We start from the raw sequence: 117,674 nt of genomic DNA on the forward strand, positions 1-117,674 counted from the left end.
ATCTTAGAAGCTGTTCACATGGGCTTAGAGGAGCTGAATTCCAATCTTGTTGAGGCAGCATGAGGAAAGGATAGTGTGCATAACATGTGGAATGTTGACACATTCACTTGTCATTGGAAACTCATACATTTGGAAGAAGATGCAAGTGACTGCAGACAGATACCCCAAACCCTGACAGAAGGAAATGGAAACAATTTCTAGCAAGTTCCAGGAATTAGTTCATTGGTCTAACACGAAGTACTCAGTCCAATCTCTACAAGATCCATTCATCTAACCCTCATTAGAGAATTACTCTAAGCTAATTAAACAGTCTAAGTCATCACCTTTACAATTACACAATTTATTTACTACACTTGTCAGACCTGGGCTTATGTGAAATTGAAGGGCAGTCTCCAAAAACTCCATATGCGCCTTCAGTATTATTAACTGTCTTCCTGCTAGGTGAGCATAACTCCAGTTGTTCTCTTTCTCTAGAGAAGTCCAGACAAGAGGAAAGTTCATTGTCTCCCTGACAATTTGCAAGAATATGTGAATTAAAAATGGAAGTTTTGTCATTTGCATGGCAAAGAGAGCAGGGAAAGAGAGGAAGTATTGTTAGGTATTGGTAATGTAAAAACATAAGTATGCTGTTATTTATGTAATTAGTTATTGCTTTCATTATGGGTGCAGTCTTAATGGTTATAGTATTTATGTATAATTACCTTAATATTCACTGAAATTTCCAAGTAGCTCCCTAATTAACTGTCTCAAATATATAATTACATTGCATCTTTACGCAAGACTTGCCTAATTAATGTAGTTACACCACTTCTTTGTGAATGTGCATTATTAAATGCTCTTCGCATCATTCTTCTGACTTCTTGTAATTCACGCTTTACAAAAATTAAGACCTTGAATTAGAAACCTTCATGAGCAACCAGCTCCAAAAGCAAGGGCCAGATGATCTTTTCTTCACAAAAAAGAAATCTTACTAAGCCTCATTACCACCCCCTTTAACAAAAGCTTTCCATCTGGATCTCAAAGAAGTCTCAGGTATCATTGTTTTTTAAAGAGGGCATAGAAAACATGTTATAGATGTAAGGAGAAGACTATTATGCTGCCATCAAGGGTAAAAACTCCAGACTTCCTAACTCATCTACCAACAAGCACATCTGGCAAAGGAACCAGGTAACTGTATGAGAGCACCCCAGTCACTCAGCAGCATCAGGAGGCATTTTCAAAATGCAGGAAATAAGAGGTTTAAGCCAACAGCCCTCCAAAATTGCATGCGCTATAGTTTTAAATCAGGAGCTTTGATACACTTTTTGCCAATACCCTCACCAGCTTCCACACTTGACACACTACCTACTGCTCTGAAGTTCCTTCCATGCCACTACTTGCCAGTGTCACAGCTTGGAGATCTTCCCTTAGTCCTATGAGATTGGTTATACACTCACCTCATAGGAAGAGGACTGCATCCCACCACTGGTCAGCAAAGTGTTGCTGTTAGAGAATTTAACTGCACTTATAGGCCAAATTCTTCTGATCCCCAGCATCCTGGACTGCTCAGTTAAGGACTTGAGGAGAGAAGAAAAGTTTTGAAGTACTGATGAGTGGCAAAAGTTTTCTGAGGAGTTCATCACACCCATCTTAACTTGCCAGTGAGGACATTACAAAGGTAATAAAGGCACAGAAAGACCAGAGGCAGATCTTTAAAGAGAAGGGGGTGCACTGAGAAGTGAAAAAGAAAGAAACCTTTTCAGAGCTCTTATAAAATAGAAACCTGAAATCACCAAAATGCAAGGACTGTATTTGTCACACTGCAAGCTCACAGATACCAACAAGGAATTTGACTGTGGCAATGTCATAGTACAGTATAGGCTACATCTGTCCTAAGCAGATGTTGCAGGCCACATAGACACAACCAGCCTAATAGTGTACACCAGCAGCACAGAACTCCCTGCTCACATCTGGTCAGTACGTGTTTCAAAGAAATCTGGGTGTGAAAAAGTCATGCATATTCCACAGACATTTTACAAGGATTAAGCTACTGACTAAATAGTTACCCTAATAATAAGGATTTTGACACATGTCAAGGACTTCTACTGGGCACACATTCACTTGGAGAACCAAGGTAAAGATTCCTGACAGAACTGTAATGAAGACAGCCACTGTCTGCTCCAAACAGCCTGCTTCTTACGTTAATCTGCCATTTCCAGTGTAGAATTTTGCCTGACATTTTTTGCATGGCAACCAGATCTCAGAGGTAAAAGGACAAAGCCTCTGGGTCAAGTTTATTTGTATTTACCATTGCACATTTTCAGCAACCAGCTAGGTAGGCAATGCAGGTATATAGAACTAAGTAGATCATCCCATTTCAGCTCCCAAAGTAATCACTAAATACTAGTACATGGGTGTATATTGCATATAAACCACACTGTACAAGAAAAGAACTTACCCTTGATAAATCTGTGTGGATACAGACAGAATTACTTTGGTAGGGAAAGAGTCAGCCCTGCTAGGCTGCATTGTAAAGCTCAAAATGTACACTTAAGCACAGAAATAAGCAGCTTGTCCTTCATAAGTGCCAAGTATCAGGAAGCCAGAGTAAGAGCTACTGCATGCATATTCAGATATCCTGCCCTACATCCATATGCTCTGGCCATTTCATAAGTGCATCATGTTATTTTCATAGAAGTCCATAGTTCAAGCACTGAAAAAAAACCTCAAACTCCTTGTTGCTAGTAAATCACTACTACTTTAAAAGAGCCTCTTGCTTTTTGAGGTAACAGATACCAACTTGTATTCTGAATGGATACACTAATTAAGCACTATGTACTACAGTATTCGATAGATGTTCAACCTGTCAGCTGAACACATTTCAGTCGACATATGACATGCACGTGGAAAACAGAGCATCATTCCACTGTGGGTTTTTTCCATCTCTTTTTCCCAAGTTTGTAGTACACAAAGCGTTACTGAAATAACCAGTCATACAACATCTGGGAGACAAGAAATACACACAGGAAAACACAGCAGAAGGGGGAGATTCATGAAAACAGGAAACATTAAGAGGAGAGTGAAAATATGTCAAAACAAAGAAGGTAATAGACCATCAGGACAAATGAGTTCACCGATCAGCAGAAGTTCCTCAAGAGCCTTTGGAGACCAGCAAGGTAACACGTGCCCCTCCTGACACAAGAGGCCAGCAACCTTTTTAACCTCTGCTTTGCACACACACGAAGTCTGGAGGTCTGCTCATAGACATGCTCACTGCACACTGAGCAAATAGTTCCATTTTCAAAGCCTGTGCTTTATTCTAATGGGAAACATTAGCATTTAAAGAACACTGCTAACAACAAACACAGATGTTTATGGCCACAGGTGCCCAGGGTAGGTGCTTGGGCCTAGTTAAAACATCACTCACAAACATGCGCGTTGCAGAGGACTTTTTCCTCCAACTACAACCAGAGCCTTTTCCACCAATGCTTGCACATTGTGAACAGCTTTCTACTTGTTCAAAGCTTTGCCAGCACTCCTGTATTTCCAGGCATAACACAAAATCCATTTGCATCACTTGCCCTCCCTCACATTTCCACTCAACAGTTTAGTCACCCAGTCAGATGCTATCAATACTATTCTGAGCACTGGGATAGCTGGTTTCACAGAAGAATAAAAAGTTGTAAGTACCTGAAGTGAGCAACTCTCAGACCAAACACTGCTCAGGCAATGTTTCAGTGACAAATATGAGTGTAGAAACCAGGACATAGTGCAACATGAGGAGCTGTGAAAGCAAAAGCCATTCTGCAAGAGATTACACAGGCTTTAAAGCCAACCTGTCAAAGAAGCCTTCCCCCCACCTTTCTGAGGGAAGACTGAAATAGAGAGAGCCTTTGTAAGGCATCATCAGCTCTTGAATCACTATAACTTTAGACAGAAAAGCAGCCAAGTATCATCTACACAAAGAGAAGTTCCTTGTGTATGCTTTCTCAGTCTTCTTATCACAAAAGAATCTAGGAGGGTTTTGACCAAGGAGATGAGGTATCACAATTCTTTGCAACAGACCAAACAGTCTGCAAGAAATAAGAGATCTGAGGACAATTGAAAACAACACAAAAACAAGAACAGACTTCAGTGTATGAGGTAAAGCCTCAACCATTGGCTTTTAGCACTTGCACCAGATATGCGGTCTCTTCCCATTTCACAGCAAATATTTTCCTCAGACAGAAGCCATTTAGACACACAACTCCCATTGACTTTCAGAGGAAAGGTAAGCACTTAAATGCACTTGTGCCTTCACAAATCTCCCCCTAGTGACACAGCAGTAAAATTAATTCTCCAACAGTTGCAATAAAATGCATTCACCAATGCCCTACAAAACATACCAAATAAAAAAATCAGGCTTAAAAATGCACAGGGTGAAGGCACAACACTCCTCTTCCTCCCACCTGGAGAGAGGAGTAGAGAAACCTTTGGAACCAAGGTCAAAGGGGGCTGTGAATGCCACACAGGGGCTGAGGGGGGACAAGAACTGGAGGCTGTGCATTGGGTTCATAGCCAAGAACTGCCATCAGCTTCAATTCCAAAAGTAAAGACGACAACAGAAGGACACACCTTCTTCATGAATCTATACCAACACACATCCTCTAAAAAAGCCTCTAATGGAGGCATCTCAAGCTCTCTGGAATAGCTACTACCCTAGAGATGAGGACAAAAATAGTTGTTAGATGTTAGCCTTGGCGAGAGGTGGATTGCAGCATTTCTTCTCCTCCCCATTTCACCAGCCTCTGAGAGAGGGGGTGTAGCGATATAACAGCAAAAGGACCACAACAATGAGATCTTACAAAGAAAGAAGAAAATGGAAGGCTCACCTGTCTCCAAGGATTGAGGCGCACGGAGAAAAACTCCACAAAAGAGAAACTTCCAACAAGAGATGCTTCTTTAGTGGCAGTCAGCCCTTAAATGGGGGTCTAAGAGGGGTTGAGCCTGCCTCCACCCCTTCCAGTCAGGTGAATTGCCTTCACCTGTGCTCCCAAGGCTGACCAGGTCTTTTCTCCAGGTGCTCAATCAGAGGTTCAGGCTGTGACTCAGCAGTTGCCATACACAGGGTGTTCAGGGATTTGCAGCTATGATGCTGGAAATCATGAGCTTGAGCTCTCTGTTTGGGGTTCTGACTGAGCTGCCATACCCACAGGTGCTTCGTTTCACTTTGAAAACATAATAAAGCCTTTTACACAGCCCAGTTCAGGCCTGAAACATACCAAAAAGTCCACACTGTTAAGACATAACCACCATTACAGAGTAAAGCAGCATTTTGGGTATCCATCAGACTGCAGATGTTGGGCCAAATCAGAAACTAATACAGACCCTAGAAGTTCATTGCAACCCTGTACCATATTAAATCGTATGCCAACCTGCCCATTGCCAAACACAGACCCCCACAGTTCCCAGGCACACAAGCAACACCCCATCTCCCCCACCTGTACATACACACACAGCAACACGTGCTTCAGACCCAGCAATCAGAAGTGCATGTGCCCGCTCCAGTCCCAGAGACTGCACAGAGCTGTGCTCAGCAGGGCTCCTACAAAGTGAATCCCTAACCACACATCTCCGCTTTTAAAAGTTAATTTTAACCATTACCTGAAAGGCAGCTCATCCACAAAGTGTTGATCATTCACTACAACAACAAAATCAGAGAAGATAAAGGAGTTTGGAAGGGGGGGGGGGAGGCCTCTTAATTACATACAGTGCTGCATGACTTCACAGAGCAAAGCTTTTCTTTAAGATCTTAAGACCACCCACAAGCATAACACATGGCCTGGAACCTGAAGAGAATATCTGAACAGGGGTCTCAGCATAAGGATTTGAGGCAGACAGTTTTTTCCTGGGCGTATGCAAATGCTTGTTTCGATGGGATCAAATAAAAATTAACTATTTGTTGTGTCTGGTTATCATTTGTCCGAGCTGGGGGCTGCTTGGTAAAACAGGGAGAAATAAACCCCTAAAACCTGTGACACGGGAGGATTATTTGTCTATGCAAGGCTTTAGTCACGGTTTTTGGTGTTTTATGTATGGATGTTGTGCAGGAACAGGACAACAAGGGCTTTGTTCAACTTGATCAGCTCATCAAACAAGGCTAAAAGAATAAAAGTTGGGATGCAAGACTAAATGGATATGATCTGAATGCATATTTGTGTTACATCTAATACAACCAGCATCATAGATGAACAAGATCAAATAAATGGTAAAACCTGACAAAGAGAAGAATAGATGGTGTGTGGAGCCATCTGTTTTGGAGGACACCCAAATCTGTCTGAATCAGGAAGGCCAAACTACCAGCTATTCTAAGATCCTCCATTCCAAGAGTGGCCTAATACGCAACTACACAATCAGCTTCTCTCACCATCACTTTGGCTGCAACTTTTTTGTGCAATTAAGTAATTTATTCCTTTCTTCATCCTCCTGATTCTAATGAATCCAAGCCACAAACAAGCCCCAGTTGCTCCTATTCAAGGAGTCTGATTGCATCTGGCAGTAATTGCTGAAAATCCTGAAGAGGAAACAGGGAAGGAAAGCATATTGTTTGTGGGGGTAATAGGTGAAGACCTGCCTCTCTTGACCTATAATACATTAGTGTCAGTGAACATTTGGCAGCCTTCAGATGATTAGCAATGAAGATGAATCAAGCAAAAAAAGAGGTAGAAATCTGCCTCATCTGAATCGCCAGAACTGCATAAATTTGCATGTTGATTAGCTGTTCTTTTGTCTGTGTTCCTAATTATTATGACACATTATGTCTTCATCATGCAAGATTCTGATCTGTCTTGTTCAAAATGCATGTAGAAAAAAGTGCTGTTTATTGATTCAACATGTAACTTTAATTTTTATGTTTGCTTTAATTAAATACATATTTGATTGCTTTTGACTGGTGTCTCAGATTTTTTTAACTCTTATTTACTTCATCCTGTTGACAAACAAACAGGTAACCTTTCTTTATTCTCAGATCACTTGCTGATTAAAATCCTCCCTACCCCCATCCTCTTCTTCATGCACAACAACCTTTGCTTCCATGTTACTGCAAAGATTATTAAAAAAAAAACAAGTTCTTACAAAAAAATGACTGGTATCTACAGTTCTGAGTAGGACTGCAAGGCTTTCAACAATATTAACAGTAGTAAAGACGTGCATGTACAACACAGTCAAAGTAATTTTCTTACACCACAAACTCATCAGCAGTAAGACCAATAAAGCGTCTGGAAATGCAGACCTTCTGATCCACAGAATTAGTTACAGCAGGATAGATCCTACCCATGATCTTCCATTGACTTTTACAGAAGTAAGATTAAACTATAAAGTTTGTGACTCTACCAGAAGTGAAATCCCACTGTCCCACTGACTCTTGTACATGATTCTAACAATCACAACACTCTACCTGCTTCAGGTAACTGGGAAACTCTACATTGTGTTTCTTCTTACAAGACTTTCTTGGCTAAGCAGCCAAAGAATCAAAGCCAAATAATAAAAATAAGTAAATAAACACCCATTGACATAACACATGTTTCCAGAAGGTTTTCTTAGTGTAAAAAAAAAAAAAAAAACCCACAAAAAAAAAAACTTAAGATTAAATTTCAGTGAAAGATTTCCTAATACACTTTAATTTACATTTTATCTCTTTTGTGGTTCTTCTGGGGGGATAAAATGGAAATCATTTTGAAAATTAAACAGTATATTAAAATAGAATTATATTTCATTGTAGAGCGCATTGGAAAGGGTAGAAATGTTGAAGTGAAACAGGAGTGCTTTTTGGCTTTTTTTTCCTAAACTTTTTCCCCAAATTGAAACAATTCACTGAAAGTGGCACTAATTCATAGTTCATTTTGTTTGACAGAAATCTGCATGTTTTAACAGCCAGGATCTCAGTTTCAGATTAAACACTTGACTCTCTTCTTTGCCTACTAATATTAGTTTACCTTCACAACATGTGCATTCATTATGACAGCATACTTCCCTGTAGTGAGGTAAGAAATATTTTTCTGGATTTTTTTTGTTCCTGACAGAAAAAATAAAGATAATCACTGCTGTGTAATTTGGAAAACTAAGCAGCCCACTGAACCTCTCAACAAGTTTGGGGTCAAATATGAGTACCAAAACTTTGGTTAACTTCCTTTAAGCATAAAAATTTTCTTCCATTATTATTTTTATTTTCTAAAATGCACTCTTTCAAGGAAAGCAGCACACAGTCTATTAAATTTTCTCTGGTGGCAATGGGAATATGCTAGTGTGCGTATAGATATTAATCAAAATGCTACCAATAAAGATGCCTGTGGGTGATAAAAGCTGTATATACAAGCGGTGGATTTAGCTGTTGTTTTTTTGTTTGTTTGTTTGTTTGTTTCCCACTGTTGTACCCCTGCCAAACCAAACGAGATTTAAAACAACCTTTACCGTTTTTCACTGTTAATGCGCATGATTGGCTGCAAGTGTAATCAGTTGCTTGGTACCCAATAATGATCATGAAACACAGGTAAATATAAATCCATATTTGCGAGAATATAAACACATAATTAACATATTGTTACGGAATAATGACTTAAAGGCTTTGACATCGACCCATAAGGCAAAGAGGAAAAAGTTGTTGCATTTTCAGCCTACTCACGTTAATTTTCCTTAAGTGCCAAGCGTGTCTGATCCCAGTTTAGAGGCAAAAATTAATTACCACCCTGGACCTCCATTACAGTATCCAGAAGTAACGAAGGAACCAAAAGAAATCTCACACATGGACAGAAAATAATAACAGAGATTAACTGAGTCAGCTAATACACTCTCCTGAACTTCCATTCCCAAAGGGCTTCAGCACACACTGGCCCACACAGAGGCACAACAGCTCTGGGCTCACACAGCCTCCATAGCACCCAAGCACAGTCAGAGACAGACAAGCGTGCTGCAAACTGGGGCAAAGCACAGCACAGAAGTGAGTCCCACTGGTATGACTGACATAGGACAAGTCAGAACAGGTAGCACTGGCCTGAAGACAAGGTAGCCATGTGGTTATCAGCACTACCCTACATCCAAGACCACCATGCACTACTGGCACAATCATCAGGAGATCAAGGCATTGTAGGTACCAGAAGACACCTGATTTTCATTCACCACACAAGAGATCAAGTTGATGAATGGACTCAATGTCCTCTCTGTGCTTTACAGTACCTTGGGAAACACCAGATGACTTCCAGCTCTTCCTAGCAGCACCTTCAGCAGAGGAAGAAGGCAGTCTGCAAGAAGCTTGGCAAGCAAGAGCAGACTGTTCATGTAGTACAGTTCCATTTCTTCCAGCAAAGCTGCTTACACTATCCACCAACTGCCATCCCCTCCCATAGTCCTTTCCTACAACTTACTTAATCAACAGGAAGGACCCAGCTCTTCCTCACACCTGGAAATCTACCCAGCTGCATTTCCGGACCCAAAGACCAAATACATCTTTTGTAAAAGTTTCCCATTCCCAGCTCCTCAGCCCATGAAAAAACAAGAGCCTTATTTTACATCTGGACAAATTTATTTTGATTTTAAAATCCCAGAAAATGCTCCAAGGAGCTCCCTCCATTTCAGTACCTGCATGTCCTGGATTTCACTTCATGATATTGCCATCTGTTCAATATTGCTGCAGAGCCCAAACCAGAAGTCTAAAGTCTTGAAAGAGGGGAGCTGGTGACACCAACCAAGAATTACCAACACAGTGGAAATCAACTGTCACCCAGCCTTGAGGAAATCCACTCTACAGACATGAGTTCCTCCTAACTAACATCTAACAGGCTTCCCGGTTCCCAAGAAAGCTCCTACAACTACTAGCCAAAGAGTAGCTGGCAATAAATGTGCTAAAACTAAATCTTCTAGATCTGACATGGTTTGGATTCAAGCTACGGTGTGGAAATGAAACAACCTGAGTTACAGTGATGGATGAGGGTCTCCTGTCAGTGGGGAGAGAGCATATATCCATCCTCATCCTCCTTGACTTCAGTATTAACCATGAGATATTGCTGTCTCACCTGACAGGTGGCAGAAGTCCAGGGTAAGGTGCTAAAATTATTTTCAGTCCTTTCAGACACATTCCATGACTCGTGAAAAAAAAAACATTATGTTCAGCACTAAACTGCTTTCTCCTGTGAACTTCTGATCTGTATTCTTTGCAGCACTTCCCCATGTCTACACAGAGTCACTATGTGACATGACATGGATTGAATTGTCAGAAGTAGACAGATGAAATACGGCTATATCTACATCTTGGTGAATATAAACACTCTGCTACCTCCAACATGACAGTGGAAGAAAAGCAGCTGGTTACATTCAAGCAAGACAGAGGTAAGACAGATGGGAGACAGGAAAGCATCTTTAAGAGCTTGTCACTTATGTGTAGTATGCCTTGCATGAGGTTACATTTCCACAATAGGGGTGTTTGTTTCATAATTTAGGAGCGTTCTTGGATTTGCTACTGATGCTAAGATTTTCCACAGCAACCTCCGCAAGTAACACTTCTGTTCTCTTCCATCGGCTAGCAGGCTCTCTCCCATCCTGGCAGGTGATGACCTTGTCTCAGTTATTCATGGCTGTGTCACTTCTCAGCTGGACTATAGTCATTTGAAATATGCAAGCACGCAGCATTCACGCTTAGAAAACTTCATTTACTGCTGCAATGCATCTCTTCAGTGACAATGGCATATCAAACCTGGCATTGGTCCTGGCACCAGCTTCCCATGGAATTCCTAATTGAGTTCATGGTCTTCATTCTTATCATCCTCATCACATCTAACAAGCTGTACAAAGCTGCAGTGAAGGGGCCCTTTGACAGATTTGCTCCGCTAGATCTATGAGCTTGCTGCAGAAAGAATCAAACACACTGTCCAGAGCCTTCAGCCTGTGGATCAAACATCTTCACCTCTATCATAAGGCATATTTCTCTGACTTGCATAAATAATAACAGCAGAAACACAACAATAAGGTGCTCCATTACATCTACTTCTCCCTTGGCAGGAAGGTGGGAGAGTCAATCCCATCCGAAAGCCCTGATAAATTGTGTACAGTCCTTTCCTGTACAACCTTTCTCACAATGCTTGTTCTCCATGATAGATTCTCACTCCACAAGCAGCACCAGTGTCACCAGCAAAGCACAGCATAGTTGGGTTAGCATGGCCCTGGCACTTGTTTCACTCTGCTTGGGTGGGAAGGGGCTGCCTGCAGGGAGCTGACATGCTGGGCACACATTAAGGGCAGAGGCCCACATTGGACCCACCATGCCTGGGAGTCAACTTGGAACCAACTGCAAAGAAATCAAATATGTTGCGCCCAGGTACTAAGGTGCATTAATTGTATCTATTTTTATTACATATGTTGTTCCTGAACAGATAATTTGCAGGAATTCTGTACCATGCCAGCAATTCAGCATGAATATTATTTCAATTGTTTAAACTGTGAGTTTATACATTTTTCTCAGCTTAGTAAACACAGTTTTACAGGTTGATGACAGGTCACTTGGCCTTTAAAATCACACGTTCTCCACTAGAATTTGAATCTTAATCCAAATAAGACTTCTTTTAATTGATTTTTCAAGTGCTGCAGTATTTTTAAAGAAGCATTGTTGTAAATCTCATCTTCCAAGTCTTGCAATCTCAAAAGATCACAGCTGATTATGGTAAGAGGGTAGGTCACATTACCAGCAAGCACATGCAAATTATTTACCATATAAAGGCTATAAAATATAATGAAGATCTGCATAAAGGATGAAAACACTTTGCCTAACAGCAGTGTTTGCTGAAATTCACACTGATTAAACTACTGTGGCAAGAGACGCTTTCTAGAGGCTTTCTTTCCCATAGCTAACTTACAGGTCATTGATAGCTGAGCTATTACTAGATATGTTTGTATCTATGAAATTTAATGCTGTATTGCACTTTTTGGGGGGTGGGGGAAGGATGTAATTACTGTTTATTCTCAGGAAAGAGCGAAGCTTGTATAAACCAAGATTTCTAATGTATTCAGATGAATACAATTCCTCAGTGTACATCAAAATACAAGTATTTACATTACAATACAATTGTTTACACTGTACAGCTCTACTTGCCTTGACTCTATACTTGCAATAAGAAATTACTAACATACAGCAAATTTCTATCAGCAGAATTACATCCAAGCAATGCAGGTTTTGTTAATTTAACCAAGCCTGCATGGTCCAAGCCAGCTTAGATAAAGCCTGCTTAAACTGACATCAGTTACCTGCTTGTGACCTTCCCAGTGGAGAGGGATTGCCAAAGCCACCAGTGTCACAAGTCTCTACTGTAAAAACTCAAGCAGCAGCAGATACACTTTGAGCAGACCCAGCACAAGGAGCTGGTGGAGAAGCTAACAGGCTCTACAGGTTTGATTCTACCACATATATTTTCCAACCCTAAAAAGCTTTCTATTATTTTGGTGTGTCTTTGAGGGGAGGGTTTTTATTTTTTATATTTTTTTATTTCAGGTTAGTTAGAGCATTTTCAACTATTCTGTCAATGTGACCTGCTGAAATTTTAAAATCATGTGAGGGTACAAAAGCTTTCCTCACTACAGTGGCAAGACTGAGGCTAGAACATAAAGGCAGCAGCTGTCCATACAATGTGCCAGGCATGACCCACCCACTCAACAGAAAAACCCGCTGGATGAGGGAGATGGCATTTCCCAACCTTACCACATTCCCGCAGAAAGACCTTCTCTTTATCTTCCACCCACCTGCAGAGCTTGGGAGAGGATCTGTGGCTGCTCCATTCTTGCTATCATCAGTATTACTTTGGCCCTGAGGCATGGAGATCCCTCCAAAAATGCCTTGAGCGGCACACTCCTTGCAGCCCCCAGCCCTCAGGTAGCACAGCACGGCATGGCCATGTCCCCCAGGTGGTGAGGACAAGCAGACATGTTCGCCTGCAGCTTTAACCAAGGTCTGTGGCAGGATTGGTTAAAACACTCTGAGGGATATTAGGGACAGTAGCATATAGCAATAAGTGTTGTCCAATTCCTTCAAAGTGGAGGATCTGTGGGTGCTTCAGCTTCCCTCCTGCAGTGGGCCATGTCTCCAGCAGGAGGGTTACCTGAGGCCCGCACAGGCGGGAGAGGCAGAGCCGGCCCTGCCGCTGCCATCGCCATTGCGCTGCCACTGAGGGAACGGTGCTTTTCGGCACAGATTATTGTTCCTCATATTCCTTTGTTTGCCATTGTAATCTCCGTAGTCATTCTCGTTGATAAACAAACAAGTGAAAAGATGCAATGAGGTGTAAGAATAGATTTGCACAGGGCAGACAACTGAACATTTAATTTATTTACCTCTCCTAACAGATACCTGGGGTGACATTTATTAATAAACGGCATTATCGGGTGTCTGATATGTAGCTCACAGAAATTAATTACCCAGCCCATGGTAAAACCATAACAAGCCTGCAGTGCTGTAACATTTGTGCTAATTGAAAATGAGATAAGTGCTGTGGGTGCAATTTGCATTCAATGCAGTGTATTAATTATCTTCAGTTCTCTTCATGATAAATATACCTGACTGAACCGCTCTGCTAATTTACTGGGTAATAGAGTCATAAGTGGATTCCCTTAGGTGACCAACTACCGGCACCAGGCTCTCCACAACATCAAGGCCTTCATCTCTTCCAAGTGCTGACGCTGGTTAGCAGGCATTATATGATTTTCTTGCAGACTGAGTTGAAAGTACACAGCAGCAAACTCCTTTTGTGACCTCTCCGCTGCTCCATATGAAATTAGAAAACACATCTCCACACTCCAGACTTTGTACTTCATCATAAAGCAAAACAGGACATATTTCATTTCCATTAATGACACATCGTGAAGTTTGATGGCAGCTCCGTGAGGAAAGGCCTTTCCCTCCAAGCTCCCCATCCCTCCCCAAGCATTTCACATTCATGTTGTTGTGGGATTTAATTAGATTTCTGTATGAAATATAAATGAATTAACTCTTGTAATACCTGTAATGATCAGGACAATTCAGATTTAAAGGTACTGTGCAGTTCCAGCAGATTATGGCACTAATTGTTCCACTCTCACAGACTACGATTTATATGGGGACCAAGTTACAAAACCAATATGTGCTCAAGTTAAAGATCTGTGGCACTGCACTATTAGGACTAAAGGTTTTTGTAAATGTGCCCAATAACGCAAAAAAGCTCTTTGCTAATCCCAGCCTTTATAATTCAGAGGTCATACATTGTCTGTGCAACCGCTTGTACTGTACGCAGCCACCGTCCTTTATTCACCCTCCTCTGTGACTTGGGCATCTGAATTTGCCACTAACCTTGGACGCACTGTTACTAATTTCAGGGTAGGTGATGGCAATGCAAGGAGATCAGGGCCAGCGCCTCGCTGCGCTGCCCCTGGAGCAGCCTGGGCACGCTGTGACTGAGTGGTGATATCTGCCTCCCCCAGCTCCTCGTAGGTTTGCAGGCTGCGAATGGGGTCAGCTTTTGGGCTCAGCTGTCAAATAAGCAGACATGTGGGGCAGCAGACGGATGGAGGTGACAGTCACACTCCCAGCTGAAGGTGGCAGAGGTGGTGAGCACAAATCTCAGCCCCAGGAACACTCAACTGAGGCCTGACTGCCTATAGGCAGCCATGCAGACAGGGAGGCAGCGGCAGAGAAAGGACAGGTTCTGATCCCCTTCATCCCAATACACCACTGCCTCCACAACAACTGAAGGACGAGAAATATCAGTTCAACACCAGAAGGATCGGTTGGCTTTCTCAGAAGAGCATCCTACTGCAAAAGAGGTGGAGAGGCAATACAGTTCCATCTGAGAGATGTTCACGTTCCCTTTTTAAACAGAGGAGGCTCTCCAAACTCTTACTTATCCGTTTCTAAACCCATTAACTGCAAATACAAGTTTGTTTCTCAGAATCTTTTGTGTAGTTGCCCAAATACTCTTTGCTTCTTGAGTTTGTGTGGCCCATTAAAAAGGTCAATTTAATACAAAAGTATAACTGTTACATTTTAGAGCTATTTTCAACATGATATGATCTACACAGAACTTAGCAGTGACAGCCACACAGGCATCAGTTATATTTCCCCACCACTGCTATTTTTCTCTGGTAAGAAATTATTTGGAAAGATAAAATTGAAGAAATTCTTCTACTTAGAAAGCTATAAGGGAGAGGAGGTCAATTTGTAGTATCTTTTGGTTCAGATGATAGCCAAAATCAGAATTCTTATTTTTCCATTCTGTGAGCAGAGAAAACCTCAGCTGTGCAGAGGTATACTAGTTCTCCTAACCCAAACCTCTACTGAAAAATGTTTATGTCCCTACACAGATAGAGGGAATTACCTCATGGAAAGGGAGCTGGAGATGTATGGGGGTGGCTCCTCAACATAAGGGCAGTCATCCCATCTTCAGCCATTTTCATCTGAAAACACTCAGGCATGGGCCTTAATGCGTTGACTCCACCTTTATGTTACTACCCTCCCCATACGCTCCCAGACTGGTCTCCTCTCAGCTGCAATCTCCCATATGGGCTATAAATCCTTCTTCTAAAAGGGGAAAAAGCCCAGTGTGGCTGAGGAGTCCTGGCATATTCATAGTGCTCAAGGGTTCCAACTGCAGACAACTGAATTGCTTCACCACAGAAAGGTGCTTTCACCCCTTGCCTCTTGCCACCGCACAGCCCACCAACAGCTTCAGCCATGCTGCAGCCCACCCTGGTTCAAGCATACAACTGCCACAGGGTGCTTCAAGCACGTCGATATCCCCCTTCTGTGGGCAAGCACAACAAATCGTGGTATTGTAGAATTATAAAATGGATGAAGTTGGAAAGGACCTTGAAGACCATCGAGCTCCAACCCCCAGCCATGGGCAGGGCTGCCCCCTCAGCTCAGGCTGCCCAGAGCCCCATCCAACCTGGCCTAAAGTGCCTCCAGGGATGGGGCACTCACAGCTTCTCTGGGCAGCTGTGCCACTGCCTCACCAACTTGCAAGTAAATAATTTTTTCAGAGTATCAGTCAAACGCGGACATGCAGCTTGTCTGGGATGCTGCAGCGGGACTCAAATGAAGCCCAGGTCTCCTGCATCCTAGTTGTCACACCAGTGTGCCAGGCCTCACTGCCTTTACGTGCACACAGCAGCCAAAGCTCTTTCCTACTCTAGCGGGAGAGCTGAAGCTGCATAGAAAAGTACGTGAGGTGCAACAGAAAGAGGTGGGGGGAAAAACATGAACAAAAAGTCTTAACTTTTCACATGAAGCACACATTTGCTAAATAGAATCCTAATGGCATTATTGTAGCTAAAAACAGAGACTTGAAAATGCTGTATACATTATTATGCTCATTATCTACCAACCGCAAGAATGCTGTGCTAAAACTAACTCAAAACACCTCAGGTAAGGTAATTGCTACTAATGGATTTGAAGTGTGTAAAATTGAGCGTTATTACACAGACATCACATTCTCGACTTGGTGAAGCTGTTGGATATTGTAGTTACCAGCTCACTCGTCCCTCAATCAGGGAGGGATTTGAGGAAAAGGGCAAGCTCTCTTTCAGTCAGTGCTGGAAGAAAAATTCAACAACACTGTATTAAGGGCAGCCTGTATGCACTTCTGCAGCTCAGATGGGTCAGTGCTTGTTTTATAAACCACTGCCTCGGAAAAACATCTACAAAGTTAGCTCCAGAAGTATATCTCTCAGGGGAGATCTGAGAGTAAACTTTGCCTTTTGTTTATATTTGCAGGCCTAGAGGAAAGAATGGGAGAGCAGTCTGCAAAATTAGATCTGAATAAGGAACCACGAGTCCGCATGATGTATTCTGATGCAAATTAAGGACTGGCTCCTCAAGATATCCAAAGCTACTATAAAGCCCTGCTGTCTAAAGACATAAAACTGTCCTAGTAGACCCCCTCCTATTTCAAGAGATGTCCGCAGGCCAAGGATTGTGAACCTGAACCTTGTCCCCAGGTGTGTTTGAAACATTTGACTCACCTGTTTGAAAAAACCTATATAACAAAATGTGTTCAATACATTTAGTTAAGTATCTCTGCACTGAGGGAGGGAATGATTTGTATTCTGAAATGAATGGTTCTGGATGAATACATGAAATTCCAAACACCAATTTAGCTCTTTCCAGCCACATCACTAGCCTGCAAATTAACCTCAAAACAGATTTTCCTCTCTTTCATAAACATGAAAAATAAACTTTAGAAGAACAAATGCTCTTTTAACCTTTGAGAAGTTAGATTAAGTCCATTTCTTATTTTTGTTACCGCACCAAAGCTGCAAATTGGTGTGTTTGGATAAAATGACGTAGAGTGTTGCCATCTCAGTCAATATGTAGAAGGAGTGGGTGGCTGGTACTAATAAGTTTCAGTTCTTTCTGATTGTTGTGGAGAAAAGAAATTAAAAAGACCATGTACGAATGGGATTAAAGCAGTCTCTATCCAAGTAAAGAAAGCACAAAGAAATCTGAACTCACAGCTGCAAAATGACAGCAATGGGAGCTGTGCTTTGAACAGATAACAAGCTGAAGTCCTCTGAAAAATCAGAGCGTGCATCTCAGATTGGGAACTTCTTAAAATTAGTGAATACTTTCCTACTTAATCTCTTTCTGCCTGAGTTCTTCATCATGAAATGGGGATAATACCACCACCCAATGCCTCACTGCAGTGCAGTGAAAATAAGTTCATTAATGTTTATGAAACATTCAGTTACCATAGTGATGAGTTCTATAGAAAAGCCCATGTGGAAATTAATATTTCTGTCTTCAGAGCAGGGTTTGAATAGAACACATTTAATAAGGCCCAGGGCCACACAATGAGGAGAAAAGAAAACAGTAAATAACTTGCCATTGAAAAATAAAAACAATAATCAAATCAAAATAGCTTGTTTAACCAATTTTTATAGGAATTTTTCATTTTGGTAAAAGTTGTTTGATGAAAAGCCCAAGGCTTTTTCTTGTTGGCTTTCTCTCCTCTAGTTTTTCCCTTTGCACAGTACGAGGTTGAGGATTTCTTAAGAAGAGCTTGTGATGGCAAAAATTTGAAAAACTGGTGACATTTTTAGCTATTTGCTAAGAGTTTTGATTTGATAATACATTTTCTGCCAAGAAAGGTATGACATCAGCCTTGCCGAACCCCAGAACATCAAGACTAGCAGTACCTCTGGAAGAGGCACCAGGTGTACATAGCTCCATTCATCTGTCATCAGCAATCACTAAAACCAAATACAGGTATCTTAGGGGAATTAATAAGAGGAAATTACTGAGGGAGTCTAAATTCTTTAAGACATAGATAATGAAAAATCCTTTGCTCTGTGCTCTCCGGAAGCAAGAAATAACAGAAAGTGAACCTACGCCACATGTATTTATTGAAATTTGCACTTTGTAAAGTGATGTGTTGCAAACAGAAATTGCATAACCTAAGTAAGGCTATATATGTATGCTGTAAGCTGAAATTTTCACACTGAAAATATGCATTGCATAGCAAAAGAATGTAATGCATCTAAAAAATTACTGAAACGACAATATTTGATTTGGGTCTATAACTACAGAGAAAACACTTAACAAATGAAAGCACTTTACTTATTAAGCAGCAAAATAAAAAAATGCAATGGAGAAATTTACCAGAGAAATAAGATACTAACAAAAATCTTCAAGGTGTTTCTATACGACATCACAAACTGCATCTTCAAATTCCAAAACTTGAATTCCCATTTCAGAAACTAAAGAAACCTTCTGAAGCTCTGAAAGATTTAAGGTTCTTGAACAGTTTTGAACCGTTCCATCCAGCAATTCTTCTCACCATACGCTCACAAGTCAGTGTGCAGATGGGATGATATGGGTTTCAAATTTCGAACTGCAATGCCTGCCGCTTGGTTTGAGTTGGCTGCTCGCATATCAGCTAGAGCTGGAGCTGTGATACCACCATGGCAGTCAGCACAACTAATCTATGAAGTTGAGTCATTAACATCTTGGTAATGAATAAATCACAGGCAAAACCAAATGAGTTGTTTTTAAGTTAAAAAAAAATGCAGTCTTTCCTTTACAAGAGAACTTTTGCCAAAAAGCAAGCGATGAAAAACAAAATCTACATTCTGCATCAGAATTCACTTACCTTTTGTTGAAAGTGATTATTCAGGTCTTTCTCTTTCTCTGCTTGAGCTCTCCTATGCATTTCTGCCACTGTATCTAATAGAAAACAGTGGTAGAGTCTTTTGAATAACCTTTGTTGAATAACCTTTTTTTTTCCTTTCATTTGTCAGCCACACTGCTGTCTGAAAAATTAAGTTTTGAAATGCTACAGGACAACAGGATTCAGGTGGTGGAGAAAAAACTGCTGCCTTACATGCTGGTAGTAATTGTGTTCATTTACTGGACCCAGTCCCAAGCAGGGTGTCTGGTGGCACTGTTGTCCTGTTACTGTAGCAGCTATTTATGTAGAATATATATCTCTGTATATATTTACAGAATGTACATCTACTGTCCTTACAATAGGTAGCAGATGAGCCTGTTCATTCATGCTGAACTGGCGTGGAATGCCAAAGCATGCAGCTACAGGTGCTGTTAACCTCTAGAGATGCGTACCCATTGTCAGTATGGGCTGCATCTCCTAATGCACAAGGCCACAGCAGGCATGGACCTATTATGGAGCTTCGGGCAGGAGCAAACACTCTCAGCAAAAGATAATACTTCTAGTTAAGCATGGCGTTAAATGGGCTTGTGCAATCCACAGCCAAAAATTCTGTTGAAACTAAGACACTAACAGGATTTTCAAAACAATAATTCAAGTAGATGGGCTGAATGCAGTTAAACTAAACAAAGATAAAACAGGCATAATCTTTACATTTCAAAACAAAATCTGAAGCTAATTGAATTTTGCAGGAAACTCCTACAAGAAAACCATTTCATAGTTATTTACTATACAGATATGATTCTCAGACGAGCCTGACAGTGAAAAACAGTGAATGACAGATACTCAGTTCATAGAATCATAGGATCATTATGGTTGGAAAGAGCACTAAGATCATCTAGTCCAACCCCCAACCCACCCCCACCATGGCCACCAACCACGTCCCTCAGTGCCACGTCTACGCATTTCTCAAACACCTCCAGGAATGGTGACTCCACCACCTCCCCGGGCAGCCTGTGCCACTGCCTCACCGTTCTTCCTGAAAAGAAATGTTTCCTAGTACCCAACCTGAACCCCCTCTGGTGCAACTTGAGGCCATTCCCTCCTGTCCTACATTCAGTGAATATTGGTTTTATTTCAGAACTCCTATATTTCCATGTGGTACCAGACTACAAAATGGTAGTGCTGCAAGCATTGTGTTCTTGCTGAGATGTGCTAAGAGAAAAGAGCATCTGTGCCTTGAGCCTTTAGTTTGTAGGGACCCACTGCACAGACCCAGCCAGCCCACAGCTATAATTTGCTCTTTTGCAACAGAAAATCATGCTGGCCTTTTTCACTAACTTTCAGGAAACTTCTTCATCAGGACTTCAGAAGCTTTTATGTTTTCATTTAAGAAAAGCTCTTCTAAGCTAGGGAAGCCTAATTATGAGAGCTGCAGTCTGCTACACAGCACTCTTGTACCCAGAAATGATGTGAGGGCCAATTGCCAGGACTAAACATTTAACGCATCAACAGGTGTTACATGTTATGCATCAATGAGGTGTACATCACTGAAACATAAAGACCCAGCAAGGCGGCAGCACAACTATCAACCAGAACAACACAGCCATAAAATCCTAATTAGCCTCATACACTTGTTACGGACATTTTTATTTATTGACACGGTCAAATTAACAGGCAGCAGCATTCTATTTTAATGATAGCCTAAAAATCAGCCCAGGAAGAAAGTTAGCATTAATGTTCAGATACTGCCTGCCATCCACACGTGAACATATTTTTTAAAATACATAAATACTGTCACTCTGACGGAGTTAACTTTGAGCAAGTAAATCCAAGCTTTAAATCAATGTATCTTGTATATTCTCCTCCCAAGCTGTGCAGAAGAAGTGCTCAGCAGCAGACGGGCCATGAGCTTCGCAGCTCGCTGTGCACGTGGCCACAGGCCTGATCCCTGACTGCTGGATGGAGCAAATTCAGGCAAGATGGAGTGAAGGCACAAGGAATGCACAGTCTTTATCTGAACACAGCCAGCCAGGGAGCTATGTAAAAAGCACCTACAGGTTGCTGCAGAAGCACTGCTCTGATTCACACACTTCCAAAATCAGGTGCTTCACTGGGTGCTACACTACAGCTATGAGGATTTACATCCATCAACAGAGTGGCAGATTCCCATAAAGCAGACAAGATGGAGCAGACACTAAGTACTGGGGTTAACTGTCAGCAACAGCTTACAAAGCAGGTGAGAATACCTCAGCTGATGGTTACTGCAGTGGAGAGTTTAGGTGGCCAGCTTGACTACTTCTCAAGACACATAAAGGGAAAAGAACTGAACAGCATTACAGTTATCAACTGACTTAGAGAAGACACACAGCATAAAGGAGAATTATTTACAAGTCTCACTATTTTCAAGCTTTTTATGTACCCACGTCATCTATGATTATACGAGAAATTGCAAAGGTATACTGGGAAATTACACACTATGCCATGCTATGCTTGTTTGTAAATCCTGTTGTTATACAAAGGATCAGTGCTTCAAAAAGTACCCCTGTCAAAAGTGATCAGAGTGTCTAATTTCACAGTCCAAAGTGCTGATGTCCTTTAAAAGCACAGCCTGCATTCCTAACACTTCAGCAAACGACAGGCTTTTATGCTGAATCCTGTCCTGTGGCTGAAATGTGGGAAGAAAACTGGAGAAGGAGAAAAGCACTCTTAGAAATTTCTTGGTTCATGTGACTTGGTGCTTATGCACATGTATGAGGACAAACCCACCCACATCTATTTTGTTAAAAAAGAACCCGAAAATCCATTTTCACTTCAATTTTCACAGACAGATTACACTGCTTCAGGAAAGCAGGACTGCAAGCTTAGCTGAGTAAAAGTTTCATGCTCCATTTTTAGTAAAGGTGGTCATGACATGCAGAGGAAGTGCAGAACAAACCCTGTTTGCTTGGCTGCAAGCTCAGGCTCCAGCTGCTGCTATGGGACAAGATCTCCCAGAGGGGTTGCACTATCATCCCCACACCTCCCAAGCCCAGCAAAATTGGGGTACATTTTATGGCTTTTCTTCAAGTGATGGCAATATCAGGGGGATGGCCAAAAATGAAGGAAGAAAAAAAAAAGTGGGAAAAAAAGCAATTTCCAGTATTTGTCATTATTATAGGTTATATATACAGAAAGAAAGTTAATTAAGCTTTAAAAAATCCATCACACATCAATGGCTGCATTTTAATGAGTACAAAAAGTTGAGGTGTTTACTGCCAATTAAAGTGGTTTTTAAATAAGCATTAATTAACACAGAAATTCAGAAGAAAGTTATACCTTGTCAAAGAAAGGCCAGTGCAGGCTATGCTCACTTCTGCTCCCATTCATACTCAGATAGTAATTACCACCAACCCTATATTTTCCATAATAATGAGGAGAGGCTGTCATGGCTGTCAAACAAAAACAAAACAAAACAAAAAGTAGTGTACAAAAATATCCTTAAATTGAAGTAAACTTTTTTTTTAAGACCCAAAACTGAAGAAGACCACAATCTGGACCAGGGCAGCAAGTGGGGTCACTGGACCACTGCCTCAGGAGAAACTCATAATATATCCCAAGGTGGAAGTGACACAAAAGGATCATCAAGACGAACTCTGGCTCCACACAGCCACCACAACATTCAAACACAATGTCAGAGCTGTCTGGCAGCTCAGGGCCATGCTCACTGCCCTGGGCAGCCCATTCCATGCCCACCACCCTCCAGTGCAGACCCTGACCCTAACTGCCAGCTGCCCATCCCCTGACACAGCTCCATGCCATTCTCTCGGGCACTGTCACTGACACAGAGGGCAGAGCTCAGTGCTGACCCTCTCTCCCTGTAAGGAGCTGCAGATGCCCCGACAAGGCTCTGCCCTGGGCCAAAGAAGACCAGGAACCTCATCCACTCCTCGTACGCTTTGCCCTCTTAAAATCTTTCCCATCTTTGCTACCCTTCTTTGGACTCTAATAGATTAATGCTATTATAGAATCACCAGAGATGCTCAAGGCAGGGCCATCATCTTAGGCACCAATGCCAAGTAAGTCTTTTAAGCTGCTTTACTGAAAATGGCATATCTTCTGAGCTGTGGTCATACAAGAACCTCATTGCTACTCCAGCTGACAGGAAGGACAAGTCCAATAACCAGCACTGTAACCAATTTTGGACTTCAGTGTAGTAGTTTTAAAGATAATTTAAAAATAGAGTGGATATAGATACACACAACTCCTGTTCCCTCTATCCCTTTCCTTTGACACATCACTTGTACGAGTTATGTCGTTTAGACAATGCACAGCCTTGCTATAAAGTTCATTGCTTGCTTCTATCAGGCAGTATCCGGGTGCCTTTTTCCTATACCATGTCCTCAGGCAGTATCTGCAGTAAAATAAAAGCAGTACATTAAAGCCTGTGGAAGTTTTGTTTAACTCAGCTGAATTGGGCTTTCAGATCTTTCACTAATCTTTCTAATGTATCTGGTGGGGCTAGAGAGGAATATTTTATTGCTAGGAATAGTTGGGCGATTACTTCAGAGAAAGGACGGACGTAACACAAAAGAGTTTCCAAGTACCGACAGGAAAGAGTGTTGCTCATTCTAAATTCCACATTAGGCACTACAATAATAATAAAAAAAACCCACCGGCCCTTGTGATGTCTGAACTCCCCGACACTGATGTATGGAGAGGGGAACTGGGAGGAAAAAGACAGAGCAAAGCAAATACGCGGGGATGCTTACGAGCAGAATACAGAAGCCAAGTGCCACGAGTTGACCCTTCGTGTTTGCATTGAAATTTGACCACTCCAGGCAAAAGTCCTCTGGCATTTTTATACCTGTTTTGATTTTTGTTGATAAGGGGTATTTCACATAGCATTATGGTATTTAACGTTCATTAATCAAGATTTCAGAGAAGGAGCTATTTTTAATTAGTAAAAAAATCCATTGTTCACATTTATGTTTTCTTTAGATGTATTTGCCCCAGCTCTGATTAAAGGCTGTAACAAATAAGCACTGTGCATACAGGCACGTAATCAGAATACATCTTGCTTCATAAAAAAAAGGCCATACACACCCAAGGAAAATGCTCACTCCCTGATGACTGCAGCAAACCTGTCCTCTGCTAGAAAACCTCACAGACCTCCAGACAGCCTAGCAGCAAGTAGCAGCAATCTCAGTGGAGGCTTCTGGGTGCCCTTGGCATACAACTGAATGGGGATTAGTGGCAGCTGCTGTCACCCATATGCGAGGCTCCCACCAGAGAGACACCTGAACACCAGCACTTTGGGGTCTTTTATCCACAGTTCTTCTTTGCTGAGGAACAATTGTGCTGGATATAAATTATGTACACCTTACATATCACAGTGAGCATGGTGTTAGGCTTGGAAGTAGACACCAAGAGCCTAAAAAAGGGACTGAAGCACCCAATCCCAGCATGAACAGCACATAAGAGGCATACATAGTGACGGAGGATGAGGCCATTCATTTTGAAATAACAAGGAAACTGTCCACTTTCCAAAAGTTGGTGGCCTGGACAGAGCTGGCCCATGCTCATAAGAATGCACATTTGCTCTGACACCGATGGAGCCTGAGTTCATATGCATTCTGACAAAAACACGCTAGAGGAGACAGAATTTTTCACAAGTGTGCACCACGCACATGCAAATCCTCATAGCAACCAGCCTCATGCATCGATGTCAGTGTTTAAAGATGGCAGATAGAGTCATAGAATCACAGAATATCCTGAGTTGGAAGAGGCTTTGAAAGATCATTGAGTCCAATTCCACACAGATAAATAGCACTGGCTTTCATAGGAAACCAATAAAAATTCAAACAGGAGGAGCACCACGAGGCTCAGCTCCATCAGAAGGTACAGCCTTAGGTCAGACAGCTTGTCACTTACCAACATCTTCAAGCATCTCGGTGCTGACATTCTCTCCTGAAGGAAACGTGTCTCTCACATGCTGACACACAAGCATGCAGTGACCATCTCTCTAAATCCTGAAGTGGCATTTTTGCTTTAAGTCTTTTTCTGACTAAAAATCAAGCTTACATTTCAATGAAGTTTGAGGCTCTTTTGATCAGCCCTCAAAAATAAACCTTTTGATTAAAAAATTATCCACACACCAGAAGCACTTTGAAAGGGCCATTGAGATACTACAGCATGCAGAGGGTCTGCAGGAAGTCTCAGAAGGCATCTCCAGTTTGTTTCGTATTGACAGTGTGCAAGGAGCCCTGACTTGCACCATTTTTCTCTATTTGAGTGACAAAGGTCGCTTCAAAATTTCCAAAACGGAAGCAAATCTTTAATTTTAGATACTATATTTCCAAAGATGAGGCCAACAATGTGACAAGATAGTACGCTGGTGTGAAGGCGGATATTGTGAAAAGGGAGGGAGGTCAAAAAGCCACCCCAAGTTATGGACAGGAGGCAACCATTAGCACGAGTTCCACACCTCAGTGCCAGCAAAGCCAGCCCAAAACACATACATATCCTCACGTGCCTCTGTGCACGTGCTGTGTGCGGACTGAGGTGGGACCACGTATGGGGCCGTGCACGTTGCAAGCAGGATCTCAGCTCTGCTAGGAGACCTGACAGCTACATCGTAAAGCCAGGCTGCCTGGGTTTTGTTGCGCAGACAACAGATAATACTTTTTCTAGGAAAAAATAAAATAGTAATTAAAAAAAGTTAACTGTAGTAGTACATCTCAACAAGACTTTGAATGAAAAGGCATCCTGAAAGTCTCACATTTGCATCTTTCATACGCCTCATAATGTGAAGCAGCGGCGTACTCGATTCAAAGCCCTGGATGAAACAGCACCAATGATTAAACGAGCGGGTTTACCTATCTCACACTGACGAGACATTTGTCAACACGGTCTCGGCATTTGCGCGCGCCGGTGGCACGTACTGTGCGGCTGCAGAGCTGAGCAGCTGCCTGTCAGCACAGCGGTTCCCTGCGAGGACATCGCAGCGCAGGCTCCACGCGACCCTGGGAGGCTCTTTCAGCTGCCTCCTCCTTTCCCATCCCTCCGGAGTCCTTCACCGGCATGCTCTGAATTGAAAGGGGGAAAAAATATTCATATCGGAATATTTCTATGCGTCTTCATGTTAAAAGAGACTTAACCTTAGGCAAGTCTGCCTACACGTGCGAGCCCGAGCTAAAACAAAGTTGGGGAAAGGCAGCTTTGATTCATGGCTCGCGAACAGCTCCTGACAATCCCTTTAATAGAGCTCACCGCATTAATGCAGCCCGAGAAGCTTGTGACACCCATTAGGGCTACGGAGAGCTCCCACACATGTATTTCAAGTAAGCGGTGCATTCCCCGGTCCCAGAAGCTGTCTTCATTACAAAAGTCTAATGTATCAGAAGACAGAGGAAAGCTCAGCTTTTAGAATGCATTTTTTATTATTCAGCCTTCAGTGGAAATGTCACCTTTCTAAAGCAAGCTGTTATCATGCGTTTCCCATGCCAAACACATGGCCTCCAAGGAGAGGGTTTTATCTCTACATTTCTAGTGATTTGTATTTCTCTTTCAAAGAGCTCCATGCCTTAAGGCACCCGAAACGCTCTCAGCACAAGGAGGTAAGGTTACACGAGACGCCACCGAGCAGGACAAAAAGCGGGGCCGGGAGTCCGACGGCGGCCGGATGATCCCGGTCCCTTTGGAAGTGTCGCTGCCACCCAAACCCCCGGCTGGGGCCCGCATGCCCACAGCAGCCATGGCAGCAGGGCCAGGCCAGGCAGCTGCCCTGTGCCTGCCAAGCAGCCAGATGCTGCCACGCACTGGCATCTGGGGCCTGGAAAAGCGGCCACCGCCTCCATTTGGCGGCGAATCCCGACCCCGCGACTGGAGACAAAAGGAGGAGAGCAGGAGGGGGAGAAGGGGGCCTCTCCTGACAGTCTCGCTGGTGACGATTTAGACAAAAACCTATTGTTTAGGGGCTAGCCAAATGAATAACTTCTGGAAGGGGGGAAAAGACAAAAAAAAAACCCGCCAACCCTGTGCGTTCTCAGTGCTGTCAGAGACCAGGGTGCAAGTACAAGGGATTATTTATGAAAAGAAATAACAAGGAAACCAGACGCTGGCCTTTCTCTGCCCCAGTCTCTTTGGTCCCCTGAAGGGAAAGGAGCAGTACTGTTATGGCAGCCTCCTGTCCTCCCAGCTCAGGCCAAACACCGGCACCTGGCCTCTTACAGGGCCCATGGCCGGACCCAGCTCCTGCCGCCCCCGTGGGCTGTGGGAGAAGAGCTCCAGAGCTCAGCCCAACCTGGCAGCAGCCAGGTGCCACACTAACTGCACCCTCCACATCTTCAGATAGCACTTCAGCTTACTTCTCTAGGCTGAAACTACACGTGTATCCCTAATGCTGGAAAGCAAATATAATCTCTATACCTCTTTTCAAGAACTTGGCTTCTATCTCAAGGGCAAACCCCTGACGCAGCAATGTGAGGAGGGCTGGGGTTTCACACTGTGCACTGCTTTACCCTGTGGGAGAGTAACAAAGATAATGAAGGGCCTGGAGAGCGAGGAGTGTGAGGAGCACTGCATTGCCTGGCTTTGCTCAGCCCAGAGCAGAGGAGCTGAGGGGAGGCCTGCTGGCGGCTGCAGCTCTCACAGGGAGCGGAGGGCAGCGCTGAGCTCTGCTCTGTGTGACAGCGACAGTGCCCGAGGGAACGGCATGGAGCTGCATTAGGAGAGGGGCAGCTGGGTTTAGGGACAGGGCTGTCAGAGTTCAAGGAGCATTTGGACACCGCTCTCAGACACAAGAGTTTGGAGGTTGAGCAGTGCTTTGTGAAGCCCAGAACTGTATTTGATGATCCTTGTGAGTCCCTTCCAACCCGAGATATTCTATGATTCTATGCAGGGCTGATCTGTTCAGGATTGACGAGCTCACCAACACAGAGCTTGCAGGGCACTCTGAGGGACCACAATGTGGGCTCAGATGACTTCTGTTGAGATCAAACCAGGGCTGGGGCTGGAAATGAAGGAGGCAGAGCAGTAGGGAAGAAGGTTAAAAAAAAAGCCTGGAGAAAGGATATATACCACTTGGCTCACAATCTTCTCCATGCCGGGTTCGTAAAGGAAGATTATGAGCTGGCAAATGTCAGAGCGCAGTGCTCAAACAGGACCACAGGCAGAGTGCAGGCAGCCAGCAGAAGGCCCTAAATCACAGTGCAGCACTGTCCTCTCTCATGGAGGCTTCTTCTCTGCTGTCTCACCACTATGCTGGGCGCCATAAAACTCGCATTACTCTCACGCTTCTGGGGTAAGCTATTTCCTAACCCTTTCACAAGCCCAGCACTTTCATTCTGTGGGAGCAATCCTCTCTGTTTTCACTGTTACGTGGGTATAACAGCTGCATCTAATAATCCACTCCCAAGTCTCAACACTTTGGACAGCATTTCAGAAGCAGAGACACAAAAAGAGCAAGAAAACCTGTGGCCAGGGCTGAAGGACACAACACAGGACATGAACAGAGGCAGCTGGGCAAATCCAGAAAATACCCCAAAGAGAAATGGCTCAGGGGTGTGAGAAACCAGCAGAACAGGACACAGAGGAGTTTAGCTGGGATGGGAAAACTACCAGGCAAGTAAACAGAATAAAACCAGAGCTTATTCTTCTTCACCTCACATTGCACTGGTGAGGCTCTAAGGACATCTCCCACTGCCTCCAGCTGCCCCTTCAGCCTCCATCCCTGCAGCACAGGAGGAGCTGTCAGGTAATGCAGCCAGCAGAGACACTCCTTTTGTCCAGCCACATTGCACCTGTTTTGGTTTGTGGCTTTGTCCTGTGCCACCACACAGTTCCTGCAGTGAGGTCATACTGAGGCACAACAGCTGTCTCCAAGGCAGAGCAGAAAAAGGCTAGCAAGCTGCTGATCAACATCTGCTCCTTCCCTGGCTGGCCCATCTTTATCCCACTTTACCACTTGCCAATCAGCTTGCCTACTGTATTGCCCCCAGAAGGACATTTCCCAGACTTGCCAAACTTGGGATCTTGCAAAGCATCAAGGCACCTGCCTGCAGCCTTCCCAAGAGGTTGCCAGTTCCCTGCTGCCCAGCAGTGCACACATCCCCAGCCCTCCTGTCCAACATGGTGCCACCACAGCCTTCGGCAGCAGCTCTAATCCCTCCTGACAGGTTCCTGGGCCAAGAAGATGGAGACAGAGCTGCCTTTGGAGGAGGAGAGCCTCCAGTCTGCCAAGGGGCCGTCAGGTCCCATTGGGGCAGCACATGGATCTATCACCTGCTTCTGGGAGGCTGGACCATTCTCTGCTGTGCCCAGTTTTGCCTCTTCTGGGCCACAGCAGCAGTGCAGGGGATTTCACTATGCAGCACTAGCAGGTTGGACCATGTCCATCACTTCCTCCATCCACCAGAATTGGAGTTTTTCTTGGGATGCCTCACGTTTGGGTCTGGGCTTCCCAGCACCACTCCTGTACTCCCGCAGATGGCCCAGGCAGCAAATGGTCCTGATGTGCAAAAGATGTGCCAGTGTGACACTGCAGCCAGTAGCAGCTGCACAGCCGTTCTGAGCGAGCCCCATTCCTCCTCCAGGAGCTGCCTCTGCTCCCCCTTCCCAAAGCTCCCATCTGCAGCAGAGTGGCACCAGACCCCTGCCCACATTTGGTGGAAGCCATGACCCAAACAATGGGCCAGGAAGGGCTGTGCTCACCTCGCAGCAAAATCCACGTGGAGAGCACGCCAAGAAATCAACAAGTGCACTTTTTCATTTTATTGCTTAAATCGCTGCCATAAATCTCACTGGAGAGGAAGTTTCTGTTTCTCCGGCTTCCTACTTAGTGTCCTTGAAAAAACAAATGACACCACACTCAAAAAAAGCCCTCAGAGGTTTACTTCGCACTTCCCTGTGTGTTGTTATGCTGAGTGCTTCATTTAGAGCAGGCTGACCTCCCAGCCTTCTTCATCCCGCTGCCCTTCTCTGCGGGGACGCACCAAGGAACAGGTTTAGAGATGGAGAAAAGAGCCGAGTCGATGTTCCAGAGCAGCTAACCCTGCCAACTCAGCATCCCAAAGGGGTGCAGGGAGTCAGCATGACAATAACTGCTGTCTGAGAGGTGATTTTCACAGGAGATAGAGGAGCCGGGCAACAAGCACAGAAGCTGTGAATACAGCCATACAAAGCAAACGATGTTACGTCCCTTATATTTCACGAGAGGCAATTTCTCCCTTAGGTTTTGAGGGGGCTGTGGCTCGCCTCACAGCAACTCGACTCAATGCCAAAGGTCAAAGATCAGGAGAAGCTCACAGAATGTTGAAGAAGCTTAAAGAAGGGGGAAAGAAGGTGGAGAATGGGCTGTGAGCACTCAGAGCATGTCAAAGCAGGCCAGGGTCAGTCACAGAAGGGAAGAGCAGAGATGAGCAGAGCAGAGATAAAGGGGTTTAAAAATGAGAATGGGAGAAGGGAAGGTCAAAGAAAAGATGGTCTTGAGTGTCAGAAGTCCATGAAGAGAACGTTGGACAACACAGGGATAAAGAAGGTCAGAGAAGAGCAGACAACCTGATAAGGATAGAGAGAAGATCAAGAAGAGGTGAGAAGGAAGCAGCCCAAGAAGACAAGAGAGAAGGTCAGAGAAGATCCAAGAAAAGCAGAGGAGGGTCAAGGAGGGTCAAAAAAAAGGTGACAGCAGGCCACAGACAGTCAAAGAAGAGCGGGGAAAAAGAGCAGGGAAGAGATTTAAAAGTGAAGACATGAGCAGAGGGAAAAGGTCAGAGAAAAGGTGGCCATAGAAGGTCGAAAAAGGTCAGTGAATAGGAGGCTGGAGATGGAGCGAGCAGAAAAAAGGAGGAGGTCAGAGATTGCCGAAAAGAAAGAGGAGGTCATGGAGCCTTCACATATTTTCTCTTTGAGGTTTTTTTCAGTAGGAGACAAAAACATAACAGAGTGGTTCACCGGGGTGCAATGAATTATCACTTCCAGACATCCTGAGTGTGTTATCTGCTTTGCCTAAATAGATGAGGAAAATCTATATGTGTATTTCACAGCTTTACATCGTCTCACAGTAATTCCTGTGCACAAACTGTCAGGCTTGCTTTGCTATCAGCTGCGAAGTGTAACAGAAGGTGAAATGGACACTGCACTCCTCAGCAGTCACCAAACACAGATGTGCACCACAGGGCCTCGTAACAGGCACCAGAGAGAAGATAACCCTGAACACTTCCCAAGTCATTTCGGCCCCTGAATAAGTACAAAGGAAATAAGAACAAGAAAATGAATGCTTTAAGTTACAGCCAAACAAACACAGTGGGACAGCCAAAAAGAACCAAGAGCACAACAAGGCAGTGCCAGCAGGCAAAGCCGTGGGGATGGAGGCAGGTGGCAGAGCCTCCCCTGAGCAATGAGCCCTCCAGAGTCACAGCCGGGGCAGCGCTGGAAGGAAGCTCTGCATCAGCTCGGGCTCTGCATTAGAGATTTCCTACCCTCTCGGCGCAGGAAGTCGTTCCTGTGGCTCACCTGAGGGAGTTCCTGTTATGAAGCCAGAGGGTGGTAGGTTGAAGCACAGTTTCTGCGAGTGATGTCATCTTGGACGGCGCTCCGTAGGCGGTGATACCAATGACCTGGTTACAACCGGCGGTGTTGTTACAGCCCCTCTGCTGGCCTGCTGATCACAAGAAAGGGAAGAAACAACAAAAAAAAAAAGAGGGGAGTGGAATAATTTTAAAAGGAAAAAAAAGTTTCCAGATTTCCTTTGTTTAAGTGAAGCATTTTCCTTTTCCACTTGATTTCAATACACCGACCTGGTGTCTAACAGATGGAGACTGTGCAGATGCACTTTGGGGAATGCTCATAAAACGCGCTGCTAAAGTACAAATGGAAGGATACAATTCCCAACCCCCCCCCCCTCCCAAAAAAAAAAAGTAAATACAGAAATCCTTGCTGTCACCTCATTTTCCCAAAGGAGTCTGGGCTTTGTTCTCCGGATAAAGCTGGGGAGAAGTTTTGTTGTTTTTTTGTTGCTTTTTTGTTTTGTTTTTAAAAGAGTGAGAGAGCAAAGGGAACATTTAGAAAAGAACACAGATCCATAATCTGTACAACATTACAGTGTGCAGCGTCTCTACATCAGGAACCCATACAAGCACGGCTGATGAACAGCGACCGCAGCACATCCCTTGTGGTTCTCCCATGCTCTGAACCTTACCAACACGCAAACAGGTCGGCTAGATGCCTCACTCCAAGGCCTTACCCACCAGGGATTGCTCAGAGATGACACCGAGTCATTTGGCGTGAGCAAAGCCCAGGCTCCTTCCTGCTGGAGCAGCAGAGTGGGTGAAGGCTCTCCGATTTATTCAGACCATTAACAAACAGAAAGTTCAAAAGCTTCATCAAGCAGAGGAACACAAGAAGAAAGGGTTTTTCCTGAAGTAACTGTTAAAAATAGGGCACTTAGAGGAAGTGAAGTTCATTAAGTGCTAAGTAGTGGCTGCAATGACGAGAGAAGAGCTTTTCCTTTTGTAATCTATACGTTTATTTAGCACTGTGCCTTCTTGCTCCTTATCAAGTTGCAAAGCAGTGTTTATCCGGCTGAGGAAAAGGTCTCCCCTTTCTGTAGTGACGTTAACATGCAGCTCATCAAATATAACAGTTGAGAGTTTTAAACAGACAATGCCAGCCAACAAAGTACAACGTTTGACAGGATTATTTGCCTTTTATACGCTCTTTCCACTGTTTGAAGTGCTATGCCATTTTCAAGACACATTCCACAGTATTATGCAACAGCTTTCTTAATTTTTAATGGATATAGTATTTTTTATGTGTCAAGTTTCACAGAAAGCATTTTAGTATTTTATTCAGCATATACCATTAATAAATTATTTGTTCCCCTCCCTCCCCCAGCTGCACTTAGCATAGGGAAATGGTCTACTGACATACAGTATAAAAGATATTTTCAACTGGCACACTCTACAGACACTTCCATCACCAGACAAAGCACCAGGAGGGCACTGTCACTTCGCTGACGGTCTGGCAGCACTAAGCATGCTACGCGGCAGCTTCATCACAAATCACCCTTTGGTGAAGAGATTTACAGACACATGGCAGCCAGTTGCCATAAAAATAAGCTAGCACCCTGCACAATCGGTGAGTCCTGTTAAAAGTGTTCGCTTCTGGCATGATTGGTCCAGTGTCCTCCAGTTAGAATGCCCAAGGACTTGGGGAGATTCGACAGAAGAAAGTCGGGGTTCTTCTGTGCCAGAGTAACTTGTCCACTTGACCTGAGTTTGTTCGGAGGGCGCACGCATCTCTCATTTCACCAGATCTGCCCATTCTATGAGGGCAAAAAATGGATGGGATTTGATGTCTTCAACACCAGCGACGCCAGCACCAAGACGCTCCGCAGGATTAAACTGCAAAAGCTTGATATAAAAAGAAAAAATATATATGTACAATTCAGTGAGTAAGAACAAAAACAACAGCTTAAAAGTTCCGTAAAGGTCTAAGGTAAAGGACATCCCACTGCTTTCCTCCCCTTTGAGTTACTTTCAAGAGTGTGAAGCACACTTGAAATTCCTAAAATGCAGTAAATGGAAGACTCTCTTTTCCTTGAGTCTCAGCGATACAGTCTTCAGAGAGTACTGATCACAGCATGCAATACCCTGAAGCACTGTACACTGGGACTTCATTTTAAGCATAACCTCGTTTTTAAAAAGAGAACAGCAGCCAGAGCCTACATCTGTAGAACTCTGGCCACTGCATTCACTTCATGTTAACCTTTGGTCACACCACTGCATTAAGGCTACATCAGGGACGCTGGTCTGTAACTTTCCATTTAATGAGTTGTGAGTTGTTCCTAAAATACCAGGATATGGAGTCAGTTCTCTGTTTCCTAAAAAAATAAAAAAGTTTTTAAAGAGCTCTGCAAATGGATTAAGATTGAAAAATTGAAATGCTGGTGGTTTAAAAACAAACTAAACTACAGCGGTAAGGGCTGCATGGAAATTTCCTCAGATTCAGCACCTCATTCCCTTTCGAGTTGTACATCACATGCTGAATTCATACGCAAAGGAAATCACAATATTTACATCTGTTTAAAGATATCAATCCACATAAAAGGGAATGCAAAGGTAATACTCTGAAGAGATTAATAAAGACACACAAAAATATTTTGCACTTCCAGAGAATTGTTTATCTTCTATTCAATTACACTCAGTACAAAGGCACAATTCCCTTCTTGCTCTTTCTGCAACAGCTAATAGGATAACTTCTCCCAGTTGTCTCCTGGAACAATGTGTACTCGTATCTTAATGCACTCAACATCTCAGTGCATCTACTTCCATAAACATATGAATTTACACATTCTAAGATAGCTTTGCCATTTGCAATTGTAATGTCACGTAGTAGAGGTAACTTGGTGACAGTGAATGTTGCTGCTCTGAGATCTTCCGCACGCAGCACAAGCACATGCTGCCAGTGTCCCTCTGCCTTCTGCTGGACTGCATCGAGCACCAGCGGGGGGAAAGGAAGCGCCGGCACTTAATCTCTGCAGTCTGTCCTTTCAGGAGATCTTTCATCTTAGAAAGCTGAAGCATCACAGATACTTATTTAAAAATCATGCCGTGTTTACAGTGAAATCTCCTGCACTGCACTGGAAGCCATGTCAGGAGACGACTGACAGTTTTCTATGTAGCTGAACACTGAACCCAGAGAGTTATTCTGTGATGCTTTGACCTTGGCAGTGGAGGGAAGGAAAGTCACAATGACAAATGGCTATCCATGCCAAGAGAGCTTTCTTCCTTTTCCTGACAAGGCTTCCTCAGCAAATGAATGGCAGCTTCCTCGGATAGTCACACAACAAAAATGTGATTTACTAGCTCACAGAGCTGAACCTCCACCTGACACGTCACCAGCCTGCATCAAAAGGCTTAACCTAACAGGCACTAGGGTGACTGTGCTCTGAACAGACTATGGCCTTGCAATACATCTGCAAGAGGCAGAGATATATCTGCCACTTACATTCCAAGTGGCAAAAAAGCCACTCTTTAACACATATGGAAACAGGCAGTACATGTTAGTCTGCAAAGAACAATCCTGCACTGGCAGGGAAAAATGAACTGGATGATTCTGCTCTGTTCAGAGCTTCTAAGTGATGCCATTTTGTATGTATTCACTAGCCAGATACTCTTCACTTAAAGATGAACACCAGAGCTCACGTCTATTATTCACTCTGCTCAAATGGAATAGGTCAGATCCAGGCTCCACTTGCACAGTTAGGCCAAAATTAACTACAGGGAGGAAGATACTGTGTTACCTGAAATGTAAGACTCTATACAGACAAGTTATTTATTTTCCTCAGTTCTGACTACCTAAATTTAGATAGTTTGAAAATACATGGTACATCACTCTGGAAGCTTGTCTGTATTTTAAAGCTTCCCATTTGGCCTTTTGTCCAACCTACCAGTTATCTTCTCATTACAAACATCAGACTGTTCACATTTGGAAGTCCCTCACCTAAAATGCCTTGGAGGAACAGCAACAGATTTTCAACCACAGCAATTGGTTGACACTTCAAATCATTGTCTTCCAGCTTTCATGGCACTTTGGGCCACCTTGTTTAACTGGCTTCAATCTCTCTGATTTTAATTTCCTTCATCATAAACATTGTTTTTGAAACCAATCACCATTAACAGCTAGCACACAGTTCCTATATCTCCAACAGGTGTTTCCAAAGCACCAATATTCACAAAATTTCTTCTTTGAAGAAATAGGAAAGCACTCTGGTTTTCTACAGAAGCACCTGGAAGAAGAAGTCACTTTCCAGATGCAACAAACCAGTCAGGCAAAAGTCATCAGTGCTGACAAAAGGCCCGTTGTTATTCCCATCGGCACCTTTTCATTTTTACATCAATTTCACAAGAACAGCTCAGGTATTTATCCATCCAGACTGCATGTGTACCCATAGAAAGTGATTTCACCCCCTGCAGTCACCTGCTGAATCAGTGATCTGGCTTCCTTTGATACGTGGTCTGGTATACTTAAAGAAGTGTGAGTGTTTATTCCTGATGGATGGCACTCAACCAGCGTCTGAAAAAAAGAAAAAAGGCCAAAAAAAAATTAAAACAAAAAAAACAGATACATTTCTTAACTCAAAAACTGTAGTGCTGGATCATCTTCTTGAATATAAGTAAATTTACACACACAGCTAAAAATTCAGTGCTCCCTAGTTTGAAATATTGGTTGTGGAAGGAACCCCTACAGATAATGAAGTACCCCAGAGATTTGCCATTAGAACGTTTACATCACAGCACTCCTGCTCTATTGCTGCAACTTGAAAAGTTCTGGAATTTGGTGAACCTTGATTTCCCTACATGAAACTGCCAAATAACCACTAGTTAATTTGGCCAAGCACTCGTCCTCACATCAGCAGTCCTGAGAGGTGATGAGAACACCTCCATATGAGATGGTTTTGCATCACCACATCAGCCTGAGACCTCCCAGTGTAGGCAATCCACTGAGACAGTCTGCTCAGGCTTGAATTAATGTCACTGCAACACACAGCTTCTATGCTATCCATATATATCTATCTATACCATCCCAGAGAACAGTGCTGAAATAAAGATACCTGTCAGGGCAAAAAAAAGTTTTAATGCTCAGGAAGGATTTTAGAGAGCTCTGATATTATGGTGGTTGAGAGGACAACATTGCTTTTGGTTATTTTTTCAGTCCTGAGCTTGATGCAGCTTTATCAAGTTACTCTGAAGCTGGAGCTTGCTTCATGTTGTGAAGAGACAGCTGATGTAGGATATTCTGCCATGCTGTATCTGAGTACAACAAGGAAGCTTGTACAAAACTGGGCAAACCACTTGTGGGAAACTATTGGCCAGCACGCCAGGTTTATAATGTAGCCTGTCCCCTACCTTCCCTGTGAGGAGTTCAAAAAGAATGGCACCCAGGCTCCACCAGTCACAGGCTTCTGTCTCTTCTATGATAGCTCCAACCTCTAAACATGAGACATTTCAATTAATATTAAAAAGGTCGGCTACACCTTCAAAATTAACATATATTTACAAGGTGACTGTTTAATGCTGACAGAACATATACTAAATACCACACTGCTTTCATTACGCCTGCAATTTAGTTAGCCCTTTAGCCACCTACAGACTGCATTGTTCAAACACAGCAACACTACACATTTCATGCATAATTTGCTTTTTCCTCGCACACACTGGCATTTTCAAGACTTTTAGGAATTATGGTTAGGATTCTGCTACACTGAACTAAAACTGGACAGTGACAGATGGTAAAGCAAAACACATTTACAGAATTTACTCTGGTTAGAAGAGCTAGACTGGCACGTTTGACCTGAGGCATCCATAAAAGCAGTACAAGAGATTTTATAATCGTTAACTGAAGGCTTTGATTTTGTCTTGGAGGGCAGGATTCATCTCATGGCCAACCCGTACTCCGTGCTGTGATCCCCATAGCAGGTTGTTCACAACAGCCTCCTGTCTGTTGAGAACTAGATGGAGACACTAAATCTACTTCACATAGCCTAGACATGGGCAGTAAATGTACTGCTACAGCTCAGCCCAAGTTCACATTAACAACCTGGGGGCTAAAAGTTTTCCCTAGCAGCCAGCAAGAATCCAGTGCCATTTTTTGCTGTCCATGAGCAAGTAAGTGGTAGCAGAGAGGGGAGGTGGGACTTGTGTCAGCTACTGTGTGAATAAGAGCATGATGCATGCAGCAAACTTGGCCTTCAGTGACTCAGGCTTTAAACTGCAAAAAAATATTAAATACAAACACACCACACAATCTGCTCTAAATCAGTCAGAAAAACAGATTGTAATGAAGATGAAATCTTCATTTGGACTGTCAAAGGATGCAGAAGCTGTACTAAAACAGGTTTGGTGGCAAAAGGCACACCAGATTCCCAAGCGAGGACACCAATGAGCATAAAGTCACACAGCCATCACTGTGAAAAACATTGTGGCACATGAGAAAAATCTTGCTCATCACTTCAGGGAGCTTAGCACAAGCGCGGCCAAGGAGAGCTACAGATGAGTCAGACTGCAGCATCAGGGAGAGGAACACATCACCCCAGAGCTTCCCCAGAGGTGTGCACACAGAGCACGGGCTGTGCAGAAGGCTCCCTCTGGGGGAGATGCTCAGGACCTCAGAGGATGAGTGTGAGGTCACTGTTGCAAAAGCAGAAAAGGCTGGATCATGTATAGCTTTTCTAGGTAGGACATCACTCATATGGAAAAGTTTCTTGTACAGTTAATGGCATTTGACTCTGATGTATCACAATAAGGGTGCCACACGTTGGCATTTATCCCTCTCCTTATAGACTAATACTTCAATCAGCACTGAGGAACACTTACAAAGATATATCAGCAGTGACACAATAAACTTATCGATATAATTGCATTTTTAAAGGCATGCATCTAAATAAGCTCAACACAAGTTGAGACAATTTATGTGAAACTCAAAAACTGCTCCTACAATTTACTTTTACTTTAGGAAGAGTGACCTTCGTGACATTTGACCTCTAAAAAAGAAGGGGAAAATAACCACTTCAGGTCTTTCTACATTAAATGGCTGGTGAAAGGTTTTCATAGCATCTCCCAGTAACACCTGTTCAATAGAAATGCTCTTCCAAGCTGAGTGTGATTTCCCAGTGCTAACTGATCCAATGCTGTACATTCAAAAATAAGATAATATGAATGAAAACTAAAATCCAAAGACAAACACTTCAGGCATCTTTAGAGTTTGCCTTCCTTTGTGTCTGCCAAACAAATGAATATTTTTAAGTTGAATTCCAGAACTACTCGAGAATAAGGACAGTAAAGCCAAGAGTTAATTACAGCTGATTACTACATTCTCAACTCCCATGCTGCCAGTAACTTCCCCATATTGACCTACCTTACATTTTAAAATGATGCCCCAAAAGGAGATAGTCTATTCCTCCCCAGTGACACTGAAGGAACTCAGAACTAACATTTAAAAGGGATGGGTCTCTTGAATAACAGTATAAAATAAATAAATAAATAAATAAATAAATAAATAAATAAATAAGCCACCAGTGAAAAAATTGTCATTCTGATCCCAGAAAATAAATATTTATAGAAAATTAATTTCTGATTTCTGGTCTTCTTCCCTGTTGGCGGTCGCGGGTGCTGATGCAGTCCTTTGAAGCATCAAAGTTGCAGTATGTTCTTCACAGAATCACACACAGTTTGTTACAAGAAGTTGATGTAACCTTACTTCACCCATCAAGCAAATGAACACAGAGTAAGAGTCAAGAAGTAAACTAGAGTCTGCTGCTCCAAAATCGAACTCATGCTTTTAACTGTAAGAACACTTCCAGTACACACCAAGCCAAAATAAACATCATTGCAGAACTCTTGCAAGAAGAACACTGAACTCTTCTATCCCTCTTATCTGTGACAAAACAACAGAAGTAGGATAAAAAGAGAATGGCCACACTGTGCAGGCTGGAATGTATGGAAAGTCTTTGGCTGGGTTCTCATGCACACAGCAGAAACGGTGTGATAAGTCATCTAAACCAACACAGAAGAGAACATGGAAAATTCAGCTAAGAGGAACATCTGAATATCCTTTTCACAAAAACTAAATGTTAGATCCACTTTTCTCCCACTGTCCACTGCCTGCTGTCCCACTGCTTTCCCTAGGTCCCACAGCTTCCTTACTTTGGACTAACATTCATGTTTTCCTTAAAAATAAAAGCACAAATATCAGTGTGAATACTACAGATAAACATGTGTTGTTTACATTCCCTTACTTTGAGCAGGTCACATTACTTCTGATGATCACAAGTTCAGGATATCACATCAATATTACTGCATTTTATCTCAACTACACATCATGGGAAAATTTAGATACTATAGATTATGAAGTGCTTTCAAGTGATACAGAGTAGCCAGCTAATGTAATATACCACACGGGGCATATGCTTTTTTTGAAGCTCTAATGTCGCAATAAATCTGAGCCACAATATCTGCCTTCACTAAGAAAACATTTTCATCTCAATCCATCAGCAAAGTAATTTGAACAATAAATGGTAGCGACCCATAAGCCTAAGTGAAGAACATGGGGATATTTGTGCCAATTCTTTACTCCGTGGACCTTGAAATCAAGGACCTTGCCCACATTTGTACAAACATAAACATGAGCACACACATGCATAGCGTTGGTGTTTCTAGGACTACATTTGCAGGGAAACATATTCTCATTTTCTAATACAAGATTCTTTCGGACCGAATAAACAAAAAGTAGGATGAAAATAAATAAATAAATGAAACCATCTGTAGCTCTTCCAATGTTATTGAACTTATTAAAAGCAAGAGTGTCCTTCTCTTCCTTTCCCAGCACAAGTCCGTGTGGTAGCTAGCACCAATGAGTGCATGTAAACTGCAATGCTAAATTCCAGCACAAAAACAATAGTAACTGCAGTCACTGGGGTAAACTGAAGGAGATTTGTAGAATGCTAACAGATTCAGACTGAGGCAGATATTTCACGTGAACAGCTTCTCTACCAGCACTGTCCTTCCAGAGCAGCTGGTCTCATCTGAAAGGCCTTTTTTTTTTTTTTTTTTTTACGGTTTCCATACTTATCTCAATATTTGCACTTCACTTCCTGATTCAGGATCTGTAGCTGACAATGTGCTGTATTTTCAAACAAAAGTGCCAGTTCCGAAGTAGAAGAGCAGAACTTCACCTCTTCTGGACACACATACCTCTGATAACATTATTAAAACTGACATTGCTAGTCTTATTCTTTCTACAGGACCTCAACCCAAAGTACAGCCTTTCATTCTGAAGGATTTCAAGGGCTCTTTTTACTACTCTCCCTCAAACATTTTCTCCCAGGTAATATTTCTTCCAGGGCTCCTGACCAGCCCACATAAGCGCTAATTAAAGAAAAAGAAGCCAGGCTTAAAGCTGGTCAGGTGAACTTGGAAATTCACTTCACAATTGAGGCCTGGTCACTTGCAAATGACAAGGAACATAAAGTCAATCAAACTTTGCAGGGTAAATTGTAACACACAAAAAAAAATGCATCTGAATTAGGAACAAGACCTGAAATCAGCATATGAGAAAACAGGGTCTATGTGGAAGAACACTGAGAGTCGGGATCAGTGTTGCACTGAGATGGAATAAAGAAGGAAGCATTTGAATCTTGATGGATTGACAAGAATTTCAAAAACCAAGGGATTCCTTTCCCTTATTCTGCATTTCAAGCAGAAACAGCACACCCTCAAGTACTGCTTCTGCACTGATAGGAAAACAAGGGCATCCATCTGAACTGCCATCAGGTATCTAGAACCGTTAAGGAGGAAATGCACTTGTCCAACACCCTGAAAACACCAGACACGTCATTTTTCCCTTCTGCTGCCATTAAGCTAAATGGCATTGCATGAAAATCCATTAGAGTCGCTTCAGAAATTCTATTTACCTTACACTCATTTAATTTTAAAAGCTTACTATTTTATCTTATTTTAATATCTATAAATGTAAAGAAGCATTTGCAGAGAACCAAGGAAAATGAATCCAAGCTAATTTACTCTACGTAGATTCAGTCATCCACGATGTAAGATACACTTGCTAAATAATATATCACACAAGCAGTCATAATGCTTTGCCTAAAATGCTTTAGCAATTTATAAAGCACAGTATTGAACCATCTACTCTTAAGTATAAGAAGTTTATCATGGTCTTTAAACAATAAAGTAGTGAGGCAAGTCCAACAAACATGTGCTAAGCTCAAATGAAGTATGAAAATAGGAAGTTTCAGCGTAAAGGTATTCAATAACATATAGGCTTCTACATTCCTCTTTGGAAGAAATCTCCTCACATCATTAACAGAAGAAAAAAAATTGAGAAGCAACTCTTTTTTTTTTTTGTCCTCTTAGCAACCCAAGTTGGAATTAAAACTTCCCTTAAAATAATCAGGTGGCCATAGAGACAAAGAAACCTTTTAACCACTGTGTTTAGAAAAGAAAGCAAACACTATTTAACTCTTCAGCTATGTCTGTGCCTTCGAAAGGCATCTTCTATAGTATCTTCAAGTTGCAGCTCCATTATTAAAACATAACAACAGAAAACAATTGCAGGTAAATTGCAGTTTCTACCAGAGTTGTTAGATGCCCTTTATGTCAGCCAGATTACAATACAAGATTCTTACAAATCAGCAGGCTCAGTACATGTCACTCCTTACTAGTGAGAGAGTCTACAAAAGCCAAAGGAACAGGTATTTCACCTAAAACACACAGTGTACTTGCAACACGCCTGAGTGCCAAGCCACATCGTGCTGTTTTCAGAAAATACCTGCTGCCTTCTCCATACCTTTGCTTTCAACCACTTTGTCCAGGCTTATGAAAGCTTGCTGTTCTGAGAGCATTCAGCTGTGCTGGTTCTCTATGGGACGCTCCGGGGTCTTTAGAGAGCCGTACACCCCCAAATGGTTGCACAGTTGTTACTCTCAGATTCACAATCATCATCATTACTTTTTCCAGCAGCCTCAGACTTTTCCTCCTTATTCACAACAGCCATACAGTTGTCATGTTAACGTTCAGTCTCATTTCCTGTTGCCAGTGCTTTTAAAATGAAGATAGCCTGTCCTTTTACACTTGCTGCTCTAAACCCACTCATCTCCCCCATTCCCCCTAACCTTTTTTTTTTTTTTTTTAAGATCATCTTGAAACACTAACGTCACACAAAAAAACTACAACAGAGCCAGAGATAAAATCTAGGACGTCCAGTCTCACAGTGTAACCATGAGACCAACCCACCCCTCGACACCTCTCAGGGTCAATGGCACTTTAATCCACCACCGCTATTTTGCTTCTTAAACAATCTACTCCAAATTAAACCACTATAATAGAGAACAGCAGAATTTAATGAGTGCTTGCAAATTCCTACTGAAAAACACATACACATAATATGCAGGTTTTCCAGCATTGGATATCTATTCAGTAAATAAAGGCAGATCATTTTTGCTTTCTTCAGTAAATAAAAATTATAGCATCCAGGCCAATAATAGCACGCTAGCAATTTTTATTTTAAATAATGTTTTAGGTCATCAGCTGCACTTCACATCTGTATTTTCAGTTGTCTACAAGTAGACTATTTGGAAGTATGAAAATCGGGCTGCACACTGAAACATGTTGGTCAGTTTGGGGCAAAATCACTTACCAGCAAAGCCTTCTTTTTTTTATCTAGGTCTCCCACTGCATACCATTAGCACCGGGTTAGATCCAACCAAATATACCACAGATTTCTGTGCAGGCTCCTGTGAAGGCTAGTGTGTGTAAATAAGGCTTGATAATAGCACACAGCTTGTGAAAGCACCCGAGTAACATGATGCATTTTACTGATGACTACTTTTCTACTTCCATTTTCGATAAAGCTGAGCTCACTTTCGCTTTACAGTTTCAACAAGTCCCCAGTTTTTAGTAAAAAAAAATCTGGAGAAAACTCATGGTTTGGATAAGAAAGAAATAAGACCTCCAAAAAAAAGAACAGCTCTGAAATCTCCGTCCTCTGATAACTCTACAGGGATATGACAGAACTCACCTCACTGCTGGTGCAAATAAAACACCTCGTTCACACATTGCATTCATATGTTATATTAGACCAGCAAGCCACTATAACATCCTGCTTTACAGGTTAGATTGAAAAAGTACCTAAAAGATTCCTCTTCACCAGTAAATCCTCAACACAATCTGTTTCAGCTGAAAACAGGCTCGACTAGTCTGTGGCTCTAGGCAATTCTGTCTTTCTCACAGGTATCAAGCACACTACGAAGGGGCTCTCTGGGAAAAAAAAAAGTTACCAATTTTATTTTAAAACTCACAACTATCAAAACCGGAATATAATTACTACTCTTTTTAAAAGGTAACACTACTTTATATTTAAGATCACAAAGATGACAAAACCAATACTTAAGTAACAGAAGGTAATCATTTGCATTTCAAAATTCATCTATCTTGCTTTTGCCTCAATTAGACCACAACATGTTGATTCACAGGTTTGTGTGCGCGTTTGTTTCTTTTTTAAACTTATTTACAGTGCAGAATAATGGCCCCCCTGCTAGGCTGGCATTTGCTCAAGTTTCTGTCCCTGTAAACTGAATCTGTTACTGGAATTTTCCCTCTTCAGGATACCTAGGCACATTAACCAAGAGTTAAAGAGATACACACTGCCGAAGCTATCAGGCACCGGGCAGGTGGATAATGTGAGGGATTTTCTGTTAGTTTTTGTGGGGTTTTTTTTTTTTTTTTTTGAACAAATATGTGATAAGAGTTCTCAGGGGGCACAGAGAGCAAAGGGCTGTTTAAACAGAAGTGAATCATTCTCATCTGATCTGCTAATAACTTTGTATTCAGACATCAGCACACTTTAAAACACCCAGACAACAAAATTACTTTAAAGAAGAGGAAGGAAAAAAAAAAAAGCCAACTAAAATAACCCAGGGGGATCTCACATTAGTCACAGAGCATCTCAGTTACGAGTGCTTAATTTCTTAATTTCTTCTTTAAAAGCAAATACGTTATTTTTGGCCAACTCCCCCCTCAGATTTACTTGTTACGGGGATGATTTATAAACCACCATTTCCCTTGTGGGTTAGAGAAACAACATTTGACTTATCATAGGTGAACAGCAAAGATTTAGTTTGGCCATCCATCAAAGCGGAGCTACTTCCAGGCATCAGCAGATAGCCCTGCTGTCCCCGGGGCGGCTTCGGCACCAGCTCTTTGACCGAGGGCAACTACGCAGCAGTAAGAAGACTTCTCCCGTCGCACCACTGTAACACTGCACGGCTCTGAGCTTGTAAGCACGGCTCTCGAGGTGCAAGTCGTTGCAAATAAAGCTCGCCTTGAGCCTGCAGTCCTCCGCGCGGTGGGGCCGCGGCGATATCCTTTAATGGCACAATGCCACCTGCCGGCCCCGGACGAGAAGTGCGACATCTTGGGAAGAGAGCCGGCCCCGCTTTTAATTGATGCACGGTACAAACTGACGATCGCACTTTCAAACAAAATTAAGTACGCTGTCAGCAGGAAACGGAGTGCGGCTATTTAAACTATTTCTTCTCCCATCTTTCTGACACTTCTACGCTTACGGTGTTTGCATTTGTTCTGTTAATTTATACCTACATTGCATAATCTCTTTTATACACACGCCGTTAACAATTCCTCTCTGCTTTTCATAGGATAACAAGAGCCGAGCAAGCCCCGGCTACTCACCGCAGAAAGGCTCCAGCTGCTGCCTCTGTACCAAGGACCCTTCTTTTGCTTTATCAGAGTCCCATCCTCGAGGACTGAAAGCCTCCAACACCACCTTCAGACCCACGTAGGGGCACTTCTTCCCTCCTCAAGTCTGAAGAGCTTCAGCATTATCATCCCTACCCCCTCAGAAATCTGATTCTGACACAGAAGTTGTAGGATTTAGGTTCCACGTTTTCCTTCGACCAGTAAAGCAACTTAAAAAAACCAAATACGCCCTCAGGAACTTCACCACTAAGTGCTATTTATACACCACGTAAAAGAGTAACACCTGAAACCTTAGCAATCAAAAAGATTAAATTATTTCAGATATATTTTTGTGCTTTTCACATAACTCTGCAATACAACTTCCTACTTATTTTAACTTGAAGATACCGTGTAATCTATTTAACTTCCACATTCATTCGCTCTTTTTTTCTGCCTATGAAATTTGCTTTTCAGTAATTACTGCAGAAAAACAATACAACTACATCTTGAGAAGGTTCATCATCTGTACTCAGTCTGTAACACCAGACCCTAAAGGACGGTTCTGACAAAGACCTTCTTCTCTTTCTTGCCTGCTTTTAATGAGAGCATTTAAATAAGAAAATGCCAAAAGTTTGTTAAATAGAGGTTTTCCACATCCAAATCCTATTCGATCCTGAATTCAGATGAAAACAGACACCAAACTAAACACACAGAGGTAAAATTTTACAAGCTGAGATTCACTGCATCCTTCATTCAGAAGTGAAATGAGAGGTCAGGTACCCGTAGGTCCAGCACTGTAGCCACTGTGCTGCTGGACTCATCAAAACAAGACGGAGACTCACTTGGAGTTATTTGATTATTCACCATGTTGCAATGATGATAAAAATCATAGGGCCTGACTAAGTTTTGTGAAGATTGCTTGTTCACCTCTGAAGATTACTGTCCTTCCTTCAGCAGGAAAACGCAAGCTATGAGAAACACTTACAAACAATCTGAAAAAGCAACTGAAGAAGAATATAAAACCAAACTTTCAATTGACCTAAGCACTCTGAACTGAGGATCAGCTTGAGGGCAATGCTGTCATAAGGAGGAGACGTGGGCTCCAGGGCCATAGGATGTTTCTTAAACAGAAAAATGACCATCCAAATAAGGCTCATGCTCCTGTTACACAGCAGTGGTGCTGAAGAAAGCCCACTAAGGGCTTTTTTAATACCAGTCAGATGTGTTGCAGCAGCCCTAAGAAAAAGCTACTTTGGCTTCAGCTGCACACATTATCTAAGGTGCGCATACTTTACTCAGAATAAAGCACATACACTTCAACAGGTAACAATAACATCGAAGAATAGGAAAGACTCATACAGCAGTATCAATCCTGCATCTATATAACACTTGCAGATCTTGGTCTTGCAGCTCACCAGTTAAAGACACACAGAACAGAGCAGCAAGGAGAGGGTAACTTATCCAAAAAACCCATATGGATACCACACCTGTGCTGGGACATGGAAATAACAATGGCACAGAAAACTTTATTCTTGTATTTGGGGACTGCTAAATATTATTTTGGCTGCTTCCTAAACAATTAATTACAGCAGGAGTTGGCTGGTTGCGGCTTAGGGGGCAAAAAAAGCGCCTCTCTTTGGATCCTCATTAGAACACAAAAAAATTAGGCTTTGACTTTCACAGCTCATTAATGGTGACAAGGTGGGAAAAGGCTGTGCTTCCATGTTTGCAGCAGCTGAACTGGGGAGAGCTTTGTACAGGCCTGGGTTATGGAGGCAGGAAAACACTTCTTTCTAATGCAACAGTGTACACATTGACAAGCAGGACATACTTCTGTTCCACAGTCACAAGAATTGCAGAGATTCTCAAAAGCAAGGATTCCTCAGCTTTCCTGTCCTGAATTAAAGCGGGGTGAGGATAGAACAGTAGCACTGATTTTGCTTTGATAAAAAAAGGCACTTGTTTTCTGTTTCTCTGTAGTACCTACCATTTCCCTTTCGACTTGCACATGGAGAGCAAAAATTTTATTTACTATTAATCTCAAGAGTTGGAATTCATTTTTCTGTCGTCATCCGACCACCTGTATTCACAAAGAGCAGTTCCTTACTGTATTTCAGTAAGGGAAATTGGGGGAAATCACATCACAGAACAAATACCTGCCAAACTAAGTTCACAACTTTTGTCTTGCATTGTTCACTCACCTTTCTTTCAAGCCCATTTGCAGGCTCAGCTCGAGGACTACTGGCATACCATGTTGCAAAGCTTAGCCAGGCCATGCACTAATCAGGAGGCGTACATTGGCATTTCAAATTCAGAATCATAACAACAAACTGAAAGTCTGAATAGCATTACTGTAGTTACTTCAACCCTAGGAGTCGTTTCTTTAAGCGATCTATAAAGTTTTTAAAATCTAAAGTTATAAATAAAGTATCTGATTTTAACTGTCACTACCATTAGACAACTATAATAGCAGAAAATAAATTGGAAAGAGGAAAAGAGGGAGGGCTCAGTTTCAAGTGCCATCCTTGCTATAAAAACCCAAGAGATATTGATTTTATCACCCTCATGATTGATGAAAGCAGTTCTAAGAAAAGAGCTCTCTAAACTATTTCAAAGCCCACTGCAGCTCATCAAAAATGTCAGAGGCACCTCTGAGCCTATTAGGGTTGTGTATTTCAAACTGCGATATGTTGTTTTTTTTTTTCCATGTTCTTTGCATGTATAAATTTCTGTGCTTTAAAGCTTGTGGTGTCATCTTTTCACTTCGCCCTTTCCCCTGTTTGCTCATTCCAGTTATCAGGAAGTACTCACAGATAACAAACAACTGAAAGAAAACACAACGTTTTTAAAATATCCTTAACCAAGACACTCAACACAATTACACTTTATGGAGATGCTCTAACAACCACACGGTTCAACAATAAAGCAGTTACAAACTCTCTTGCTTTTTAAGACATTCAGGAAAAGAAAATTCTATTAGATACTGCTTGTTCTTAAGCTCTGCGTTACAAAGGCTCCGTGAGAAAATGAAAGCTGCTTATCTACTTTCCAAGTGAAACATTGTAGGTGATTGTTCTAACCTGGGGCACAGTACATTCTCTCTATGGCATCGTTGTCACAGGAATCTTCAACCTCCCTCCACCTGCTAAAATACGTTAGCTGAATGTGTCCTAAAAACAAAACGACAGGAGAAATCAAAACATTTTTCCCTTCCATTTTCTGCAGAAGTGAACTGTAATTACTCCTTTTGTAGCTAAAAACAGTATCATTAAGAATAATGGCATCATTAAGTACTAGAAGCTATTACTGGGGGTGAATTTGCTGCACTGATAATGAAGCTCTAGACAGGAAATGAAGATACTAATTACAAGATAAAACGCCTACTCAGTTAATTGGAAGCAACAGCGAATAAAAAGAAATGCATTTGCAAAAGTTCCTGACCTCTATCATTCAATAAGATGTTGTTTGGGTTCAAATCGCGGCACACAATTCCTTCTCTATGTAAAGCATCAAGGGCTACAACCATTTCAGCTGCCCATCTTTGAATGCAGTCCTCTGGGATATAAAACCGGGAGGTTATCGCTAATCTTTCATCAAGGTCCTGAAAAATTTGGTGTATATCCTTCTCCCCTGCTACTGCTATTTTGTCTTCCCTCTTTGGTGCTGTCTGTTCACTTTCAGCTGCTGGTAACAAAGACAGGTTTGTTTCCTCTTTCCCAGAGTCTTCAGTTTGATCAGAAAATAGCAACACTGCTTCGTTTCTTATCGTGTCTCTGTCCAAGCTAACATCTTGAGCACCTGAGAGCAGGTTGGAAACAAACAAACTTTCTTCTTTGCTTTTCATACTTAAGGAGCAGGCTCCAGGCCCTTGAAACAGAGCCCCGTCTTCTGAACTACCTACCTCTGGGTCAGAAGTAAAGGGGGTCTCGAGAGCTCCCGGAGTGACACCACTTTGTCCATCTACTTCCTTGGGGGAAGGATCACCCAGTTCTGGTGTCACGTGATTTGGCTCCTGATTAAATGCTTTGCATTGCTCTGCAGAACTGTTTAACTGTAAGACATCGGGTGTTTCTAACAATTTTACTTCCAAGACGTCCATATCAGTTTTTGTAAACTTGGCAGGCCTTGATGCTGCAGCCTCTTCAGTTGCATCAGACATACCAGGTAAGTTTATCAGGAGATCAGGCCTTCCTTCATCAACACTACTCACATCATCGAACGCAGCATCCTTAAACGAGATAACTGGCACAGAGTCGTTTGATCCCCTGCTTACGGTGTCCTGAGCTCTCATACCCATTTTGTTCTCCTGGGCATCCAAGCTTCTGTCATGACCCGGCACAGAGAACAATGGCTTCAAAGGTTCTGATTTCAGGTTATACAATTTTTCTCCCAAATCCAGTCCCAGAAGCTCACTAGTGCTATCTTTGCTGTCGATTCTGAAGAGTTCCATGGGGCTGTTCTTTGATTTGGTGAGCGAGTCCAATATCCCAGTAGGACTGGCTATTTCCGATTCAGCATCATCAATGAAAAGCTTTAGCTCCTGAGATGGAACCTGAGAGCTGAAGCTATCGCTGCCAACAATACTGCATTTCTGTAAAGAACTTCTCTCTTTGATATTCAGACTTTGACTCTCTACTTTAACCACAGGCTCCTCATTGAGAGAGCCAGAATCAATTTTTTCTTGCCCATATTCATTACAGAGCGTTAAATAACTCGTAGTGCACTCCTCTTCTGAGCTGGATGCTGAGTCCATCCATTTTGAACTCTCTTGGCCATCTTCCTGGTTGCTGCTGTCATCCTGGGAGCTCGGCGTCAGGCTGCTCCTCAGCGGGACCACCTTCAGCATGTTCTCCCCATAGCTTTCTCTGGAATCTGTGCTGCTGCTGATTTCTTTAGGGCTAGGCGTCGGCTGCTCCAGGTGAATTTTAGTTGAATTGGATGTCTTGGGTTCAGGAATTTCAAAGCTCTCTTCGGGACTCGTGTTTAAGAATTTACTGACATATGACCACAGTTTTCCTCCTGCAAGAAAAGAAGAGGCAGAAGTCTCTTAATATCACTCAGAACAGAATCAGTTTAACGATGATACAGGAAAATGTCAATATTGACAGAATACGCTATCTCCTTCAGCCAACAGTGCAAGTTGGATCTACCTTCTCAGGAGGAAGTAATTACAGGGACCATAACTTGCTTTTCAAGCAGATTTGTATTAATATATAAATATTTAAATAGCTGCATCTGAGATTAAGCTTTCTTTTTTTTTAATAAAAAAATAAAACCTTCAGTAAAGTCTCATTTCAGAGTCTGTCTCAAGTTGCATGGTGGCGACTGCTCTCTCCATCTGCTGTCTCAAAAGAAAGCAGAAACTAGGAAAGATCAATTGGTTTAGTAGTACCCATCACCAGCTCTGCCTGTTCTGAATCACAGCTCCAAGCTCATAAGCAACATCAGGGAAGACAAGACTGAAAACCACTGATTAGTGAGTTAGTTCAGTAAGGGGAAGGAAAATACCTCATATTAGTAGGCTATTTTAAGGATCTGTTTGTCGTTGAAGAAACTGATTTTTTTAGTTAAATACAGATGATTTTCTGCCTTGAATGTCAGGACTTAAGAAAATATGCCTTGCACTGAGCAAATACTTTCAATATCTTATGCCACATTGGCAAACCAGTTTCTTCACATCAAAAACTCTATAAAAAGTTACAGCTCCAAAAGTAATCATAAAATTAAAAAAAACAAAAACAAAAAAAACCTCATTTTCCAAATACCACACATTTATAAGAAAGATGATTACAGACTGACAAACAGAAGCTGAAAAAAAAAAAATCAAGAAGTTACTGCTGCATCTCTTGCACATGGCAAAGAATTTGTCTTTAAAAAGATAGCCACCTTTATTAACTTAAGGAAAAATGCAAAGTCAAGACATTTCAGTTTAAAAATTTTACAAAAATTCTAGAAGGTACAGTTCAAACAATCTTTGTAGAAGAAAAGAATAAATATTCAGCCCGCTGGGCACCTGCAAAGTTTTTGGTCAGGTTTTTTTTTTATTTTTTATTTTTTTGGTTAAAAAGATTTTCATATTATGTTTTTCCAAAATAGCCTTTAATAGTTATTTTTAAACACTCTCCTTATCAGGCAAAATTCCTTTAAAAAGGACAATGAAAGAAGAAAGTATTTTTCACTGCCTAGGAACAGGTTTTATATATTTCCAGGTATTTCAAAACTAACTTATCAAAGGCAGAAAACCCTTGATACTTTAAAAATGAATTTGAATAATACAATGTGGAGTTTTCTTGCTCTCCATCCCCCTGGCTAAGACGAGACGTGTTTTTCAAGCAGAAAAAAAAAAAAAAAGAAAATCTCAGTGGTTGTGGTAAAACTAAATATAATAAAAGTATTAAGAGGGAATTCTAACAGCTTGAGTCCAATTGAAAATAGGACAATCCAACTCCGGGCTCCACACAGCACCATCCATGTCTGAGAGTATTATCCAAACTCCCTGAACTCCTGCAGCTCCATGGTTTGTCGCTGTCACACAGAGCAGAGCTCAGCGCTGCCCTCCGCTCCCTGTGAGAGCTGCAGCCGCTATCAGGCCTCCCCTCAGCTTCTCAGCTCTGGGCTCAGCACACCGGGAACCTCAGCAGCTCCTCATACTCCAGGCTCTCCAGACCTACCACCATCTTCATAGACCTCTCTAATAGTTTTATACTCTTCTTATATTGTGGTGCCCAAACCTGCATACAGCGCTCAAAGTGAGGCCCTATCATGTATTCAAATACCTACAAACATGTCATGCCACAACAGCCAGACAAGGTTCTATGTCATCTCCCAGAACAGCTGGCCAATGCCACCAAGAAAGCTGCCTCCTGGGACACCAGTGTACTCCCAGGCTGCTTGGGTACAAGGGAGCAGCTGCATAAGTTGGCAAGAGCCAAGCATCCCAGTCCTGCCAGCAGCACAAGATTGGGATGCTGTCCGCGTGAAAGGCTGGGGTCCACGTGGATCCTTAAGATGAAGCCACTTGCCTCAAATACGATAGCACTGCTGTGCCTTCTGAGCCCTGCGGTCTGCCTGAGCCTTCTGAATTGCTATCCTTAAGGTCTTGTGGTAAAAATAAAAGTCATCCTTTCCATAGTCACCAATTCTTTTTCTAATTTATGTTTTTACATGTATCCATGCTTTTGCTAAGGACTAGCAGGGAAAGAAAATAACAGAAAAGAGAAAAAGAAATGAGAAAACATTTTTATTTTGTCTGAAAGATATCCTCATCTTTTTCACACTTCCAACCATGACAAAAGAAGCAACACAGAAGTTTAATTATATTAGAAAATTCTGATTGAATAGTATTTATACAATTTTTTTTTGTTTCAATTAGACCATTTTAAGTAAACAGTCCTCACAAAATGATTTTTCCCAATGTATTAATTAGGCAAGGAATTACTAAGTGTCTTTTCAAATGAGATGTTATTGTTCAGTATGAAACCACCCTCCTGCATTTAATAAAGCGTATTAAATCTCCCCACCTCACCTGCATTATGCTTATTAATACAAGCAAATACTAAATATTTCCACCTTCCTGTTACTAGTATTTATTATCCCAGTACTGCTTTGCAAATTTCCTAAGAAAGCATGAATCTCAGCTTCCAAAAGGTGCTCACATAACATGACCAATGAAGACCCACTTAACATTTCTGCAGCACTGTACAGTGCCTGGCCCAATAGCGTCCCAGCTTCCAGTCATAGCTTTAAATACAAATATTAGCATGATCAGTCCTTCCTCTGTAGTACAAAAATTACTTTCTAATGGAGATCTGGGTTGAGCTTAGACTCAGGAATAAGAAAGCTCAGTACCTTATTGCTGTGGCCTATCGTCACATTCTTTTCCTGTGTCATTGCTGGATACCAGGTATGCTTTTGCATCTCACATCTGAAGGTCTCACACAAATCTAAACGGTTCATACCCTGTACTAAGATAGAAAGGAGCTGGACTGTCTGGCAGCATGAAAAGTGAAAGAATCCTCCTCAGCACTACCTCATTTTTCACCCGTAGGTCAAGCTGCTCTTGGTGAAGTTCTTGTCTTCTGCTTCCTCCCCCTCACTATATGCAATGTTTCATTCAGTCTCCACTACATCTTGGCCTCTGCTCAAAGTCTTAGTAAAGCTTAAGAAAGGAATCAACTCAAGAAGGAATGAGGAAGAAAAACAGATGTGTTTAGAACAGCCCTTCGAAACCTAACAGAAAACTCAATGGAAGAGTCAAGAAGATAAAACCGTTGTTTAAAAATGTTTGATTCCAAATGCTTTCAGCAAAAACGGGGTTTGCAAAAGACAAAAAAAAATTATCTTTTTGTCCCTACAGGTTCCAGAAATTCAGAACTGTCTACCTGTGAACTGTAACAATAGTTCACCTTCCATTAGTAAACATGCTATTATCTTACCTTGTTAAGAAAGAAGTTGCTCATTAATAATCACAGACAGAGAAATCACAGTGAAAATAACTACTTCCTGCAACTCCAATTTGTAGTTAAATGCAAGGAAATATAAAAAAATAATGATTTATTATGTCCAAATATGCTTACACACAAATATTTCAAGACTGGCCTCCTGGTCAAATGGAACTATGTAAATAAATGCTATTCAATAATTGTGTTCTATAGTGAAAAACAACAATTTTATTCCTTTTTGAAAATGTCCAATCCAGGGTCAAACAAGAGTGATATTCGTATCTGGGTATATAATTATGCCTTTATGAATGACATACTAATAATCTTTCCCCCCTCTCCCCATGTGTTGTGTAAGATCAAGAAAACCCATTAGCAAGCCATGCTAATATAGTATCAGGAATCTATAAAAACTAAAATTACAGAAATCAATCCAAACAAGTAAGCTTTGGTCACTGTCAAATAGTAAATAACTAAATAACTATAAAAGCTATTTTAAGTCAAAGTTGATTAGTATTTAATGCCATTTCATAAGTACAGTACTAACATAACTAATTATTTTTTTTTACCATAAGTAAACATTATAACCAGTCTAGCTTACTCTTTCTAGTTTTACCAGCACACAAAAATCAAAGCTCCTTCTGCAGATATGAAAAGTAGAATGACTTGTTAAAATTGCCGTTTCACCATATTTTCGATACACTGAAGGCTATATCTGTGCTTCAAGAGGCAGAATCTAAAAAGTTAGTGTTAAAAAAAAAATCATTAAAATTTCAAAATAAAGTGACCAAGGGATGAAGCTGGACAGGAAATGGTTAGCTCCATATTTTCTTTTAATAGTCTATCAAACACTTTTGCAGTTTTTGTTATTAATAGGACTTTGAAGCAGGCACATCAAAGAGAAGATACAGAGACTATACTGTACACATCACAGGATAAAAGGAAACCTAACAGATCAGCAAATTTAGTCTCCTAATCGTGTTTTTGTTCTAGCTGACATGAAAAAAAATCATAACCTGTTGGTCTTCTCCTCAGCAGGTACTTGGACACTTACTATTTCAGCTCCACACCCTGAAAGACTGGCTAAGTGGATGTAATTCAAAACAATTCATAGGCTTTTGCTATCTTGGCCCATGAGTTTGCTCTAAAGGATGACTCTATACATCAATTCCTACAAAACTAGAATGCAGTACAGAATGTGGTGATCACTGTATTTAGGAAAGTCCAAAAGAAGTGATAGTGAAGAGCCTGAGCTTCCAAATAATTGTGATAGGACAGAAAAGAAAAAAAAGAAGAAAAAAAAAAACAGCATTGAGAGACATCTGTTTGAACTATTCTCCAAAATCTGGCTAAACTCTCTACATCACTGCATAAAAATTTGTTTATGGCCAGGACTACCAATCATAGTTATGCACTTCATGTGAAATAATATTCCTTACCAGAAAAAGAACAACCTTATGGTTTTCTTAGAATCACTGTCCTTTTTTTCAGTAAAGAAATCACTATAGCTAAACTTCATCATATTAATATACAATGACAACGTATAATTAATTATCTTTGCATAGTCTCTAGGCCAAAAGGAAGCCAGACATGCATGCATTATCATGATACAATAACAATATTTCACAGCAGCCACAATGGTAAATTGCATACACGGGAACTGGAAGCTAATCTCAACCTTATCTCTAACACAATAATAGTTACAAACTCCAGAGCCTCATATACACAACTGCTTCCACTGCTACCAGTGAATCTCTGCTATGAAGTTTGCTACTTTAGGCAAAGCTCCCACTTCCCAAAGCACTTCAAGCAAAAGCTATTATTTCAAAGCAGCCTTCTGAAAAAGTCCCTTGCCAAGGACTACATCACCTTTCCTACCTCTTCTGATCTCTGTCAAGTCTTTACAGCTAGAACTTTCTCCTCCCCTAAGGACAAGTCTGAGCTTTGCAAGCCTTTATGCTACCACGCTGTTGCCTACCAATTCCCGTGTGCAGCAAGCCTCTTCAGTGTGAAGTTTCTTGAGTGCTCTCCAGATTGATAGGAACTCCAGTTTATTTATGCTTGAAGAGATTTGATAGCTTCTAACAGCCACTTAAACTTTGATGTCCCATGGAAGCCCCCCAGCCTATTTTTGAAGCATCTGTTCCTAAAATTTCTGGAGTTGATAGCGCCAAGAAGAAGCAAGGCCTTGTTAATATCAGATTGGCTCTCTACCACAACAGAACTTGCCAAGTGCCTTCTAACGAAGCTACAAGAAAACTTTCCCGACTTTTGTGTTTCTAAGACAGACTTCAAGGCTCCAACTGCAGCTACAAGAAAACCCTAATAGGGGACCCAAGACCTCACTCACCAATCTGAGCATGTAACAGCATTATGGCTGACTGAAAAAAAAGTTTTCATCTTGAGCAAGAGTTTGGAGTTGAGCTTTCAGAACTCCGTACAAAACTCAGGGGTTGAACTTACTAAGGCAGTTAAGATGTACTATAAATAAGAGCTAGAAAGCTCCTTACCATACCTAGCATAACATTAAAACACCCTCTGAATTAGCTATAATTCAAGCCATAGCCCACGTAAATTAATATTTTATCTGTTGACCTCTCAGTGATACTGAGATAACATAACATAATGATGATAACATAATAAATCACCACCAAACAATATACTTATAAATTAGACTGGCAATATCTTACATTGCAACAGAACTAAGTATTAAATATGAATGTTAAGAACATTCACAAAGTGGTGGAATGAAATTTCAGAAATAATCACTTTAGAAGCAACATCCTTTCTCAAACATTGCTACAAGCACATTCTCTGTTTATACTTGGTCTGAGACGGACATAATTCTTTAACTTTTTTTTTTTATCTTTTGGTATTCTTGGTATTTTTACCCTTGTTTAAAAGATGAGTGCTACTAAAAAAGGACTGATGCATTCAAGACAGTCATCAGTGGGTTGTATTTTTTTCCATGTTCTCTCTGGAGCTAGGAAAATCTAAAAGACAACTTAAGCACTTCTGCTGAATTTCTTTCCAGCATTGGTCTCCTGGGACACGGTGAGGTGCACAGGTCATGCAATTGCAAAGCAACCTGGAATTATTGTCCATCAGGGATTTGGGATCAGGCCCTACACCTGCAATATAATTTTTGTATGTGTTCTTGAGCAACTTACTCATCTATTTGTGCTTCAGTTCTCCCTCTTTAGAACAGCAAACATCACTTATCTTCCTCTCCCTTTCTATGTTTGTAGGCCAGTCAATAAGTTCATGAAAGTAGGGGACTATCCTTAAGGACATTAACCTTGTCAATTCCCTGGTCATTAGGAAAAAATACTTAGAGCACTGAGAAAAAAAAAAAAGAGGTGAATCCACTTCCAAATGACTTGTTTTATCAGAAAATGAGGAGAAACTGTTTGCACTTTACAGCTTATATCTAAAAGCGTTCAAGTGAACATCACATACCATCAGCAACAGCCCTTACCCACATCAAAATCCCTTTCTGCCAGCTCACCCATTCCTCCCCAGCACAGTTCGACAGTCCTGTATCCCCCCTGCAATGCTCCCCAGTTCTTCCCATGTTCTCTTCTCACTGCTCTTCTTTCAGAGTTCTCTATTCAGAAAGTATTCCTATCTCACCATATAACCTGCATCCCCTTTCCCAGCTCCCCCTCAAAATAATCCATCTCCCTCCCATGTTCCCTGCTTGCATGCACGACCCAAAGCTAGGGAAAGGCATCATGAGCTCTGGCTGCCTCCAAGTATTTGTTTGCTGACAGGCCAGGCAAAATGACAATGCCTGACAAACATCACCTTCACCACTGGCAGACCAAGCAGATGTCATGGCGTGCCACACAAGGCTCTGAGCTGCACAAATCTGATTTAGCAGGCACTTGGAAAATTAAAGATCCTCCCATCACCGAACTCTAAACCTTTGTTCCAGACAGTGTCAGTAAGAGCAAAACACTCAGGCCAAGCACATTTATCTGGACTTGTGAAGAGGACGAAGATGACTAGAAGTGAGTTACTCCTTCTCAAGGAATATACTCCATCCAAGCATTAAGCTGAGGTTTCTGTTCTCAAATGGAAGAGCTCTGATCATGCAATATCTCCATTTTTATCGCTGTCATCACAACAAAAATTATCACTTTGCAGAGATTATCTTTGTCAAACGGTCAAAATAAATTAAGCCTGTTTTAACATTTTTGTTCCCTCCAAATGATAACTATTCCCCCAAATTCCAGTAATACTACACCTAGTTCTCCATCTGTCTTGTGAAGGGACATTCTTCCCAAGAAAACAGCAAATCCATAAGTCTTACGATATGGCAGAACTATTAGAAACAGTAGTAATTATTACTAATTGATCTCTAATTCTTTCATTATGCCAGGCTTAAGGTCAGCTGGTATCTGACTAGGCTTTGTTATTTTTTGTTGCTATTACTTCTCTAACTGTACCAGCTCACGTGAAAATTACAGTTCAGGTGATGGCTTCTAAATTATTTGGCTGAATTATGCACATCTCAAAAAAGGAGCAGTGTACAGAACTACAGCATCACCATCAGCATGGTCGTGTGAGGCCTTTCTTCATGCAACACTCCCAGTGACAAAATCATGTCACACATGGCAGAAAAACTCATTCATGTTGTAAAGCCAACTCTAGCTGGCCTTGTGTGACATGAATTGCTCATAAAAATGCTAAAATCTAAGTTATTAGGAATAAAAGAAATAATATTCAATGCAATAAAATTATCTTCTCTTTTGGCTAGCATAGTTACTTCAAATCATCCATTGTGACAAAATAATTAACGTTTCCTAAAAAGAGAACTATTAGCAAACCCAAAATTTACATTCTGCACTCATTCTAAATAAATGTGGGTAATTATATTTGAGGGATATTTAAATCCAGGTGTTAGAGGAAAAAAATCAAGATGTAATTATTTTTTGCCACCTGTTCCCTGTACATTTAACAGAAATTTCATAAATAGTTTGAAGGCACAGCTCTGTGGTTCTGCTTTGAACTCCTATGTGATGCCACTAGCTATTTTCTTAAAAATCCAGATCAGAATAACTGTGTAATGTTAACTAGTAGGCAAACGTTCATGGCTTTCTAGCAGACAGCTATTCAACTCTTGTGGGAATGCTTGTCACTTCAGTAAAAATTTAGTTGCCAAGTTTACAAAAGTAGACAAAGACTTTATTTCTTAGAGATGACTGTAAATACTACAGATATTTGTTGCAGTTAAAACACTCACTCTCTGGTAGAAAATAAACAGCTGGAAGCTTTCAATAGTGCTACAATGCAATAAACCCATCAGGATTAGAGGCTATCTGAAAAAGGAATCATCCACCACAGAATGAAGGGGAAAAAAAAAAGAGGAGGAAGGATGTGGAATGTCTTACACGGCATCTCTAAGGCACAGAAAAAGATTTAAATTAGATATATCTAAGAGACTAATTTGACACTGAAAGGTATGATTGATTATAACCTAAACCTTTGACTTTTTCAGCAGTATACTTAAACGAGAGACAAACCTTCTGCATGCTGTAATATGAGAAAGACAGACTCCTCGGAGATGATGTACTTGTGCAGACACACCATGTTGGGCACACAGCGGGGGATGATGGTCGTTCTGCTCCTGCTGTACTCACTACTTTTCCTTAGACCCTGACAGAGAACAAAAAGGTCAGTTGTACCCTCAGTTGCCTTTGGAGCCTGCTGTGCTCTGTGTTTATCAACCAAACTAATCTATCCGAGTTACTCTGGGCTTCAGAGAAACCACTCATCTGCTGCTCTATGCCCCTCAGTCCCCCGAGGCTGTGCTGATGGCATCTGGCACATATCCAGAGAACAGAAGATGGCACAAAGCTGCCATTAAAATCAATTACATGGGTCAATGTTTTTATTAGAATCTCTCTCAAACTAAGTCATCAGGATGACACTCAGTTATTTCCCTGTGACCTTTTTTTAAAAATTTATTTTTGTGTGTGACCAAAGGACACTATTAAAAAATTCAAGTTCTAAAGACAAAAGAATGCCCTAGCCTTTCAGGTAATCCTCACATTTCCATTGTACTTTAGTAAAGACAACAACAACCACCACAACAAAAAGGAAAGGAAAGGATTAATCTCCTTGAGAGGTAATGATTTTTGGGAGGTAGCACAGAGATGCAGTTGCCAGAAGTGAAAAAATTGATGTGAGAGGGAGAAATGGAGGAAATAGAGAAAGGAAAAAAAATTATGTCAATAGTGTGACCTATTACAGTATTGATAAACATAAGCAGTTAAATGGGAAATTCAATGTTCCCCTATCTGCCAGCAAATAAAGCGAGGTTCTAATATATAATATTCACAAATAATCTTTTCTGAGGAACAGCGAGGTTTTCCATACCCTGCATAAACTTAAGGCAAATCATTTCAAACACCAAATGCACTACATGAAGATAGGGTAGTAAGCCAGAACGGAAGCCATGTTTTAAAATGGTAACTACCTATAGCTCCATGTCTGGAACATCCTTTTCTAGCCCTTCCTCCCATCAGTCATGTCATTAATTTCAATGGGAGCCTGAAAGAATAACCACAAAGGCCAGACTCAGACTAAACTAACTCTCAGCAACACAGATGCTTGAAGTATGTTCGGATCTTGATCTGAGCACTTTCCAAAATATGAAAGAGTAATGTCAAAGAAATTATCCTCAACCTTTAACTATGCAGTAGTTCAATAGCTTAGTAACATTAAATTCAGTTTTCAGAGTCTACTGATGTAAACCATAGAAAAGCAATTTTGGATAACACCAGTCATCCACTTCACCCAGAGTCCCTTTTGGTCAGTACTATACTCTTCACCTAAGGGCAACCCAACCATGATGAAGAGTTGTGGGTATACTTGGGGTAAGGAGAATTTTCATCTTAACTTCCTTAATCAGTGGCATATGTATGGCCAGAGTCAGCAGGGTTTGATGGCTCTTTTACAAAGCACATTGAAACAATGATTCTTTGCCAAAGCCCATGGAGGTATTACCATCAATAACAAGTGGCAAATCAAGTGAGTAAACCGGAACATATGAGCACTAGAGAAGTTACGCAGAGAAAGGAATGGAGAAGACTGAATACTGAGAAAAAGGATCCCAGTGCACTTAACATGGATATATATAAATCTGCACATTAGCTGCAAAGTGATCTTGTGTGTTGGTATAAATTAAGAGGACAAACTGTTTAGAGAAGTAATAAGACTTCACTTACCTTCAGTATAAAAGTCTGCTGTGTTCTAGTGTCCATTACAAGTAAAACCTAAGCAAAAAGCATTAAGAGAAATATTTAAAATTCACAAGTAAGATAGCAATACTCAATTCTTAAACTTAATATTGAAATATTCTTGCAAACAAAGTGAAGTCATGAAAAAAAATAAAATTAAAGCCCTGTAGGACACATTTGGTAAGCAACTTGACTGTGGATTGGATCTCTAGAGAACTACTAGAATGCTGCCTGATTCCCAGTCAGCTAACTTAAAGAATGAGTCCAAAACTGATAAAAAGAAAACCACTACTTCATAATTGTAGCAATAATTAAGCAGACTTGAAATTACAGAAATGCAAGAGTAACAACAAAACAAAACACAGAATCATAGAATCATAGGGGTTGGAAGGGACCTCAAGAGATCATCGAGTCCAACCCCCCTGCCAAAGTAGGTTCCCTACACCAGGTCGCACAGGTAGAATACTGTTCACACAGCATTAGCCTGCTATGTTACATCATTTGTATTATCTTCTTTCCCAATTTACTGCACCTACTACAGTATTTAACCCCCATCAAGGTTTCTATACATCAAATATTTTTCCTGCTAGTAGGATAACCAAAGGTTTTCAAACTGCATACAGCCACTCATATCTCATTCCTCAGCTGCCCTTTTTGTTTTGCCACACTCACAAGCCACAACAGGAATGGCTATAAGGAAGTTCTTTTCATGTCCCTGTAAACCAGTATTAAAGTAACAACAAAAGCAAGGATTTCTTTCGGGGAAAATAAAGGAGTACACCTACAGCCACAGAGAACATCTCTATTAGGACTGTATTGTCCCTGCTGAAAGTACAACACAATGACGACAAGAGTACTAGACCGTGTCCTGCCTCTTAGCAAGCTCTATTTATTTACTTGTTGAAAACAAAACAAACAAGAATTATGTACATATATATTTTGAGAAAAGTTTATCTTCGGGGAGCTGGAATGCTCTGCACCTCTGTCTTCGAATCACACACACTTAGGAATTAATTGTTTGTAAACTCCAAGAACATGGATGCACTTGAAAAGCACCAGCTGCGAGACAGACACAAAAACAAGGTCAAGCACAAGAACAACCCTCCTGAAGGAACAAGAACAAGAAGTATGCACTCACTGTTTATTTACAATAGACATTGTGAGTACCCGGTGTAAATAGTCGGATTTGGTTACAGAAAAATATTTGGGCTGAAAAATCAAAAGCCTGAAGGGCTGAAAATGCCAGCACCAGGGTTACCAAACTCAGCATTCAATAGACAAGATGCATCAACTGCACTCAGAGGTTCATCAAAGAAAACCGCTTGTAGAGGAATGATGTGTTGGGGCAATGTGGTTTTGGGTTCGCCAGGTGACAGGATAACGATAGCACAGCATTCACTCTCCCCTGTCTCTACTCTGTGGGACAGTGACGGACACACTGACCCTTGTAGGGTAAAGCCTACCAGATTCACTCACTGACTTTCTCTGCACCTTCTGACTTCCTCTAATATCATCAGACATTGCTATTAGTGATAATTTCTGAGAAAGAAATGACATGTTTCCATGTCAGTGGTGTTTGTCCCTGTGTCACAGAGTTTCTCCAAACAATCTTTCAGACCTCTTAATTGGCCCTTCCAGAAACCAGCTGAATTAATTGTCACTGTAAAACTGATTTTAGTTATCTCTGCTTAACTAAAAAAGGCATGGAATCAAAATGATACATAAACAATAAAGAAAACCAAAAGAGCAAGAGTAAAATAAAAGCCATTTTGCAAGAGGTGCCAGAAGATAGATAAAAAACCATTCAAAACGATGTGTTTACAATCACTTTCTTCTTATCCCAAGTTTGTTTGTAACTAGACACTGTTCACATTGAGGCAATAAATACAAGAACATATGTGATTTTTTTTTTAAATGTGCCCTTTGACTGTCAGTATCTCCCAAACAGGTGTTGGCTAAATGATTATAAATTGGCCTCTGGATACACCTCTTCAACTGAGCCGTACCAGGAGTGGCGATAATATAATTAGACCTAAAAACATCAGGCTGGTGAATGCTTTCCATCTGTTTGGCAATAATGTTTAGTTAACAATAGTCTTTAAAAGAAGCACCTTCAACTTCAGTTCTTAAAGTTATTTATAGGGCCATTCTTAACACACCAGCACTCTTGCTAACAAGAGCTTTAGCCACTTGGAAATTATTAGCCACGCAGCTGTATAGGGAAAAGGAATGGCAGCATTTAACATCTGTATCGCTCCAGATTTACAAGCATCAACCTCATTTGAAGTCAATTCTTAATGAACAGTTCTGTGGTCTGTATTAATATTATAGTTGCATGCACAAAGATCATAAGGAGCCAAACATTTTTTTAATACCAACAGTAGGCCAATCGGTAATGAAGCTGTCAGCATAAAGGACAGAATAATAGCTTCTTTAACCCTCAGACAGGGTTTGTTCATTTGTAGAGTAGAAGACACCAATTTAAAAACTGCTCATGGGTTTGCTCACCTTTATAAAGGCAAAAATCTAATTTGGTACTAATTTGATACAATTGTCTTTCCAATAAAAGTCTCCTAAAGCCATCCTTTATTTCATGATAAAACAACTGCTATAACTAAAACTGTCATGAAATAATTACCTTTGATAGCATACCTTATTGCACAAATACAATTAATGTATTCCTCCCTTTCATTTTTCACACTTGCTTATCAGCACTGTATTAGCATATGGTGAAACAGAAGAGATTACTGAGCCCTCACCCTATAAGATGACATATAGAATGACTACAACTAACAGGAATAAAGCAGACAACGGGTCCCTTTAGTGCTGCCTTCATCTGTTGTTATATTACACCATCAAATTGAAAGTAGCAGCTACAGTTTTATAACAGTAGTAACAAATAATGTTTGTGCACCTTTGAGGTTAACTACCACGACGGACTAACCAGTCTTACTAACCAGCTTCCCCATCAACCATCATAACTTTCCCCCAGTGATGATAAGCTATAGCTTCACTTTATTTAATGGAAAACTACTTATTTGCTGATTCAATACCTACTTTTCTTCAAGATTGTTAACTTCACAGGAAATCCCAAGCAGCCCATTTTTTTCCCAGTGACAGTCCATTTGACCCTGGCAGACCCTGGACTTTACAAGGACCCACGAAACCCAAAAATCTACTTCAAAGAGAGGCAGCCTGCATGCGTATTACAAAAAAGTAGTTTAACCAGATTCATCCAAATAATTTAACAAATACAGGAATGATTAAATCACTGATCAGAAAACTGGCATTTTAGGAAGGAGTAAGAACAGGAAAGAGACTGTCCCAAGAATATTTGCCTGACTTTTTATCAGATGAACAGAGCAAAGCAAGGTGAACAGCTCTGGGATGTATTATCCAGGCTGCTGCCCAACAGAAACACCATCACTGATCCAAATGCCAACATTGTCCTCACTTTGCTCTGTATAGCCAGGTTCTGGACAGCCATGCTACCCCAGCAAGTCTTACCTAGTTGCACACCTTCACATTTTCCTCCCATTGCAAAAGGGAAGTACTTGCAAGTTCATCAGCAATTCTTTTTCTAAGAGCCCTTCTTAAAATGCAAAATGACTAACCTCCACCAGAACAACACACCAGGACAAAACAGGATTCCATAAAACATTCCCCATTGCATAACTCTGTCTTTCCCCAAATCAGATCACACTGAGATGCATGTACCAGACCAGGCCACTCCTGGCTTGCAGTAAGCTGATGGAACCTGTTTCGCTGATGACAACTACTGTGTAAGGTACAACATTTAATACCTCATAACAATGAGCTGTCAACTGTAACATGCAGCATCCTATCTCAGGGGGAAGGGAGAAAAATGCACAGCAGGGCATTCCTGGGCACTGAGCAACTAGACTGTGACACAAAAGGCGACCAGGCAAAATCCTATTTGTAATACTAATGTACAAACACAGTCGAGGTCTACACATCACGCTGGCTTTTGCAGCACTGTTGCTTAGCTATTCTTCCCTTATTTTTGTGTGTTGATGACGAGCACAAAATGGTAAAAATAAATATAAAAATCCTGACAGCAAAATACCAATTGCTACAAACATATAGTGTAAATAAGTACCTACACCACTCATCCCTATTTAGAGTAAGCAGTTAAGCTCTCAGCACATACTAAAACACAAATGAACACATCAACATTGCAGAGCAGCTTCTCAGTAAACCAGCAGACAGCAAGAACCCTGTGTGATGCCAGATACAATTTTCTACTTGTGATTTTGAGATTTTTGTTTGTTGGGGTTTTTGTTGTTTGGTTTGCCTTGTCGGGGAGGGGGGTTAAGTCAGGGGTTAATACTCATGCTGACAGCAGCTACTTAAAAAATTTAGCTTCTTAGATTTAATTTACAGTGTATCCAACGGCTTAGTAGAAAATAAATTAAAATAAATTCAATGCAGAAGGTACAATTAATTGGAGAAAAATAAAATAAAACCTGCCTTGTAAATAATGGTAGTCTGGCTTTAAGAAAACAGTTAATTTTAGGATTTTTAAATGCACGGAAATTAGCAAATGTTTCAGTATGCTAATTTTTTTTAATTAAAAGATATTTCGGCATTAAAAGCTCTTTCATATGCACTACTGATTCTTCATCAAACGTTAAGTTTCCAACTTAACACCAGTATAGCCGGTGGCAGCCTGAAGGTTTACCATCTGCTGCCACCCAAAGTCACGGTGGCCACCTTCAGAACATATGCATCAAAGCCCTGAGATAAGAGACCGAAGGAATACTGCAGAAGTCAGCATAAGGGGAATCACAGACCCAGAGGCAGGCAACAGGCAAGTCACCAGGAAAAAAGAGCATGGTGAACCATCAGTCACCCCACCAAGCACCCAGCCAAGGTCACGGGGGACACTGCTGCAAGAACTAAGAACTGCTAAATGCACTGCTCTCCTGCAGGTGGCTTTAATATAAATGCAGCCCTCTAACATACCATCGTTATTTGCTTTCCCAGACCTCCATTCTTTTCTGTGTTGGTTTTTTTTTTCATTTTGTTTTACCCTCCCGCCCCAAATGTTTTTCCAGAATCACTACTTCACAGCACAGAATATATTCATATTCACACATATTTGTTCTGCTTGATTTACCTGGACAAGGTTTAACACTGATCAAAATAAACACCTTAGAACATTCACTTAGACAAATGCGACTAAGTTCACTAACACAGGTTGAAAAATAGCTCATGCTTGATCAATCAAAAAAGAACAGAACTCCTTACTGTGGTATCAGATATCTACAGCTGAAGGATTACTTTAAAAGCTGCTCTATTTTGTTCTTAAACTGCTACTCTACACTGAAGACACCCCACATAATAATGTCACTAGTGGGTCACATATTGATTCTGGAGCTTACCTCCTAAACAACTGCAATCTCATCAGTGGAGAGATCCTCCAGCAAAAGTCCTACAAACTCACAGGTATCAGATGCTCACCTAGGATTTTTCTTTGCATTTATAACACCAGTGGGCAGGAAAATCCCCTGTTACAGGTAGCAATAGATGACTAGGAAGGAGGTAAGTTGGTGACCTGATCCTAGAATGAGCACTTGGGACTTCATAAAATCCTCAGCAGGGCAGGCAAAAGGCTGACTGCCGGGCTCAGGACACAGCGGTGGTGATGAGGCAGGAAGAGGCATGCAATTCCCCCTGCTCTCCTCAGCTGTGCCTGCTGTCAAGGCTACCAGGATTAAAAGATCTGCTTAACACAGATTTATTCTTGTCATTTTTCAGATTACATCACTCAGTCTCTCACTCATCTTTCTTTGCCATTGCAAAAAGAGATTACAATTGGCTAATATGTATGAAAAATGTGATTATTGCTTATCCTTGTACCCGTGCAATATGAATTATCTTCAGTTTGCAATTATTCCTTCTTTCACACCATTATTCTGAGGAACTTAAGGTTTGTATATTCCACGACTTGCTGTAACGGTGTGCTTAAAATACAAAAGGTGCAGCTTTAAGTAATTCAAATACTAAGAAAGGAGAGCATATTCAAATTTAAGTTTTTTAATACTTTCAGTTGGCTGTAACAGAAAGGAACGTTCATTTTTTTGCAAACTAAAACCTGGTCAATGCCTTGTAATGTTTTTAGACAGTTTCTCTTTCTAAGCATAATTATGAAACAAGAACAAATATCTGAACTCGTTCATGCAATTTATTAGAGTTCCTTCCCTCCCCCCAGCCACCTCTTATATGCTCACAGCCTCTCATTCAGATCCCCAAGATGGTTGAAAGAAGCTTGGCAATATGCACCCCAGAGCCAAGTGAGAGAAAACATCTGCAGTCAATTCAGCTTCACAGACACGGCGTTCTTTAAACTCACCTCCACATAAAGTGCTGAATATTAAAGTTTCTAAAAAACACTAAATGGTCACAGCCACTACAACACGACATATTCATGCACAGCACACACACTGCCATAAGGGAGCCCATTTCTCCTACTCTCTGACTGAACTCCATTAAAACTAGCTGTAACCTGTTTGAATTCAACTACAGCTCTGCAGATCATACATGTCAACTCTAAAATCTTTATATTTGTGCTTTTTTGTACTTCTGCTCATCAAGTAGACAGGTAGTAATCATATTTTCTCAATAACTATTAACACCGATTTGGTTATTTTTGCACATTTCTAAGGTCAATTCATCATAGTATATTAACATCAGTTACGACTTCTCACAGCAGCACAACAGTCACAAACATAATAGATACTCAAGATTAAGATAATTACTTCCAGTTGTTCAGAAAAAAAATTAAAATAAAAGTTATTTAATTCCAGAATCCCCCTCAGAAACTCTCAAAACAATGTTAGCAAAGCCCTAATGAGAGTTATTTAATTTGATACGGTTTCAGGCTGTATAAGGAAGCTTAACAAACAGTGCATTGAACAACAAGCTGAAACGTACAGGCATCCATCAAAGACTGATCACAGCACACCACTGCAATACGGACGATGTGGCTTGATGAGAGTCTCGGGGAGGGGACAGAAAGACATAAAAGACAGTCATTGGTTACAGAGGCATAGTTATTACTTAGCGTACTCTGCTTTCAAGATGAATCTTTAAATGGAGTGAATCTAAATAACAGGGTTCTAAAGAATAAGAAATTGGGCTTGAAACAGCATTGTTAAGGTATCCAGCAGCACTGTAACAAAGTAGTTTCTTCAGGGGCCAGTTGTAGCTTCAAAGGAAAGATTTGCCTTGGGCAGAAACTCAGCACAGAATCTGCAACTCGTATTTTTAATTAATCAAATTTTGAAAGCAAAAATCTTTGTTACTCCAAAAAGAAGTTTTCTACTTTAAGGTACATGAACCGGTAAAATGATTGATCATTCCTGGTTGGTGATAACAGTAGTTGAAATATTTTGATATTATCCTGTTTTCAATGGGGTACCTCTGGTAACATTAGTAGGAGCTGTGCATGCCAATCTGCAACAGAACTGAGAGCCCACAACATTTGCAGGACAAAAGCAACATCCAGAATTAGATTAGAGCTCTATTTTCAGAAAGCCATCCACAGGTATACTCTTCCCATAAAATACCAGCAAACACCATCTAGTTAACCTTTGGCACCATGAAGCAAGGAAACACAGCAGCAGGAGAATTTAAGAAACGTGGTTTCCTCAAGCACCAGCACAGACCCCCTCAAGTCTATTAAAACAGTTGGATTTATACCCACAGCCTCTGCATGAGAACAGAAGCAAAAGGTGAGAGGTGAGGCACTGTTATGGGTGCTCTACTATGAATGATCACAGCACTTCCAGGATTTTAATAATGCTAAAATCTCTAACTCCCTCAGCTTCAGCAGAAAAGGGGTCAACAGAGCAAAAATTACTCAGGTAACAAGGAAAGTGGAAAGGCAGATAGAGAGGGAAAGATGGCTCATCAGCAATAAACCAGACTAGAATTAAACATCCAATAATTTTGCCTAATCTAAAAAAGTTCGAAAAACCCAGCGTTTCAGGTAGCAACAAGCATTTTATCTGTGAACAGGAAGCCAATTCCAAATACTTCAAGTGGCTTCAAGAGAACAAAGACAGACGTTACTTTAAGGTGAGGCACTGAACCTTTCAGCATTTGATGAGTGAAGGTTAACAGCTGGTTTGCTCCAGTCAGCAGTGTCACAGACACTGTCTAGGCAGTGCCTAGGCCTCTATCAGCAGTAGAACAGTCCTGGAAGCCACCCACCACCATGTTCCATTCAGTGTGTTTAAGATATTCTCACCCAGATCTAGGCAGGACAGCAGTAAAATATCCGTGGCTTGTTACTATCCACACACCCATTTTCTGCTGAAACCAGTGAAGTTACCTCAGGGTTAGAAATAGCAGAAAACTATTTTAAGGCAAAACTCTGGGTGGTGTTGAATCAGCTATGGACTTGAGTCCAGAAGCACAGCATCTCCAGAGCCAACCCTGAAAATCAGAATCCATTCTCAAGAACAAACACACTATGCCTCAGCAAGGATATTTGCATCAGAAATTTGCCTATCAATTTGTATTTCTCCAGACATGAGCTTTATAGAGTATATGAAAGCAAAGGAGGCAAAAAAAAAAAAAAAAAAAAAAGCAATGGTGAGGAAGGAAAGGAGATACTACTAGTTTAAACCAAAGGCAGAGGCATAATCTCCAGGACCCAGATACACATACACATCTTTGCTTCATTGTTCACACAATGTTTGGACTTAGAGCACCTTTTCATTTGCCCCACAACTGGATGAATACTTAGAAACACAAGATAAAAGGCAAGATTAAATGTAATAAGAATAATCTGGAAGCTCATATGCAGAGTACAAAGACAGTTGAAAGAATATTGTTTCTTTTTCCACACAGTAATTAAACATTAACTCTGATCCCTACAATACTGTTTGTTTACACACAAGCATACAGCTGTATACACAGGCCTGTTCCCTTGGACCACTCCTCACAGGCATCTCCAGCACTAAGATCTTGTATTTCTGTCATCCTTGGAACCCTAATTCTTTCCAGCTCTGCCTCAGAGACCTGAAAACATTCATTTCACACCTGAGAACTGTGCTAAGAGGAATCTAAGATCTCACAATGCTAAGGACTCTACAACCTTGACTCCAACATGCAGCATCATCTCCAATCACTGCTCCTTTTACCTTGAGAATTTGGAAAAGGCCTTTCTCAGCTCCTTTCCAATAATTCTGTAGCCTTACACTCTCAGACTAATTCACAAAGTCTATGACTGCTATGGGTATTTAGTTGGAAGCTACCAATCAAACAGGTGTTCTTTCAAAACTGTTTCTGACATGTATACAGACAAAAACACAGGGTAAAGTCTGTACTTAAAAAACAGAGGAAAGGAGATAAAATGAAGCCAAGGATGAGAAATCCTTGTGTGTGACAAAAATAACCATAATGCCTATATACATAGCCCTCTGAGAAGATGTTATCAAATTATCCACATAATTACAACAATGCAAGCAAAGAAAAACAAAGTTTATCCCAGTAGCTAGGTTCAAGCTAACAAGGAGAAATACAGATCTTAAAGAGACTGGCAAGCTTTTCTGATACAAGTTAGAAATGCATAAATAGGTCATGCATCAAGTACACCATGCACAAACCACAGACTACACGAGGAACTCAAAGGACACAAGGGTATTGGAATATAAGAAGGAAATGAGCCTCTATAGTCTTACATTAGCCACTGTCACACTGCTGAATAATGCATCATCTTAAAAGTATTTGGTAAGGTGATAACTAATCAGCATTATCAAAACAAAGCAGAAATTCTTCTGGTCTCTTAGTTAGGCTTGCAAAAAAATCTGTATAGCCCTTTACTGTTTACAGAGGAACACTACTCTGGGATTTTGGGTGACATTATTTGCATGTGCCAAAAAGAAGCTTGGCTTCACTGATGAATCTGTCTTGGCTGAGGATTTCAATTCCAAATTCTCAGGGATGGAGAATAAACATCTGTTGTCCTTCTAACACCATTTTAAGCAATAGCTCTAAAATGGGAATTTTTACCTTTCTGTATTTCCAATGTCCACCAGTTTATTCAACTGAAAACACACCAACTCGCCTTTACCTCAGTACTGTAACCATGATTCATTTTCAAAAAAATAGGCCTCATCCTGTCGAATGCCACCAAACATGTATCTCATCCTTTAGCTCAAATATATTTTGCATGACCTTACATGAATTGCTCAGATAAAAGCCTTTTTTCTTCTACTTTTGTTATTTTAAAGTGCAGATGCATTTGAGTCATTTTCCCCTTTTGTTTCATATCCTTAAGATCCACAGCTTCAAAGACAAAATGTCAGCATGCAGTCGATTTATGACTGAACTCTTGAAGAGACACTGAAGAATTACCTTGTCAATCACCCCAAGGACTCTGAAGGCCTTCAGTTCCTCGGCAGGGCTCCTTAGGTTCCAAGAGGGCCTTGAACTTAGTGATCCTGGAGGCTAATGGAAGATATCAAAGATTACACATCAATCAGGGTGGTACTTGAAGGAAGACTGCCTGCTGAAGCAAATGCCAGGCCGAAGGAAACTAAATTTATCATAAATCAGAGAGAGTGAAGATGAAAGGAGAAGTTTTCTGTTTGTCCTTAGTGGGGGGAAAAAAAACAACTTGCAAGTAAATAAAACCAAGATAACATTGAAAACAAAATTTTAAAAAGAAAAAATAATGAGTTTTTATACTTTCTATGCTTAACAGAACCTGGTTGAATCAATTGCTGAATTCTTAACCCATCCCAATAATCAAAGCCTTATAGCTATTCCAGATACAAAATAATTCAGAGATCACTAAAGATGAAAAAGTATATTAGAGGCTTTTAAGTTTGAAGAACATAAAGTACAGGATTATAAACAGAATTCTCTTGTTCTCTGATGAGCTTTATGAAATCCTTTTAATAACAAGGTCTACAATAGAAATAATTTCTAATACTGAAATAGAAAAAGGAAGCTAGCTACATCACATTAATCAGAAATTAACAAGAAAATCAGCAGATGCTAACTGTTTAAGTATTTAATATGCAGAGACTTTCGTCCAGGTTATACTTTGTAATTTCTCAGGGCAGACTCTAAGTTTGCATGTCAGAGGAGGGAAGAGCATTTAAAGTAGGAGTTTTTCGAGACGAAGATCAACCTCTAAGCATCACATTCACCTCTGGCACATTAACAAACATTTTCAGAAGCCTCTAGATGCAAACTGAGAGAATTCATTAGATTCTCCTCCAAAAATTCAACATGCAACTTCTACTAGAACCACAGACCAGAGTCTCTTCCTCACAAATCTGATGAATTCATTTGGAAAGCTGTTGAACACGAAACTGTTTTTAAGCCTAACCCAGCCTCCCCAAATCTGCCCCTCTAACGCACCAAGGTAAAGGAAGATGAAACTCCTTGATTTTTATATTTCTGAAAGTCAAAAGTCGTTTATCTCATTTGCCAGTATCCTGAGACATTATTAATAAATATGTCACAAAGGAAAATGGCTGGTCAGCAATTCTGCTGTGGATGAAATGCTTAAGTATCAGGAGAAGAAAAAAAAAATTTCCCCCAATGATCAGAAACTTGTAGAAAAACTGGAGACACTAAGCCAAGTAATTCCATTTCCTCCCCACTTTGTGTTTGCCCTCCAATATATTCACTGTGCTATTCTCAAGGTCCAGAGGACTTCCTCATATTTCTCCCCAAAATCAGTTTCCCTTTACACTGTCAATCACCTTATTTCCTTCCAAATTATTTTCCCAAAGCAGCTCCTATTTTAGCATTGCCTGGAAAATTCAACAGAAAGGATCAAAAACACACGTTCCAAAAGCATGGAACACATTCCAAAGGTGCACTTCACTTTTTGTCCATCTACTGGGCTCGTTGTTTAAAAGAGTTTATTGTTTATCTTCATTTAACTGACTGGCTCTTGTAATTTTTCTTGTCATGTAGATACTGCTGAGTAAGAGTACCAATGGCACTGAGAAGAAAACAGCCCAGGTTCGGCAAATCACTAAAGCTTTTAGTATGAGTATTCTGCATGAGGTTTTTTTCTCCAGACTTAAGTCCCACATGCTAATAAGCTACTAGAAGGTCATGGGAGCTTTCTTATTCTGACTTTATTTTTTATTATTATTTCTGACTGTATTTTAAGTGTGTGTGATTTTTCTCTATGAACACAATAGATATTTTGAAACAGAATTCTGCTAACGCAGTTTATTCATGCCACAACTGCAAAAGCATTCTAAGGAATACGTTTAATGAAAGGAAATATTTCCAAATTCTCAGGACTACTATAATGATCTCCATTTCCGTTTACAAGCTTTTACTTTTTTATAACCTCCATAATTATGCTTTCTCTTTCTCTTATGCACAACATTTCAACCACGAATTAAGTTCATACATTCCCACGGAAGTTAACAGTCGTCTATCAGGGCTACAGAATTGGACTTCTTCATCCTCCATGTCCAAAGAGCCTGGAATAAAACAGTACATATTCTAAGGTTCTTCTTTAAAATATCACCAAAGATGGCACAGTCACTAATAGTACACACACACTGTTCTCCATATGTGCATTCCATAGTTGCTTCTTTAAAGTGATTAACAATCATATTCACGTCTGTACTGTTTCCAGTAGCTTTTCTATTTCTACAAGTTTCAGGTTGTTTTTTTTTTCCTTTGCTCTTTAAAGTGGTTTGGTTTCACCATTGCTATGTCTAGTAGCTGAGATGGAAAGGCATTGCATTCTGTTGTGAGAGAAAGCTCCAAATACTCAATTTCCAGAACTAAAAGCAATTAAGAATTATATGTCTGTTCCTCTGAATAGAGCGAAAAACCCAAGCTCAGCCTCTTGCCAGCAATAAAAAAAATAACTAAAGGACAGCTTGCTCGTCAAAACTAGAGGAATAAAGAAAAAATTTATAAAAAAAAAAGGAAAGGGGCTAACAAAAAGTCAAAGATTTAATTTGCCTTTAGAAATAAGGCATTTATATTCTAAAGAAAGTGTCAGACTATCTATACCCATAGAACTATCTGAATAACTTCAGCAACCTGTCCAAATGTTCAGCATACTGCTCAGGTACTCTAGGACCTTCTCTCCTGCTGTTAAGCCTTATGTACTTGGAAATCATTTCCAGACTGCACTCTGAGCTTCACAACAGAAGCCAGCTGAGGTTACCTGACTAGGGATCAGCTTCCCAAGTCTTGCATTTCCTTTCCCATCATCACTTCTTGGTAAGCCTGCGCTAACTTCAAGTGGAAAATGATAATGTGATTGTGATGCTGGCCATTTCAAAGTCGTAGCAATCTGTGGCTACCATGTGCCTTGAAAAGGCTCTAGCTTTGGAACCTACACAATGAAGCGCAGCTCTTGTCTTAACTTCAGCATCACTGTTGGCCTTTACAAGAACCTCTTGTGTTAACCTCACTGAAGGCATGAGTTCTATCCCTAGCCTGGTGACACAAACACCATTTGATGGGAGATAATTCTACTGCTGATTCTGCAACCTTTGACAGCAGTCACCACAGTGATTTCAGGATTAAAAAAAGCACTTGCACAAACATCAGTGCAGAACTCAGCTTCGAGCTGCGCATCAAAATGAGATCTCCCCTCACCATGCAGAGGTCAGTGTTTGATGACTTCAGTCACCATCCCTCAGAGCATGGCCAAAGCCTTCACTTTAGCAAAGAGAGTCTTCATTTTGAAGGAGATTCTGTTGGCTCCACATGATGGTTAAGAAACTCTCCTGGTCCAACACAGCATCCTGATTCTGCACCAAGTGAAAAACACATTGCATCTCTCCATGCATCTGAACAGAGACTTAAGATAAGGTGTGCTTCCAAAGGCCCTCAGTGACAACCAATTTAAAACTGTATCTTCTGTGAAGCTGAGACACAATTGTGGTCATGTACATCTGGAATCAGCAGCTGACTGGAATTCAGAATGATCTGGAAAGCCTTGAGACTGAGTTTCTATTTTATGTTAAACTTGCATTACATAGAACTAAAGCAATGAATTTTCATTACATTTTATGGAGTTTTTATGCACATTTAATGAGAATTTTAAGAAGTACACTATCTTATGAAAACTGCAAAGAATGAAGAATACTTTTCCTGTTTAGGCGTTGGATTTGTCTGTGATACCCAATATTAAACTACTTTAAAAATTGAAAATATCTGACATTCTAGAGGACAACAGCCTTCATAACTGTACAAAAAAGGACAATTCCAAATATAAAATAAATGCCATATGTGGAACTAGAAATAGTTTCAAAGAGTAAAAAAGACCATAGCCTGTATGTATATTTGTGCTGGGCCTCACAGTTGACAGCTATGCTAGGCTGAAGCTTTCTAGTGATCAGCGCAATGCAATTCAAAGGCTGTTGTGACACACTCTCTAATGCTTGGAGGTGCCCCCCCCCAAAGCCTGCTACTCATAACTAAGAGAAAAACAAAGCTTGAGAACCTGCAAAATGGCCTGCTGTTGCCAGTGTTCTCGAGTATTTGTAGTCAAGAAGGCCCTTGAGGCTCTCCTGCTGTACTGAGGAAGAGCACAAAAGTGTTTGCTGAAGCATGTTTTTCTATAAGGTCTGCATGCCTGTTTATAATCTTCAGAAGGTGCCTCCACATCTCCCACTCCTACAGATCACAGCAAGGCTTTTCTCAATGTTTACAATACCCTGTCAAGTGAGTTCCCAGTTCATGGTCAGTCACAGTTGCATCAGTTCCCTGTGCTGCTTCTCAGCCTTAAGAAATCCTCTATCCACCCTTAAGCCCTCTGCTTGTAACATTTTTCAACAGTGCCAAGAGTTCTTCAAACACATCCTCTTGTGTTTCTCTCCTCACCACTTAGACTTGCCAGCAGCAGGGTGGTTGCTAAGGATGCTATCCTTGAGGGCTACACTGTTGGCTTTTTGCTGAGGCAAGACAAGTAGCAAACTATTAATATTGTTCTTTGGTTTCCATGGCATCAAAGATAATCTTTTTCTTTGCAGTTCTGAAACACCAGGCCTTTGCCTCTGCAGAAATGTGGTCTTCAATGAGGCAAGAGTATGGCATTTCAGGCCATGGCTTGCTTCTTCTGCACAGGGCCCCAGGAGAAGCTCCTCTGCCTCACTGCCACTTGGTGTTCAGATGGTAAATGCATGGCTTGGGTTATGTTTGTAACACAGAACCTTTTGAGACTGATTCATATGGCTCAGCATACGCCTGAATGATTTTGGTAGTCACGAGAAGCAGAGATGTGCAAGACAATAACTAAACCCACATTCAGAGTTCACCTCTTTCCTTGCTGGACATTCATCTGGCCTGGTGGATGAAAAGAAGCAAAATGTCACATCTACGATGGCCAGGTGAGCCTACTTTTGAAGGTGCTCACCCTGTTCTTGTAAGGGCATAACAGAAACACAAGACTGCCTAAACTAGTCATGAGCGTCAAAGTAGTTCTGCCTCTTAACATCAGGTGGTAAATAGAAACACAGTCTCCAATATTTACTTTTGCTATCTAGCCAAGCCTCTTCCTCCAAGGTGCTGAAAGTTTCACTCTCACATCCCATGAAGTTCCCTGCACCAAATCACATTTCCCTTGCCAGAAATGCACCTTGCCCACCATAATACAGACACAGGCTCTTCCAGGAGTCTGCTACACCTGGAGGTGTGACAAAACTTGGCCATGCTTCTAATAAAGGCATCATATATACTCTAAAGCAATGGTTCTCACAAACACTTGAGCATTACTCTAGCAAGAACGAAGAGATAAGACCTCTTTGCTGATCCAAGTGGGCAAATAAGGATTTGTACAGTCTTATTTAAACGTCTGCATAGGCATCCTGTCTAAGCATTTGAATGAGAGATTATATCAGTCAGACTTTCAACAGTAGGAGAGTAGGAGATGCTACCAGACACAAAGCAGCCTTGACCCAACACGACCAAAGGCATGCTTAGGGCAGTTCAGAAACTAATTACAAGGAACGCGTATGCTAATCTTCTGCACTATAGATTTAATTTCTACAGGAGACACGTGCAAAACATCTGCATCTTTCCACGAGTGAACATCTCCCACGAATCACTCTGTAGTCAGATGCTGGTCATTTCACTACACTTTATCAGTGCCTGCATGGGATGGAATAATTCACACCCATACCAAAAAACAAAAAACTCTACCTTGGGGACTAAGAAGGATGAGTAGCAATTAAAGTGAAAGAATTCAGGTCTGATGTGCAAACACTATGCAGGGAGAGTTGCATTCTTCTTTTATTAAGATTATTTCCTGTCCTGAAATCCAAAGTAAAGAACATGCCAATTCTTCATCTTCAAATTACAACTTAGGGAAGTCCTTCTTCCAATTAATTTTCAGCTATGAACTCAGAGACAAGCTGTTCTCCACCACAACCATCATGACCCAACAGCATTTTCTGCCCTTGATGCAAGAAAATTACAAAAGCTCTAAGACAAAAGTCAGGCTTGGGTGTTATGAAGAGAAGCAAATAAATGGAACTAAAATACAATGGAAAAACAGTTCCATAAAGAAGACAAAGCCACAGCGTAGAAAAACATTTTTTATCATAAAAAGAACAGTAGAAAATTCAGATTTGCCCTAGCTTGTCAACTTGAAGTTTCAAGACTAACTTTCTAGTCTCATTACTTTTTTTTTTTTCTTTTGTCTTATCTCAATTAGTTTAACTTTCTTTTGGATCTGCAAGGAAGATATTTGTCCTATTCAGTACAGCATAAGAGGAAATATTTCCCAAGGCCACATACAAAATGCAACCTATTTCTTCCTCCTTTCCAACTGCAATTAGTTTTTAAACTTATAAAAGGGTAAAAATAGGTTGTTCTTGGTGATTTTTTTTCCTCGTTCTTTAGTTTCCAAACATACTGAGATTTCCATTCAATATAGATTCTTCCCCACTTTCAGGGGTGTCTGACCCAAAGAAAGACTACCTAGTAGGAGTTCATATCAGTCCAAAATACTAAATTGTTCAAAGTACAATTCACAGCAGCAGCAAGACTCCAAATCTCACAAAATGTATCTCATTTGGAACATCCTCAAAAAAAAAACTGTACTTGAGGGCTCTCAACAGAAAAAGTTACCCTTTAAAAATCACTGGTTTTGCTTTTTAAATTTACTTATTATGCAATAAGATTTTTATAATTCTTCACATTTTAGCAGCTGTAGTCTCCCTACAGCTATTTTTGTATCTGTGAAGCCTATGGAGCAATAATCTGTGCTTTTGGTCCTGAATTGATACAAATGTAGAGATGGGAAGTTGGTAAATTTCGTATTTACAACAACAGAGCGGTCACTTACATGCAATTTCATATAAGTGTAGTAAAGCTCTAAAGTAAGAATAGCTAAGTCCTGATGGAAATGGTTGGGGAAGGGCAAAGTAGAAATTTATGAGGCTGTCTTGGAACAAGCTTTGTTTATCTTCTGTACAAGTACAGATAAGAGTGTTTCTGCTTAAGACAGTAGGAATTACTCCTGAAACTCCACACCAATAAAGAAGCTACTGATCACTCAAGAACAACCAGGAGAGACATCTAAAGAAAGCAAAAAGAACATCAGCTCAATTAAGTATTTTTTTTCTAACCATTTTATTTCTAACCATCCCTCATCCCCCCCCCCCCCCCAGCTCCACAAGCTTAACTCAGTTGTGATATATCCATATGTACTAGGCTAAAGAAACCAACAGACTGTCTGCTCCATCCAGAAGTCAGTAATATTTTCACTGAAAAGTCAAATGAAATGTTCCGGCAGTGACTTCCAGGTTCTTTTGCTATAATTTGAAATTCTGTAGCATGATTAAAATGTCCACCTCATCAACTGTGGAGCAGAAGGGAAGTGTGCTAAATCAAGCACTACCTATAATGAAATGAAACCAACAAGAATCAGAAAATAAGAGCAACTTAACAGAAATGTAATATGTAAATATTCCTCCTGAAAGAGATGAATTCCAAAGGTTTTGACCCTCAAGCTTGAATATGCTTTGCTACACAACAGAACAACTGAATTATACCAAATTAAAAAAAATAATAATAGAAATAAAGCCTACCATAGAAACAGATGAATCTTCAGAGGATTTATGGTAGAGACTGGAAATTTTTTCAGCTCGCATAAGGTATTCTGCAGTCTTTCTTTTCACAGCTTCTCGACGAGTTGGACTTGATTCACCTCAAAGGAAAAAAAGAAGGTTATTTTTTCTACACAGAGAGAGGTGCTAAATAATCAAAGCACATGACTGCTTTGATTCTACCTTTTTTATTTACTTTAGGTTATTAATAATCAAAACTACAAATATGCATCTCATAAAATGCAAGTACTATGATATCAGAGTTCTGCCAAAAAAAAATTTAAACCTTGTAATAGGATAAGGTAAATAAAAATTCTTCCCTAACTCTTCTGTGTTCGGTAGATGTTCCTATTGTACCTCAAACTGAAACAAACCACCAATCTGAACACTGTACCCCCAAAATCTCAATTACAGAAAACAAGGTAAGAGCTTACAAAGAAACAACAGAGAAATGTTTGGAGTTGTTCTTTCCCCCTATGTTTCTAACATGGGATTCCTTAAGTATAAAGAGAACACAGAAATGCTATCAGTAGTCAGACAACAACACGAGAGATGTCAAGAACTCTTGCTCACAACGTTCTGATGCTTGCTGCTCCTTTGCTGTTGGCTTGGGGTGATGCAACAAGAAAGGAAAAAACACTTATATAAACTATTTCAACTTCCAGATGGCTGAATATCCATCGTATTATGCCGAACCTATCCAAACTCATGCAAGAGGTGAAATTCCTGTGGTACTGCACAAAATCTATGTTCACTCTAAACCCTTATGTTCAGGAACTCTCATCACAAGCAGTGTTATTGTTACAAGAGACTTGATTTTTAATTCAAAGAAAAAAAAAGAAAGAAATCAACTATCAAGCAAAGAGAAAAAGACTTTGCACCATAATTGCTCTAGCAGAAAAATGAAAATACTGTGGCTACTGAAATACTGAAATGGCTGTCCTGGAAGTTCCCAGAGTAACAGCACAAATTTAATTTATCCACAACAGTTACTTTCAGCCATAACTGGTGTTGTCCAAGACTTGCATAAACGCAGCCTCAGTTATGGAAGGCTTCAGAAACACCAGGTGCAAGTCAGCACCTTTCACCAACTGATCCTGAAACAGGGCAAGGAACTGCAAGGTTATCTAACAGCTACTCAAGATAAAAGACAAGGCAAGGAACAGGAGAGGCAATAAATTAAACATGCAAACACACAAACCCTGACAAACAGCAGATAGCAGAGAATAACAAAGACTAGAACTCACAAGAAAGCGATCAATGGGCCATTCGACATGCCCACCAAGTGTAACCTTGAAGAAGTTCAACCAGAAACTTGGTGACTGATAAGAAAGGAACCAGATTATTGTAGGTTATTACAAACAAGTCTCATAAAAAAGAGCAAAATTATTACAGGATGTCTGAGGGAGACCAAGGAAGAAGTTACTGAGTGAAAGCTTAATATGGAATGTTTTATAGGAAGGATTGTGGGAACGTTTAAGTCTCACTGTAAGATGTTTAGGGTCAGGATTAAAGGTGAGGGGACAAGATAGGGTCCCAGGGGACAAGCATGAGAAAATAGGGATGGGAATTACATCAGTTGATCGTGTGTAAGAAGGCTGCTGGGTCAATGCAACTGACTGAGATCCTGTACCTCACCATTGTTTGTTTTACCTTCTCAATCAACTCTATTTTTCCTCATTTTCTGCACGTGTGTGCTCGTTGCAAGCTGTGCATATGATGCATTACCAGCCCTCACACAAGACTACTAGACAAGTTGTCTGAGAGCTCATCCACAGGCCTGGGCCCAGCTACCAAAGAAACCTGCCCAGTGAGCCTTTCCCAGAACAGCAATAGTACAAAAGAAATTGAGATGTTCGCTTTGTCTGCAGTTATGTAGATGCCTATAAAGGGAACGTCCTCTGTCTGCATCTGTTTGTGGCCAGCCATGTGCATACAGAGTATGCAGACACATTCATAAGCTTCTCAGAAATTTGCACTCAATAGCACAATTGGAAAGACCCCAAGGAGAGGTGAGCTACCTATACTGATCTCCAGAATGTCAGGGTAGCAGGAGTTACTCTGAACCTTCAGCTGGATAGACCTGGTTAGCTTTAGCATCTGACTCCTTAATAAAGAATGAGAAGGTTGTCCAACTGCTCGATTTTGTCAAAACATTTTCAATATGGAAAATGATAATGAAAAGCTATTTCTTCAGAAAGCTCGTGGAGAATTCCTCTGCATAGAAACTTCAAGTTGTTATTTTCCCTGTGTCCCACACAAGAAGAATTACAAGAATGGTTTGGATTGGAAAGAACCTTTAAAAAGTCTATCCAGTTCCCATCCCTCTGCAATGGACAGGGTCACCTCTCACCAGACTGCCCAGGGCCCTATCCAACCTGGCTCTGAACATCTCCAGTGATAGGGCACCCACACCTTCTCTGGGCAACCTGCTCCAGTGCCTCACCACCTGCTCAGTAAAGAATTTCCTTTTTGTATCTCATCTAAATCTATCCTCTTTGAGTTTAAAGACATTAGCCGTTGTCCTTTGATAAAGAGTTTTTCCTCATCTTCCCCGCAGGTATTGGAAGGCTGCTATAACATCTCCCCAGAGCCTTTTCTTCTCCAGTCTGAACAATCATAGATCTCTCAGCCTGACTGCATAGGAGAGGTGATCCAGCCCTCTCATCATCTTCAGGCCTCCTCTGGACCCACTTTAACAGTTCCATGTCCTTCCTGTGCTGGAGGCCACAGAGTTGAATCATCTGTTCTCCAGATAGAATCATCGTTCCTGCTTTAAATAATGCTCTGACCAAGAGAGTGAACAAAGCAGAGGGTCTTTATCAAATTTTGTTCTGCCAATCATTTTGACCTTGTTAAATTAAAGATTCCTCCTCACTTTTATGTCATGACTACCAACTACCAAAATGTGCAGAACTGCCACACAGACTCTATCAAGAATAGAGCAGAAGAGACTTACGTTCTACTCCATGCTCTGCTGAAAGTCATCTATTGTAACTATTATTATCCATCTCCCAGCAGGGTGGAAAAGTGATTGTTAACTCACTGGACAGAGATATAGAGCTTTTCTCCATAGATATCTTGGACTGCATGTGGTTTAGGAGGAAGCTGGACAGTCAGAAATTCAGTGCACTTCTAGGTTACAATGTTATGGATATGCACTAATTTCTGATTTAATTCCTCATTCTAAAGAGAGATCAAACTCAGGTCCAGCTCATCTTACATCAGACTCCTCTGGTGAAATTCCCTTATATCACACTATCAGTATTATTCCCATCTAGAAAAGAATAAAAATAAAACTCAATTGTTTGAGCTTGGGTTTGGCTGTATCAGCATGGAATAGATGCACAGAGGTTGGTTTGTTTTTAAATGTTTTTAAGTGTTGCTATTTCTTGAAATATGACTAACACTCTGCATTCATCTTTAATGGCAGAGCACCGAAAACTTTGTTATGACCACTAGTGATCATCAGCATTCTCAAAGACACACACAAGTGGTAACTGCTCAGGGAAAACAAATCATCCACATGGCAACATTAAACTCTTCAGCCAGCATTTTCTTCAAACAAACTGGTAGAAAACTGCTAGGCTAGTGTCTAAGGCTATCATAAAAGTCAAGCTTACTGCTTAATTGTTAGTTATGTGTATTTAGTTTGGATGTTTACTGCCTTTTTGCAATGCTTCAGTAATTTTACAGTAATTAACGCAAACAAGATAGGCTGTCCCCTTAGAGCTGTCTTTGTTCTCCCTACTTTCACAAGACATTAATTTCAGTTTTCCTTCTAGTTTTCCTTCCTGACTAATTTGTTAAAAAACATTTACGAACTGTTCAGTCATTAAAATCTTCAGCTATAAAAGAGGATGCAGATTCACAAACTCAACAAGCTCTTGTACTTTATTCATGATCGAGATCATTATCAGTTCCATCCCAAGGAATACTGTAATAAGGTGAATGTTTGAGTGGGAGTACTGGATTTATAGGAGCAGGATTTTTATTTATGTTAGTTTGATGAAGCAAGTGGAAAGGAAAAAAAAGCTGCATTCCAATGCAATTACCCATTTAGCCAGTCAATACTCCACAGAAATTTGTAAAGAAATATAGGAAATGAATTATAAAAGAGTAAGGAAAATATTACTTTAAAAGTCTTAGCACAAGGTGATAAGAGTCTCATTAAACTAAAAATAATCTTCACCACTTGTGCCAGATTTCCAGTTACTCAATGCTTCACTTAAAATCAAACAGAGCATTAAAACACAATGCTAGAAAAATTCCCTGTCTCTGATGGATGCTTCAGCTGTGAGACAGACTATGCATCCTTTTCCAAAATGGTAATATTGCATTTTGTTATATATTTAAGTGAAACAAATGTGTGTTCTTCAAAGAATCAACAATTTATTTCCAGTGAAGACCTTTTGATTTTAACACTGTGTGAACACATGGAGTTCCTATTTTCATTCTGTGGTTAGCCTACGATACTCTAAAGAGGTATCTCCCTTTAATTACAATTTTATAACTTGAAAGGCGTTTTTCTTTAAATGGCAGCAAACAGGAAATGTTTAAACTGTGTCAAAGCCTTTGATGAATCTTTACAACTGCTCATAAAAGATCATCCTGCTTAAAATAATATTGATTTTTCATTTATTTTCCTAGATACTAGAAGATTTATGTTTCATCTGATCAGGATCAAAGCTTCTCCCCGCTCCTGATCACTGGGATTAAATCAGCAATGTCATTTTACATGTTTAAAAACTACACCGCTGAAGCACAATATAAAGTGTAGCGATGCTGATCACAGAGACCTGAATAAAAAACCCCCTCAAGATTCCTCATCTCTTTCCCCCTCTCTCCCTCTGCATTTGCTGCGGAGCAGCTGTGCCTCACACAGATTCACATGAATGAAAATATTAAGGCGAGAAACCACCCACTTAGTTTATTTTCCATATGACTTTCCTGTAATTATTTTGTAAACTGTTCACACAACAATATATAAAAACATCTGCAAAAACAGGTAATTAATGTGTCAAGCCAAACTAATGCATTTTTTATGGTGTCCATGCTTCGTCAACTGTAATTATAACTCTTTTTAAGCAAATGATGATGTGTTTGTTGCAATGTGCAAGTGGTTATTTTAGATGCTCTGTTTACTATTACTGCAAACAGAATATAAAAACTCTACAGCTACTTTGTTGCACATATAAGCCTTCATCTACACAAGCACAAGCAGGCTGCTCCCTCATTTTCCAAAGGCTTTGCCTATTTCAAAGAAATAAAAATATCTTAAAATGAAAATTGGCATTGGAAAGGCTGTCCGGGCCACCCGCTGACCAAACTAACAGTAGCCAGGACATTAGGACTGCAGCCAACGAATTAAAATTTGTTCTTTAATTTTTATTTCTAAGGACAACTCAGCTATAATATATTTACAAAAACAGACGTTCCTAACAACATTCAAATGATCTTGAGGGTTCGATAGAGGAAAACCACAAATATCAGAATAATTGTGCCACCAAGTTCATCTGTGACTTGCAGGCTTGCTTTCCTATAGACCATTGATCTGAATGCAAAATACAGAGAAGCAAAGTTTCCACCGAATACACGCCCTGCGGTACCATCTGGGAAGCCACGAATATTACAAGCAGCTTTCTTGCTCAGAAAAGCACATACCTTTGAATGATCAGCTAATTTAATGGTGAAGCATTAGGTGTTCAGGTGAGTTAGCTGTTTTTTCTCAGGTATCAGATCTTCTGTGATACTCTCACATAGGTGAATGTCTTATGTTCAGATGTCAGGAAAAATAAGCTATGGAGAGGGGGTTATACCTTATAAACACAAAGTGAAAAATAAAAATACCTGGTAGATACCAAGAGGTGATGGATGCCTTGTCCCTGGAGACGTCCATGGTCAGGCTGGGGGGGAGGATGTGAACACCTGATTGAGTTGAAGGTGTCTCCATTCCTTGCAGGCCATTTAGTCTTTAAAGCCTCTAAAGGTCCCTTCCAACTCAAACGGTTCTCTGATTAGGACCATGGAGAAGTCTGTCCCTTCCCCTCCCCCCCCCCCAGATAATCTCGGGTACTAACAGAACACATCATGGATGCTAAGTGCTCTCAAACATGCTCTGGTCATTAACTAGTCTTCCAGGATGGATGCTTATCTTACAGGACAGTAACAAACAAAAACAGCACTGCACATTACTCACCGTTAACATATACAACATCACACACTTAGTAAATCACAGCATAATAATACCCACCCAGGAATTCTAGATATTTCTTCTACTACATCTGACTTCCACCAAACCACTCCCCACCACGATCAGTGCATTCCCTAACTAACCAGCTGCTTGACCAGGATGTGTATATTTCCACAGAAGAAATAAAAAGTTCCCATCACTTGTCCCAGTCCTTTGTAACCTCCATATTCCAAATCTTCCTGCTTTTTTCTCAGACTTTCTAAAAATACATGTGGGCTGCCTTTGTTTAAGAGGGAATCAGAAGCGATTTGCTCCAGGAAGGAATGTCCTCTTGCAGGCTACAAGGAACTTGTGGGAGACTGCCTGTTGTGCTAACCCCAAACTCGATGTACTTAACAATTTAAACGGTAAAACTTTCTCTAAATACTGAAATCTTCAATGAAACATTTATAATTGCCAAATCTAATAGCTATAATACCATTTTTTATTTTTAAAAGTTTCTTTATCTTCTTCACAGTCTTCCTGCACATATCACCCAGCTGGATTGCTGAATTTTTCAAAGAATTGCTCTCTATAAAAATGCAAGGGAGTAAGCCTTAAAAGATTTATTTCTTCTCACAATGAAAAGAGGTTTAGCAGCACCTTCCTTATTAGTGGGTAGCCCAGCTGTTATTTTTGCCTAATTGGTTCAAGAGGACCTCTGTTCTTCTTAGGGCAAACACTTCTTACATCATGTGAAGCCGACTCCTTTGTCCATATTAGCCAAACAAAAGCTCAGGCACACTGTAAGTGACAATGCAAGTCATAATCCAGCACAGATTTGTGACCACTTTGGACACACTTTTATAACCCTAACATTTATTTCAGGAAAGGGAAGAGTCGCAGATTTAGGAACAAGTCTCCAAACTTTCACAAGAGAGTGGGTAACCTTTAATTTTCAAACAATTACTTAAGTGAAATGTGGCAGGTGCTGGAGTAGATGGGCATCTCAGCATCAAGGAAAGATGCTATAGATTTTAGCAGCAGGTGGTAATTCAGATTTGTGAAATAAGCCCACTGGCTCATCCCCAGCATGCTATATATCAAATTCACAGTGATATACTTTGGGGTGATGGCTAAACTCCACTGGTATTATGGTGGATACAGTAAATATTAAAAAACAATAATAAATGAAACCAAAGTTAAGCCTAAATACAGTGAGTGAACATGTAAGAATTCTTCCCATTTTCTGGTATGCTCTGTATATTTTGCACATGTTCTCTTTATTGTACATTCCTCAAGACACAAATCTTCATTCTCTGTGAGGTTACCAATTCTATTTGCTGTCACATATGTAACGTTACAAGCCAGTAGTGTGAATACTTAGGTAAATACCTCTCTGGAAAGAAAATATTGCCATATGTGCAAAAGTTAAGATTACACAGAATAATGGTGTGGACAAAATGCGTTTGAATGACCAGTCAACAGGAGACAGTAACACTCATCATAAAATAAGTAATTTTCAAGAAATGCTAACCAACAAACATCTGTTTATTCATACAATCTCATGTTAAACACACAAGATGGTAGCTTTCCCCATGCATGTGTGACTAACTGAAAATAAAATGAAAAGGATTGGTCATACAGTGCTACAGGGAAGAAAAGATTAATTTCCCATCCATCTGCTACAACTTTCAGTCTTCAGCTGCAAGGCATTTCAACAAAGTAAGACCTCACACATGAGAAATAACCTTGAACACTATCCTGTGAAAGTGCATAAGAATAAGGAAAATAAGCCCATGACTGCTGTAAGACAGAAGAATAAACAATAGCATCCTAGCACAGACAGGGAAACAAAATGGTGACAGCAGCAGCTCCTCACACACATAGATCACAGAAAAAGGAAAGCACTCTGACAGCTGCAGCAGTGGAAGATTTTATACGGATGACCATCATGAAAGAGAGGAAAAGATTTTCCAAGTTCTCTATGTTCTTCATTTTTAACTAAAAAAAAAGTGAATCTTAATGTCAGTACTGTCACCTAGCTCAGTCTGTTCAGCTTACGTTGCACTGGAAGAAGCGTAGCAACCACTAGGGGTCTTCTGATAGGAGGTTAAAAACACCATGAAGCACAAGTGAAAGATTAACATATACAGCTGCAGCTACGTGCTGGCTAACAACAGCCCGGACAAAAAACTGTGCAGGCAGGAAGAGATGCCTGTCAGAGAGGCTGGGCATGATCAGCAATCTAATGAGGAACTGCCATGAAGACAAACTCAAATCTTGGAAAGGTTGGATCAACACCAAGCCAATGCTGCTAGCTGTCCCCCAAAAGAAGGAAGAAAGTACAGATGCTTACATTCCACCTTGACACATCCTTATTCACTCTCTTACAACCAAATGCTAAGGGACCGCATTCAACATCACCCCTAAAACATGCCTTATTCATTGGCTTAGTTAGCAGCACAATTTACTCATACATGTATTGTATGGGTACCAACCTGCAGAAGGTACTAAACCCCACATCTTTATCAGCATTTTGTGCAGAGAAGTCTTGAAGTTTAATATATATATATATTATACCTTTGCCTTGAGTATTCCTTCACATAGCTGAATCTGCTTGTATTTACGTACTAGACTTCACCATACTTTACTAGCAGATGCCATATTTTACTGCTTAGCCATGATGGTGTCTCTAAACCCAGTATGTGTGCATACAGAATGACTTCATTCAGGGTGATCTATCCAACATCTGCCCTACAGCACTAATCTGCTCTGAAGCTCTATATGGTCTGCAGCAGACTTGGAAGTCAGCACATTCCAGTTATGAACTACTCATGGCCTATATTAGCAAGAACTCTGCCATCACTGAAAGCACACTGGAATTAGATGACTTTTTTTTAAGCAAACCACAATACTTCCAATATCCCTTCTTAATCCATCTGCTTATCAGCAGACAAGCACTGCTACAAACAACTAGACTGCTTTAGAACAGAAGCTGGAATGTGAAGAGGTAACACTTCATATTGCTGCTTAGAAAGACAAATCCAAATGGTCCTACACCAGACTCTCAGTCTACTAGGATGTAACAGCTTTTCAGCTCCTTTGGAAGGAACTGGGGCAGAAAGTTCTTATCTTGACTGGTTCCAAGCTCGGTGGAAGTTGCAACAGTGAAGTGACAGTCCTGATGCACCATCTGAGCACAGAAGTCTTGAGATCAGCTAGGGGAAAACCCCAATTCTCCCAGTAACACTGTCAATAACCTTTCCCAGCAGAGCCCAGCACAACTCTTTCCCTGCAGAAGTCATCATCTCACACACAGCCCAAGGTGCCCTGATGGGTCATTACCGCCAGGGCTCTGTCTTGCAAAAATTAACTGTTCTTCATCTCTTCAACAGTATCACAAATATATAACATTAGCATAAATAGTCCTGCAACTGGAATGTAAGGATCCTCATTTGCATTTGCCTGATGGCAACTAACACACCCTGACACCTCTTAGAAAACAGGTCTATTGTTTCCTCAAAAACATCACTCCCACCTGGCACAACCACTATGCAGCTCAAAAACTGCTTAGAGATTGTCACTCTCAACAAAAAAAACTACTGCTTATAGAACTTTACAAGTTAAAGGAATGTAACGTAGCTACTGCTTTGTAACAGAAGTAGCTCTAGTAAGTATTATTCAACAAACAAGCAGAGGCTCTTTTTAATCTGGAAGCCAGGAGCATGCTCACATAAAAGCCATGGCTTTTCTCCTCTTTTCATAAAGCACAGTCTTTCTGGCATTCTGTCAGTCATGCTCCTGTTTGCATTCCTGGCTCCATCACAAGTTCAGATCACAGCCCATCGTAATCCCAGTAATTAGAAACAAGTTGGTTTCTTTTCAGTATATCCAGAAACATCACCTAGTTGTCCAAAGTATTTCCAGTGTTTCACTGTATATGCATTTCTGGGTTAAAGGTCAAAGTCATTGCATGAAGGTTCCAGTAATTTGTGTAATTTCTGTTCCAGCTCTGTTTACTGGATAAACACAAAAATAGTGCAGAGCAGTGAGAAATCGACATTCACAGCCTGCTTTCAAAGACACCAACAGCTTATCTAGAAGCTGTAGATAACCAGCACAAAACACAAATACCTGGGAAACATGCTTGTGTCTGCAAAGCTGGCTTACGTACCACGTACTTCATGCAACAAGGTCCACACTACCTAGCTGAACCAGCCCCCTACAGCAAATAAATATTAATTGTGCTCAGCCACAGCTGCTACACACAAGAACACAAATACCCCAGATCTATGACAAAGTAAATGGATCACACACCTTCAGATGTTAATATGTAACAAAGAGCCTCAAAGGGAACAGGCTAAGAACAGACACTTTTTTTTTTCCTAAGCCACAGAGAACAGAGTTGGTACTTTTCTGCACAATTAGACCAATCGTATTGCTGTGGCTGTTCTTGCACCATCTTGTGCTTGAAGTGACTGAAACACAGCAACATGCAATAGCAATAGCTATGTTTTTACAGCCAAGATCCATAATGGATACAACTGGAGAATGGTTGAAGAAAAAGGAACAATTCACACCAGCAGGAACAGGACTCCCTTCTTTACTCCAAAAATCCTTTTCCATAATTTCAGCCTCCTAATCAATTTTTTTCCCAACATAAGTTACGTTCTGCATCAAAGTCAGGAAAGCACTAACTTGGTACAAAACACAGCTGACTTCCAGCCTAGAAGTCGGTGGCTGCAATCGATTAGAACATTTTTTCCATCACTGGACCTGAAGCAATGCATTGACCTCAAAGTGCTCTGACATGCTAACAAAACAAATGAGAAGCTACAATTGAGAACCAAAGTTTCTATCTATTGAATTTCTCAAGCAAGTCAGGAACATGGCACTCACTCCTGACTTGAATTTCTGAAGGCTTCAGCCTGTGGAGAAGTGCTCAAACAGCTTATACAACCTCTACAGACCTGCTCTGCAGAAGTGCCAAAATCTTACACGCAGTAGAGCCTAGAAAACACAAGATGGGATCAGAATCTCTGTGTATTTCAAGGAAAAATGAAACGACAGCAGTCACTAGCTCTGCATGGACGTGAGGGAGCTCTGGCAGCAATGAAAGGGAAGTTAGAAGAGGTGTAAAAAGGGCATGGAAGGATTCTGTAGTAAAAGTCCATGAGAGACTAGCAGAGGAAAATCTATATACAATTTGCACAGTATAACTAACAGCACTACACTTCTGAGAGTACGTATAGTTGAGAATGAACTCAAGAGCTTGTGCAATACCTCGTCTCAACCAGCATCAGTGCACCAACTCAGAGAGCTGAGGTCATTGGGAACGTGACAGTTGAGCTTCTCCAGCTGCCTTTATGGAAGCCTGCTACTCCAAACTAAACAATAAGTCTGTAAACTCAAAGTAATAAACTCACCCATACATGATTCTGAAGAAGCAGACTTAAGACGTAAGAACTTCTTGTGCTGAGCCTAAAGGAGCGGCTGGCAACAGAGAGATCTTTATCTTTTAGATATGCCTAATCAGCGTATGGAGGCATTTCACTTCCACAATAATTCTCAGAAGTTCCAAACACAGGGGATGGATGATGCTGCTTCTTTCCCCCAGCACACTGGTCACACTTTCGAACTTTAATTTTTAAGTCATTTTCTATTTCCTTGGTGCCACCATGTGGCAAAAGTATGTACTGCAGTTTTACAGGCAAGAGCCACTTCCAGTTTGTTCCGAAGGCTACAATTGCAATGTCTGTGACAAAAGGTACAGTCACTTTCGATTGCTAAGTATATATGAATGCTGTGTTTCGCTTTCAGAAAATAAAAAGGCTAGTTTAGACAAAAAAGGATAAAAATATTAAATGGCAAAAGACTAGAGACATTTGGCAACAGCTGCACCACCCTCATCTTTGAAACAGGCACATTATTACCCACATGAAATACACAACCAGAGGTTACTGAAATGACAGGGATAAGGGTTTTTTATTGCAACATACAGTGAATATTTGCAAATCAGTATTAAACCTCAAATTAAATGTATGAGAGCTAACTGATGGGTTGGGTTTTTCTGTTTAGTTTTTTTGTGTTGGGTTTTTTAACCTGTCTTCATCTATGCTTAAAAAGCACACTTTTTTAGGAAAGTCATTATAAAGAAGACATCAGAGGCTCCTTGCCAGCTTGCAGAAGCTCAGAAGAGAACACAAGATGAGCTGGATTCATGCAAATCTAAGCTAAGTGCCCAGCAGAGGATGAACGTCAACTTCCCTTCCATCTCCACAGGCACGCAGTGACACAGAGAAAGGAAAATGACAATAACCACCTAAAACCAGTCTGTACACATTTCTGGCTCCCAGGTGAAGGCACTGTGATAACATGGGCAAGACAGGATAAGCAGCAAAGCAGCAGCCCTACTGACATCACTGGGACAGCAAAAGACAAAGGTGGATTCACTTTTGCCAAAAAGTTAACTGACATTTTTATGCAAAGTCTCCACAGACATCCTAGTGCACACCCCTAGCCTTCATCATTAACTTATCCACCATTTCCTGATAGCCTTTCTTAAAGCAGTTCAGTAGGTTAAGTTCCATTCCTACAACTGTTCACAGGGCTTAGACCACTGCTGAGCACTGTACTGAGATGCAGAACAGACTTATAATCATAAATGCTTTGGTACACTAGCATTTAAGTTCAGCTCTGGAGCAGCAGAATGTTCATGTGCTATATGCTGTCAAACAATGCCACAATTCTAATCTTACTCACTTGATCTGTGCCAAGCAGAAGCACAATACACAGACCTTGAATTCACTCCAGGAAACAACAAACCTCTTCCTGTGGTCATTTTATGCTGTTGTTGGACAAAATGCAAATACATGAGGTTATCTCTCTAGATTCTCAAGAACTAGAGATGAAAAAGGATAAAACTGTTCCCTGACTGAGAGAGTGCAAGGAGACTACAGAAGTTTACATAGAGTTGCATTTCAGTTAACATTAGTTTCTGCAGTTATATTGACACATCTAAGAGTCTTCTGAAAAAAATCCTGTTCTCCTCCAGTAGTGTAAGCATGTAAATTTTCAAGCATCTTTCAGCTAGGAAAAAGGAGAACAGTTAAGTGAAAGAAGCAAGAGGCTGTGAGCCAAGAATACTTCTAATCCTGTTGTGATTGAAAAGTTAACCTGAGTCTGCCTCTCCCCATGCGTAAAATGGAGATAATTAATCCTCACTTAACCATGTAAATTAAATAATGTTTCAACAGTGCTGCAAGTGCCACATATTAATTAATGCCTAGGTAATAAAAAGGAAAGAGACAAAAGTGGAGCACTTCACTACTTACCTGCAAGTCAGAGGTTGTGCTGCAATTTTAAATAGGAGATATTTGGCACTTGGAAGATTAGATCCTTATTTATCATCAAAGTCTTAAAGAGAAAGATTTCTCTCTGTCTTGCATGCACAGCAGCTATCAAGCAGACAAAAGCCAGGCACACATCATTCTGCATTTCATATCACCTCTTTGCAACATAATAAGTGGACGTAACTAAGGAAATACCATAATCAAATACCCATAACCAAAGGTAAGACAAACAGAATGGGAACATCCATACCTTGAACACCTTCCAGAAGTAAATCAACCCCTTTTCTATAAAAGCTGAAGGCAGCTTCATAGTCTTCTTCTTCCTCCTTTTTCAAGGCCAGTTTTATCAACTCGCCTGCTTTCTCCAAGTAATCTTGTTTGCCAGGCCTGGGTTTTAAGCTTCCAGTAAACAGACCATGGCTCTCCCTCTCTCCTTCAGGCTTGCTCCACTCCTGCTCAGATGCCACTGTGCTTTGTACTGGGGGCTCAGAAGTAAGGCAAAGGCCAACAGCTCTACTGGGAGAACTGTGGTTGGATGCCATTCCATCGTCTAATTCAGCAAGAGAGTCTACATCAACTGTCAGAGAGATCAGGTCACTGTCACTGGAGAAGCCTGAAAGCATGATAAGAAAGACATCTGTTACTCTGCATTTCTTATATACCATGGGAACATTAAAAATTCTTTATCACATCCAAATATTTTAGCTTTCTTTTCACTTCTCCAGCATCCTAAGACTTTGAGCACAAAAAAATCTCAAATTTAAAAATGCCTTTTGAGTAACCAGAAAAAATATGTTTTTTTTAAAGTTAGCTATAAACTCTGTAGAGCAACTCTTCTTCATTTTAATACCCGGAATGAAGAGACAAACACCTAACACCCAACTTTAACCTTCAAAGCTTGCTCACTATTGGGCCCCAGGAAACTAAACCTCCCTGTGTGAGTGCTGTTAGAACAGTAGGAGACAGATCACTGTTGCAAGATCTCTCTATATACCATTTTAAATCAGTAAGATGAAGCATCTCAAAATTATTCAATTAGGACTTCAAATTCACAGTTAGTCAGCTTCTGTATCATGCAGCACTCATTCATGACTACCATATAAACTATTCTTTCATTGTTCAGATGTGGTAAAAAATTGATTGGCTTATACCTCTTTCACTGCAATTTCACAGCTTGTACATTTTATTTTACATTTGCCACAACCATATTTACTTCAAACCGATCTTCAGTAATTTCAAACTACAGAAACCTAGGAGAGTTATTTGGGAATAAACGTCAATTTACATGTGCACCATTCTGTAAGAACCATCCACATAATGTGTCCAACCATAATTAATAATTAAAATTCCACAAAACTAACTGAAACAACTTCCAGCTCTCACCTCCGCATTCTGACTGGCTTGTAAGTGTCACATCATCAAGCCCACTTAAGTCTTTCCGAACTGAAAAAGACAAGAATGAAAAATGTTTCTGATACCCTTTTGCATGACAGATAAGATGTTCACTTGTCATCAAAAATGAAATACATGACCACGCTGCAGGTAAAAGTACATCATGTGAAACTGCTCTTGAACTGGCTATCAGAGATAACCATTTGGTAGCACACCATTAAAACTGACAGCAAAATTAGACTTGCCGCCACCGAGGTTCAGATTCAGAACACAGGCATCTGCTTAGGATGGCTAACTCAAACCTCTGCACTCCAACTCAGCAAATTTCAACAGCAGTGGGACTTTAATCCCAATCTAACACTGCTCTGATAATTTACAGCTAACAAGACTTAGAGTCTTCAAAGCTGGGACCTACAGCTCATACTAAGAAAAAAATGCCAGGTTTCAGTCTCAAAAAATGTCATTCCAGAACAGTACTCTGCATGAGACATATGGAGCAGGCCATGAATTTGGCAGTGCCACCTGGATATCACGTAGCAGTTTGTTTTATCACCTTGGCACACGTACCCACTGAAGCAATAAAACAGGCAAGAAGGTCAAGGCATTTAGCTGTTTGTACATGCAACAAAGGTAAATTTTGAGCTAAAAGCAGCTGTCTTGCTTTCTTTCTGTATTATCAAAAGAGTCAAGAGTTTATACACACTATCAGGTAAAGAATTCTGACTTCTTCAAAAAATATGTGTAGCACCAAGGAGGTGACTCAAAGGCATCTAGATCAAACTTCTTTTGATTTGCAACTCTAGAGCTGGGGGGGGGGTGGGGGGGGAGGGTTACAATTTATGGAAGAGTAGAGAGAAAGCACATGTATTTGCCTAGCACTGTAGAAATGTTGCTTCTCCAAAGCTAGCAGTTTTAACCTTTTTAACCTGAGTGAGAGGAAAAAGACAGGAAGAAGAACAGATTATCAGTCATCACTTGGTCTAAAATCAACCCACAGTGATATTCAGTGACACAAGACTACTTGAGAATAGGGGAGTACACAGGTGCACAGAAGGCAACGCTCCTGATCTTTTCAGGGGATGAAAATAAAGCAGTGTACATGCAGAAAACTGTAGTTTCAGGAATACATGAAGAAGACAATCTCACAACAAACCAGAGGAAAACAGAAAATTACTCACGTCCTAATGAATCAGGTATCATCTGCCCAATTTAGAGACAACAAATTTAAATTTGGATGTTCCTGACTCAATTTATGACAAGGCATTCAGAGGAGTCAAATGTTCTTCTTCAGTGAAAAAAATCGCAAGCTAGGGAATTGTACATGCAAGCAGAGCTGACTGATGGACAAAGGGTACAGACAGAATGAATGAAAGGAAAAGCTGCAGTTTTCATAATCACAGAATGGCTCAGGTTGAAAGAGACTTTTGAAGTTCCACCCCCTGCCACGAACTGGGATCTCTCCCACTAGACCACATTGCTCAAAGCTCCATCCAGCACCCTGAATGCCTCCAAGGATGGGGCATCCACAGCTTCTCTGGCCAAGCTACTCCAGTACCCCACCAATCCATGAGTAAAGAATTTCCTCCTCGTATCTAATCTAAGTGCACCCTCTATTAGCTTAAAACCATTACCCCTTGTCCTATTACTATCGGACCATATTTTGTGGGAAGGGTGTGCTGGCCTCCCAGACTATATGAATCAGGACACATCTATACAGCAGATTTCAAACAGAGCCTCCCCTTTCTATGATGCAAACAAAACATTTGTTCTACTCCTATGGCCAACCTGACTAGAAACCGTATGAACACATTAGCATGGCACAGAGCTTGATATAATAAAGTTTTCTTAGGGGCATGGTGCAAGGCCGAGGTCTGCCACCAAACAAATCTCAACCACAGGACTTCCAAACAGCTGAGGGGTAGGAAAAGCCTGAAATGTATCTGCTTATTTCTGGAAAGAAAACATGAACATGGTAAAAACAGTAAGAAGAAAAAGAAAAAAAAGAAAAAAAGTGACCTTCCAAGAGGATTTATCAAAAGAATGTGGCAGTCAGTATAGAAAAAAAATTGGAGAGGAAGTTCAACAGATGAACTTTATCCCATGTATCTAGAGAGGAAGATGAGAGACTGCTTGTCAGCAAGATTAGAAAGTACTGTAATGCACTGTGATCCACCCTCCTGAAGAGCACAGAGATTCTTGTAGAAGCATTAACTATCAAACTGGTACAGAAACAGGATATCTATTGCTCTTTTTGGTTAAAAAGAAAAAAAAAAGAAAAAGAAAAAAAAGCCCTACCATGAGTTTGGTGCATTTGCACCATTAACATGCATGCATTCAGCAGAGGGAACTTTGTCTCAAAAGGACAGACTAAACTGAGAAAACACAACAGACCCTTATTAGCAAACACCAACCTCTATAAGGCAAACACAATTGCCTTCTCAGTAAGGCAGCTTGGAGAAACAGTGCTCACGGGGAGACTGCGTCAGCCCACAAAAAACAGAAAACTAACTAGTCCTAGTAAGCTATGATAATCAGAACTAGAAAAATTACATGCAAGCAGAGGACTCAGAGCCGAGTATTGCCACTGCCACCTAGAGGCCTTAAAGACAGCTGTTACTTTCTCTCCCAAATCCCATTTGCCAACATTTGGTTTCAAACATAAGAACACACGAGTTGCAAGACATACAAACTCCAAGAAAATGTCCTGTTAGAAGCAAACTTCCAGCAGAGCAGAAAGTTCTGGTGAGCCCCACCTTTTTTTTTTTTATATCCCAGTTTCAACTTTCCAGTCATATCCAGAAAACAGAAACTAGATACCAATGCACAAATACAGCACTTGTCATTTATGTGCTGCTTTAAACGAGGTCACAGTATAAGGCCACAAGACAAGGAAGCAAACCTTCAGAGCTGCAGTCAGACAGGTTGTCAGTCAGGGAGTCAGACAGAGGCTCAGCAGGACCAATCAGCTCAGATCCATCATGTATCTCTCCACCCTGAAAAGAGGGAAAGAAATTATTTAGCTTCTGTGCTTTAAGAAAAGTCTATAGCAGTAACATTCAAAATTAACTCTTCTAGATAGTAAATGTTCCATTGCCTTTCAGTTAATGCACTTCATTGAACTATACATACCTGCAAAATTAGCTTGAAGTTTAATCCTAGTATCATTCTAATCTATTGTTGATATCCATTCTATTGATAGATATCCATTCTATCTATTGTTGAATAGATAGATGTTGAAACATCTATCTATTCAACAACTATATAAACAGCTCATATAATTTCTCACAGATTTCAATGGGTGTAACACTGTAACGTGATGGAAAGAGCTGCAATGACAGCATAGCAGCAAAGTCCTAGGCCGAAGCAGGTGAGGACATGATCAAATGCAGCAGTCAAGGACACAGAAACAAAGGAAAGAAGCCACTGAGCTTTAAAGGTCTCAGGTATATGGGTACCTCCAGCAAGAACCCCTTGCCTCCACTGCCAACCCTTAAATGAGGTCTGGAAAGGAGTAGATCCTGTCTCCACTCTTTCTGGTCACTCAGGTACACTGCATGCACCTGAGCTCCCCTGGGTTGGCCTTGCCTTCCCACCAGCTGCTCCATCACTGCTTCAAGCCTTGACTTAGTATTTCCACTGCAAAGGAGTGACAGTAAGCCTGATCTAGCTAAACTCCACACATTGCACAACATAAAATCAGGAAAAACTTCACTGAAAGAGTGTCCAGGTGCTGCAACGGGCTGCCCAGAGAGGTGGTTGAGTCACCAACCCTGAAAGTGTTCGAGAAACATTTAGACATTGTGCTACGGCACATGGTTTAGTGGGGAAATATTGGTGGACAGTCATAGATAAAATATTTAAAGAATATCTATAGATAAAATATCTAAAGAAACAATTAATTACATGAGGAAACACCTTTTTTTTTTTTTTTTTGCTGTTGTTTTGTGTGTTGAAGGTGTGCATTTGTCTTTGTTTTTCAATTTTCTGCTTCACATTTGAAGTTCATCCTTTCATGCAGCTTTATTAGAAAATGCACCACCTCCAAAGACATCTGTCTAAAACTATTCCAACACATTTCCACAATAGGTAGTCTGTTTCCGGAGTCAGAAATACACAGATATACACAGTTCCTTGTAAGACTTCACTGCCGAACTCTACTTCTCCATGACTATGTGTACAGAAATCTGACAAGGAATAAACCACTCATGGGAGGAGCTGAAGGACTCTGAGCCAGTGACTGATCAAAACACAAAGCTTTCTTACAGAATGAAAAACACAGCATCAGCTAGTGTGAGCTCAAGCACAGCTACCTGCATAACTCTCCTTCTAGACACATTTACTCCTGTAAAAACAAATGCCATTCTAGGTTTGCTTATTACCTTATAAAGCCAGACAATGTTCACTAAAAAAAAAAAAAAAGAACTAATACTTTTGTTAAGCAAAAGATGAAAACAGACAGTTCTGAACAAATATCCAAAAGCACAAAACAGAAGTATTTAAAAATAAGTTTTAAACAGCGCAAACACAAATAAACTGAAAAATAAAATATTTAACTTCATTCTCCTATTTTAGCACAGCGAAAAATATCTTAATTATTATGAAGGTTTCCTCAATAACTGTACCATGAAAGTGAATCATAATTTGTAAGCCTTTCTGTAATCTTGCTTTTGCATGTATCATTTAAATAGACTTAACATGTCAATACACTTGTAAGCTGATCTAAACCAAATGAGCATTTCCTTAATTTCAGGGAGTTATTATCATGTTTACAACTACATTTATGCTTATGTGCTTCAGTGTTTGTGGAATATTGCAATTAGCTAAGTACTGAAAATAAAGAGGTTTGGAGGAACTATTGAAAGCAAACTGCTTCAGGTGTAATAAAAAGGAAGTCCCAAACAACTTACTGTCCTAAACTACATTCTGGTGAGTGGTTCTCATAACACTGTGCCAGCAGTATATTTGACTAGCCACATGCCAAATCTGTTGCCATGGATCTGAACCCAGAACAGGCCAAGAAAAGAGTTTTGTAGTCTTCATTCTTCTAGTTTGAAACTGTAAGCAACAGAAACGGTAGCAATATTTTTACTGCTTCCCCACAACTTCTGGATTTAACTGGTTTTGCTCAACATTCAGTAAGCAAAAATTCTAAATCAATTCAGCTAAAGTTCCTGCAGAACTTTCCACCTCAGAGGCGTGACACACCTTCTTGTGTTTTTCCCCTCAAAGTTACATTTTCAGAGTGAATGAGAAAACTGCCAGTCACTTCAGAAAGCATGTCAGACCAGCTGGTTTGCACTCTGTAGCTTATAAATAAATCAGCAGAATCAGCAGTATACTTTATTCCTATCAATAAGAAAATACTCTTACAAATACTAACAAACCTTAAAAAACTCTTCAAGCTGTTTGCTGTTATAGAGAGCAGGGATATTAGCAGAAAACTGCAACAGGTCCTCAGCACACTGCCTTCTTTCTTCAATCACAGTTTCATCAAATCGCCCTGGAACAGACACATGGATTGACAGTTTTAGAAATAACTGGACATTTATTCTGCAATAATAATCACCACAAAGTAAATAAATATTAAAAAAGAACAAAAAAAAACAGTGTTCTGGAGACAGTGCCCTGCATCTATGGAAGTCATTCCAGTGCTTCAGGAGAACACAGCAAATCTTCAATCTTCCTATTCTCAATTGTCCCTAGAGTACTACCTTCTGCAGTCCACTCAGATGATGAAAGCTGGCAGCTACGACAAGAATCTTTCACGCTCTCATTGTAAGAATATGTGAGGCAACACTTTTGATTAGCCAAGAGACACTAACGGATGTCCAGTGCTGTCTAACAGTAAATGATACGTGTGCAATTTGACAATATGCCAGTCAGTGTCAACCTTGATTATGGCCCAAATCCTGTAAGGAGCTGAGAGTTCTTCGTGTGCTCTCAAGAACAACACACAACATGAGCAGAAAGCAGAAGTATTGCTAAAAGCCCCCAAACAGATGATTGATTCCAAGGTGCTATTTATGGAGACAAATCACAGTGAGACAGGGAAGCTACCAGGCACTGAAGCAGCTCCATGCAGACAGGGTCTCATCTCCCCTGGATTCAGGAGGTAATCAGAACTGGGAGGCAGCTCGTTTACCAAAATGTACAATCCTTTCCTTTTTCCCTTCCCAGCACCCAAGACATTCCAATTAGAAAAAAAAAAAATGTTTAAAAACCAATCCCACAGCTCACCTCAGAGATTTGCTTCTCAGGAGAAAGAACCCTTGCATTACTACCTCAAATCCACATTCTCACAATTGCACACAACTTCTTTTAACTTTTCATATCAACATCACTTTGTTGTTGAAATAGTTATAAGTTTACAAAAGGAAAAGGGCAAAGGTGAACAGTAATAATTGGAGGAGAATAGAAACGATAGTTGAAACAGCTATACAGAGGGGAAAAAAAGGACTGAGAAGACAAGTTCAAGAAATAGTATTGCTATAACAGCATGACCATAAAAATAAGAGCCACCTATAACAGCTCTGTGGCATTAACCTTTGAAGAGGACAAAAGATGCACTGAATACAGAAGCAAAATTCATTTATACTCAGAGCAAGCAAAAAAAAAAAAAATCCCAGAAGAAAATATCAAAGCAGGACTCTTTCCAGAAATTCTTCAAGTAAATAGCTCCTGCCCATGTGGTAACAGAAAAAAAGAAAATAAAACTAGAAAGACATGTACATACTCAGAAGATCACAAACACAGCTTTTGAGGATTATTTTTTTCCATGAAAGGAAAGGAAAGACATTGCTGGGCTAATTTTCAGCTGGATCAGCCCCGTGAGTTGTTCACCCCAGCCATTCAGCTGTACAAACATTAGCAGACACACAAAAGAGCGGGCAACAAGTAAGCAGAAAGAAGGCAAAGGCAATGCTAACACATTCAGTGGCAGCACTGAAATCAGGCCATATCAAACTGCTCATCAAACTTCAGAGGCCTTCACAGCAGAGCTCCAGGAGCATTACGTTTTTCGCCTCGCTTCAAGCAAAACAGGGCATCAAGAAAAAACAATTTCCCTCAGTAAAGCATAACAGCATGAAACAAATTAATCTACAAAGTAACACGGATGCTAATGTAACATCAGAAAACTGATTACAAAGAAATTAGCAGCTAACAAGGTCAGAAACATAGAATCTGCACAATAAAGTGATTCTGTAAGATACCATTTCTGGTCTCACTGGGATCCTTCTCTCTCCACTATACTCCTTCATCAAAACCCTTAAGAACAGACTTTCTTTTTCCTCACTTTCTCCAAGCTTCCACCAGGCACAGGCAGCATGCACTCAGGCCTACAGGCTGACACCACACCCACTCACATACAGTCCAATGTGCAGCAGCTTAGTCCTCCTTCCCTTTGGAGAACACAGCGTGGGCACCCTACTCAATGGGATGCTGTTTCACACACTTAGCAGAAACATCATTAGCTTTGCAGCCACTTCGCCTCTCAAATTTAGCTGATCCACATGAGCAAGAGTTTTGGCTTTCTGTCAGTGCAATTATATAAGCCTTATTTTCTTAGGGAGCTGAGCAAAAACAAAACTCACTAAGATGTATGTTGAAACAGAGCCACTGAAACATTAGTCACTGTCACATTTTCCAGCTCATCAACATCATGATACACTAACAGGACAACCAGTTTCAGAACTACAAGACTTCGTGGGATGGAAAAATATTATCTGGCACTGATTTGCTCACAAACTATCATCTTCACAGCAGCTTCATTCCCAGACACCCTTACTGAACTCATTCCCATTTCCCTGTTTTTCCTGTTGCTCAACACCTGGATTGGTCTTTCTAATCTCATCAAGACTTTCACAAGAACTTGGATACTCATCTGACTCTTCAGACACAGCCGACATTGTATCTTCCTATACATACATGCATATGTATTTAAAAAAAAAAAACCTTTATGCTGCTGGCAACTACTGGCAATGCTTATAAATATCTAATATAAAAACTGCAGCAAACAGAACATCACCACAGTGAAGAAACACTGCAGAAACGCTTCTTTAAAGTGGCTTGAAAAGGGAAGCTCTTAACAGAGGTGCACTTTGCAGCCCACCTTTAACTGAACAAGACTGAAAAGAAGTTTGTTAAAAACTCAACATCCACAAAGGCTACACTTTTTATCTAATACAAAAAGTACTGGGACTGAAGATACATGCTTTAGGTGGCAATAAAACACGCAGCACCTATTATGTGTAAAAGAGGTAGAAGAAGCTGTTGTAAAAATTTATGTTTTAAATGAAGATAAATCAAATTGGAAAAAATAAGACACTTCTGTTCATTTCTGCTATCTGTGAATTATTTAAAACTTGGTTTTATTTCATTTATTCTTTCCTGTATTCTTCATTCAAACGTAGAGAGTTTTGCTCAGTTTGGTTTTTAACTTCAAAGAGTGTTTTGTCAATAACTAGGCTGAGTCTTTCTGTAGATGTCCTTCTCTTTGAATGCATGATGCAGCTACACTTGTTTGTTCCATACAAAAGAAATCTATTTTAGAAGGGATTTAATTCAATTCGACCATTGTTTATAGAGGTACTACAGAAACAGCAAGCAAATTTGTGTTTCTGACAATTTAGAACTACTTAAGACATTAGAAGTTTGTATTCACTTCAATTTTATTTTCTCTTCCTCCTCTCTACCCCTCCCTTGTGAATAGTCACCATATCTTCTATCTGAAATTACATTATAGGTTACAAATACTGGCTCTGTGATTAACTTGTCCAATGAGCACTCTAGCTTGTAAATCAGACATAAAACCATCTCAAGATGAAATTAAAAAGACAGTCTCTATTCTTCTATGTCATAAAAGACATCAGCACACAGGTTCTGACAGTGCACTGAAACTTCTTCCTCTTCCAACTTCATAAACAAACAAAACTCAAAAGACCCAAAAGCTGGGTGTAACATACCTGCTGTGAACAACTTAAAACTAGGAATTTTACACAGCTCTGCACAGAGTCCCAGCAGAGCTCAGCTTCCTTGCCTGTCATTTGAACGTCCCTAACAATAGCAGACTAAATCAGCAGCATCTCTGAGCTGGCAGGGCAATTTGTACATGGCTTATAAGCCAACTTCAACTTGTCTATGTTAGTATATTCTTTAAAACATCCCAGTGCCATGCATACATGCAATAGTCTATGAGAATAAGCATGGCAGCATGAGTTAACAAAAACTGTTAAGTCTGGCAGAATTTGGTCCTGAAACTAAGGGAAAAGTCGTGCTTTGCAAGTGGAGGTTTTGCCTTCAGGGGACTTTCCTACTGTTTCTCTGGCACTGGTGGGAAAAGAGGGCTGCCAGCAAACACTGGTACAGTGTCACAGTCCAGGGCCACACAGTTCACTCTGTGAACTGGTAAGTTTGCCCATCTCAAAGTCATAGGGCACTGGGGCTTTCTGTTATTTTGTGTGCAAAATATAGAGTTAATTTATCCCCCAAAAAAATCATAATCAAAAATAAAAAACACACCAACAAAAACCACTGTGCAATATAAAAAGAATTAGAAATGCAGATAAAATATGCAAAAAACAGTAAGGCATGTGAAAGGGCAAAAAAGGTATTAAATGCATGCAAAAATGCTATAAATGGAAAAAAAACACACTAGATGCACCTCAAAATGTACTACATGTGAAGAGGTGGACAACGCATGATAGAAGTGTCAAATGCAAGCTAGATGCTAAAATGCACTAACAAGTGACAAAGAAAAAACACGCAGAAGCATGTGCTAGATGCATATCTACAAACACTGCATGAGGAAAATGTGGAGACATGTAGCAGCTGCACAAAAAAATAAACATGAAAAAAGAGCACACCTAAGGCACACCCAGCTGAGAAATGCTCCACATCCAAAAATGCACAAAAAACCACACTACACGGATGCCAAAAATGGAGAAAACGTGCAAAACTGTATATGAGAGGCAATGCCATAAAACCTGGAAAAAACAGTCAGCACACAAACATTAAATTCCAGGGGAAAAAAAAAACAAACATGAAAAATGCTGTGAAAAGTGCAAAATGCATAGCAGACACACAGCTTAGTTAAAAACATATGACACACTACACAAGAAAAAGGCTTAAAGCTCAAGATATCACATATCCAGCAAGATACAGTTCATAATACAGTGTTACATAAGAGGATATTAAATTTTAATTTTAATGTTATTTTAAGCCTTAACACTCGGGAGGCTTGGATGGCTTTCTTCTGGTGGGTTTGGTTGTTGGGTTTTTTTCACCTGAGAGTCACAGAACCCCTTTTTTCTTTAGTAGTTGATAAGAGTGTGATTGGTTCCATATGGAGTTCTACAGCTATTCTTATCATAATGCAGATGAAAATCGTCAAGACCTTTTTGGCTAATCAGTTTTTGTGACATATTTCTCATGTAGAGCCACAGCCCTCTCATGTGCTATTTTGGTGAAATAATAGCTTTACGTAAAACTGACCTCAAAAGAGCATACAACTGATAATTATAATCAAATAAATTTTTTTTTTTCTCCAACATCATACTTCACTATAACTCATCAATAAACAGAGTCTATATATGACAATCTTTATTCATTGTTCAAGCACTGCTCACAAAGATAATACAACCAACATGCTCCTGAAAACAGGGAATTAACATTTTACACTAACATACACTTATTCTTAGCATTGAAAGGGGCCTTTAAAGGCCATCTAGTCCAACTTCCCCACAATGAACAGGGACACCACAGCTAAATTAGGTTGCTCAGGGTCTGATTCAGTCTCACCTTGAAAGTCTCCAGGGATGGGCATCAACCACATCTCTAGGACACCTGCAACAGTGCCTCAGCACCCTCACTGTAGAAGACTTTTGTAGATCATATTACATCAATAAATGTTTGTAAGGCATTCACAACAAACCAAAAAGTTGAGCACAAAAGCACACAGAAAAGATTTCTCCAGGCAGCTGCAAAACAAAATGCACTCGAGGATACTGAGTCATCAATATATATGAGCAATTCAGGAAGAAATTATGCTTACCAAACACTATTGCTTTGGCAAAAGGTGGAAAGAGTTCTGTATGTCTGAAAAGGTTTTTATGAATTTGCCAGAGGTCTTTGTGCAGTTTCTTAAAGTCACTGTATCTCTTCCAAACAACTATCTGAAGCAGAAAAAGAGGTGGGAAGTATTAGTACAGTCATTGTTCACATCACAAATATACTTTTAAGCAAATCAGATCACTACTTTCAGCAAATACATTTAACAAAAATATACAGTCTGAACTGGCAGCAGTATCAACAGGTTCATTACCTAGCCCCAACTCACATTTTGAATAACAAGACTATAGTGTCTTTTTGTACAGGCAAAACATAAAGGAAAAGCTGAAAAAGGACACACAGAAGGCAAAAGCAGCATTGATTCAGCCACAGTGCAAAACAGAGTTACACAGGGAACCACTAAGAGAAGGAAAAAAAAAGCCAAATAGGAGCTTTTCAATCTCCAAAACTCAACAGCATGCTGTGCGTGGGGCAGCTGCAGGTATGGGGAAGAGACAAAAGCAAGAGAAAACTAGGAAAAATAAATCAGGACAAGTAAAAGATTCTTATGAAATCTTATGATCTGAAAATACTTTATGGACAGAGCATTAAGCACCAAGGACTGCAAACTAGCTGACAATCTATACATCTGTATAAAATGCTGATCATGTGCAAATACAAGTCCATATTTTTGTTATTACTAATCATCCGGATAAAAAAATTGAACAATTCTTTCTGTGCTCTAGACTTCAGAAATGCAAGGAGAGTATTCATTACAACAGATTTTCCTGATCTGCCCTTTTCAGAAAGAAGCTGTGATCTTGCAGTCAGAAATCTAGATTATACTTCTTCCATTCTTTGTATCCTTTCACTTCAGAAAATAGGGAACCCAGTAGGAAAATCAGGTCAGGAGAAAAATCAAGCAGCAAAATTTACTTGTGACTGCTAACTAGTTTGCTAATGAGATAAAATAATTAAAAGAAAGAACAAAGACATTTTATACCTTGGCTTCATTTTTGGTTAGACACATTACGACATCACAATAAAACTCAACAGTAACGTAGAGTGACTAGTATAGAATTTAGGAGAAAAAAAAGAGTGTAACAAATTCTTCAGTTGATTCCAGTGTTTCATCGGTCAGATGTCTCAATCATGTTAACACAACTAAACACCATTTTAAATATTCCAAATATTTCTGATTTAACCAGTTGCATTCACACGAGCAATCAAAATTGAAAAAAATTACTTTTTTCAAGGAGGTCAGACTTGAAGGTAAGTAAAAGGTTTTATTTTAGAGTAATTCTCCTTTTTTTCTTTTTAAGCACCAGGTCAGAGGCCTTCTGATTGTCAGTGGATGCAAGCCATATCTACAGAGCAATGCAGATCTAAGGCAATAGGACTGTTACTGGATATGCAAAGCTTTACTAGGGCAACACTCTATCAAACTCATCAGTGTATCTGTGTAAAGCAGCTATTCTGACTCAGCCCCATCTACTATGCACATGCATCCAGGACTCAGCTGAAAGTAGTATTTGATGGAGTCCAAGAGGCAAGGCAATTAAAGACAGAATCTCTCAAGAAAGCTAACCAGTGATTTGACTTCCAAAAAAAATAATTTTCTACCACTGTACTTAATCCAATATCCAGAAACTGGGTGATTAGCATTTCTTGACATGTGTATACAGAACATTAAGTTTCTTAAGAAAGCAAAGTCACAAAACATCAAGTTACAATATAGTCAGTTCTTGGAGACAATGGGAAATGCTGCCAAAAAAATAAGAGCATTAAATTCTGTTCCACTAAAAAGTATTCATTTTCACTGCTGCAAGCCATCTCCCAGTAGCCAGGAGGAGATAACATAAATAGCCTGTAAAGCAAAGGAGCAAAGGTCACCCTAAACTCTTTCACAAGCTCATGGAAATCATGCCTTTGCATGCATGCAGCTCAGCCAAGTTAGCAAAGCTCCCACTCTAATATGCTCATTAGAAATCAGATTTGGAGGAAGGACATGATATACTTTGAGTCCCAACAAAGCATGCCAAGTACATCATAGAAAATAAGTTAGACTTGTAAGGCAATAAGGCATGCTTGAACCAGTAGCACTCTATTCACTCATCTGATCCCTATCTTCCACAACGAAATACCCCTTCTCCTCAGTGAATAAGGGAAGAAAAAAAAGAAAAACAACCGTGACTGCCCTAGCTACAATTGGTTCATACGCCATGTTGCCATCATCAACACCCAGAAGCAAGAAAACTGAAATGAATGCCAGCAGCCTTTTGGTATCTATTAACTCCTCCACATACAACTTTGCATTAACTTCATTCTTTCGAGAATCTCTTACAGGGTTATCTTCCTTCCTGCCCCAGCAATAACAGGTGAGGAGATCCTCAACTCTAGTAGGCTGCAGTGGGAGAGACAGTGCATTAAAGGTTTTCTAAAGTGTAGTTAGAAGAGGTGACAGAAAGCAGAATTGAAGTGACTGTACATGGCCTTACATACAGCTGCACATACGTAGCTCATTTATTAGCATCACAGCAGTGCCATTAAGAGTCTTCTGAAAAAGTAGGCAGGCACGGCCAAGTGGGAAAGACAGACCATAAAGCAAGAGCATCGTTGTATATATAAAATTCTGTCTATTGAATTCCTAATCGAGTATTTCAGAAAACTGAGGTAATTTATTTTCAGTGACAGCAGACTAGGAGCATCTTTTTTCTTTCAAACACTGCCCACAGTTCTTTTCCTTCACAGTAGGTCCATATAATAGCAAAGCTTCCAGTGTTTGCTGCTTTCCCACCACAATTCACCCTTCTGGCAACTATGTTCTACAGTATTGCTTTTAGTAACTAGGAAATTTCAGATGCTTGCTCATAACCAAATTGTACCACACTACCATGCTATCACATGCAAAATAATTACTTTGATACACTGCAAAGTGGAAAAATTACCAACTAGTCCATGGTGTATTTACATTTCCATGTGGACTAGAGCATGTGGAATCCTGCAAGGCTAACCTACATCTACAAAGTAAAGCAAGGACTAAAGGATACAGTTTTGCTGATTTTTAAAATACATTCATGCAATGTACCAGCTCAAATAAACTCATAATGTATTTTATCTGAGGAACAGCTCATCAACAGCTTCTAGACAGTGTTTCTCCCACAGATGAAGATTAATGTAAAGGCACGAGGGTGCACATGGATAGGTTCAACTCAGAAGTCTCCCTGGAAAAGCTACAGTCACGCAGGTCTACAACTAGATTCATCATCACTCTGATTCTCATAGGCTACTTTAATCTTCTATAGCTTAAAAAAAAAATAAAGCCAAAAGCATGAACGCTCATGCTTGTCTCATCCTCAAGACTTCAAAGAAAAATGCAACAAAGGGGTATTGGGTGTAGCAGGCAAGTCTCACCTCTGCCAAGCCACTAATCAGTAACCCATGTCTGACCATACAGAGATGCAATGAATTCATTTATGGGCTCTTCTTTCATCAACTATCCAGGTTCTCCTCAACTGTGGTAAGAGACTGCACCAGAAATCCAACATATGCATATGTTACTCAATGTCTGAAAAGCCATAAGGTTGTGTTTTTGAAGGAAGATACTGCATGTACATTATAATAGTATCAGCAATGTCAAGTCATTTGTCCAGAAGAAATTAAGAAGGAAAATAAATAAATGAATAGATATATTTTCTGAGGCAGTGAAGAGGCACAGGGCTTATTCAGAGCCTTTTTGGAGGAGGCAAAGAGCAAGCAATACAGAAGTTTTATTGAAGTACATCATGGGAAAATAATTAAGGATCCTCAAAGAGAAACACATAATATATGACTAGTAGTCTAATCTCTCTCAATTACTCCTACGTGCCTCCATTTTCCTTGTTCACTAACAGAGAGTAATGATGTAGGCTTTTCCATGAAGTGTTGGTTAAAGAGGAGAATAATACCTACAGCTGAGACCTAAGACTTGGATTGCGGACTGATCTCTAATTTTACCAGTAGGAGTTAAGTAACCATCAATTTGCCAATTCCAGCCCTGAGAAAAGAGCTTGCAAAGTTATCAAAGCCTTTTGTCATCAAAAGACACTTTACTCCCTAAGTCTTTGTTTCAAGTCGCATTCATCACGGAGGGCAGAATTGCAACATGTTACACCAGCGACCGTTGTCAAGTATGAAAGCAAAAAAACAGATGGAAACCACACACAAATACGTTTGCACAATTACAGTGACAAAATACACAGAAATCGCTCAATTACATCAAAGATACTTCAAAAGGCATAATGTGATACATAAAGACATTTGCACAAGATTAAACTGTTACCTCCTGGACATCCTCTGGATTTTTTCTCGAAACAATCTGAAAAGGAAAACAAAAACATTAAGCACTCAGTTTCACTATTCCAAATTGAAACATGCAATGTTTTGTTGCTGAAAAGAAAAACCTGGAAAAAGGCAAGCACTTGTATATTTCTCCTTGCACTTAAGAGTTGCTTTCATTAGTTTCAGAGAAGCATAATATCCAAACACAACATGGTAAGGAGTTCCAGTAGCTGAGACCATTGCTGGGATGAGAAATCAAGATGGACATTGCAGGCAAAATGGCACAGAAGGCATCTCACAAAACAAAGCTGCACAGAGCACACCCCCTCATCTTCCCCATCTTCTCCTATTATTTCATATTATGGTCACATTACGCCCCCTAAGCAGAGCTAATGAAGGCTATACTTAGCTTAATACAAGTCACACACAGCCTTGCTATGAATGTGAGGCTTTGTATTCATTAAGTCAGTATTTTCACTTCACTTACAGCCATCAATGCACATAAGCAACTGACTCCATCCTTCTGTATTAGTTTCTACTTAAATGCTCTTTCCCTAATTAATTATAAATGACTTTGTCCAGAGGAAAATCACCATGAAAATGAGGCTTGGCTGCACACCATAAAGAAGCCTGTGTTTTGTCAGGATTTCTTTCCATAAATAAACATTGATTGCAAAATCCTTTGTAATGCAAGTTCTGTATTGGTCTTATAAAACAGCAGTAAGAACACATCCACACAAACAAACACAACAAAACCAGATATCTTTATTTCATAACTGCAATTACCTTGTGTCAGTCAGCATATCCTTCAGTATAATTCAGCCAAAGTTGTTTAGCACAATAATTAGCCCACTATAAGCTAAACAGGGCACTCTCCCTCCAAACTCAGACTATCCACACAATGACACATCCCAAAACAATTAGCGCTGTGCACTGGTGACAGATAGTGGCAAGCTAAAGGAGTTGACACAACTCATGTTCCACAGCCTAAAACACCATCCCACTGACCTTGATCATCATTAAGCTGTTGTTCCCGGAGGGAAAGGAGAGGACCAAAGTTTTCTTCCTGCTATGCAACAAAAAAAACCCCACACTCCTCACTTCCCGCTTCCTTGCCGAAGCCTCCAAGATCTCACAGCACCAGCTTACTACAAATTGGTCACTGTAATTTTTTCACATACTTTGGAAGAGACAGAAAAGAGATGGTCCCAAAAGACTCAAAACATTTTTATTCACAGTTCTAGATTGCTTCTCCCACCTTGCTTATTACTCTTCTTGTAGCAGCCTGCACTGACAAAACTTTCCTCAGCTTTTTCTCAACCCAAGGAAATCTGTGACTAGCACAACATTTGGCAACTTTACCAAACTTCAACCTTGTGGCTGTGCCACCTCATCCACTACCAGCCAGTTCCCATGTACTATTTGTGAACTACTCCAACCCTTCTTTTCCAACAGCTGGCATACTTGATGTCGGAAAGAAGGTACCATAGGCATGGCTGTGCGTCAAAAGGAGACCAAAGGGCACGCACCAGCTGTTTGGCTTTGCAGTTCACCTTTAGTTAAAGCCTTACAACAGATCTGGCAGCTAGGGAAGTTACCAGATGGGCAGAAGGAGACCCAGAGAGATGAGTAATTACCAGCCAGTTAGTAAGAATCTGGAATAAAACCCACAGGCCCTGTTCCATACTTGTTATAATGTTACACTGCCTTCTACATCTACCAGTCCTGCCAACTTCAAGTCAGTATGTAATAATTTATGTGCCGTCTACTTTGTTCTTCATATCCTTTCCTGAAGGTCAACCCCAAAACAGGTCTTTCCCTTCAACCAAACCTACAATCAATCCAGAGATTGGCAAACGCGTTACTAACCCCCACATTTTCAGTGCACTATTTTAGTCTTCAGGATCAATGCAATCTGCTCCTCCTGCAAATCTCTAACGCATGCAACTTTCATCTACTTTAAAAATATCATCAGGATACCCATCAGTGAGCTGAGCAATGCATAACTACTGCATTATGATCTGAAAAGGGAGATCCTAAAAGGATCTTATACCTCCCCTTTGAGCTAAGTATGTCAGAATATCCTGTTTCTGCAGATAGCCAAAGCAACTCAGTTTAATTTTAATTAGTAACTGTAATCTTCTCAATTTTCTGAACTTTAATGAGTAGCCTACATTTTCAGATAGCATACAAACAATCTCCTAGGTATCAAGACTTCCCGATATTCCCTTCTGTGCTTACGGCTAACTTATCAAATGAACCTTATAAATAAATGGCCTTAGTGTCATCTCAGAAAGGATTCACTCATCCGCCACTGAAAGGAATCAGACATCTCCACTAGCACACAGAGCGCCCCAAGGTCTGTCACAAAAGGATTCAACACAGGGGGAAGACTGACTCCACTTTTTCCTTGGCAGTCCCCCAAAGCTCAGCCAATACAGCTGTGGTGCTGTGATAGCAACCATGGAGCCAGGGCACTGCAGGAACAGGAGGGAGGAAAAGGAAGGGAGAAAAAGGGACAGAACAGATACATTCACTGAATTACTTTCAAATCATTTTGTCGCTTCAAGTACTACATAAGAGATCACCAGATACAGCCTTACTGAGATGAGACAAAAGAAATATCTGTATTATGACATTTATAAACCCAAAACTTCATATACTAGATAATTATGCACTTTGAGGACTTTCAACATCCAAATACACCAAAGAATGAAAGACCCCTAGTTAGCTCAGTTTAATTTGGAGAGATCACAGGCTGACCAACTCTTTGGTCTGCAGGAAAACCAACGCAGTCAGCATGCTCCCCGATTCTGAACTGCACCTCCTGGAAAACCACACCACCAGCAAGGCTCCAACTTAAAGGACAAGGAGATACACTGTCATTTCTCACTAGTTAGCCACAACCTGCTCCTGAACAAGTCTGCAGGTTGTAAAATATCACTTATTTTGACCACCTCCCAGTCTGCACCTGTGTCCAGCATTACTCTGCCCCAGAAGTAGCATACATTGTTTTCCATAGTTGAACCAGATAGATGATCAGCCACCAGCCAGCCCCATTCACAGCAACCCTTAGAGCTCTACATGGAGCCAGGTCATCACCCAGCATAGCACAAACCCATTTTGTCTCACAGCTGAACAACATGCCCAGGAAGACAAGAGGTACCTCCTCAGACCCCCACATCCTTTGGTAAACTGTTGGGTCCAGGTACAACATCACCTTGGTGCCCTGGGGGGATCCCATCAGAGCCCATGGGCTTGCAAACATTCAGCTGATCCAGCTGTCCCTCACAATTTCGGAGACCACAAATGGAAAGTCACTGCTTCGCTTGTCATGGGTTACTAATGCAAGACCAGGCAGCCCACATTCCATCATTAATATTAAAAACAGAAGTAAAAAAAAAAAAAAAAAGGTATTAAATGCCTCCACCTTTTCCTCACCACTACTTCTTAGGTGACCATCTTCATCAAGAACCAGGACAATATTTTCCTTACATATTCTCTTGCTATTGACATACTTGAAAAAAACCTTTTTTGTTTGACATCACATTGTCCAGCATCAGCTTGAGTTCTGGCTTTTTGCTTACAAGTATATAGTATAGCCCTGTACTCTCCTGTGAAGCCCCACCTTGCTTCCAGAAGTCAGATATTATCTTTTTCTGCCCCAGTCCCAAGAAGGACAAGTCCTCTGTTCAGCCAGGTCAGCCTTCTGCCCTACTTGCTTGACTTACAGCACAGTGGGACTGCCCGCTGCTGAACTTTAAAAGGTGGTGCTTGTAGAGTGACCAGCTTGCATGGAACCACCCTAAACCTTACAAAATTGACTCCCAAGGAACACTGCTAGCTCAGGTAGGCTAAGGTTTGCCTTCCTTAAGTCCAGAGTGATAATACTGACCTTTTTTCTCTTCACCCTGTTTGAATGCAACTACTGAAAGAGTGCTGTGGCCAAGACAGCTACCTACTTACACCTCTCCCAATGGGCCTTCCCTTATAGGTTCATAGGTTCATTAGGTTGGAAAGGACCTACAAGATCATCTAGTCCAACCATCCTCCTATCACTATCCCTACCCAACTACTAAATCAAATCCCTTAGCACCTCATCTAAACGCTTCTTGAACAGCGCTAGGGATGGTGCCTCAACCACCTCTCTAGCTCTAAAAGGGCACCTTTCCTCCTTAAGTTGGCTCATTTATTCTTCGTGTCCAGAAATCATCTTCAACTTGCTCCAGGAATTCCCCAGACTCAGTTGTCAAAGCAGATTGTGTCTGAAAAGTTGAAATCTCCCACAGGGATGAGTTCAGCTGATGCTACAATTCCCCCTGCTTGCCTATAGAGTAGCTCATCTGTACTACCATCATGGGGGGGGGGAGCGGTCAATAGCAGACACCCACGACAACATCTGCTTTGCCATCCATCCCCTTAATCCTCATCCAGAAGCTCTCTAACTGCAAGCACAGCCTAATCTTTCTCTTTTAGATTAAAACCTGAGGGGAAATAAAAAAAGAAAAAAAAAACTTTTTTTGGCTCTTAACAAAAAGTACAGTTTATTCGACTAAAAAGAATGTTTCGAGCACATCCTATGTTTGTGTTTAGTAAACATGCATGCATATATGTAGGTTAATCCAAAAGTAACACCTACTACTTATTTCCATAGAAAATACAACAAAGAACATAACAACGCTCTTTGACAGAGTAAACTCTCAGCCACAAAACACTATTTTTCAACACAGACACCACCATTAGCTATGCATATTCACCAGCAATAAACAAGAGCCTGCATCAGCACGGCTGCCTATAACGTTGCTTGTCTTTCATAGTTTTCACCCCTTCTGAAACACACCACCAAGTGCCTCCCATGCTCACATCTGCTGTTTGATCTCCACCAACGTTCAACAAGTGTTGATGATGGCCAACAGGTGCCAATATCGAGGAATTCAGTTCCATACCTTTGCATCATACACACTTCCACATCAGATGTCATTTTGTCAGAGTGCCCCTGTGCTGCCATTTGTCACACGGCAACAACATACAATGGAATAACAGTGGGAAGGTTCAATCTGTGCTGCCATACCACCACCAATTGCCTCTGACATCACGGGCCAACACAACAGAATAGGAGATGTTACTTTTGGTGCAGACCTCACTTGAAGGGGGGAGAGAATAAGAGTAAAAATGGAAAGATCTTTAATTTTACAAAGTGATTTCATGCAATGTGATCACGCTCAAAAAAACCTGAGCGCTACAGCATAAAGGTAGGTACAGAATGCCACGGTTAGGGGAACGGATACATACAGACAAGTCGCTCTACCAGGTAGAACACCCACAGCCACAGCACCCACACGATCACAGCCATCTGAACACAACCTGTCCTTTTTGGTGCTCCCAGCAAACCCACCAACCCGTGACCCGAACTCCCCGCTCGTCTCGCAGCTTTCTCCACGTATTTACGTACTCCTCCTCCCCTTTGCGCTTCAACGGGAAGATGGAGGCGAACAGCCATCCAGCACTGTCACCGGGCCGAGGCCTGAGCCCAGCAGCCCAGCAGACAGGGCTCCCCGCACACTATTCCGGCCAGCAGTCCCGGGGGTGGGGGGTGAAAGGAAGGGCTGCGGCCGCCGGCGAGCAGCGGGCAGCGGGCAGCGGGCAGCGTGCCGGGGCTGAGGCCCGGGCGGTGTCGGCGGAGCCCCGTGCGGCGCTAACTCACCCGCGCCGTGACCTTGTAGACAGTGTGCCCGCGGGGGTGCCGCCGCGGCTCCGTCACTGTGTAGAAGCGGGCCAGCTCCCCACCGCGCTCCCGCGGGCTCAGCATGCTGCCCGCCGCCGCTACGGGCCCGAACCGCGGCGGAAGCGGCGTCCCGGAACGCCCCGCCCCGCCCGGGCGGTGCCGGGCCTGGCCGCGCCCGCGCGGCGCCTTGGGGAGCCCCGCCCGAGCAGCGAGAGGGGGTTCTGCGGAGCTCTGCAGGCGGGGGGGGGGGAAGCGGCATGTGGGGACTGATCTGATAGAAGACAGTTCACGTGGCAATAGTTTTCCTTGTGAAAGCCCGGAGAGCTCAGCGCTTCCAAATGCGTTCACGTACCGCTGCTGCTTTCAGCGGTGCAGTCCCAATAGAAGTCATTCTGTGTGGGGGTACCCTGTCTCTCAGTTTTATCTGGGTTACTGGCGTTCCCAGCTATCACTGGCCCCTCACTACAAGAAAGACATCGAGGCCCTGAAGCGTGTTCAGAGGAGGGCAAGGAAGCTGTAAAGGATCTGAAACACAGGTCGTATGGGGAGCAGCTGAGAGAACTGGGATTGTTCAGTCTGGAGGATTACCAAGGGAGACCCTATTGCTCTCTATAATCACCTGCACCGAGGCGGTGGCAAGGTGGAGTTGGGCCCAGGTAATAGGATGAGAGGGAAGGGCCTCAAGTTGCTCCAGGAGAAGTTCTGGTTGAGCACTAGGAAACATTTATTCTCAGAAAGAGCAGTGAGGCAGTGGCACAGACTGCCCAGGGAGGTGGTGGAGTCACTGTCCCTGGAGGTGTTCAAGGAATGTGAAGATGTGGCACTGAGGGACATGGTCAGTGGCCACGGTGGGTCGATGGTTGGTCGTGATGATCTTAGTGGTCTTTTCTGACCTTAATGACTCTGTGATTCATCATTGGATAGTGACTATTTTATTATACCAATGATAACATAGTTGAAGTTTCACGGAAAGAAACATTCCAATACAAGATCTTCTGCTTGGAGTAATTTTAATGCATATAAATCCTCTGAGGTCTTGTTTAAATTTGAAAGGAGAGGGGTTATAATGACCTCAGGATACTTTATTATTCTCATCTTCTCTAATTTTAGCTGTAGAAATCTTGCAGCTGCTCAGATTGCATTTGTGGTAGCATAAAATCAAAGAGCAGGTTGAAAACATACTTGCTCAAGAAAACATTTTCCAGTATGGCATACTAAGTATTTAATACATGCAGCTCAGACAACCTTTCAGTGCAATAACATGATTAGGCAGCCACTTCCAGTATGAACTCGCTTATGAAGCAGCCCTTACTAATGACATCTTATAAGATCTGGAAGTTCTGAGGTTTTAGAGTTATCAACAGAAATCAATGGGACTGAAGCCATCACTGATTGATCTCTAGTGAATGATGTAACAGAACCCATTTAAATTTCAATAGCTAAATCATGCATCTTCTGGAAAAAGGAAGGAAGGAAGGGAGGAAGGGAGGAAGGGAGGAAGGGAGGAAGGGAGGGAGGGTCACAGTCAGAGGCTGGTAGGAATTAGATAAATAATGAATGAACAGCTTTTCACTTGATGAGTACTTGGTGATGTGTTAGACCTGCACAACTTTTGGCAAATTATGTTGTTGATGCAAAATTAATAATAATAATAATAAAAAGGCAGCAGTGTTCTTGTGACTAACAAGGTCAATGGTATCCTGGGGCATGTTAAAAAGAGCATGGCCAGCAGGTCCAGGGAGACAGTCTTCACCCTCTACTCTGTCCTGGTGAGGCCACATCTGGAGCACTGCACCTAGTCTTTTGCTTCCCCGTTCAGGAAAGACAGGGAACTTCTAGAGAGAGTCCATCAGAGAGCCACAAAGATGATTAATGCTTGGAGCATCTCCCTAATGAGTAAACGCTGAGAGAGCTGGGGCTGTTCAGCCTGGAGGAGACTGAAAGGGGTCCTTATCAACACTTATAAGTATACAAAGGGCAGAGGTCAAGTAGATGGGGTCAGGCTCTATTTCAGCGGTACCCAGCAACAGAACAAGGGGAAGTGGGCACAGGCTGGAACACAGGGTGTTTCATGCAACCACATCAGGCTCAGGAAATCTACTGAGCTCAAAGCAGCAAGAGGCAGGCAGAGCATTCAGCTGCAGTTCCCTCAGTCCCTGCACATCTTTAGGCATCTGCTGCCAACTCCCTCTAGAAGGCAGGAAAACAAGTTCTGGACCATTTTGCTGAAGCACCATGGCTGTTCTCATGTTCAGCATCATCAATCAAAGCACCCCACAGTGAGATGGTAGCCTCAGATCGCTAGGGAGATACAAAAGCTCCAATGACTCATGAGATACGCGGCTTCTAGTTATAAACCAGTATTTGGGGGTACCTATTTCAAAGAATATCCCTTCACACAGGTAATATAGCCTAGCTGTACAAAATAATAATTAGAGTAGATTACATGCAATCGTTACTGGGTTATTAAAATTTACCCAGGGCAATGTAAGAAATCATAGCTTAATACAGAAGTGAAAA

At 40.8% G+C, this 117,674-nt stretch overlaps 1 protein-coding gene across 3 annotated transcripts; it reads right to left on the reverse strand.

Moving 5' to 3' along the window:
* Positions 1–32,607: 32,607 nt before the first annotated feature.
* On the reverse strand, positions 32,608–115,257 carry RPS6KC1 (ribosomal protein S6 kinase C1). Of its 3 annotated transcripts, XM_065746441.1 has the most exons (16): positions 115,134–115,257; positions 109,431–109,466; positions 105,114–105,234; positions 99,448–99,563; positions 96,963–97,056; positions 94,055–94,114; positions 92,922–93,284; positions 79,127–79,245; positions 71,448–71,540; positions 61,047–61,094; positions 59,340–59,472; positions 48,815–50,392; positions 48,454–48,543; positions 37,016–37,098; positions 36,087–36,182; positions 32,608–33,517 (listed from the first exon to the last, which is right to left on the reverse strand). In XM_065746441.1, the coding sequence occupies exons 1-16, from the start codon at positions 115,236–115,238 to the stop codon at positions 33,407–33,409; spliced, it is 3,246 nt and encodes a 1,081-aa protein (XP_065602513.1). In that variant the 5' UTR covers positions 115,239–115,257; the 3' UTR covers positions 32,608–33,406. The 3 variants fall into 3 exon arrangements, with proteins under 3 accessions (XP_065602513.1, XP_065602602.1, XP_065602679.1); XM_065746530.1 differs by lacking the exon at positions 48,454–48,543; XM_065746607.1 differs by lacking the exons at positions 32,608–33,517; positions 36,087–36,182; positions 37,016–37,098 and adding an exon at positions 47,261–47,652.
* Between the last annotated feature and the right edge of the window lie 2,417 nt (positions 115,258–117,674).

The sequence above is a fragment of the Cyrtonyx montezumae genome, unplaced genomic scaffold (assembly GCF_038088225.1).
Source record: "Cyrtonyx montezumae isolate F1298 unplaced genomic scaffold, pur_monq_1.0 scaffold_0, whole genome shotgun sequence".
Classification (NCBI taxonomy): domain Eukaryota; kingdom Metazoa; phylum Chordata; class Aves; order Galliformes; family Odontophoridae; genus Cyrtonyx; species Cyrtonyx montezumae.

Bases quoted from the DNA above. Each gene is read 5' to 3' on its own strand.
- RPS6KC1 (XM_065746441.1), bottom strand. From the start codon at position 115,238: ATGCTGAGCCCGCGGGAGCGCGGTGGGGAGCTGGCCCGCTTCTACACA. The intron at 93,285-94,054 runs GTGAGAGCTGGA...TCATGCTTTCAG, and splicing joins AAGCCAGTCAGAATGCGGAG to GCTTCTCCAGTGACAGTGAC. The intron at 33,518-36,086 runs GTGACTGCAGGG...TTTTATATCAAG, and splicing joins CCAGATCACTGATTCAGCAG to CTTTTGCAGTTTAATCCTGC.